Source organism: Corvus cornix, chromosome 1 (assembly GCF_000738735.6).
Source record: "Corvus cornix cornix isolate S_Up_H32 chromosome 1, ASM73873v5, whole genome shotgun sequence".
Taxonomy (NCBI): Eukaryota; Metazoa; Chordata; class Aves; order Passeriformes; family Corvidae; genus Corvus; species Corvus cornix.
In genome coordinates this window covers 1,522,013-1,664,961 of record NC_046332.1, presented here as the reverse complement: position 1 = coordinate 1,664,961, position 142,949 = coordinate 1,522,013, and the positions used below count along the sequence as shown (strand labels likewise).

General features: G+C 48.9%; 1 protein-coding gene and 1 long non-coding RNA gene across 5 annotated transcripts in view; one reads left to right on the top strand and one right to left on the bottom strand.

Moving 5' to 3' along the window:
- Positions 1 to 18,783, top strand: part of LOC120410465 — a 24,475-nt gene extending 5,692 nt beyond the window's left edge. Inside the window, exons 2-5 of one of the 2 annotated variants that reach the window (XR_005602640.1) lie at positions 11,708 to 11,824; positions 15,202 to 15,442; positions 15,785 to 16,073; positions 18,748 to 18,783. This is a non-coding gene — a long non-coding RNA (uncharacterized LOC120410465). Of the gene's footprint in view, positions 1 to 11,707; positions 15,443 to 15,784; positions 16,074 to 18,747 lie in introns of both variants that reach the window. The other variant, XR_005602639.1, reaches the window with a different exon arrangement.
- Positions 18,784 to 35,094: 16,311 nt separating this feature from the next.
- Positions 35,095 to 141,407, bottom strand: GDPD5 (glycerophosphodiester phosphodiesterase domain containing 5). 3 transcript variants are annotated; one of them, XM_039556043.1, is made up of 17 exons: positions 141,251 to 141,407; positions 96,775 to 96,949; positions 64,794 to 64,897; positions 61,241 to 61,334; positions 60,562 to 60,621; positions 58,422 to 58,520; positions 57,092 to 57,185; positions 55,150 to 55,295; positions 50,784 to 50,866; positions 47,717 to 47,867; positions 47,089 to 47,307; positions 46,233 to 46,390; positions 44,289 to 44,436; positions 43,243 to 43,325; positions 42,073 to 42,087; positions 38,653 to 38,765; positions 35,095 to 37,326 (listed from the first exon to the last, which is right to left on the bottom strand). In XM_039556043.1, the coding sequence occupies exons 2-17, from the start codon at positions 96,889 to 96,891 to the stop codon at positions 37,211 to 37,213; spliced, it is 1,800 nt and encodes a 599-aa protein (XP_039411977.1). In that variant the 5' UTR covers positions 96,892 to 96,949; positions 141,251 to 141,407; the 3' UTR covers positions 35,095 to 37,210. The 3 variants fall into 3 exon arrangements, with proteins under 3 accessions (XP_039411977.1, XP_039411983.1, XP_039411990.1); XM_039556049.1 differs by lacking the exon at positions 141,251 to 141,407 and adding an exon at positions 99,634 to 99,711; XM_039556056.1 differs by lacking the exon at positions 42,073 to 42,087.
- Between the last annotated feature and the right edge of the window lie 1,542 nt (positions 141,408 to 142,949).

The window sequence follows — 142,949 nt, the reverse complement described above, 5'->3', positions numbered from 1 at the left end:
TGAAGCAATTCCATACAATTTCCCCCCCAAGTGTCGATTAGCATTCGTGTTGTAGCCATGTATAAAAACCCTCTTGTTATGGGTCGTGAATGGGGCCAATAATGGACCACATTGCCTTCTTCAGAAAACTGGACATCTGTTGTTAGAAAACACTAGGAAATTTTCAAACACAGTACAATTAAATGTATTCCCTAGCTTCAAAATAAAGAACAACAGTCCAGGGTAATTTCTATTTTTGCTATCTGCAGTGCTGTTATTTGGGTTTAAACAGGGATTATTTAACACTGATTTATTTCATTTTCTTTAACCCCTCATGTTCGTCTTTCATATACTTCTTGGTCTTTCCTGCTTCAGTGCTCTGGGTGTGAAGCCCCTGCCTTTCTTCCTGTGACCTCCACAGGGTGAGCAGGCGGAGATGCCTGGAGGCACCAGGCAGTTCGGGCAGGAGGACGTGTCACTTGGGAGGATGCCACTTCTCTGCTCAGGTGTCTTTCTGTTGGAGCACTCAGCAAACACTTGTTGTGTAACATTTTGCAGTCAGTGCTGCGCTGCGCAGCAGAAGCAATGGAACAAATCAAGTGGAGAGGCTCTCAGGGCCGAAAAATGCATTCATTTTTGTTGTGAAATCCCATATAAATGTCCTTAACCACACACAGTGAGGGAGGGCAAAGACCTTTGCTTCTGACAGCTATCAGTGTTTCTTACTTTCAGCACAGCATTTTATCTCTGCAGCCAGAAAGAGGCTCAAAGTTCATAAAATGCCTGAATCTGGGTCAGGAAATATTTCTGCTTGTTGCAAGCTGATTTCTGTGTCTGGTGTATGCTGGAGGTGTTGGGAACAAGACAGTGCTGCTGTGTCATTGCTCTCCCTTCTGAAAATGAGCTGTTTGGAGTCCAAGAGGAAAATTCTGGGATAAAACTCCCCCCCCCTCTATTAGCTGATACCATCCTGTGCTCCTGTGTAGCTTAAGGGTTTAACCTGAGGGAAAGGGATGAGCATCACAAACTCAGTAATACTACTTCTTAGAGATGGATTTGACCTGACCCCGTACAAGTCCTGAAAACTGTAGTGTTAAATAGGCCCAGCTGGGGCTGGGGATGGTGGGAAGGGCTCAGGTGCAGCTCGTGTGTGTCTTAGAAACCTGTCAGGTCATAAGCCCTGTCCTGAGGGGGTTTGGCACTGTCCTTGCCAAGCAAGAGTCTCCCAGTTTCACCCTCTGAGCTGTGGAGAATATCCCTGGCACTTTCTCCTGCTGTTTTCCCAGGGAAAACCACGAGGCAGGTTTGCATCTGTGTTCCTGAGCATTTAGTCCCTTCTAGACCTCATCAGTGTTGGAGGTGGGATCGGCTTGGATGAGGAAGAGTTAGGAGTTCAAGAGTTCATTTTGTACAGCATTTATCTCCTGAGGTTAAAAATGCACCAGAAACCAAGATTTACAATGCTGCTGTTGTGATTATTTTCCTTTTTATAAATTTCCAACAGTAAATCAGTCTCATTTTATATATTATGTCATCTAAATATCTATTTTGCTTACGCTGTTTCTTGGTCCACCTTGGCTCTCTGCTGATTCCAATCATATGAAGGTGCTCCAACTCATGCCTTGAAAATGGACACTTTTAAAAAATAAATCTCTATTTAATTGTGCAAGATTCTACAAGAAATGCTGCTGCATGCAGGTATTTGGTTGCACATATATTAGAACATCATGTTGAAACAGGTATTTTGAACATGAGGGAGTTAAGAGTTGAAGTTTAAAAAGCACTTTACTTTTTATTATTTTTTTTAAAGCCAAATGATCTTTTTGAAAGCTGTGGCATGGAAATGCAATCAGTTTGGGTGGTTTACCTCTTTTCCCCCCCCCCCCACTCTTGGATATGGTGACACAAAATCTGAGCTTGACTCGGTCCCTTCACTAATGAGGTTAAAATATAACACAGTTTAACAGTGCAAGCAGACAAGCTGCACCTCAGGACTGTCCAAAGACAGTCAGGATGCTGTCCATGGAAAAATCAGCTGTCACAAAATGAGGAGGACACTCAAACCTCGCAGCTGCCCTGCTTTAGCTCAGGGAGTGCTGCCTGCTGGTTTGTGAATGGAACGAGAGCTGTTTGCATGTGGCTGTGTCAGGGCTTTTGTTTATGACTTCGGTCACTGTTTCCATTTCAGAAGAAATAAGATAAATCCTTTTGACATTCTAGCTCTTTCTCTTCTTGGCTCTAACTCATGGTGAGTACTTCAGATTTGGCAAAGGTTTTTGTCTGCCCTAAAACTGCATTTCTCAACGTTTGCTGGTAAAATTTGCCAACTGTAGTCTGGACTGCAAAGGTTTTTACACATTTCAAACCTGAAGAAAAGCCTGTGTGGGGCTTTTTCTAGCTCTCTGTTGTTCTAGTAAAAGATAGGGTCTCTCTCAATAAGCCTTTCTACCATTATAGACCATTATGGTTCTCTGTCTACATGTTAGTCATATTATACATACTACTTTATTTTCGTTTACAACTCTTTACAGCTATTTACCTGCATGTGTGACAACATGTATTATTTTGGATGTGAGTGTCAAGAGACAAAACAGGACACTGAGACAGCACTGAATCTTTTGTGGAGTTTTGCTTATTTGGGTTTTTTTTTAGTGGGAAGATATAGAAGACAAGTGTTGGAGCAGATTCTCTGGGTTCTTAACTTTGGAGATATAGATTATTGTACATCAAAGAAAAGCAAAGTCAACCCTGTTCTCTTTTTTGGGAGAAAAAGGTGGGAAAAAGGACAAGTTAGCTGTTAATGTGTAGCACCTGATTGAGCAGCATTGTGGGTGCACTTAATAGTAACAAAGCTGCTGGGAGAGGTTTGCAGGTTCAGAAAGGATCCTCTGCTGTAGCCAAACCAGGGGTTTGTCAGAATAATCACTACCAGTGCTGGACCTGCTTTCTCTGAAGCTATTTTTAGCAAAACAATCCAAATACAGGATATTTGGTAACCATCAGCATCCGGTGTTTATCAAAAATAAAAGCTCCTGCATGATTTGTAAAGCTATAAATAAAGCAAGAGGTTCCTGTGCGTTGAAATATGAATTATTTGCCTGAATGGCTGCACAAACAGCTGGACAGCCCCAGCTCCGTCAGCCTTTCCTCGGCAGGGAGGTGCTCCAGTCCCTTCAGCATCTCTGCATCCCTCGGCTGGACGTGCTCCAGGAGCTCCATGTCCTGAGAAGCCCAGAACTGGACAAAGTAAAATTAATAAACTATGATAAATAAATACAGCACTACCATGCACAGAAGGCACATTTGAACTAAGCTTCAGCCGAAGAATCCAGCTGTTTTCTGACCAGTGGCGACAGAGCACATATACAGCGCCACTGCAGGAGGAAGCGCAGGGTCGCTGCGCGGGTGTCACCGGCGGCCTCACGGTTCTTTCCCACAGCCAGCGGTTAATTAAATTGTAATTACGTTCTAATCAGCTCAGGAGCGCTGGCGCGGAGGGTGCGGCCCGCGGCCGCTAGGGGGCAGCCAGGGCACGGCGCTGCCCCTCAGGCCCGCGGCCCAGCGCGGCCCCGCATTTCTGCTTTAAATTCCCCGCAAATCGTCAATAGCGAGCCAAAAGCCGCCTGCCCTTCGGAAACTGGCGCAAAAAAGGCCGGGTTGGTTGGTTGGTTGGTTTTTTTAAGCTCAGCTGATGTAAAAATAGCGATTGATTGATGTTATTAATCAGCGCTACTGTACATTCGGATTTGGATATTGACTGCATTAAATGGTAGCATTTAACATTCCTTTGATCATCTGGGAATATGCAGCTATTTGTTACAGCTATTTCTTTACAAGTGTGTGTTTCTTAGTAGTCACGCTGTACACAATTGAAAGAAAGACTGTTTTTTCCTCCTTTCTCTAGTTCTGATACATATATATATTTATATACGTATATTTGTACACCAAACAAATAGATTTTTTTTATTATTATTTCTTTGCTTGAAATTCTCCACAATATTTGAGGTTTAGGTACTCAGGGATGCGTGGTAACAAAAATATCGTTTGATATTCGGTAGCAGAATAATTGGTTCCTGGCTTTTGTTCAAGTCACTGTCAATTTGGCACCTTGCTTTTAGTTTGGTTTTTATTGGTTTTTTTTTTTTTTTTTTTTTTTAGGGCCACTGAAATGACCTTCATGCAAGGGGCAACTCATCCTGGTGCCATGAAAGCAAACAGGAAAATAAATAAAAGCTACATAAGTCATGTTGCCTATGCTGTCAGTCTTCTCTGACTTAAATACTTCACTAGAAAGAGAAAAATACTGCCTATAAAAAATAAATTACCTGAACAGGAACTATGACCTGATTTTTCAAGGGCTGGGATTTTTTTACCTCAGCTTTTTTATTCTGCCTTTTTTTATTATTACTATTTTTTTTCTTGCTATTTTCTTTTAAGCAGACAAATATGAAATTCCCTGATCTTCACAGCATTAGAAGGTATTTGCACATCTCTTTTATAATAGGCTTTGTTTAGGCTATCTGAGACCCAGCTCCTAAATTCAAAAACACCCATCACAGGCTGGTTGTTAGAGAGCTGATGAGTTAAATTAATCACCTGCTGAAGACACCTCATTCTCCTCATTGCCTGAAGCTGGGTCCTGGATAAAATGTGTATTCTAAATACCCGGTGGGTTTCAGTTGCTTAAATATCCAGTCCTCGGGTTATTTTGCCTTTTGGCTCCTTGGAAGGGCAGCTTGGAGCTGGCACTGGTGGAGCCACACATCTCTGAAACTGCAGGTAGGAAGCCCAATGATATGGGTAGGGAAAATGGTTTGGAGTAAATTTGGCGTTTTAAAAGGTTGCCAAAATAATGCAGGAGCTTCTTTCCTCTGTGAAATCTGAAAAGGCACAAATTTTAATTAGCTTCCTGCTGGGATTCTTCTTGGCTGACCTGAAAGGAAAGCCTTAAGGATTAAGTGGGCATTTCATTTTCTATACTATCTGGATTTCTCCACCCCACCTTTCCTTGTCTTTTTTCTTATGTTTTTTATTCCTGCTGTGATTATTTTTTACTTCTTACTCCTGCCTCTCTCATGTACCTTTCCTAGAGCTGCGTTTCAGCCTCCAGCTCTATTTCTCAACTTCCTTCAGATTTCAACTCACTTCTAATTATTTTCTCTCTTACTTGGGTACTAAGGATCTAAATTATATGCAAAGCAAAAGCAAACATATCATATTGTAGAACTACCTTGTCCTTGATGCCTGCTGGAAAAAAAAACCCACAAATACTTCATAGAATCATCACAGAATCATAGAATTGCATTAAAAGGGCCCTTAAATATCATTGAATTCTGATGTCGGTCGTGGCGGCTTTTGTGTGGGAACGATCCTTGGATGTGTTGAATTTTGGAGGTGGAATCGAGCTGAGGAGGAAGGTGCCCAGCCCCAGTGTGGTGCCAGGAGGAGGAACTACCCTCCTGTTGCTTCCGTCCTGGCACAAATTTGGTGTCTGCATGACTAAAATTGGGTGATGGGACATTTAGCGGAGCACCAGAGCGTGACTGCAGTTCACGACCTGCCAGGAGAGAGTGACTGTCACTTGACTGCGATGCAAATTAGAGTTTCCCAACGTAATGGGAAAGGTCCGAGCGAGCTCTCTGTCCTGGCAATTGATCTGTGCCAGCTGTAGCTCAGCAATTTTCGGTTTAGACTGACTGCAGAAGTGTGTGAGTAGCTGAGGAGGAAAGTGCACAGCAGCGCTGTGTTTGCCGTAGTTTATAGGCAGCAGGGGAACGCCACCGCTGGCCTTCTGTTCTAGCACCGGGGTTTTTTGCTGGACGTTTTAAGGTTGGACACTGGGATCTGACAGTGAAAAAATGCGAGGTGCACCCAGCTGAGAAGGAAGGCGCACAGCCCCAGGGTGTGGTGTGCTCATGGAAGGCTGCGAGGCGGAGGGGAAATGGAGCATCTGTGTGTGTCCCGGCACATTCTTGTGTGCGAGAAGTGCGTCAGGCTCTGCGAGAATCTAAGTGTTGGTGCACAGCTCAAAAGGCCGTGCAGAGCACCACGGGCTGTGTGCAGTTTGCAGGCTGCAAAGGAAAGAAAATCGTCATTTGGTTGTGGAGTGAATACAGGTTTCCAAATATCAGGCGCAAGGTCTGAGCAAACGTTTTGTCCTCGTTTATCTCTCTGCAAGATGTAGCTGGAAACTTTTCGAGTGATCACTCCTAAGGGGGAAGGTCAGCGAAGCTTTCCGTGCTGGCCCATTTTCCTTGTCGAGTTTTCAGCCGGGAGCAATTTGGTTTAGCTTCGCACTCCGCGATTCCGGGAATGTTACGGTCCGCGTCGCCGAGAAGGGCAGTAGGCAGCGCAGCGGCGTGTTCGCTGTGGTTACAAGGGGACGCTGCAGACCAGCAGCGGATCTGGCTTTTAGTACCTTTTCTAAAGGTGGGAAGAGCTGCCGGAATGGGAAGGTTCGGAACTGAAACCCCCTCCATTCCCGCAGCGGCCGCTCATGCCGGGATGCGGCGGGAGCATCGCTCCGGGGGCTCGGGCCCGCTCCTGCCGGTGTCCGCCGGGCGCAGCGCGGGTCCCGGGCCCGCGGCACCGAGGCGGGATCGGGGCCCCGGGACCCCCCCACGGAGCCCCGCGGGCGCCGTCTGGCGGACACGGAGCGGCGGGGCCGAGCAGGGCCCTCCGGTGGGCAGCGGCGGAACGGCAGCGCCTTCCAGGGGTTAATTGGTTTGTTGCTATTATTTATTCACTTACGGTCACGCTGAGCTTCTCCGTGCGCACAGGAGATGACGGGTTTCTTGCCAAGGGCTCCAAGTGACCAGCTGAACCCATGTGACACCATCCCAAAGCACCCTAAATAATTTGGAGGCTTTTTTCCCAGCCTAGGCAGGGAATTCTTTTCTGAGAAAAACTCCAAATTAGAAGATAGAGGCTCTGAGGGGAAGAGAGGGGTTCTGCGTTAAATTAAAAGCGCACTGGGAAAAGGAAATACCTGGAACATCTCATTCTCTCCCAGCCTGGCTTTTGTGTGATTTGCTCTGATTCCAACTGCTCCCAGGGGATTTTCAACCTGTGGGGTTAAAATGAGCTGCCAGGTGCTGAGAACAACAAAAATAATGGGAGAACTCCCTGGATCGGGCGGTGGAGCCCCTGTGTAGTGCCATAACACAAAACAACGATAGACTGGCAGGGGAATACTGACAGTTTATTTCACAGAGCATTGCAGAGTTTATTTTGGTCTAGCTCTATTCTCATCAGAAAAGTATCATCCTCTTTTTCTTCCAAAAGAAAAAAAAAGGTAGCAAATATTCAGGACAGTAACAGTCAGTGCATTATGCGTGAAATTTGGGTCTTGTCATAAAAAAAAGAAAAAAAGTTAATTGTGAAAACAATTTTTTGTTGGTTTGCTTTCAACACTTCCAAGTTCTTAAGCACTTAACCTCTCAATAAAGTCATCTCCAAGGATAAAAACAGAACATGCAGGTGATCACCAACAGATGCCGAGGTTTAACAACATCTCTCACTTGGCAATGACAATCCACCAGGAATGTTTCAATACAGCACCACATCAAAGGGAGAAGCAACTCAGTTCTCAAAATACCTTCAAATCCACCAAAATCTTGCAGTTCTGCAGAACAAGACACACTGTATTTCACAGACTGGGGAGTACCATGGAGAAGGAGAGTATTTGGGCAAGGTAAGAGGGAGCATGGACCAGGGCCTTGTTCCACATACATTCCTAAAAACCCAGGGAAGATGCAAAGGAATAAAGTCTGGATTTTACGTGGTGCTTTTTTAGGTGGTGGAGCACCAAAATGCACACTTTCATTATCAATGGGGTTTTTCACAGAGATAAGTCGGCCACTTTTGTCCCCAACTCTTACACACCAAGCCCTAAACTCCAGGGCTTCAAAATGCCACCGGATCTCAGCTGAAAAGGCCAGAGCAGTTCCAAAGCAAGAACAAACTGCTCAGGGCTGTTTCTCTCCTGCCTTTAGGTGTGGAATGTGATGTGTATCGGCATCCCCCAGACTGCCTTCTCCTCTCCTTTTTCAATTTATCTTTTTTTTTTACTTTTAACCTCTGCTCTAAGATTTTGGTTTAAAGCCTTTTGCATTGGAAACTTGCTGATGGGAGCTCCTGCCTTCAGAGCCCGTCAGCACTGGCTGCAAGACCATCGCTCCTTTGGAGGACATGAACCTGCAGCTGTAAAGATCCTGCTTTTACAGCAAGGAGCAAAGGTCTCCTTGCAGGAATACATCATATCCCGGGGTTGTTTTGCCTTCCAAACTATTTACAATTTCTTCACCCACGGGCATCTCCTTGGCCCAGAGAGAGGGGAATCTCCCCCTGCACCACCACCTCCTCTTCCAGAAGGGAAACAAGGAGTGACTGCAAATGCCACTTGGAGTGGCAGGCACTTCAGCCAGATGCCAGGAGTGATGGTGCCCATGGCACTGCCTGTCTGTCACGAGCCATCTGGGCTCCCAGCAGAGCCCAGCTTGGGGAGAAGAGAGGAAAAAAAGGAGAAAAAAAAAAATCCAAACCTGCTGCCAGCAGAGCCCAATCTACAGGAAATGCTCAGGATTTGCCTTCACAACTCTGGCAGGACATTCCAAGAAGGCCATTCCCCATCGAGCATCCAGGCTTTGGGGAAAGAGGATGGGACAAGGAGCAGGTGCCCGAGCGCCTGAGCCAGTGCAGGCCCTTCCCCGGCTCTGAACTTCAGCAGGGAGGAGCAGCGTGAATTCCTCTCCTCGGCAAGCCTCTCTTCTCCCAACAGCCTCCTGGTGCATCAGAGCTACACTTCCATTGCCCAGGAAAAGGGGAATGAGGGAAAACCAAAAGAAAATAAACCATAACAAAAGGAACACTTCACAAGAACATCACAACATTCAGCTACACAGTCGCTGCACCGGGGAAGGACTGGATTAGGGAACGGGGGAGAAAGGGGACACGCGTCCACCGTGTTGCTCCCAAACCCCCCCAGGGGACTCAGGCTCTCACATCAAGATCCAAAGAACTTCAGCCATAAGGTTGAGGATTTAATGAACACAGTATTTCCACTCATGCCCTGGAAAGAATTACGCTCAAAAAAAAAAAGACAAAAAATTCGTTTTTTCTACATATTTACAAAAATAAGCCCCCCAGCCTCACAACCAGGGAGGTGGAGCAGCCAGTGGTGGGAGCGGGAGGGGGTTTCTGCCCGACCAGCAGTTCCTCGGAGGTTCCCATCCCGCAGGAAGCAGGAGAGCGCGGCTCTCGCTGCCAGAGCGTGCGCAGGGCCGGAGCAGAGTCCTCAGTTGAGCCGGAGTTTGGTGTCCCGGTGGTCCGTGGGTGTCACCATCTCGTTGGCGTAGCCGTTCTCGGAGCAGAAGGACAGCTCGTCCGTGGTCTCCACACCGTTGCTGATCTCTGGGAAGGGCGGAGAAAGCAGGGATGTCACCGCAGGAGCATCCACCCTGGATGGAGAAACTGAGGTGCTGAGCAGCCCTGCAATCCCAGCCCATGGGGTCCATCAGATCCTACAGGGACTTAGGAACACTGCACTCATTTCCAACCACTTCTGAAACAGGATCTGCCTCCAGTTTGGAGCTCCACATTTCAGCCCTTCACCGTGGTGCCACCCACCAGAGGCACAGCTGGATCCCCCCCTACACCTGATGTCACTGTCACAGGCTGAGCAAGGCACCTGTGGGAGAGTGGTACCAAGTACTGAGCCAAATCCCTGCCCAAATGGCCATCCTGGAAAAGGACTGACTCCTTTAGTCCCTGGTTTCACTGGGAAAAACCTACACCCACTGATGTTTTAATGGCAAACATCCACCCTAGGCAAGAACAATTGTTCCAGAGGCACAAAACTTCAATCCCCATCCCCCACCTTAAGGATATTTTATGTCTGGGACACGTTAGGGAAGCTTAATTCTGCTGTGCCCAAGCTTTCCTTGTCTGGGTTCCCTGGATTTACACCCGATTTTCACCACCTCTGTTTTGGCCAAGCGACTGGAATCTGGTGGTGCCTGCGGGTGCACTCACAGGGATCGGAGGGAGCACTGTATGTTTGCAGAGTGAATCCATGATTACCATTACAGGTCCTGAAGCGAAGGCAGTGACGGTTCGTCCCTTCATCGTGCAGAAACCCCTCACCTTGTGGGGGAGAGACGTACTGTCCCAGTGGGGAGCGAGACTGGAAGTGGGCCTGTGATGGCAACCAGTCAAAACCTGTCCTGGAAAACTGAAAATCCAGTCTGGATTAATCAATGGCCTTTACCAGAGAAAAAATTAAATATCCTCAAAAACTTAGTAAAGGAGCAACTACAAAAAGGCCACATCCCCCCCACAGAATAGTCCCCGGAATTCACCAGTGTTTGTCATACATAAGAAGACTTCAGGTTCCTGGAGATTGCTTCATGATCTGAGAAAGGTATGGGACCCTTCCAGCCTGGACTTCCTTCTCTTATCAATGATTCCCAGAGACCAGCCTTTCATCATCGATTTAAAGGACTGTTTCTTCAACATACCGAGGATGCCCCGAGATTTGCCTTTTCGGTTCCAGCCATCAACCAAGGTGAACCACTGCAGAGGTATCACTGGAAATCATTTCCCCAAGCAATGAAGAATTCTCCTGCAATTTGCCAGTATTTTGTCGCACAAGCACTGTCTGCAGCTCGACAAAAGCACCCACGATCCAGGACTCTACGCTACATGGACGATCAAAACCTTTTTTCCTTGCAGTTTTGGGGGCAAAATTGCAGCTTTATGGTCTCATTTTTCAATGGGACCCCTCTGGAAGGGATCCTTTGTTAATAATGGAATGGGGTTTTCTTCCTTACAGGTCTCCAAAGACGATTTCTACGACTCTGGAGATGATTGCACAGAACTAACCAATATTTTGTTGCTCATATTAGGGCTCATTCCTCGCTTCCCGATTCCTGGCAGAAGGGAACACACGAGCAGATAACCTGACAATGGTTGCTTCAAACACTTTGCCGAACAGCTTTGAACAAGCAAAACTGAGTCATGCCTTTTTCCACCAAAATGCACAAGCACTTGTGAGGATGTTTCACATTTCTAAAAGTCAAGCCAAAACTATCATTAGTACTTGCCCTGATTGTCAGCCAGTGCAAGCCCCTGTTTCCACAGGAGCTGTTAATCCACGGGGTTTGCAAAGCCTGCAGTTATGGCAAACAGACATCACCAAATACCCCTCCCTTGGGAAATTTGAGAACATCCATGTATCAGTGGACACGTTCTCAGGAGCGGCATTTGCCTCTGTTCACACAGGAGAAACTGCCAATCATGCCTGTCAACATTTTTTGCAAGCATCTGCTTCACTAGGCATACCCCAAGAAATCAAAACAGACAATGGCCCCGCGTACATATCCCAAAAATTGGCCATGTTTTTAATGGATTGGGGTGTTTGCCACACCTTTGGTGTTGCCCACTCCCCCACAGGTCAAGCAATCACTGAAAGAACATCCCTAAAACGTACTTTAGATCAATAGAAGGGGGGAACGGAGGCAACACCACAGATGAGGTTGAGTAAAGCTTTATATATTTTTAATTTTTTGAACAGCTCTTTTGCAGAACCTGATCCACCAATTTTTAGGCATTTTTCAAATAACACACAAGCAAAATTGAGAGAAAATCCTCCTGTTTTAATCAGAAATCCTGAGACAGGACAAACTGAAGGTCCTTTTCAACTAATAACTTGGGGCAAATGTTTCCACAGGTGCAGGACCTAAGTGGGTCCCCGCAAGGAACGTCAAACCATATCCCACACGAGAACACTCTGACAACGCCACGAGCGAAGAAGCAGGAGCGCAGATGTGAGCCGAGCAGAGAGACTGTGAGTCACACCTGACGCCCCTTGCTCACCCGTGGGATTTGCAAACCTTGATTTCATGTCATGTTAAATGAGTGATCTGTTGGTTTCGTAGAGCTCTTTTGGCAAAAGCGTGGTATCCATTGTGTTCAGTAAAGGTGTGTCCTCCCACTGGTTCTGCAGAGGTGAAATTCCCACTCTTGGGGAGTTTTACCATTGCCATTTGGCTCCCCGGCAACTTGGGAAGGAACAAAAGCAGAATTTGCGAGTTGTAATATATGGGAAAGTCTTTTGCCAAAAAGCAGCTCTCAGAAATGGAGCAAAATCAAATGTTTTATTGGAGCTTGCTAGCTTTGCTTGCTTTTTGCAATGCAGATCTCCCTGTGGCACAACTAAAAACAGATGTTTGGGTCACCTTAGCTAAGGCAGCAGGCTCAGATACCTTATGCCTGTGCAATTCAAACCCAGAAAACCCTTTTGCAACCTGTTTAGCCACTTTTTCAGTAAAAAATTAGCCGATACCCATGTATCATGATCCCTTAACTAAAAAGCAACTTAACAGCAAGCTAGGTGAAATTGCTAGTGGGAGCAATCCTGTAAAAGATTGGGATCTTTGGACCATAAAACTCCCCAGAGCAACTGCTGAACCCCAGGAATTGGAAATTTTGCGCTCCTTGACAATGGATTTCTGCGTTACCTTTCCAGACAGCAATCAGCAAAAGAGAGATCCTCCCAGACACAATGTCACTCCTAATCCCCCTGTCTACAAAACCTCAAGTTTTTGGTGTAATTGCTCAGGCAGTCAGGGTGGACACTCTGGAATTGATCAGTATCCATGACAATTACCAAAAGGATATTGGTTCATTGGTGGAAATAGGGCTTGGCAAGGCATTCTATCATGCCTTGAAGGTTGTCCATGTAGCACTGGACAACTTACTGTGCTAGCACCCAATGCTAAAACAGTTGTTCAGAAAAAACAAAGAGGGAAGAGATCTGCTCATCTGTATGATGAGAAGTGTAACAGTGATTTTAGACCCTGGAAAAATGCAGCAAGGGTTCCAGCAAGTGTGTTAATACCCCAACTTGCCTCAGCAATGGCATTGAAACAATTGGATCGGGTAGGATGTTGGCCGAGTAAACAAACCAATGCCACATCCATTGCAATCAGTGATATGCTGACTGATGTCAACAGTGTCAGATATGCTACCCTTCAAAATAGAGCACCAATTGATTTCCTTTTACTGGCACATGGACATGGTTGTGAGGAATTTGAAGGATTGTGTTGTATGAACTTGTCTGACTGCTCTGAATCCATCCACAAAAGTATACAAAAGCTGAAAGACCTAACATCTCAAATTCAAAGAGACAGTGGATCATGGCTAGTGGCTTGTTTGAGGGATGGAGCTCTGCACCTTGGTTGAAGGAGCTTTGCAAGGCAAGTTTATATGTGTTGATGATTGTGGTGGTGATACTGATAGTTGTGCCTGGTATACTTCACTGTGTGCGACGAATGATAGACAAATCTGTTAAGGAAGTTTTTGTCGTACAAGAGAATGATGTAGGAAAAGGGATCACAGAAAGCTCTCAGAGTCTTACACAGGCAGTTATGGATGAAGGCTTTGAATTAAGGCCTTGGAATGGACAAGACTTACTCGAATGATACAAAACAAGTAATGCTGGATTTGACCTACATTCTTGAAACAGACTCGACCTTTCACAGGATTAAAATCGCTGTGGTGTAAAATAGGACCACTTAGAGCGAGCAGAAGAAGTGCCTTTACGTAGAGGAGCTATGAAACGCGAGGTAGTCAATAAGCGACAAAGTTAAGAGGATTCTTTATGGTTGTACCAAGAGGGGAATTGTGGGGAAACACAAAAGGTGAAAGGTTCTTAGGTGTGAGAAATAAAAGCAAGTTTCAGAAAATAAAGTCAGAAAGAAGTTAGGATTCAGCTTTGCCTGGGAAAACTAGAATTATAAGCAGCAAGGACACTAAAGACAATGGTTAGAGTCTCTAGGCCTGGCCTAAATAGATTTTGATGTTGCAAAATAAAATATGCTTAGCATGACAGATACGTTTAAGTTTAAGAATGGATTATTGTCTATTGTTAAAAAGGCATAACAAGCCAGCATTGTGTGCAACTGGAGTACGTGTGCTATTGTTGATTGGTTAAGCCAGATGTCTGTAACTTTTAGAAGCATGCTATTGGACAAAAGGCTTTTAAGAATGCTTTGCAACCCGGAAATCTTTGGATGTCTCTGGGACAGCGTGAGCTCTGTACCATCTCTTGTCTCAGCTCTGCATGTGAGACTGATAAAATAATAAAAAAGCTCCTGGAACGCTTGTCCGAGCTCCCCGTCCCGTTTGTCGTGCGCCCAAAACGCCGACATCAGGTAACCATTTGTGCTCTGCTTTTGTTCTGGTGCAGACAAATGAGTTCAATACAGCATTTGCTCTTTTTCCCTTAATTGTTTTTAAAATGAGGCAATTGGTTGTATTTACTGTCACTGAGAACACACTGGCTTCAGTCCCTTCTGATCCCTGGAACAGACCAAACTCTGGGGGTGTACATGGCTCGTTAACCCTGCTGTCACAACCCTTTCCCCAGCCACGTCTGCTCCTTGATGTTGCTAAAAACAAAATATTTGTGCTTTTGGATACGTTTGGTTTGTCCTCATTGTCAGCTGGAACATTTTCTGCAAGTGGCAACCCAATACAAGAAGCACCGACAGAAATCTCCAGCTGAAAATGTCCTTCCCTGCCCAGTGCATTTCTCATTTTCTCTTCTCTTTGCTTCTAAAAGTAGCCATAAAATGTCAAGTCAGTCTTACTCAGACTCTGAAATCAGGCAAGCAAAGTGTATAAATCAGAGAGCATTTCCGTGCCAGAGACGAAGGCAAGGAGCTGTTTATTCGGTGGGTCAGCCCTGTCCCAGCTTTCCAGGATGACGCAGGACTCCCCTGAAAAGACCTCTTGTGCCTTTCCTAAAGGCTGCTTGCAGCCACTCGGGAGGACACAGTCGAGCTCCCACGCCTGGCTGGGTCAGGCCTCACGCTGATTTGCAGGAGAGCTGTGACATTTCTGAACACAAACTCATTTAGTCTTAATGCCCCTCACACCTCAGGACTGAGGGCCGCGTGCATTTATTTGTCTCAAAGCCTGTCTGATTTCTCTCTCTGCTATAATGAAGTGTTTTGCTAAGCCATTGTTTTTACCATAAATATATTCCCGTGGCTGCGTCTTTGTAGTGGATGATTTGCTCCAGAATCTTTTCTTTTCATCTCAGAGATGAATATACATTTCGGGACCAGGTTTTGAAATACCAGCTTGCTTCAGGGAACTTCTTATGCCCAAGTCTGGGAAGCCAGCACTAAATCACTTCTGTATATTTTATTTCCCAAGGAATCGGACCCACTTTGTTTATTATCTCACAAAACCCCAAGCAGAATGTAAAAACCAGGAGTGAATCAGAAAGGAGCATTATAAAAATACTGAAGCTGTCTTTCCCTGGCAATGGGGAAATAGATTCCTTCGCTTCAGTATGAAAAAGAAATGATATGATGGTAAAGAAATAAAACCAGAACCAACTGAAGAGTCTGAGAGGAAAGCTGATGTCTTCACAATTCGAGGGGTGAAGCCACAGGTATGAACATCTTTGCAATGGGTCTGACTGTCTGCACTGCCTTTGGTGCAGAGCCCAGGGAGCCTGGCTCCTGAAACACACAGGGGTCTGCACGAGCCTGAACTGTGGGGGAAAATGCCAGGTTCAAGGGGGAATGTGGGCTAGGCAGCTCGGGAAGGCTGCACCTTCCTGGTACCTCAGCAGTGGGGAAGGGAAGAGGGCACCGTGCGGCCGGGAGTTTGGGATAAAGGGAGGCTGTGCCCTCTGGTACCTGGAGAGAGAAACCCCGCGGGCTGTGCCCTGGTGGCCTCTCTCCCTTGACTCCAATAAAGTTGCAGGCTCCTCTGTCTCCTTTTTGGACAGAAACCTCAGGCGTTGGTGGATTTTCCTGACAACTGGGAGCTCGTCCGGGATCCTTCCACCGTCCGGCACGTGGCGAGAGGAGCTGGAGGCGCCTCACCCAGTTTCGGTGAGCAGCTCCCTTCGGCGCTGGCCGACACCGGGCATTGATTGGTACCCGAGACTGTCCAGGAGAGAGATGAGAGGTGGCCCAGGGGGGTCTGTGAAAAGTCCACAGGGAAGGACCACTGGACATGGATGCCCAGAGGGGGCAGTAAGGGAAAGTCAAGAAGGGTCCTGGCAAATCCCACCGGTGAGTACAACTTCAGGAGTAAAACATGGCAGGGCGCCCTGGGTGGGCAGCAAAGGGAAAGTCGGAAAAAGGGTGTCGGCCACAGGCATGGCAATCCCAAAATACCTCTGAAGGGAGAATGTTGAGATGGTTTGCACATTGTCCCAGAGGCAGCTCAGGACATGGACGCCCATAGGGGGCAATAAGAGGCACTGAGAAAGGGTCTCGGCAACCGCCCCCAGAGCGGGCAGTGTGGCGTTGGTTTGGGAAAGGACTGGCCAAAGGGGAGTGTGGAGAAATCTGGCTCAGGCACATAGCAGTGGGAGGCTGTGTGGCAAGGAGAGAACAGTGAGGACTCGCAAGTTCTCTGCCTTGTCTTCAGCACATGCAGTCTGATACAGGGCCAGCTGGCAAGCCGTTTTGTATTCCAGCTGCCAGGTATAAGGAAAAACAGGGAGCATTGTTGCTACCAGCCCCAACCCCCTCCCTGGGCCCTTATGGAGCCAGGGTGGAGGATTTGGGTTTGCCCACTTTTTACTCAGGACTTAAGGGGGTTTCTCTATGGTGAGGAGTGTGAGGCCAGGTGTGGAAGGTGGGATTGGTAGCACGGGCTGGGGCCTGTGGGGAGGCGCAGGACCGAGCTGAGGCTGTGGGGTGGCCAGGCCCAGCGCCGGGCGGTGCCTGACCCCAGCACCCCCCGGGCAGGGGCTGCAGTGTCCCCCGGCCCCACGAGGCTGCGGGATATTCCGTTCACCTGCGCATCCCTGTGGCACCGTGGCTGTGCCCGCCTGTCGGGACCTGGCGCTTTACAGAGGTTGTGGTGCTGGGAGAGCGGCCCGGGGGCCAGGACGGGTGTGCGGGGAGTTCTGGGCACTGTGGCTGGACAGGGAAGCGGCTTTGGTGTGCCAAAAGTGTCACCAAAGGCTGGCCCGATGTAAGAAGGGATTTTGTTTGGGTCACTGGGGAGATGAGTGATTTTGCAAAGAATTTGGTGGCTGTGGAGGGTGAGAGCCCACAGGCAGCGGGAGCAGGGGCTGGAGAGGTGGCCGAGTGGGCCCTTGCAGGAATTGGCTAGAAAGGCACCTCAGGATATGAAAGATATGAAAGGAGGGATGAGAACAAGGTAAAGGTACAGGCAAGGATTACGCAACAGATTTTACAACCCCTGACGGGAAAAAGCGCAGGGAGCCCAGGAGCAAAGGAAGGGGGCGGCCGCCAGGACAGCGATTGGGAAGGCATCAGTGTGCCGTTTGTAAAAAAGAGCACTGGAAATGGATTGTGAAGGGTGTCGGATCTGCTGTTGTACCAGGGCTCACCACACTGCAGCCCTTGCTGAACCCTGAAGTGTGTTTCCTAGCAGGGCACGGGAACTCGTAAGTCTGTCTGATTGGAATTATCGCCAAGGGGGAGCAGTTGTCCAGATGCTCTTTTGCTAAGTGGGAAAGACGAGCCAAGTTTGCATTTTATTCAGCCACTGCCGGTGACCTGTGTGTAGTGTCGTGGATGGGAATTCCACAACCGTGGGCGGTTAACGCTTCACCAGCTGCCCTTTGCCCCATTCCCTCCAAACACATTGCACAGGGCTTGGGAGAGGCCAGGAACAATGAAGACATGGGCACGTCACGTTGGCTTGTGGCCCACTGAAGCTGTTTTTATGCTTTTTTCTCTGTTTAGCTAGTATTCCATCACTTTGGGGTCTTGGTTAAAACTCAGTTTAAGATTCTTGCACTGACCTGTGTGCAGCGGAAATGAAAGGGCTACCACTGATGCCAGGGTGAGTTCTCTGGCTTGCTCAGATCCTGCTGCTGAGGAGCCAGCGCCTTGAGAAGAGGATGGATGGATGGACCAGGCTGGGAGGGAAGCTGGGGGAGAGTCTGCTCCGCATCCCTGCCCCTGCCAGCCTGATTATGATGTGCTGCTGCGGGGTGCTGCACGCTGCTCCTCCCTGAGAGAAGAGGGTGCAGAACCTCGGGGGCTGCTTGAGGTCACCCTGCTAGGAGTAACTTGAGGTCATTGGAGTCCCTGGTAGGGGTTACTTGAGGTCATTTGGGGTTTGTCAAGGTCATTGGAGTCCCTGCTAGGGATTATTTGAGGTCACTGGAGTCCCTGACCAGGTTTACTTGAGGTCATTTGGGCTTACTTGTGATCATTGGTGTCCCTGACCGGGATTACTTTAGGTCATTTGGGGTTTCTCGAGGTCATCGGAGTCTTTTTTAATTGATCCAGGGGTTGCTTGAGGCCATTTGGGGTTACTTGAGGTCGTTGGGACACCTTTATCAACCTAGAAGTGAGACAACGCACACTTGGGAGCTAAGCTCAGCGTGGGAGGTGGTGGACAAGGGGACCTTTCTTTGGAGGCCCCGGGGGCAGTTCTGGGCAATGCCCCCGAAAGCCGCCCACGCGGGGTGGCTTGGGGTGACTTTATGATGTGTATCCCATATCGCTGCCCTATGCCCAGAAATTAATTTTTGTGCTTTTTCCAATCAGTTTGCAGCTTGTTCAAGGTCACAGAGAGAGAGAGAGAGACTTTTTTTCAGCTGCAGCAGGAGAGTGAGAGGGCAGGGAAGCACCCAGCTTGCTTTCCTTTCCAGCCAGCTTTCGGCAGGTTTTTTTCCTCAGCTCCTTTTCCTTCGGAGAGTTGAACTTTTATTTACCTGGGACTTCATTTTTTTGCCCTTTTCTCTCTGCTGGACAGTTTCAACATCAGAATACATCGGGAGGAATTTCCACCAAGGCCTTGGCCCTGGAAGAAGGCCCACCACGACCCAGCTCCAAGGAGGGAGAGGGAGATCTACGGAAGGACTCTGAATTTTCCCAGGTTTTCTCTCAGCAGATCAAGAGGTTTTATTATTTAGCATCATTATCCTTTTCCTGTGTGTTTGTTAAATAAATAGTTTTTATCTCTTTGTCTTTCCTTTGAGGATAATTTATTTTTTCCCAAACCTGGTGGGGGAGGGGTGGTTGTAGCCTGCCTTCTCTCAGAGGATGTATTTCCAAATTTGACCAAACTGGAACACGGGGTGAGGACAGCTTGTGTAAGTTCAGCCAATTAGCCTAACTGACCAAAAGCACCAATCAGGAGGATGAAAGGGGATTCAATTCCCTCCCCCCCAGGTCGAGCCCCTTCTCTGGAGCCTGCCCTTGGTTCTCACTGCACTTCGTGAAAATGAAACCCAAAGAGCTGCTCTCAGCCCTGGTAGCCAGGAGGAACCCAGGCAGCACAGGGGCCCTGGAGCGTGTTTTCTCTCTCTGCCTGGGGAAAGGGCACGGAAAACTACTGGGAAAAGGAGCCGATAGCACAGCAGGGCACAGAGCTACAACTGTGTGTGCAGAGAATGCAGAGAACGTTGGAAAGGGAAAGGAAAAAGGGAAAACAAACACAGCACCAATTGGAGTCCCTGTGGGGGTTACCTGAGGTCATTGGAGGCTGTGTTAATTGATCCAGGGGTTACCTGAGGTCGTTTGAGGCCCTGACCGGGGTTACTTGAGGTCATTGGGGTCACTTGAGGTCATTTGAGGCCCTGACTGGGGTTACTTGGGGTCATTGGGGTCACTTGAGGTCACAGGGGTTACTTGAGGTCATTTGAGAATTTTTCGTTTGATCCGGGGTTACTTGAGGTCGTTTGAGGCCCTGATCCAGGGGTTACTTGAGGTCATTGGGGTCACTTGAGGTCATTTGCAGCCCTGACCGGGGTTACTTGAGGTCATTGGGGTCACTTGAGGTCATTTGAGGCCCTGACCGGGGTTACTTGAGGTCATTGGGGTCAGTTGAGGTCACAGGGGTTACTTGAGGTCATTTGAGATTTTTTCGTTTGATCCAGGGTTACTTGAGGTCGTTTGAGGCCCCGATTCAGGGGTTACTTGAGGTCATTGGGGTCACTTGAGGTCATTTGAGGCCCTGACCGGGGTTACTTGAGGTCATTGGGGTCACTTGAGGTCATTTGAGGCCCTGACTGGGGTTACTTGGGGTCATTGGGGTCACTTGAGGTCACAGGGGTTACCTGAGGTCATTTGAGAATTTTTCGTTTGATCCGGGGTTACTTGAGGTCATTTGAGGCCCCGATTCAGGGGTTACTTGAGGTCATTGGGGTCACTTGAGGTCATTTGAGGCCCTCTCCGGGGTTACTTGAGGTCATTGGGGTCACTTGAGGTCATTTGAGGCCCTGACTGGGGTTACTTGAGGTCATTGGGGTCACTTGAGGTCATTTGAGTCTTTCCTTATTGCTCTAGGGGTTACTTGAGGTCATTGGAATATTTTTTATTGATCATGGGATTATTTGAGGCCATTTGAGGCCTTTAGCAGCGTTACTTGAGGTTACAAGGGTGTTTGAGGTCATTGGAGGCTTTTTAAATACATCCAGGGGTTGCTTGAGGTCCTTTGGGCTGACTTGGTCAGGAAGCCCAGTTAGCACAGGCGCTGCCTTTGGACTTTGCTGTCCAGAACATCCACCCAGGACTGCAGAGACAGCAGAGGCAGCAGCCAGGACAGCTGGGCACACGTGGACCCAGCACATTCATGTGAAGGTCTCCAAGCCTGGAGATTTGGCCTTCCCAGCTGGAAGAAAGGGATTGCTGGGCTAACATGAGCCACCTGTGCCTGCTTTATTGTCTGTGTTCCCTTGCTGCCCCTGCTGCAGGGAGCAGCCCTGGAACAGCCAGGAGGGGCTGTTCCCACTGTTCCAGCTTGTTAAAAAGGGCTAAGGCAACAATAACTAGGGCTTGTGAAGACAAATGGAGAAATGAGAAGAGGAGGGGTTGAGAGGAAAGATGTGTGCTGATGTCCTCACAAACAATTCGGGGTGAAGCCGAGGGTGTGAACATCTTTGCAATGGGTCTGACTGTCTGCACTGCCTTTGGTGCAGAGCCCAGGGAGCCTGGCTCCTGAAACACACAGGGGTCTGCACGAGCCTGAACTGTGGGGGAAAATGCCAGGTTCAAGGGGTGTGGGCTAGGCAGCTCGGGAAGGCTGCACCTTCCTGGTACCTCAGCAGTGGGGAAGGGAAGAGGGCACCGTGCGGCCGGGAGTTTGGGATAAAGGGAGGCTGCGCGCTCTGGTACCTGGAGAGAGAAACCCGCGGGCTGTGCCCTGGTGGCCCCTCTCCTTGACTCTAATAAAGTTGCAGGGCTCCTCTGTCTCCTTTTTGGACAGAAACCCCAGGCACTGGTGGATTTTCCTGACAAGTCTGTGCCTTTATTTCAAATACACAGCAAGATGGCAGCTGGACACATTTGTTTCCAAAGTCACCTTGTCCTGCAACCACCAAACATGAAAGCATACAATAGCATCAGGCTACTACACCCGAGATTGACCCACGATATTTATTCAGCTCTTTCAATCAGCCCAGGGAGGCTGAAGGCTCTGCCAGTTGTGCCTGTGAGCACAGAGCACCAGGGCAGCTTCCACCCTGCCCTCCTCCAGGAGAGCAGAGCTGCAGCATGCCAGAACCTTTTTAGTCACATTTTAGTCAACATTTTAGTCACCCCTGGCCCATCCACAGCAAGTGACAGCCTCAGCCCAGGCCTTTCCTTGCCAGAGAAAAGTGCAGTCTGGAGTGATTATTCCCACCCTCTTTCCTCCACCACAGAGTGTGACCAAGCTCTTCCTCCAGGGCCCTCCTGGACCCCCCTTCCCTAAAAGGCCTTGCTGCTCTACTCGTGTTCCTGAGCAGCCTCTCCTCACCTGTCTCACAGAAGGACACGTTCAGCCATCCAAATAAGCTCCAAGAATCCCCTCAGACACTCGGGGTTCCTGGAGACAGGATCTGGCTGGATATAACCCAGCCTTGGGCACAGGGATGTGTCCCAGCTCCTCCATCACTCCCCTCAAGCCAAACTTTGCCTGTTACCCTCAGAAAACTCATCAACAGCAGCAGTTCAGTTTAAAATTCAACTGCAGGGTTTTTTGCTGAACTCTTACAGCTCCATTCTCCTGCTCCCGCTCCCAAACTGCAGCTCCCGAGTCAGTTCAGAGCATCTGAGCAGGGGAAGGAAGAGGAAAAACTCTGCATCCCTTAGCAGGCACAAATGCACCCATTCAGTGCCAAATGCCTTCCTTGCACACAGAGACAAAACATCCACTAATCCTCTAAATGGGCTTTTCCCCACCAGAATCCACAATGTGGGATTTCAGTTTGGCTCAGCAGGAGGAGGCAACCCCTGAGTTACCTCTCCTGCAGATCAGCTCCTCCTGAGATATTTGTTCCTGCACCACACTCAGATGTGATAGTGCCACAGACTCCTGAGAGCCTAAAATGCTCCATCACACCACCAGCAATCCCCATTTGTGCCACTCAAACCCCGGATGTGCCAGCACCACCCAGCCTGGCTCTACCCTCGGAATCAGGGTTGGATTCCCAGCCCACACACGAGCACTGGGTTGTCTGAGCTCAGAGACTTTGTTTGGGCTCCTCTTGTGATCAACTGGTAAAAGAGAGAAATGGGGCAATATGTAGTCATCAGGTGTTAATGTCAGACATAAAAAGCTCAGGTTTTCTTTGAAATTGATGTTAAATGCTCAAATAAAGCAGTTTTATCTTTCCACTCTTTGAAAATGAAGTTACCAGTGCAAATGGCACACCCAGTTCCAATGTGATTCCTAGATGGGCCCACTGATAGTGGAAGCATTCAGGAGCCTCTAATTAATGTTATAGAAAACTGTACTTAATTACTTCTTAAGCACTTACATCTGCATGGTTGCATTACACTGAATCCATCATCATTTAAATCCATTACCTACACATAAATATGTATCAAATGTGCATTGTAAATATCTCCATCCTCTGCTTTGTTAATCACAAATGTCATGTCTAAATTACTCCAAAACCTGCAATTCTGGCTTACTCACCAAATAGTTCCATATTAAACAAAATATGCCTTATAGGATCAAAATATAATAAAATAGGAGGTGGAGGTCCTCAGGGTAGAGGAAATTATTACCAAAGACACCAGAATGACTCCACTGAAATCAGCTGTAAGTGACAAACTTCGTAAGACAACAGAAAAAATATATGGCTTAGTGCTGGAAAACCTGTTTATGACTGTTTTCTTCAATTTTCATCTAGAATTAGTAAGTGCTGATTCGACTGCTCAAGTGATAAGCTGGACACATCACACCTGTTTTGTGGTGCCTAGAAAATTCCCACTGCAAGATCTGAGCTGGCTGTCCTCAATGCAAATGCTCATGAGTGAATACATGTAATGAATTTCTGTGGAGCACTGCACTGTCTCATCTAAGTTCATCTGAAGCCAAGTTAATAAAAGGCTTCTTTAATTACAGGCACCTTTCCATGCTCCCTTTCAGACTGAGCAGTCAAATGAGCACACAGAGACATTGCTCTCCTCAGCCCCAGCAGCCATTACAGCCTTGCCACAGCACCAGCCACAGGCACAGAAAGGCTCAGGCTGAGCCCTGGGCCACGAAATGACCCCTTAAATGCTGCCATCCATCCCTGCTGGGTAAAGAACCAGAAAAACCCTTCTGAGCTGGACCTGCTTTGGGCACTTATCAACGCCACGGACACCGTCAAATGCAGATTCCAAGGTTTTCAGCTGGGAATAATAAAATGCCCAGCTGCAAACACTCTTGGATCCTGCAGGATGGACAGACAGGATCAGGCTGCTCCAGCTGCATTCCCAAATCGGCCTGGCAAGCACAAAACAGCCAGAGCAAGGCTAGGGCTTTGCAGAGGAGTAGGTGCTGCCTGCAGAGCAGGAGAAGCCATGGAAGATGAGGGGTAGCAAACAGCAGGAAGCCAATACTCTCACGGCACATTTTGGGGAAGTGGTTAAAAATCTGACTGTTCTGGGCCCTGCAGAGGAGATGAGGAGGATGCACCAGCTCCACAAGCACCAGAGAATGCCAAGGACAATCCCAGAGGCCTCTGCTGGGGTAGCACGAACATCCCTGTGCAGGACTGGCAGCAGGATTGCTGCAGGCTTCTCCGTTCACTGAGCCGTGCTGCCAGCCCCACGCTTCCCCCCAGAACACTCCTTACAGTCACTCCACTCCAGAGGGAAATGCCCTGCTCCCTTTGCACCTCGGGGGTCTGGGAAGGGCTGTGGGATATTGCACAGCAGCTCCTTCCCTCCAGCCCAGCACAGGCTGTTCATCTTCCCTGAGAGCCTCCTGACTGCCGCTGTCCCCACGCCTTTCCTCATTCCCAAATAAATGGGGACTGTGCTCTAACCAAACACCCGTGTAAGAACAGTTCCTGCCAGGCTGTTAGAGAGCAGATATCCCATCAACAGTAAACAGCAAGGAACAAAATTACTCCTCCATTACAGGCTTGAAAGTAAATTAAGGAGTCAATCAGCACATGTCAAATAGGAAGATCACAGGATGTCCCATCCCTGGCAGTGTCCAAGGCCAGCTTGGGCAGGGCTTGGAGCAGCCTGGGACAGTGGAAGGTGTCCGAGCCCATGGCAGGGGCTGGAACGAGATGATCCCTAAGGTCCTGTGCAGCCCAGAGCACTCCCTGGCTCCGTGGCCACGGGCAGCCCCTACACATAGGCATGGACACCCAGGGCCAGCCCTCCCAGGATTGACACAGCCAACACAGAATAATGGAACCACCATGGCATGGCCCTGCAGCCCCGTGGCTGCCACTCAAACAGCAAAGGAAGAGCTCCCAGCCCCAGCAGAACCAATAAACAGGCACTTCAGTAATACTCCAGCAGGTAAACACAAGCGTGGTGCAAACAGCAGGGCTGATTTCTCTCAGAGACTGCTGAAGTTCTAATTTACAGGACATGGAAAATAATTAGCAGAGCAAATATAATTTAACCACGTTGTTGATTAATTTACAAACCCATTAAAGCTCCCATATAAATTCATGGTGGGATTGTATCTGAGCCAAGGATTCAGTATTTGTACATTCTTGGAAGGATTAAATTTAAGTGCCTTATCTTGCTCAAAACCATTTTTGGAAGGAAATGAGGGGAAATCTTAATTAATGTTGTGAATTGCATCTGCTTGTTTATAATTAAAACACAGGAAAGGGGCAAGTGATGAATCTCATTATTCGTTCTCCTCTCTATTCAAACATGTCATTTCATCATGGGGAAATATCAAAAATGCCTGTGAGTAGCTAACCACAGCTCACTGTCAGCCACAGGATCCTAACAGTGTGTTAGAAAACAAATATGTCCAGGCAAAATCTAGCCTTTCCTTTCCTCCTTCCCTTGCCTTCCCTGTCCCACTACATTAAGGAATTAATACCCCTGAAGTCAGTGGTCCAACTTCTCTGTACAACCTACGTGTTTTCCTGCTCTGTGCTCCCAGCTCTGCCCTCCTCCCCTTCCTGCTCCCCAGAGCAGGTGAGAGCTGCAGCACTTTTATTCTCTATATTTGGACCTAAAATGTCCTAAAAATATGGGCCTAGAGCAACTCCAGCTCTGCCTGGGCAGAGAATACACAACATTTCAGGGCTGCTTTGGTGTGTGTTGGCTCCAAACAGGTCCCCATGGTCAGGACATTCTGTTCCCTGCCCCTTTGGCACTTTGTATTCCGGTTAATCCCCTCCTGTGGGAGCAAGAAGGGATTGTTCCTCACCCTCCTCATGGCTCTCCTTCCCCTGCTGCTCTCTTTGGGGAGGAGATAACCCTGTCACAGCCCCCTTTCTCACAGCTCCCCTGGGAATCCACAACCCCACTTAAATCCCACCTATCAAACAGGTGACAAAGTGATGATGCCCCCCTTGGATCAACACGTGGTGCAGGAAATTCAATTTCCCTGGTTTTACCTTCTGTGTGTTTTGTGAGGTGCTAACGCAGGACATTTTCCAGGCTTGGAACAGGGACCCTGTTCCAAAGTAGGATTTCTGTAGGCACAGTGGCTAAAGAGCTTCAGAGGCTGCAACTCCCTGAAGCCTCAGAGCTGCAGCCTCAGATGGATACAGACACTGCCTGAGCTGATCTGATTAAAAGTTTCACATCTGTGGACAAAACCAATCATTTGTGGCCCTTCTGCCCCAACCTACTGGAGGTCACAACACCATGTTACATCTCATTTCCTTTTCTAACAGCTCCCCAGGGTTTGGCATTCAGCCTTCCTGACATTCTTGCTGTGAAGGGCTGCCCATCCTGAAGGGCCCTCCCAGCACTTCCACAAGTGTGACACGGACAGTTCATTGAAGATAAGAACCACTGGCAAGGCTGCCCTTCTGTTACAGCCCCAGTGCCTCGGTGGCTGCAGCAGGATTTCACAGGTGGGAATTAGAGCAAAACTTCCTATTTACCTGCTTGCCAAGAGCCTGTACTGGGATTTCAGCAGAGGAAATGCTGACTGGGCAGAGAACGGAGGGAGAGCCCCTGTGCTCAGGTGAGACCCCACCTGCAGAGCTGCCCCAGCCCTGGGGCCAGCAGCACAAGGACCTGGAGCTGCTGGAGAGAGTCCAGAGGAGGCCCCAGAGCTGTTCCAGGGCTGGACCCCCTCTGCTCTGGAGCCAGCCTGGGAGAGCTGGGAATGTTCACCTGGAGAGGAGAAGCTCCAGGGAGAGCTCAGAGCCCCTTGCAGGGCCTAAAGGGGCTCCAGGAGAGCTGGAGAGGGACTGGGGACAAGGCATGGAGGGACAGGACACAGGGAATGGCTTCCCACTGAATAAAGGTAGACTTAGAATGGATGCTAAGGAAGGAATCCTTCCCTGGGAGGGTGGAGTGGCACAGCTTGCCCAGAGAAGCCTCTGTTACCTGTCCAAGCCCTCTGCTGAGAAAGCTTCTCCCTGCCTCCTTCCCTGCTCTGCCCCCAGGTGTGGAACCCCTCCAGTGGGAGGGCACAGCAGCTCCAGGGCAGTGCAGGTTCACATGTGGGACCATTCCGAGAGCTCAGCCCTGACAGGGGGAGCTCTGCTTTTATCTGAGACACGAGAGCCCTCCCTCAGCCCCCAGATGAGGAGCACACCTGCAGCAGGGATCCAAGGCAGCCTCTGACTGCTCCTGGGAGGGCTCACACAGCCACAGCTGTTCCTGGCATCCCCTGAGCCCAGGGAAACACGCAATGTCCTGGGCTGGAAGGCCCCACAGGGATCACCGAGTCCGGCTCAGGGCCCTGCACAGCCACCCCAACAAGGCCACCCTGTCCCTGGGAGCGCTGTCTCACAGGAAACACAAGGGAATTGTCCCACAGCTCCTCTGCCCTGACGTGCTGCTCCTCAAGCACTGCAGCAGTTCGCTGCCAGCAGCAGTGAGAGCATTCCTCCTCCTGGCAACGCTGACCAATTCCACTCCAATGACTTGAAAAACTCCTGCCCCTAAAATCACTCTCCTCAGCAGATTTAAACAAAACCAAATTTACCTTTTGGTCAAATGCCTTAGACAAATCAGGAGTGTTGGCTTCTATCATGAAATTAAAGATTAAATGGGTAATGGCTGGGAAACAGCTCACATCCATGGCAAACTCTCATCTACCTTGTTTTTTGCATTTCCACATTTGTATAATAAAATAATTTTTATATTCCTGTTTTCTATAAAATACTGATATCAATAAATCTATGACACAGGTGTCATTAACCCCCAGTTTCCCCTCTGTAGGGAAGCAGGGACAGGGAATTGCTCTTGTGAAAAACCAGGCCAGGTCAAGTTCCTTCCCTTGGTGGCTTCTGCAGCGTCGTCCTCGCTCAGTGACAGAGTTTTTTGTGCAGCTCCAAGGAGAACAAACACAGGGATGTGCTGGAGAGGGGTGGAGGGGATGAGGAGCATGGGGAGGAAAAGCAGAGCCCTTCACTTCCAACCCCTTCTCTTCCCTCCCCTGCAGTGTGCCAAACAATCTGTATCTCAGTATTTTGTTCTGAAGCTGTGTTGCCTCTTACCTTGTTACACCGTGGTTTTGTACTTGATCTTAATCTTCCTCTGTTTAGCTGGTACCAGCCTCCGGCCTCCTCGCATTTAAGGATTTTCTGTCTGCAGAAATTTCCCATTAGGAGTAGGGAAAACCAAAGTGTTTCTGTGGAGAAATCATCACATAGGATCCCACGTTACACGGAGGGGGAAAAAAGAAAAGATAAGGCCATTTTAGCATGAATTCATTTTCCTAAAGCTTAAAGAAAGATCACATCATTTATTTTTTGCTTAATGCTGTTTCCCATAGGATGCAGGCACGATGGAGGCAGTGCAGTGAAATTACAGCCATTTACAATCCTGCAGCACAGCAGACTCCAGGCTCTCTCCAGAGCGTGCCTCCAGCTCCCACCAACAGCTCTGGAGTCCTCTGGAGGGAACATTCACTTCATAATTTCACCACAAACCCGAGAGTCAACATCAGCTCTAGTGCTGCTAAATTATTCCCCCCTCACAAAAGCAGCTGTGAAAGAACATTATCATTACAGATCTCAAACAAGCTTTCCTTTGGTTGTTGTTACAAATTCTCATTTACGACTGTTGATGAATATTAATTCTCATTATCCCAAAATACCACCGAAGGTGCGTTCAGTCACGAATTCCTCATAAAGATAATCAGGATTTCATACTTGCAGCCTTCCAGGACCTACAAGTCAAATGGAGAGAGATTGTTTACAGGGGCTTGGAGTAGCAGGACACAGGGAATGGCTGCAAAATGAAAGAGAGTGGGTTTAGATGGGATTTGGGGAAGGAATTGCTCCCTGGGAGGGTGGACAGGCCCTGGCACAGGGTGCCCAGAGCAGCTGTGGCTGCCCCTGGATCCCTGGCAGTGCCCAAGGCCAGGTTGGAGCAGCCTGGGACAGTGGAAGGTGTCCCTGCCCATGGCAGGGGCAGGAATGGGATGAGCTTCCAGGTCCCCTCCAACCCAAACCACGTTTCTATTTGAGCAAAGACAGCCAGTGTTGCACTGATTCATCTGCAAAAGCTCTGCAAAATATTTACCGTGACTGATGAATCCTTGGGCTTGTATTTCCAGGAATTTGGCCTCAGCTTTCCTGGTTTCATCGTTTCCCAGAGACCTCCTCCCACTCAGCCACCCTCACACCAGGCTGCCTCAGCTTTTCTAAACCCAGGCAGCAAATGAAGGCACCGGGGTCAGGCAGAGCTGGGAGAGAAACAAAATGTGCTCTAATGAATTCTGCCTGGCCGTTTCTTAATTCTCCTCCTGCAAAGCACCCAAACAAACCCACTCAGGATGTTGGCTTCCAAGCAGTGCAGGCTGAGGGCTTAATTAGCCCAGAGCTCCCCAGATCGATCAGCACTGCAGTTAGAACCCAAGAAAGGAGGCAGGAATGGCCCTCGGATCTCTCAGTGTGCCCTGGAACAAAGGAGATGCTGAACACCTGAGTTCAGGTGATAACATGATCCTTCTTTTAAAAGCGTGATGAAAACTGTCACTGCTGGCCTCGGGTCTCTTTGATCTGCTGGAGTGGGGCCCTCCTGGAGAGCAGCAGGGACACCAAACCCCTCAGGCACCCTGGGGCTGAGCTGTAGCATCACATCCTCACCCTTCTGGGGCTGCTTCTGGGAAAGGTGGAACATCTTGGCACACGGGGTCACAGCTGCCTTTGGATGAAAAATAAATGGGAAAGCCTCAGGAGCAGGTGAATGGCTGCAGCCACGGGTGTAAAGGATGCTGCCATAGGAATTCTCTCTGGAAGCCATCCCCTCCCAGAAGATGAGACTCGCAAAGTGTCTCAAAAGAGGCGCCTGCTCTGTTTGTCTGTCCTGGCTCCTCCTGGCTGGGCTCCTCAGGGAACCCTTGGCAATGCAGCTGTCTGATGGCAGTGCTGTCTGTCCTCCTGCTTTCCCAGAGCACCAACTATCCTCTCTCTGCTGCCTTGGACAGCAGCATCCTCTCCCTGCTCTGTTTTGCATTGAGGCCCCCATGGCTCGGGAAGAGCCACTTAGTGCTGGGAAATGAAGGGAAATCTGTGCCTGGAGCTCGTGCAGCTGCTGATCCGATGTGAGAGGCTGGAATCATTGCAAATCATTTCAAAGCAGGGAATCAGCCAGTCCTGCTTTCCTGGAGGCTGAGGTGAGGCACTGCTTTCCCTCAGCTCCTCCTGGCCCTGGGACAGGGTTTGTGCAGCACCTCCAGCCCCCAGTTGGCCAAGTAAAATCAGGGGCTGCTCCGTGCATCCTCTGAGGAACAGCTCCCCTAAAGCTGCCCCTTTGTGCCAGCAGCACTCCCTGCACAAGGGGGTCAGAGTTGTCTTTCTGCTCAATGCAAAGTTTGTCACGGGAGGATTCTGGCTGAGATTGATCAGATCTGAGATTTGTCATATCTGAGCTAAGCCTCTGGTCTGCCAGTGACACCCTGTGCCAGGTTTCCTTCCCTTCAGTGTCCAGCTGGGAACGGCCAAAGCAGCACCTCTTTTCCTCACAGTGAGAATAAGCACCTCTCTTGAGGGAGAGAAGGTTGTGAAGTGCAGAAATCTGATAGCAGAACCAAGAGGTTCATTTCAAAAGGAAAAAAAAACCAAAAGAAGGAATTAAAAAGGTGCTTACAGTAAACATCCAAGGAAAATGCCCAAGTTCTCCCTCATCCTATCTCCTCCAGGCTTCTTTCCCAGCCTCCCGGCAGCCAGGTTTCCCTGCTGCACCGAAGGCAGCAGCGCAGCTCCAGGCAATGCAGATGGAATGATTGTGAATTGTGTGCCCATCAATAGACTCCTGATGAGCAATTTTTCTTCCATTCATGCCTGCAGTGATTAAGAAACATCCAACTGTTTCTTTTTTTTTTTAGGAAGAAACCTTTTTAAATCATTTTTTTCCTCTTCGGCTGGAAAACGGACGTGTCTGGGTTGGCCTGAGCTCTGCTGTGGCCACACAAGGAGCCGGAGGGGCTGTGAACGCAGCCCTGAGCGTCTCCTGTGCCTTCCTTGGGGATCCCTGCAGGACAATTCCTGGGTTTATCTCCTGCTCGGGGCTGGGCTGGGGCTGAGCCTGCTCAGCATCTCCAAAGCTCAGCTCCTGGTGGATGGGTTCTGCCATTCTCTGGACTGGTGGCAGCTTTAGCTCCACAGCCCAGGCTCTCCCATTTAGTGGGGAGCTGCTGCCCCTCTAAATATATTTGCTAAGGCAGGTTTTGAGTGGTTGTGTCAACACTCCCGTGGTACCAAATCCTCTTCTAACACCCCCTTTTCACTGCCAGCGAGTCAGGGATGACTTTATTCCCGGCCAGTGTTTTTGTGTGTGGCTGACAAAATTCCAGCCTCCACATGGACACTGATACAGAACTTTTTCACTTATTTATGGATTTTTAGCAAAAAAGAAGAAATTCTTGCTCATTGGTTCTAGATTACATAATTCTCTTTCAATATTCTATCCTCTATTGGTTATTATTTCTCACTTCTCATGCTAATTAGTCTGTATTTTTAGTATCTTTTTCCTCCACTTTCCAAGACATCTACTGAGTCTTTTTTAGCCTCTCCTTTATCTTCTGCTTTCTGCAAAATGTCCTTGTGGTCCATAAATTCTGCGTTCCAGATGTCCAACCTCACCAATCCATCTTCCTCTCCCAGGCTTTGTTCATCAGAGCACATCAGAGTTAGTTTATCAAAAGTCAAAGTTTCAGTCATTTTCCCCAGCTGTGTTCCCACAAAAGTAGCTTATGACAACTTTGCTGAGATTAATCTAAGAATAACACCCTGTTTATAATTTATATATGTGCTGGTTATGATTAATTAAAACAAGGATTTTAAAGGGTAATTAAAACCATTACCTACAATTATTTAAAAGCTCTCTCGTTTCCGGCACGCTCAGACCTCCCGCGTTGTGTCAGCTCAGGACTCCAGAGGTGGCACAGGAGCTGCCAGCAGATCGCAGCCTGGGATTCTCCTCCCCTGTTCCTGCGCATCCGCAGCTCACAGAGCCAGGGTGCCACCAGGAGCACCGACGTGGAACCGCCTCTGCCAGAGCAGACAGGGAATTCCAAAGGGCGCAGAGCTGCTGGGCACACCCAGCCCCTTTCCCAGGGAATTGCAGGACACAAACACAATCCAGGCCCCGCTTTGCCTGAGGGCGCGGCGGGTCCCCGTGGGCTGAGCTGCAGCCAGTGCCTCTGTGTCCACCGGCTTTCCTCTGCAAAATGGGGAACTTAACCCCAGGACTGGGATGCACAAACGGGTCACAGTGAAATCAGGAATTTCCCTAAGCCCCAAGCCAGACAAAATCCCCCACCATGCTGGAGAAAAGGTGTATTTGTTGGAATGTAACTCACACAACCTAAAGATCTTCTGGTGTTTTGTCTTTCAAGGAGAAAATGAAGCTGTTTGCCCTCTGCACTGGAGGGACCTGCACACCCCAGTCCCAGGCAGGGTGAACACCACCTCACTTCAGCAGGGTAGATTTATTTGTGCTCCCTGTGAAGTCTGAGTGGGAAGAGCTTTCCCCAGCCACGGGCGGGCAAACTGAGCTACCAGTGTCCTTTGATTTTGGTTTACTCCTGTTCAAATCGAGGCTGTCGGGGATGCACTGAGCCTTCTGCCTTCTGTGGTGTTTCCCAGCTCCTGTCTCGATGGTCTGACAGCAGTTTTCACAGGAACTGGTGCAAAACCTCCTCATTCCCTTAAATCCATTGCTGCTTCTGGAAGGGCTCTTCTGCTGTCACCAAAACAAGAGAGCCACCAGCAAAGATGGCCGTGGTGGGTTTTATCACCCTGTGCTTGAGCACAGGCGTGTGTACCTGCATCTCTCAGCATTTCTGGGCGCTGTGCTAACAGTCCCTCCAGGCCCAAACTCAGCTGAATTTCATTAGATCAGCAAAGTGGCAAAGTGACACTGTCCCTTTGCACCTGCGCTTTTCAGAAACATGCACGATGTCCCAAGGATGTTCAGTCAATAACCTGCAGGTGAGGCTGGCTCTGGCTGCTTGGACAGCGATGGAGGAGTCCGAGGAAGAAAATGCTCCCTCAAAACCAGACACCAGAGGTGAGCGATGCAGCCCTCAGCTTGGGGGGACTGTTGTTACCTCCAAACGATGCCAGTTCCTTACGAGGCAGAGAAAAGCCCTTTCCCTCCTGAAAAGAAACATCATTAAACATGGGGACAGCCCTTCCTCACCTCTTCCTGATTTCCTTGCCTTCAGGACTGGAGAGCAGGAATCCAAGAGGAAGTTCAATCGATGTGCTGTGCCTCCCCAAAAAGATCTGTTCCAGAGTCCAGGTGTAACTGCAGGTATTGCTAGCAGGAGGATGTCTGGCAGGTTCAAGCTATTCAGCCTAAATAAAACAGCCCTAACTCTCCCACAACTGAATACAACTGCTCTGTGGGGCTTCCTTTTCATTCCTCTCCACTCCCCAACCACATTTTCCCCATGCCCACCCTCTCACCCCAATCCTAAGTCTCCACACTGATGTTCCTGGCCTTCCCCTGCTCCTGCGCCCCAGCACAGCAGCATCGTTCTGGGCCACCTACAGAAGCGATGCCAATAATTCTTTCCCTGCGCTGCCTGGAAATCCGGTCCTGAGCTCCCTGGGGCAGTGCAGAGAGCTGAGCCCACAGCTCCAATGTGTCTGTACCACACTGGGGGAATCTTCCCACACTCAGCTACTGCGACTTTTATCACCACACTCTCTTTTTTATTATACCTTTAACAACAGATCTGCCTCTGCCTTTTACACAGGAGACGGGCAAGGAAGGGCCATTTAAAAATCTCTTCATTACCAGCTGCTCATTTTCTCGTGTTTCGTGAGGGTTAGAGGGGGCAGAGGATTGGATTTCCTTATCTTTTCAAGTAACTGTTCTGTTACAGCACCGTTTTTTTGATGGGAGCACCTGCTGGACGTTTTAAGGTTGGACACTGGGATCTGACAGTGAAAAAATGCGAGGTGCACCCAGCTGAGAAGGAAGGCGCACAGCCCCAGGGTGTGGTGTGCTCATGGAAGGCTGCGAGGCGGAGGGAAATGGAGCATCTGTGTGTGTCCCGGCACATCCTTGTGTGCGAGAAGTGCGTCAGGCTCTGCGAGAATCTAAGTGTTGGTGCACAGCTCAAAAGGCCGTGCAGAGCACCACGGGCTGTGTGCAGTTTGCAGGCTGCAAAGGAAAGAAAATCGTCATTTGGTTGTGGAGTGAATACAGGTTTCCAAATATCAGGCGCAAGGTCTGAGCAAACGTTTTGTCCTCGTTTATCTCTCTGCAAGATGTAGCTGGAAACTTTTCAAGTGATCACTCCTAAGGGGGAAGGTCAGCGAAGCTTTCCGTGCTGGCCCATTTTCCTTGTCGAGTTTTCAGCCGGGAGCAATTTGGTTTAGCTTCGCACTCCGCGATTCCGGGAATGTTACGGTCCGCGTCGCCGAGAAGGGCAGTAGGCAGCGCAGCGGCGTGTTCGCTGTGGTTACAAGGGGACGCTGCAGACCAGCAGCGGATCTGGCTTTTAGTACCTTTTCTAAAGGTGGGAAGAGCTGCCGGAATGGGAAGGTTCGGAACTGAAACCCCCTCCATTCCCGCAGCGGCCGCTCATGCCGGGATGCGGCGGGAGCATCGCTCCGGGGGCTCGGGCCCGCTCCTGCCGGTGTCCGCCGGGCGCAGCGCGGGTCCCGGGCCCGCGGCACCGAGGCGGGATCGGGGCCCCGGGACCCCCCCACGGAGCCCCGCGGGCGCCGTCTGGCGGACACGGAGCGGCGGGGCCGAGCAGGGCCCTCCGGTGGGCAGCGGCGGAACGGCAGCGCCTTCCAGGGGTTAATTGGTTTGTTGCTATTATTTATTCACTTACGGTCACGCTGAGCTTCTCCGTGCGCACAGGAGATGACGGGTTTCTTGCCAAGGGCTCCAAGTGACCAGCTGAACCCATGTGACACCATCCCAAAGCACCCTAAATAATTTGGAGGCGCTTTTTTCCCAGCCTAGGCAGGGAATTCTTTTCTGAGAAAAACTCCAAATTAGAAGATAGAGGCTCTGAGGGGAAGAGAGGGGTTCTGCGTTAAATTAAAAGCGCACTGGGAAAAGGAAATACCTGGAACATCTCATTCTCTCCCAGCCTGGCTTTTGTGTGATTTGCTCTGATTCCAGCTGCTCCCAGGGGATTTTCAACCTGTGGGGTTAAAATGAGCTGCCAGGTGCTGAGAACAACAAAAATAATGGGAGAACTCCCTGGATCGGGCGGTGGAGCCCCTGTGTAGTGCCATAACACAAAACAACGATAGACTGGCAGGGGAATACTGACAGTTTATTTCACAGAGCATTGCAGAGTTTATTTTGGTCTAGCTCTATTCTCATCAGAAAAGTATCATCCTCTTTTTTTTCCAAAAGAAAAAAAAAGGTAGCAAATATTCAGGACAGTAACAGTCAGTGCATTATGCGTGAAATTTGGGTCTTGTCATAAAAAAAAGAAAAAAAGTTAATTGTGAAAACAATTCTTTGTTGGTTTGCTTTCAACACTTCCAAGCTTTTAAGCACTTAACCTCTCAATAAAGTCATCTCCAAGGATAAAAACAGAACATGCAGGTGATCACCAACAGATGCCGAGGTTTAACAACATCTCTCACTTGGCAATGACAATCCACCAGGAATGTTTCAATACAGCACCACATCAAAGGGAGAAGCAACTCAGTTCTCAAAACACCTTCAAATCCACCAAAATCTTGCAGTTCTGCAGAACAAGACACACTGTATTTCACAGACTGGGGAGTACCATGGAGAAGGAGAGTATTTGGGCAAGGTAAGAGGGAGCATGGACCAGGGCCTTGTTCCACATACATTCCTAAAAACCCAGGGAAGATGCAAAGGAATAAAGTCTGGATTTTACGTGGTGCTTTTTTAGGTGGTGGAGCACCAAAATGCACACTTTCATTATCAATGGGGTTTTTCACAGAGATAAGTCGGCCACTTTTGTCCCCAACTCTTACACACCAAGCCCTAAACTCCAGGGCTTCAAAATGCCACCGGATCTCAGCTGAAAAGGCCAGAGCAGTTCCAAAGCAAGAACAAACTGCTCAGGGCTGTTTCTCTCCTGCCTTTAGGTGTGGAATGTGATGTGTATCGGCATCCCCCAGACTGCCTTCTCCTCTCCTTTTTCAATTTATCTTTTTTTTTACTTTTAACCTCTGCTCTAAGATTTTGGTTTAAAGCCTTTTGCATTGGAAACTTGCTGATGGGAGCTCCTGCCTTCAGAGCCCGTCAGCACTGGCTGCAAGACCATCGCTCCTTTGGAGGACATGAACCTGCAGCTGTAAAGATCCTGCTTTTACAGCAAGGAGCAAAGGTCTCCTTGCAGGAATACATCATATCCCGGGGTTGTTTTGCCTTCCAAACTATTTACAATTTCTTCACCCACGGGCATCTCCTTGGCCCAGAGAGAGGGGAATCTCCCCCTGCACCACCACCTCCTCTTCCAGAAGGGAAACAAGGAGTGACTGCAAATGCCACTTGGAGTGGCAGGCACTTCAGCCAGATGCCAGGAGTGATGGTGCCCATGGCACTGCCTGTCTGTCACAAGCCATCTGGGCTCCCAGCAGAGCCCAGCTTGGGGAGAAGAGAGGAAAAAAAGGAGAAAAAAAAAATCCAAACCTGCTGCCAGCAGAGCCCAATCTACAGGAAATGCTCAGGATTTGCCTTCACAACTCTGGCAGGACATTCCAAGAAGGCCATTCCCCATCGAGCATCCAGGCTTTGGGGAAAGAGGATGGGACAAGGAGCAGGTGCCCGAGCGCCTGAGCCAGTGCAGGCCCTTCCCCGGCTCTGAACTTCAGCAGGGAGGAGCAGCGTGAATTCCTCTCCTCGGCAAGCCTCTCTTCTCCCAACAGCCTCCTGGTGCATCAGAGCTACACTTCCATTGCCCAGGAAAAGGGGAATGAGGGAAAACCAAAAGAAAATAAACCATAACAAAAGGAACACTTCACAAGAACATCACAACATTCAGCTACACAGTCGCTGCACCGGGGAAGGACTGGATTAGGGAACGGGGGAGAAAGGGGACACGCGTCCACCGTGTTGCTCCCAAAACCCCCCCAGGGGACTCAGGCTCTCACATCAAGATCCAAAGAACTTCAGCCATAAGGTTGAGGATTTAATGAACACAGTATTTCCACTCATGCCCTGGAAAGAATTACGCTCAAAAAAAAAAAAGACAAAAAATTCGTTTTTTCTACATATTTACAAAAATAAGCCCCCCAGCCTCACAACCAGGGAGGTGGAGCAGCCAGTGGTGGGGAGCGGGAGGGGGTTTCTGCCCGACCAGCAGTTCCTCGGAGGTTCCCATCCCGCAGGAAGCAGGAGAGCGCGGCTCTCGCTGCCAGAGCGTGCGCAGGGCCGGAGCAGAGTCCTCAGTTGAGCCGGAGTTTGGTGTCCCGGTGGTCCGTGGGTGTCACCATCTCGTTGGCGTAGCCGTTCTCGGAGCAGAAGGACAGCTCGTCCGTGGTCTCCACACCGTTGCTGATCTCTGGGAAGGGCAGAAAAGCAGGGATGTCACCGCAGGAGCATCCACCCTGGATGGAGAAACTGAGGTGCTGAGCAGCCCTGCAATCCCAGCCCATGGGGTCCATCAGATCCTACAGGGACTTAGGAACACTGCACTCATTTCCAACCACTTCTGAACAGGATCTGCCTCCAGTTTGGAGCTCCACATTTCAGCCCTTCACCGTGGTGCCACCACCAGAGGCACAGCTGGATCCCCCCCTACACCTGATGTCACTGTCACAGGCTGAGCAAGGCACCTGTGGGAGAGTGGTACCAAGTACTGAGCCAAATCCCTGCCCAAATGGCCATCCTGGAAAAGGACTGACTCCTTTAGTCCCTGGTTTCACTGGGAAAAACCTACACCCACTGATGTTTTAATGGCAAACATCCACCCTAGGCAAGAACAATTGTTCCAGAGGCACAGAACTTCAATCCCCATCCCCCACCTTAAGGATATTTTATGTCTGGGATGTTTTATGTCTGGGACACGTTAGATAAGCTTAATTCTGCTGTGCCCAAGCTTTCCTTGTCTGGGTTCCCTGGATTTACACCCGATTTTCACCACCTCTGGCTGGCATTTCACACAATAAGCAAAGTTGCCTTTTTGCTGTGTCTGTGCCCAGTGCACTAAACCCTGATCCCTGCTGGGCATCTCCCGACCCTAAATACAAAAAAAAAGAAAACCCATAACAAAGCTCAGGGGGTGGAGGGATTATATTCACATTCCTTCAAAGGTGAGTTTTTCAGCTTCATGCACCACATTTAACCTTTTAAAGCTAAACATTTCCATCTTTGCTCACATTTTTGATATCTGTCTTAGAGGTGGCATGTGATGGACACGTTACAAATGTGTTCCAACAGAAATAAACTCCGGAAGGAGCACAAGGATATCAGGAACCCCTCAATCTCTAATGCCACTGAATTTCAGGTCTACCCCAAACTCATCACCGTATCTGTGGCCACATGTGCCATTATTAGTGGGTTTTATGGCTTTTGACAATGAAGAGTGGAGAAGATGTGGGACAGTGTAAGATGGGATAACTTGGGAAGCTAAATGCAGGACTTCTGAGCGTATCAGTGCTCAGACATGAACCAGTTTGGGATGGATCACAGAATGGTTTGGGTTGAAAAGGACCTTAAGGCTCACCTCATTCCAACCCCCATGAGCCTTGCCCATATCCCTCAAGTGCAATGCAGCAAGGTCAGCCCAGTCCCCTGACCCACAGCAGGAAAAGACTCCCAAATCAAGACCAGCTCCTCCCTCAACAGGGTGACAGCTGAGGGAAGGACCCACCAGCCCCATTCCTACCTGAGAAGATCAGCTTCTCCTTCATGATCTTGACATCCTGGCTGGAGCGGCGGACAGCAGCGCTGAGCATGATCTGCTCCGGGTTGTAGGTCCTGATGCTTCCCAGGCGCCACCTGCAAGACAGGAGCAGGATTTCAGGGACTGGTCTCTCCAGACACAGGAGCATCCTCTGTGCAAGAGGCCACCAAGTCCCTTTGCTCCCTTGCACCTACACAACCCCACATGGCAGGAGGATGCTCAGAGATCAGAGTGTTACCTCAGGAATCTTTAACCACCTTTAGCACCCAAATTCCACCTGGGAATTTGACCCATGCATTCACATATCCATGAACTAATTTCCCCAAGAACTGCAGCTTTTCCACAGCCCTCTCCTGCTGTACAATGGAGACAGAGGTGTTTTAACTTTGAGAGGGAAGAAACAAGAGAACAAGGCAAGTAAAGAAACCACCACCTTTCCCTCACTGAGTGCCAGTCAGGCTTGTGAGAGAAGAGAGCTCAGAGACAATTTAAAGTCTCAAATCTGAGACACAGCAAGGAAATGGTCTCAGAGTGTGTCAGGAGAGGTTTAGATTGGGTATTAGGAAATATTCCTCCCCCAAAAGGGGCTGTCCAACCCCGGCACAGCTGCCCAGAGCCATAGTGGAGTGCTAATCTTTGGAGGGATTTAACAGCCATGCGGATGTGGCACTTGGGGGCACTGAGAGCAGCCCTGTGGCAGACCCTCATTAGGAGGGGAAGATGGGCTGCTGGAATAGGGAAAACACGGCCTGGTGGGCTCAGCCAAGGCCCCTGTACCCAAGAGCCCACCACAATGGGATTATGTTTAGGCCAGGCTTTCATAGTCCACACCCCACTGACCCATCAGTAAATCCCACTCTCCCTGCCAGAGCCAGGGATGCTCTAAAGCTATTTAATAAAGAAACAGCAGGGATTTAGGGTGGCTTATGAAGTTTCTGATCTGCTGGCACCATCTAGTGGCTCACCCACACAAGAGAAGGTGATCAAAACAATCACCTTCTCTTCAATTTCTAACCCCCCTACCCAGCAGATTTGAGGAGCTCACAAATCTTCAGCCTGGGTCTACAGCATGAGCCTGACAAATCAATATCCACAAAAGAGGTTCTGCAATTTTTTTCCCCCAGGTAAATCTAGCTGGTGTCAGTTTTGTGGACCCCCTTCCCAAATCCCAGTGGTTGACACTGGGTGACCATCAGGCTTTGACCAGGGTACAGATGAAGGCTACACAGAAAAGAAGGGGTGGGATGGCAACACGACACAACTCACAGACCCATGGACAGAAGCAATGAAGAGGAAGCACAAGGAGGCAAAGACATTAAAGTATAAAACAAAAATTAATTTTTTTTTTTTGTCTATCATCATCATCATCTAAACTGAGCCACTCTGACCTGGAACATATTTTTGGCTTTAGTGTCCCCTGCAGGCAGATCCCACTAAGGCCAATGTGATTGCAAGATCACACAGGATAAGACCCTCCTTAAACTCTAAATCAGGACCAAAACACATTGGTACAACAATGAGCCTTTTCTTTGCCCACCACACCAGGCTTTTCAGCATCAAGTCACTCTGTGGCCAAAGGCGACCTCTTGCCCACAGATCCCAGCCATTCCATGGAGGACACAGGTCATTCTGAGGCACAGAGACCCAGCCTCAAACATGTGCAGGGACCAAGGGCTTTTCTCCTCCTGCCAAGAGGAACAAGCAGTGCTCTGTGCTCTCCATCTCCCGTGGCGGCTGTGGGCAGCCCCAGAGCGGTAAAACATGCACAAGGAGATGATGGCTCCTCTCCCAGGGCTGCATTGCTCTGATTGAGCCAGGAGAGGGTAACCCCATCTTCCAGGGGTGCTTTGAAATATCCTCTTAGAAGAGCCACCAGTACATTTAACCACGATGCAACTCCAACCAACACCACGTGAAACACTCTGTGCTGCGCTCAGTAGCCTTGGGGTCTCCAAAAAGCTGGTTGAATAGAAAATAGCACCTCTCCTACCCCCTTGGACTCTGTTGTGATGGACCAGGTTTGGGACTGCAGCGTGCAAAAAGGCCAGAGAGACAGCAGGAAGGTCCTGTTCTGGGAGGCTGGCGTCAGAGCAGACCAGACGGACACGGGGTGGGAACAGACTAAAAAATACTGGGACAACAACACAGAGACAGCATACACCGGGTTAGGGCCACGGCCAGACCCTGGGTGGGAGGGGAGATGCTCAATGCCATGGAAAGGGGCTGGGAGAGGGGTCGAGATAAAAGTGGGGTTGATCAGCACTGAGGTGATAAGATGGAGCGAGCACAGAGCCAAGCCAGCTGCAAAGAGTTCCCCTCCTGTGCCTGTTCCTGCCTAAAGCCTGCCCAGCTCCTCCATGCTGGCCTTCTCTTCATCCACGAGCAACAGGAAGGCGAGAAGGGGGAACCACCCGACCTCCCTGCACCCACAGGAGGGCTCAGCCCAGCCCCACAGCCAGGCCCTGTTTCGGGGAGATGCCACGAGGCCATAACACCGCAATCCAAAGCACCTCATGGACCCCTGCAAGGGCCAACCCTGACCCCGAGGCAGTGGGTGGGGGCAACAAATTCCTCAGGAATACAAGCCCATGGCACAGAGCGGGAGCAATGGAGAAGGGAACGCGTGGAGAGTTTGGTCCGAGCAGGGCGGCAGCAAAGGCTTTACTGCAGACAAGCGACAGCGCTTCCCTCCAAAGGGATGGCAACAGCCAAGGCCAGGAGAAATCTGGGAATCAGACTGCTGGCACTTCAAATCCAGCGCCCCAGGCTCAATTCCCTCCCCTACCACAGTGCTCTGTATTTTCACACTGTATTTCCAGTTTCACAGTGGTGTAACTTGGGAAGATCCCAAGCACTGAGGGCAGCAATTGATGAGCCAAACCTTTCCAGTTATCAGCTCCATTAATTCAAAGAATTAATTAGAGAAGCACTATCATATGTAATTGACTAGATTCCATGGTTTTCTTTAGGATAGGCCTGTTCAGAAGAGGCTGATCTCAAACACCTCTGGTAAATACAGGAAGGAAGGGGATATTTTGCATGGGATTATTTCCACAGAGAAAGCATTACATCCTCTGGGAATCTCCCAATTACAACATGCCCCAAGACCTCAGAACTGGGCTGTTTTAAAAGGCAGTGACTTAGATCATTGTAACAGAAGGTCAGATTGCCTTCAAAACATCCACTGGCTTCAGCATCAGACCTCCATGGTGGCTCATGGCTATGGACTGTGCAATGTTCAAACCCTCATGGTCCCTTCCTGAAGCCAGATGTTGGAAAGCATCAGGAAAAGCTGCATCCTACCCTGTCCATCTGCAGTGAAGCCATAGCAGAGAGGGAGAAAGAAAGAGAGAAAGGAAGATTGAATGAAAAAGAGAAAGAGGAGGAAAGCACCAGAATTACCTGATCATGTGATAGCTGTGAGATGCCAGAATGCAGCAGAGAGAGAAAGAGGAGGAACATGCACAACAGTCAGAGCAGTAAGAAAATAACAAGGCAAAGAGGCAAAAAAAGGTTAGTCAGAAGTCATCACAGTTGGTATTTCCCCTCTGGAGAGGCTGCCACAATCCTGTCACCGGGGCTGGAGCAGAAGAGCAGGAGCAGCCCCTGCCCTCAGCTGCGGAGAAGAGAAAAGCCATGCGGAGGAGAGGACGAGCACATCGAAGCAGTGTCTCTGCTCCCACCCACCCCCTCATCCTGCAGCTCTGGTTTGCCCTAAAAAGGACTTGGGGGAAAAAACCAAACCAAACAAAAACACACCAAAAAAACCAACCATGACACTGAAGGCTAAATGCCAAGCCCAGCTCCCCAGAGCTGAATCCCATCAGCAGGTGGTCATTGGGCAATCCTGCTCTGATTTGGTTTTGACACATCCTCAATGCTGCTACCAATTCTTTCATGTGGTGGAGAAACTGGAACATCAGGGAAAGGGGTCTGTCCTGCAAAAGGCTCTTGGAAGAGCAAGCCCTTTGCTGCAGGAAAGTCCAGCTTCTGGAGTAGAGCTTCTCCTCCTTCTTTCTAACAAAGCAACTGATTTGAGTTGCAGTATCGTAACATTTCCCATAATAATTCCCTGCCTCTGGCAGGGGGGTTGGAACTAAATGATCTTTAAGGTCCCTTCCAACCCAAACTATTCCAATTACTCCATAATATTTCTAGTTCTTCATCCAAACAGGAAGAACTGATTTAAGAGAACTGTAACGGGTTCCTTTTGAACACTATAATGGTGGAATCTCAAAAGCCCTCTCCTCTTCTCCCTTTAAAGCACTGTGATGTCTTTCTCAACACCCATTTCCCTAAAGCATTTACAGCTTGCTTCCACAGATTTTAGGAGCAAAGCAAGGCATCTGACACTACTAATCTGTGATCTCTCGTTCTGAAAAGGTGCATCCAATTCTACATCCCATCTTGGGAGTGAAATTATTGTTTGCAAGGATTTTTTAATAAATATTTCCCCTGCTATTGCAATCCAAGAACTGAGGGTCAGGGTGCTCCTCTCTCCCATCTCCACCAGACAATCTGGACAAAAACACAGGTCACAAATACCCAAGAGCAGAGCTGTAACAAACTTACTTCTGGAATATAAAAACTCCTACAATTACGAGAAATGAAATGAGATCAGACGTGATCCAGATTAGGTGGTACTCGTCTGGAGGCTGCAAGACAGAAAACAGAAGCAGACCTTAAACATTTGGGTTTGTGCAATCACAGGGAGACCACACGTGGCTGGAGTTACCACCAAGGAGCAAGAAAAGCACAGAGCTGCAGGGGTCAGGTATAAATCACAACATTTATGACCTTCCTAATGCCAGGCTGTCATCCAAAACTATCAGGGAAAACTGCGAACGGGAAGAATTTGAAACTCTCCCTCCTTTTGTATGCTGACATTTTCTCAGAGCTCTCTGGGCTGAAAGTTTCCTTTCTCAGCTGTACCTAAGGGTGAGGGCAAGGTGCTGTTTGGCAGTCCAGGTCTGGAGGAAAACAGGGAAATATATCCATGCAGGGTCCATTTTAACTGCAGATGGGAGCTTTTAGGCACAGCCCCCATGCTGCAAATGCAGTTTATGTCCTTTCAGGCACTGGTAGGTGTGGTTCCAGGTGCCAGTCTAAGTGGTCATCACACCAGCTGAGGCCAGGTGAACCATCATCACGGGGTCTCTACTTGTTCTTGCTCAGCAATGGGGTAGCCAGAGGTAAAACTTGTCTTTAATTTGGGATTAAGAACAGGCAAAAACCTAATTTTGCAACTTGGCCAAGACACAGAGGCCTGGTTTGCTGGTTCACCTGCGTGCCTGCTTCTCCTGCAACTGTAACAGCTGCTCAGCAGGTCTGCAAAGGTGTTTTCCCTCAGAGGAAAACTGGAAAAATCATGTGGGTTAAACAGGGAATGCAAGGCAGTCTCCAAGGATCCCACCCAAACTGAAAGGACTGTGCAAGAGGAGCATCAATTCATAACCATCTCAGGGCTCAGCTCTACAGAGGGGGGAAAACCCTCAAGCCCAACCAAACCTCCCTGGAAAATCCCACTGGGCACAGGGCTGCAGTGGCCAACACCTCTACACCCACCCACTGCACTTCCTCCTCCCAGATCTCCCAGCCCCTCCCAGGGTGGTGCTTACCATGAGCCAGATGGGGAAAGGCACCTTGCGGAGGACGTGGGAGCTGTCGGAGGTGACCGAGGGGACGCCGGCACACCACAGGATGGAGAACAGCCAGGGCTCGTTCACCGTGTACAGGTTCACACTCAGGTTGGCCATGGCATAGTCCCTGCCAGGGGACACACAGCGTGACATGCAGGACCCCACCAAACCTCATCTCCAAGAGCTGCTCTTGCCATCGACCACAGACAGCTTTATGTGGTTTGAAACGTGTGAAATAGAGTTTTGAACAGGGTGTGGGCACTTCAAGAGCGGGCCGAGGGCACTGCAAGCCAATGGTTTGATCCTGACAGCTTTCCTCACCTCTTGGCTGCTGTCTGGCACAGGCCACAGCCCATCTCAGATGCCTCCCCAGGAATGATGGACATGGTGTGTTTCTGGAACAACCATTTCATCATGCTGATGCAAAATTAGCATCTGCCTCAGACGCCTGTAACACTTCAGGAGCAATTTGCTTAATTAAACACTGACAGACCTGTCTCCAACATCAATTCCTACAACTTCCATGCCTTTGTTTTGGGGACAATTGCAGAGTTACAGCTCCCAGCCTCCTGAGGTCATTTTCCAAGTGCCTAAAACTGCCAGCTGGGGTCCAGGAGCTGCCAGCAGCAAACCAAGCACTGGCAGCCAGATTACCAATTACCTGGTACCCAGATAATACACATAAATTGCTGTTTCCTTATCTGTGAAGCAGAAGCATCAACAATCTCCCTCACACGGGCAGCACAGGTTAATCCCTGCAATTTAACACTGGCAAAACACTTTGAGGTGGAAGGCCACAGTGCAAAACATGGACATCTCTAAGCTCACAACAGGAATAAGGTGCTCCAAAGGGGTTCTCAGGGGCAGGGGTGGTTGCAGCAATGTTACATCCAGGTGCTGGATTTGGGGAGAACTGAGAGAACTGTGTTAAACCAGGACTGCAGCAACATCTGACTGGGCACCACAGGGTTCAAGAAACATTCAGGTGACAGCTCTTACAGCTCAGGTGGGATTGATGGGAGATTGAGGCTGATAAACTGGGATAGAAGAGCAAGTTAGCATAGAGCCCTCTCCATGGGACAGAGAAAATAGGAGGAAAAATAAGCAGGAATTATCCTGCAGGTAAAGCAGAACCTTGGTTTTAAGGAGCTGCACTGACTGCTGGCAGCCACAGAAAGACACAGCTGGATCACCCTGAACAGGGCCATGCTCTCAGACAGCTGCAGGCTCAGCTCTTCCCTACTTCCAGCTCTAACATGCAGCAAGACAGCTCCTTTGGAGGTATTTCTCTTCTGCAAACCTGCTTAATTTAGATTTTAAAAACCAGGAAAGCCCTACTAGAAACAATCTGCCCTCCCTGAGAAAGGGGGGCAAAGTTGGGAGCTGAAACACCACAGAGTTCAAATACAGGCTCAGGCAGGACAGGAACCCCTTGCTGTGCCAAGGTCATTACAGAGAAGAGCTGATCAGTCTAAATGGATGATACAGGACAGGAATTCCTCTTCCTGCAAAGAGAACTTTCTGAAAGCACATCCAGACTTCGGGCTAATCAAAATTCTGTGCTAGCAGCTCTGGAGCAGACAAATGGAGCCAAAGAGCAGCTGCTAATGAGGATGAAGCAGCACTCGGAGGGAACTCAGTGTGAAAGGCCTTCACTTTTTCCCAGAGCTGTGAGCGTAATAAGAATCAGCCAATTCACACATTTGTATTTCAAAGAGGATCAGCATATCCTGAGACAGCATGTAGACATGTCAGAGGCAGCTGTGCACTCCCAGAAACAGCCTGGATTCCGGATGACGGGTAGTGAAAAGCTTGCACAGCTCAAGCTTTCAAGAGCAAATCCATCTGAAAAGATCCCTCTGTGCAGCCAGACAGGCTGGGACGCTCAGGAAAGGATGGTGTGGGCTCTCACAGAGGCAGTACCTGACATCCTCGTTCGTGACCTTGGTGTAGCGCAGGTTGAGCTTCACGATGCCCTTCTCCCTCAGGCGCTCTGCATCCAGCTTGAGGCCAGAGGTCTGCTGGAAACCCGGAGCAACCCGTCGGACCAGCTGCCGCTCCGCGTCCGGCAGCCACATCACCTGTGCGGGGTGCGAGACAGGGCACCGGTTACGGCAAACGTGGCTCCCAGATCTGGGAACACTCCAGGGCGGGGCATGGAATAGCCCTGAGCTCATACCGCGATTCCCAAGCATGTCAAATCAACAGCTCATGGCCAGCTGCCAGAGGTGAAGTGGATCATTGGATCGCAGAGTGGTTTGGGTAGAAAGGGACCTTCCAAGTCATCTCGTTCCAACCCCCTGCCATTCCAACACCTTCCTCTAGACCAGGCTGCTCCAAGCCCCAGCCAGCCTGGTCTTAACTCAGTGACACTCATCTACCAAAGCATCAGAGTAGCACAGAAACAGCCATGTGCATTTTCAATAGGGAACCAAAAACCTGAGGGAGAAATCCCACTTCACATCCCCACATCTATGTTTCAACTATTTTTCTCTTGCTCTTCAGCTCCATCTCTGTTGTGGCCTTAGAGGGGGCTTAAAAAAACAGGGAACACCAGTTTCCTTATACCCAGAGAGAACCTCTCCTGAGCTGTACCAGGTGGTCCACTCCAGCCTCTGGGACCACTGGTACAGTGCCCAGCACAACTTCCTGGCACAGGGTGGCATTTCAAATTAGAGTGAATCACCCAGGGATTGATGCCCAACTGGAGGCACCCAAGGATTCATGGAAACCATAAGGAGGCTGATTCTGGAAACATCCCCAACCCCACAGAACTCACAGCCTGCTGCCGAATTCCCGATGCCAGGATGGTTTCCAGGGTGATGTTGATGTAAGTGCTGTAGTAGGGATGAGCTGCTGGCAGGTCCTGGAAGTTCAGGATGAGGGATGTGTTGTCCTTGATCACCTCCAGCATATCTTCCAGCTTGCAGACTGACTGGTTGGCAGCCTCCAAGTAATCAGCCCTTGAGAGAGACCCTGCTGTCCAGAAAGGGTCATTCTGAAAGCAGAGCACATCCCAGGATTACTGCCACAAAGCCCAGACTCCCCCAGTGTAAAGGCTGAATTTCTTACTTTATCTTTGTGGAGATGATTGTCCCAAAATTAAATTCAACAGAAGGGGAACAGTGTATAACACACTGCTTTTTCTGTCTTCCTTATAACCACATTCACCCTCCTGGGGGTCTTAAAGTTCTTTGTGGTGTCAGCCAGGCCTAAGGCCCCTTTTTCCAAGCGGCAGAAAAGGCACAGAACTTAGACCAAGCCTAAGTTTAGTAGAGACAGAACTAAATGTGGTCCATGGACACCTGGTCTAGCTGCACCACATCACTGAAGAGATGGATCTACACCTTTCCCCCTCAAAGAGGACCTGGGAATGAGCTGTGATCCCATGGCTCCTTGGCACCCACCTGCAGGAACCACTCCCCAGCATTAAGCTTTTCCAGGTCAGTCCAGTTGAACATGGAGGAGTGCTCGTAGGCCCGCTCTGGAAACACCTCCTCCACGTTTGTTGTTCTCCTGAGGGTCTTGTCATGCATCAGAAAGGGCACCCCATCATAGCTGCAAAGACAGGCCCTGTTACAGGTGGAGGAGAGAAATGCCCCTTTCCCACTCCAGCCTCTGTTAGGGCTTCACATCAAAATCCTTGTCCAAGTGTCAAGCAGCCCAACAAACCCCCTCCATCCCCAAGAGCACCTGAGGTGCACGCAGAGGAGAACATCTAAGAGATGTTGGCAGTCATTGCTACACTGACATAACCCCATTCATGCCTCATCCACCTCTCCCTCTCTCCTCTCCATTATCCCCTCAAAAATTTCCAGCTCAGGTAGCTTTGACAGGAACACCCACCCTGAAGGCTCATCAAAGCTTCTGCAGCTCCCCAAAACATCAGAGTTTTCCCTGGATGCACACACACACACAAACTCTCCTCAATCTGTCCAGAGCAGATCAGGAGGGAGATTTTCAAAGCCTCTCAGACTATATGTGAACATCAGGCTTTCAGTGAGATGCAAGGGTTCCAAACTACCAAAAATGCTCTGAAATTGCCTTCTCCAACTGAAAATTGGTTTCATGCCCACATGAGTTAAGTTCATGCTTAAAAAAAAAAATAAATCACCTCTCAGATGAAACTGAACAGCCAAATGCATGCCCTGGGGTTTTTAAGTCACGTAGATATTACAGAATAATGGTTCTGGAAAGCATAAAAAACTTGTTAAGCTTTCTTCCACTCAATTTTCTGGGACCAGATCAGTGGTAAAACCACGCAGGGCAGTGACAGTTTTTATCAAGGGCAGGGGGCAGTTGTCTGCACCCAGAAATCAAGACAAACCCAGGGCAGCCAGCCTGATAACAATGACATTTTCCAAAGCAAGGAGACGCAGAAGAAGTCTGAAAAGAGGATGGAGCGAAATGACAAATCCCATTTGAATTAGGAGATAATCCAGAGCTGTTTCCCAGAGGGAAAATGAAACCCAGTTGTAGATGATGGAGCAAACATTGCCTCAGCTTTACCACTGCCCTCACAAGTCCCTTCTCACAAAGGTCACTGGCATCTTTATTTGCTATTTCGGGCCTGTGCTGTGCCAACTCCTTCCCCCCAGCCCAAAGCAACCCGCTGACACGGCAATCCCACACTGCTGCAGTCGGAAGGGGTTTAATAAATACAGTTAAAAATAAAATTAAAAAAAAATGCCAAGCAACTGCAGAATGAAGAGTGTGGAGTGTTTAAAAGAGACAGGAGCTCGAGTTTAACATCTCATAGAAGAGCAGAGCACTGCTAAGCCTTAAACACAGTGCAGAAATCCTATGGGGCTCAACTTGACATTTGCTCTCTCCTTTCCAATCCTCCCCTCACAGAGTCACCCAGCACCACTCAGGGCTAACCACAGCGTCTTGGCAGGCCCAGGTTTGAAGCAGTAATTCAGAGACAGGAACCAGAGCTTTAGAAGAAGGGATGTGGCAAGGGGTAGAAGAGAGAGAGGAACAGGCAGCAATTCCAGGCTTCTGCTGCTTGGAGCAAAGCTGGCTTTGTAAATGGTTTGGGATATGGAATGGGTATGGAGCAGGATGTGATGGCTCTGAGTGCAGGTCCAAGCTGCCCACCCATGCTGATACATGCCTAGAAGAACATGGAAGTATTCCAGGAGGGATGGATCCATCCAGCCACAGGCACAAAGAGCATCTTCCTGAGGGATAAGGACAGCAAGGGGTGTTGTGCTGCAAACCCTTCCTGAGGGTGCTGCCAGCTGCACCAATATCCCACTTTTCAGTCTGAAAGTCAATGGAATCCTCTTTTTGTGAAGGCACTTGGGTCTCTTGGAGAGGGCTCAGGAAACTGGGCCATCAAGGGCACTGTTTAAGCCTGGAATGCTCCTCTGGGATGGCTGATGAGTGGCAATGGGGAAGGATCTTGGAGCTTTTCCAGCCCTCCTCCTCCCAAAGCCCACCTTTCTCCTTGGCCAGTGTTAATGGATTCAGCCACATGAGCCAAGTGCTCATCTGGGAGCTGGACAGTCAAGTACTTGTCCCCTCACGACAGCTGATGAACTAATTTTGGAAAAAAACAAGAACTGTATAACATACATCCCAATTCATCCTTCCACAGTGACCTTCCACTCACCAGTGGAAAGAAATTCCTTCAGTTTTTAAATCATTTTCTCTCAAAAAAAAAAATGATGCGAAGTAAAAAGGAAACAATTAACAATTCAACTTCCTTCCACCAGGCAAAAATATCTCTCCATTGACACAGACCTCCAAAGCAGTCAGGGAAAAAAATAAAATACCTGCTTTGAGTCTTTCTTGTATTTATAAGTGGTACCAGGACAAACTGGGAGCAGGAGTATCAAGGAATATTAAGGAACTATCAAACTTCTGGAACAAAGCACAGCTCTTGAAACAATCCTCTCTAAATTCTCTTTTAATTGGTTTTGTCCACTCAGCTCAACACTTGTCAGCAAGGAACAACTTTCTGACAGTCACTAGGTTCCTCCTTCCCTAAAGATTAATGCCTTGGGAGGGAGAGGAAGAGGAGAAGGAAGGGTTTCCTCCTGGTGCATTCTTGGGATGATTTTTCAAGGTTGGTGAAGACCCTCCTGTGCAACAAAGTCAATTTGGGATCTCTGCTCTGTCTGCACCTGGGGTATGCCAGAAAAAGTCACATCTAAGCAGCTCTGTCTCCTCCCAAGGCCAGGCTGTTTCACTGGAATAAAACAGGCTCTAGGATCAACTACAGCCTTCCTGCAAATGAAGGTGACAAAGAGATCCAGGTTCCCTCATTTGGACAACTCCACCTTTAACCATCACCTCAGTGAAATAATCATCAGCGTCTGATGGAGACACAGGAGTTACTGGAGGAGTTCACCAGGACAGCCCTTCCCGATGGGAAAAAGCTGCAATGCCCAGACACTGGATATGCTGGACCATTCCTGGCTTGGATTACCCACAGACAGCCTCAGAGCAGCCAGCACACTGACCTACCTCAATACCACATCAGCCTGGACTCCATGCACCTTCTGCTCCACTGCCTTCTGGAAGGACATCAGAGTGTTTTCTGGTGCCAGCTGTTAGGAAAACACACAAAAAAAGCAATGAGAGATCAGCAGCATGAGGGAAGTTTACAAAGCAGTGTCAGCGAGGATGCTGGGAGAAGGGTTTGGAGATATCAGGGTGTCCTAAGTGGCCCAAAATGTTATTATTCCACATCTCTCCATGGCCAAAAATTCCTGTCTCTTCCATACCATGGAGAACAACTAGACCACATATTCTGTAAGATACATTTTACTCCCACATCTACCCATTCCACGAAGTCAGCTATTAATCTAAAAATCAGACAGTTTCTCTAATAACAAATGTTCTAGTTAGTTTTAACAACAATTAAAAAAATAGCCTTAAGCCTAGAAAATTTATCCCTGAGGCTATCAGAGAGAAGGACTCAGATTTTACTTGATATTCCTCCCTGTTGAGGAGCAGATGGTAAGAGAATTAGGGTTCGTTTAAAATAAAAATGGTGTGAAGACAAATACTTTGCTTTTCTACAAAAGCAGTACAGTACAGCTACTCCCAAAACACCCATGAAACAACAACAGGAAGACTAGAAAAAAAAATACAACTGTGGAAAGGAAACCTGGCAGGTTTTCTGCACTGAATCACATCAAAATAAAGTTATTTTTGAAAAATAAATTACTTTTTCCCCCAGTTTTTTTCAGGCTTGGAGCACCTGTAACACCCTGGTTTTCCACCACCAGGATCAGTTCCATCAGGACATAATAAGCATTCAACAGCCCATGATTTACTCAGGGACCGCAAAGAGCAATAATTAAGGGCAAAGGCCCAACTGCACCATGTGAGCAAGATATAATGATAAATATAAAAACTTGCTTAAGCATTTAGAGTGTCTCTAAGTGACATTTGTTTTCTGATCACTTCACAGGCTCAGGTCAGCAGAGCTTCAGAGTAAAACAATCAGAGCAAATATCAGCACCAACCTTCACCCAGCTCCGGTATCTCAGCACTGAATTCCTCTGGCTCCAGCCACACATCAACACAAGTTCATTTTTACGTTTGCTCATCAAAGGCAGCACAGAGCCACATTATCTTCCTAAAACAGCTCCCAATCAAAGCCAGACTTGTTTAGGCGAAGACAGAGGCGACACCCCCAGCGCACAGCCCCGCGCTGGGTCACCCAAGGTCGAGCTCCAAGAGGAGCCGCCAGCAGAGAGCAGCAGCCACAAGGATCTGGAGAATCCCAGCCAGACTTGCTCAGATGGCCTTGGGTTGCTGTCACCAGCTCGGGTGTCCCTTCCCGAGTAGCTCAGGTTTCTGCAGGGTAACCCTGCAAGGTGATCCTCTCTCTACAGTTCAATATTTGCTTTTGCACCCACCCTCGTATGAAAACATCTCCTACAAAGACAGGCTGGGAGAGCTGGGGTTGTTCAGCCTGGACAAGACTCTGGGGAGATCTCAGAGAGCCTCCCAGTGCCTAAAGGAGCTCCAAGGAGACCTCATTGCAGCCTTGCAGTACTTAAAGGGGGACTGGAAAAAAGGAGAGCACATTTTACACAGGCAGACAGTGACACAACAAGGTGGAATGGCTTTCAAGTCACAGAGGGCAGGGATGGATGGGATACTGGGAAGGAATTGTTCCCTGGGAGGGTGGGCAGGCCCTGGCACAGGGTGCCCAGAGCAGCTGTGGCTGCCCCTGGATCCCTGGCAGTGTCCAAGGTCAGGCTGGACAGGGCTTGGAGCACCCTGGGATAGTGGAAGGTGTCCCTGCCCATTCCAGAGCAGAAGAATGAGATGAGCTTTAAGGTCCCTTCCAACCTAAACCATCCTGTGATTCTGTGATTATAACCCTTCAGGCAAAGACAGATCTCCCTGTGAGCATGTGGCGAGTCCCCAGCCTGTCACCCTCACATAAATAATTGCCTCTCCCAGTGGAGTGCCTCTCCCATCATCAATCCAAAACCTGCCCTCCCCAGCTCCTGAACCTCTCGGTCAATCCCAGCCCTGAGGGAACTGCACAGGCCACTGACACCGATGATGTAACTCAGTAAAGATCAGCCAGAAAGCCAGGAGAGCAAATTTAACCCTTCCCACCAATATCAGATGCTGCCTATTCCCAGAGCTGGCACCACTCTGGAGGCAGGATTGCTCTGTACCAGGAGTTTATATACCCTGCCATGTGAGGGGTTTTGTGAGAAAGGACAACGTGAGATACAGGGATCTGCATCCTCCCAGCCTGTCTATTCTGCTAAGAGGGAGCTGAAGCCCCAGATTAAGCATGTTTAAGGCAAAGATGCATCCAAGCGGGGCAGCTGCTGGGACAGGAATTAATTGCTTGGATTAATGTTATTTTTTAAAAAGGCTTTACAGCCAAACTGAAGTAACTACAAAAATGCACAATCCTTCTGTTCGTTTTTCTCGCTGCCTCTCTCCAGGTTGTTTTATGGGACACCTCCTTGGCACAATATATTCAGGTGTGCTATGCCTAAAACCTAAAATCCAGGTTTGTATCAAGGGACACAACCAACTCTTGAAGGGAAAGAAACCTTGGGGCACAAAGCAATGATTTCCAAACCTCCTCTCTTTTATAAACCATGCCCACATCACTGAGAGCCAGACAGACCCAGCACAGGATTTCTGTGAGCTCTTCCACCTCTCTGCGCCTGGTTTGAGAGACTCATCCCCCGCAAAAATCAGGCTACTATTCATTTCTTCCTGCTGCAGAGACACAGCAAGTAATTTCTAGAAAATTACCGTGAATGAACTCATTTTGGTTATTTTTGTGCTTACAAATCAGTTGCAAATGCATTCAAACAGAGCCAGGAGCTTTGGGGACCTTCCTTAAAGAAGATTATGAAACTGTGTTAGAGCAGCACAACCTTGCTGCAGCTGGACATCACCACATTGTGTTTTTCCCTTGATTAGCCAGGGCTTAAAAAAGAAACTCATGGCATCATTTGTTGGGGAGGTTAATGAAGAAGCCTGGACAGAAGAACCCAATTTTATTCCAAACAAACTGCAGCCACTGCAAACCTCTGGATGGTCTAGGGGAAAGTGTTGGAACAAGGTTTTTATGGTCCCTTTCAGCCCAAACCATTCTGGGAATCTGAGATTATGCACTAAAGGATCTGATCTTTTGTTTCATCAACAAGATTTAAGGGTATTTTCTTGTCCTTTTGGAAATATGGCCATCCTTTTGATTTATTTTTTATTAATTTTTCCTCTTTATCTCTCCTTTCCCGTATTAATCTCCTTGTGAGCTACAAACTGGACAGAAAAACCCCACAAGTCAGGGTTAAAGTGTTACCTAAGAAATGGAATTTTCTTTTTGTGTAAAACGATGCCCTTTGGAAGTTCCCTGTGTGGGGCTTAGTGTGGGATCTGCCACTCCACTGGATTTCTGCATTAGTGTCCCATCATGCCAGGTGAGTAACGTGCCAAGGCAGTGACAGTTCTGTTTAAAACATACAATAAAACATACCTTTAATCCCCCTATTTTAGAGAGCATCCATAACTAACCCTGCCCATGGAACTCAATGGCCTTAAGGTCCCTTCCCACCCAAACCATTCTGGGATTCTGAGGCCTAACTTTTCAGGAAATTGCTCACCCGGACTGAAAGGAAGTGAAAAAGCACAAAACAAACAGGAAAAACAACCTGCCACGGACAAGAGGATAAACTCATAAGCAAAAGGCATTAGGGATTTAATAACTAGATACAGGAGATGAGACCTCATTATTGTACTGCCCACACAAGAAAACTGAAGCTTGATTTAACAAAAGCTGACCTGACCTGACACAGATTTATTTCCCAGACAAGCCTTTCTCCTGCTCTGGCAGAAGATGTTTATTGTGAGTGTTTGCTGCTATCAATCAGGCCGGCAGCCAGGTTAACTGCCCTTATTTTTAATATGTAAAGAACGTGTGCAGCAAAGCAAATGCTTCTTGATTTCACCTGCACAAGCAGCACAAACCAAAGCTCTTCAGAGTCACAAAAAGAAAAAAAGGCCCCCTCAAAGATGGTGGCAATGTTTTGGTACCTAAGAGAAGATGAACGGAAGGATTCCACAATTCTACGAAAAGCAGCAGCCAAAATAATGCAATGGCACAAACCAGCCTGAGCAAGGCAAGAATTGCCCTTTTGTTTGTATCTAAAGCATCTGGGGTGTCACTTGACTCTGGGTTCAAGCCCTGCTTTACTTCCACGGTAATCCTAGGCAGGAGTGCCTCCAAGTTGTATTTGTTGTATCCATTCCCTGGAGAGCAGCCTGGAGACTGCCAGATCCAGCAGCACCCTTCACATGGGCAGAGGAGCCAGAGCACAGGGCTCTGGTCACTACTCACCATCGGTGCCCCACGGTGCCCTAGGATGGCTGGCTTGGGTCCCAGAGCCTTCTTCTCCATGATGCAGGGGGAGGAGATGGTGAGGGGGACGAGGTAAAGTGCAACTACAACCGCCAGGTATGCAGTGAACATCAGCATCTGGGAAGCTGGGATGGAGAGAGAGACAAAGAGCTGGTGAAACTGCTGGCCCTGACCTCCTTGTGCCACAGGAGCACATTCTAGAATGCCTCTGTCTTCCTCCGGAGGGGAGGACTGATCTACTGTCAGTGCCTCTAATGTAAGAGCAGAGCTCTGTGTTTAGGGGAAAACATCTTCTGTTTAATAAAAATCAAGCCCTGAAGGAGGCTTTCACTTCATTTTGTATTTGGGAAACAGTAAGTTAAGTGAATTGGTTAAACCCCAGAAGTGCCACCCAAAACACTGTTGGCTTTTCCACCCTTTGGGTAGGACAGCACCAAATTTTTCCCTGCCTGACAACAGAAATAACTCATCAGTCACTCATAGCTAAAAATAAGCCATGGCACCACACCAGTGCAATTAAAGCTTATATTGGTGGTTTACCACCACCACCCACTTCAGCCAGGGCAAGGCCGCTTCAGCTGCTTCTGCCTTGAGATTTGTGCCAGAAAAATGTAGTAATGCTTTACTGATCAAGTTGGAGACCTTTAAATAAATCCCTGGGCTGTGATGGTGCTGCAGTGCTTGGGGCCAGAGGAGCCCCCACACTGCCTCCCACACCACCCATCAGCCACCCAATTCCATTTATCAGCGACTTCCCACAAAGTCCAGGCTCTCTGGGAATCTTTGGGAGGTGCCGACAGAGCAACAGAATCACCCCTTGTACCCCACAGACATGTGTTCCTTATAAAAAACAACAGGCACCTTTGAACTCCTAAGATATCTGGAGCCACTAGAAACCACAGATGTTACAGCAAAAGACTTGATGTTTAAATTTTTAAATTATTATTTATTATGGAAACTCATTAAGGCTTTGCAACTTAAGGGATAACAGCCAAAAAAAAAACCCCAAACCCCTTAAAACAAATATTTGCAATGGATGCAAGATAGAGAAGGTGGGGTGTTTTTTAAGGGAAGGACAGAACAGCCCAGCTCTGCTCCTGGCCACAACTCATCTGGTTTCCCTCATAAATAGGCTACTTTTTGCTTCCAGCACCTAATAGGCTCATTCATACATGTTCCCACAAGCCAGAAAGTAACTCTAGGAACTCTGCCAGGGCTTTTTCCTCCTCTCTGGCAGAGATGTCAATCACTCACGGAGCACTCAAGGAACTCAATGGTACCTTGCTAAGGGAACTCACGCCGTGTCCTGCACCTTAAAGGCGTCACACCAGCACCCAAACCTCCAGGCAGACACAGAATGTGATCCTGACCCAGTTCCTGCTCACCCCAGGAGCACCACACACCAACCATGCTCTGAAAATTCAGTCTAATCAGAACAAAAAGCCCCAAAAAATTTGCTCAGAAAAAAAGCTGAAATGCCACAAAGAAATGGCAAGAATAGGCTTGCACCAAGGCCGGCAGCTGCACCTCATTTTCCCAAAAGATTGAAATCCCATTTTCCACTAAAAGTGACTGTAGTTCACATTCTCACAGATGTTTTGGTTTTTTTCTTCTTTTTTTAACACCACCATGTCTGCACCAAAAAGTCTGTAAACTATTCCAGGTAAGATGCCTTCCACGAGTAAAACGAGTCTGACATACTCTTAAGATCAAGTGATACCAATGTTTTTCCTTAAAAACAAACAAAACAATCCAGGAACAGAAAGAGAGAAGGAAAACAGCTCCCTGGCTTATTCAAAAGAAAATAAAAAGGTAAAAAGTAAAGGAGAAACAGGGGGGGAAAAAATAGAATCAAGGGGGGAAAGAGAGAAGCAAGAGGAGCAGCCACTCCCCACCCTGCAGGGACACAGGAGGTACTCACTGGCTTTCTCCGTCCGTGCAAACTGCCCCGCCACCAACCACGACAGTGCTGTGACAGCTGCCAGGGCTCCTATATGCAAGAAAGGGGCTGTGGCCTGCAGGGCACAAGAACAGGAGAGGAAAATGTGATTAAAAACACCCCAGCACCTTGAAAATGCATTGACTTCACAGGTTCTGTTTCCAGGTGGATTCTGCAGCATTCCTCCATCAGCCTCCTGCAGCTGTTTTGGCCATTGTTTCTTCCAAATCCTGCCATTGCCTCTGGCATTCTGGCTGCTCTGAAGGGAAAGGAGGAAAGCTCTAACCCCCTTTTAGGGGAATTTCCCCCTCAACAACAGAGATATTTGGAATAAGGGCTGCTGGAGTGAGTCCAGAGGAGGCCGCGGAGCTGCTCCAAGAGCTGGAGTCCCTCTGCTCTGGAGCCGAGCTGGGCGTGTTCACCTGGAGAAGGCTCCAGGGACAACTTATTGTGGCCTTTTAGCACTTGAAGGGGGTCTGTAAGAGAAATGTGGACAGCCTTTATTAGGGCCAGCTGCAGTAGGACACGGGGAAATGGTTTTAAACTGAGATAGTGCAGATTCACACCACATATGAGCGGAAAAAAAAATTATGATGAGGGTGGTAAAACACTGGCACAGGGTGCCCAGAGAAGCTGTGGCTGCCCCTGGATCCCTGGCAGTGTCCAAGGTCAGGCTGGACAGGGCTTGGAGCAGCCTGGGACAGTGGAAGGTGTCCCTGCCCATGGCAGGGGATGGGAATTAGATGAGCTCTAAGGTCCCTTCCAACCCAAACTCTTCTGGAATTCTCTGAACACACCGGTCTGTTAATCACCAGGGTGCATCACCATGACACAAAGCTGGAGATGTATCATCTGAGTCGTGCTTCTGCTCTCCAATTCCCTGCCTAAATCTTAAAAAAAACCCGCAGTAAAATAAAGCACTTCTGAGAAATGTTAGTCATTCATGTGAATGCCACTTCCACCCCCTGTATTTGCATAGATTTGCATACTCCCAAATACATGTCAGTGATCACCTCTTAAGCAAGATGGGCAAAATATTTTGCGACTTTTTTTTGAGGAAGAGGGGAAAAAGGAACAGAGAGCAGATCTAAAAGAAATTAAGTTTGTAAGTATTTTCCTCTGACACTTCTACAGCCCTGCAGGATACCACAAGTCTTTCTTAAAACAATTTTCTCATTGCCAAGATTTCAATTTGGGGAGTGCCGACCATCAAGACAGAGTTTCATCTTACAGAAATTCATAAAACACTCATGGCATTCAGCTGCTCTGGCCCCTTTTCCCTCCCAGGGAAACATCCTTGCAGACAACTTACCTGCAATGAAATAAATACCATCTCCCACTCATCGTCCCAAAGCTGTGCTATTGATGACATGGTCACCACAGTAGTTATCAAGGTTGTCACCAGGCCAATCTGCAACAAATCAGAGGGTATTTGCAGGCTGGAGACTGTGGTTATTATATAAATTGTATAGGTTGGGAAATGGAGAGAGAAAACCTTTGCATGTAATAAAAGGCCTGAAAAAAGCAGCACGAGGACCCACGGGGAAGGAGGTTGGGCTCATGTGCTGTCACGTTGTCACCTGTTATACCAGGGCCTGAGAAAGGACTTTGGATGGGACAGTGGTGGCATGGAGAGGACAGACCAAGACCCAGCCCATCAGGACCTCCCCCAGCTGCCCTTTCACATGGAAGCACTCAGAGGTCTGAGCAAAGCAGGCAAAATGAAAACGTGACCTCCAAGGGGAAGGTAAAAAGTTCAAACCATCCAAAAGTGCCACGGAAATAACTCCAGCTGCAAAGACTGAGAATCTGGGCTGTCTGTCTAAAAATAATTCCCACTCTCTGCTCTGTCTGGTATCCAGCCCCTGCTGTTCTGCCAGAGCCAAAGGATGCTGCTGCAGATCCAAAATCTGTGGGGGAGACTTGGCAGAAACTGATCCCCAGGAAGGAACTGATCGTCTTGGTTGCACAGGGCACCTCTAGGCCAATTTCAGGTTTAATATCTCAGACCAGCAAATAAAACCCCGCATTCCCAACATTTACAGAAATCACTTTGGTACATATAAACAGGATTCCTCTTTCTGCAGCCCTAATTGCCCTTGGTGTGGCCGTCCTGTGTGGCACAGAGGTGTCAGGACACAAATCTCCACTTCTCCCTTTCCTCCTCCCATCAACTCCAATTTATTGCTTCTACCCCTCCCCTCACACCCATCTTTGACTTGGCTTACAACCCTCAGCTCTTTGCACAGAATTGCAGGAGAAAATTGGACAGAGTTGTGTGGTTTGCACATAGCAGCCTTTCCCCCACACTTTAATCTATATTTGAAGTTAATTCAGTAGAGTTCAGAGAAAAATATTAACTTATTCCAGTCGTGTATCTCAACCTCCTTAGGAAGATGAGGGAGGTGTTGGGGAACGGAAGAGACAGAGCAACACATCTGAGCTGTGATGAAAAGGGGGCTTCTTAGGAAGAAGGGGAGGAAATGTGGGGGGCCCACAGGGTAGAACTGATCTCCACCAACACACCCCTCTTCTGGACTTACTCATCTAAGCCCACCAGGGTGCCTGAGAAATACCATTTTCCCTGATGAAGAAACATATGTCAGGCTCAAGAATTGATAAAGTATTTGCAGCAGCAGTCAGACAGTCCCTGCCCCCTCTCTCTGATTGCATCCTCCTCCTCCCCTGAGGAAGCATAACTTCTACCATCTCTAAGGGAAAGAAATAAAGAAAAAGGAAGGGTGGGGAGGTCTCTGCTCTCCCTGTCCTGGGAGGTGTTCAGGCTGTGATCCTGCAATACCTCATCACGGGCAGAATTCCAGGAGGGGCTGTGTATTGGCAGATTCAGGTCTGGTCCCTTCATTTCCAATTAGCAGATTGCCTGCTACAGTGGGATCCTGCCAACCCATTTTCTCTCCCTCCATACCCTTCCTCTCCCCTTCTGTGCTCCAAAGATCTTCTCTGGTGTTTCACAGCAGTGTTTTTCAAGCTGCTTTACACACAAATCTCCTTGGGCCCCGCAAACCTCACCCTGCACGCTGCATACCCCCAGTTTTAACAGCTACATCTTCTCCCAAGGCTTTTCCAGCTGGTCCCCTCCAAGCACACTCTGAAGAGCTTCACGTCTGCTCAGCCCCTCTCCAGGGCTGGGTTCAGCACAGAAAGGAGCCCCAGAGAGGTTCATGGGGCACCTGAGCTGGGACTGAACCAGGCTGCTCTAACCACTGGTGTTTCTCCATCTCCACGGGTGGCCTCTCTATCAGCAAGGGCCAAAAGCATTTCACCAAATTCTTTGTCCCCAGGCCTTGATGGCCTCTCCTGAGCAGTCTGCTCATCCACCACAGTCATTTTATGCTCTTCCCAAAAGCACAGTGACAGCAAGTGCCACCCCCCGCCTGCTCCTCAGGCTCCCGCATTCCCGAGATCCTGCTCCCCTTGAAGCTGAGATTTACCTTGTGCAGCCAGTGCAGGTTCATCTGCTGTCCCACAGCTATGTGACACAGTGCCAGGATCTGGGAGGGAGAAACCAGCAGTCAGACAGAGGCACATCACCACCCTGAAGCGCTTGAGCACACAGGGACACATCACCCACCCGAGGGGACAGCCACACAAGCCAGGGCAGCCAGCAGGAAGGGAGGCAGGATGGGCCAGCAGATCCTCTCCAAAGCCAAGGATGTGAAGGAAAAGGCTTTGCAGGGAGCTCAGAGTCTGGCCCAGGGGTGCACAGCCCCTGGGGCTGCAGGAAGCAGTGGCCACCTGAATGGACACCACCCTGAAGGTCCCAACCCCCTGGGATGAAGGGCAACAACTGCCCCTTGTGCCTGGAAGTAGAAACTGGGCCATACCATGGGAAACAAGAGCTGTATTCCTCCTCTGAAGGTATCTGTCTTTTGATCATCTGAGGCCTAAGAGTGTCTATTTTTCACTTTTAATTTTATGCAAATTAAGGCTAAGAAAAAGAGAATAAGAAAGAGAGAAAGAGAACGAGAAAAAAGAGAAAGAGTAAAGAGAGAGAGGGAGAGAAATCACTTCTGAGGGAAGATTGCTCAACTTGCAGATGGCCTGAGAAGCTCGTGGCCTTTTTAAAGCCAACACACAAACCTCTGAGAAAGGGGATTTCATTCTACTCACCAGTAACATTGTAATGTAGGTAAAGCCAGCAGCAGTTGTAACAAGGATTGGAATGGACCAGTCACTCCAATATCCCATTCGGTTATATAAAAACCTGGAAGAGAAGTGGGAAGGATAGATTAAGAAGGGATTCAACACCAGAACAGCTTCACTAGGATTAGACAAGACTTTAGAAAATGGATCTGTCAAGAAAAGAGATAGGCAGCAAAAAGCACAAGTGACAACCCAGTGCTTTAATCCCTTATGGAAATTACCCGGATAGAGAAAGGCAGAGAAACCCCAGAACCCTCCTTGCAGCTTCTGAGAGTTCAAACCTGACCTGGATTAAAGTTTTTCCAATGGATTTTTAGGAAAAAAAAAAAAAAAAAACCAACAGCATCCCTAACTTGGATTAGGGTTGATGTTACCTCCATGCAAACCCTTTGACACAACAAGGACAGGGTGGTTCTGGGGGGAATCAGCTCATGCAGTGAACTGGCTGGGTTCTTTTGTTGCCTGCTTTTTGGTTACAACAGACAGAAATGCTGCACTACATACATGCAGGTCAAAGAGCCAACCTCCTCCCCAGCACTCAAATCCAGCATCAGTCATCAGACAGAACATCTGCTCTGTTTGGACAAACTCTGGGGTGATTTTTGGGGCTGCCCTGTGCAGAGCCAGGAGTTGGAATCCATTATATAATCCAGGATATTCTCTGATTCCAATTCTGTCCAGGAGTAAAGCTCCCCTGTGAGATCTGGAAAGCAAATCCTTGGGCTCAACAGGCATGGCCCGTGTCCAGGTTTTGCTCAGGAAGTCAAAGAGCACAAAACCAGGGATCTGCAGGCATTCAGACGTGCTGTTAGGAAAAAAGAGGGAAGAAAGGAAAGAGGGCTCCTCTGAAGTCTTTGCTGATGCCACCACCCAGAGCTTCCTTAACTCTCAGTCCATTTAAGTTTTTGCTCTGATGTCCCTTCGGTGCCCCTCTGAGAGCACCAGGCCTTCACTTGATGTGCAAATGAATGTTTTAAAATGCTGTGTCCATGGCAGTTATGAAGCAGGGGAGCTTTCTCCAGAACTGAGGAGGAACACATTTGCTACAAGCCTTGCATTTATGGTCCTGCTCCAGGGGAACACAGCCAGGTTCCCAAATTACAGCATCCCCCACAGCCCACCCTAGCCAGAACTGGTGCAGTACAAACCTTATACAGTGCAGATCTAAATTATAATGCAATCAAGTGTAGACACCAAAAAGGGACATGCCAGAAGCAATAAATTAAAAAAAAAAATTTACTTAAGGGACACAAAGCACCTTCACTAACAAGGACCTCACTGATATCCAGCCTCAAGGAAAAAAAAGCTGAAAAGCCTGAAGCAAGACATGCTGGGCTACAATTTTGCCTTGTCCTTCTAAAGCCCATTTCAACCCCAGAATAGTCCCTTTAGTCCTTACTAGTTGAAAAGCCCCAACTGCTGCCCAAGATGCCTGACAGACAGGTAAAAAGATGAAAAACCTCCTCAAGGGTGGCAGAGGGAAAAGGCCCTTAGAGGTCTGGGTTGAAAAATCTCTTCCCAGAGGGTGATGCAGTGCTGGAACAAGTCCCAGAGCGGGGGGAAGTCTTCATCCAGCCCTCAAGCCGACCTGCTGCTGGCAGTGCTCCTCCTTGAGGGGCTGCTTGGACAGACACCTCCAGTCTTTCTTCACCTGGTGGGACAGGCTGAAGGAGTTCAGTGCAGCTGCACATGACATGAGAGAGGAGAGCTCCCAAGGATGAGCTCTGGAGGGTGGGAAGAAGCTCAGCAGCTCCTGACACCAATATCACAGCAATTCCTTCTCCCAGTTCCTCTGGAAGGCCCTGGCAGCAACTCAGTGTGCTGTTTGCCCCAAAGAGCCCTTCCTCTCCTCTGGGGGAGCTCCCAGCTTCCCAGTAAATCAGAGAGGAAGGCAGCAGGAACAAGCAGCAAAGAAACCTCGTCCAAAAGCACGGCCCAGAAGCGACGACCACAGAGGAACAGCAAAGGCGCCGTTTCTAAACACCAGCCCCTCACTGTGCCTCATCAGCAACAGGTTCACAGCCCCACTGGGAAAAAATTGATGCTTTCAACTCCCTCACACCCTGTCTGGCCAAAACTGCTCTGTTTTCATGGAGCCCACGCAGCTGGAAGGGAAGAGGGCCAGGCTCAGCCTGCATGGACCCAGTGGAAATTACTTCCCCCTTGCCTGGAACTGGCATGGCTGTAATGAAAACCTCGCCCCGTGTTCTTCTCCTCCTCCTTCCCAGCCTTTCCACAGCTGTTCCCAGAAACCCTGCTCAACCTCTGGTGCCAGTGCATGGAGCAGGGATCTCACTGGGGTTACAGTACACACATAGCACCAACCCATTTCCAGCACTGAATGGCAGTGCCTGAAATGCTGTTTTCCATCCAGAGAGCCTCTCCAGAACTTGTGCACAAGAAGGAATCCTTTCCCAGTGTTGTGCACAATCCAGATGTGCTTCCAGCACCCTGGGTTGCACGGCAGGGACAGGGCTTTGGGCTGCAGGCGACATCTGGACATGTTAAATCCCAACTGCCTCTTGCATCCAGAGCAGACCTGCAGATGTCCCCCCTTTCCTGCAGGAATATCTGGGGAGCCAAGCCTTGGCAGCACTGCAGCTCCAGTGCCCATTCACAGCATTCCCAGGGCTTTCCTTCATTTCTACAGGATTGTTTTTAGCCCTTTCACAACTTTGAGCTCAGTGTTCGTCTCGCACTGGGGCGGACTTGGAGCTCTCACATCCTCTCTGAAGGTTTAACTGAAGAAGAGAGAGGTTCCAAAACACCATTTTAGAAAAGGCATTTTTATCATGCTGCTGTTACAAATAATTCAGAGCAATGGTGATGGTTTCACTTGCCACAGTGTGGGTGTGAGCAAAGAGGAAAAACCCATTTCCTCCTGGGAGGAGCCAGCTCACATCACCATGTTGGTAAACACTCTCCCTTCGCACAGCTCCAGCATCTAAAGCAGATGATTTATTTAAGGGATCAGCTCCCCACTGTGTTTTAAAATACACTTTACATCTTATGTTTGACAAGAAGACGCTGTCAAAGCAGTTTGGTTAGAACACAGCCCAAGGTGCTGTCAAAATGTTTTAAGATGCTGCGAATAATAAAAGGGAGTATAATTTCCAGCATTGGAGGCAGCTGGCAACACCCTAAATTCCAGCACATCCCACTGCAAAGCTCCTTTTCAGCTCCTTCCAACTTTGTATAATATTTTCCACACCCATGTGCTTCAGGCTGAATTTTTGCCACGGATATGTTGTGGAATAGTTGCAGCCAAATTGCTCAGCCACTTCCAAACCCAGCCGACCATAGAGACAAACAAACAAAAACCCAGCCACGCAGTGGAGATGTGAGGCCACGTTACATCTACACACGGACCAGGCAGAAGCAGCTCTCCTTCAGTCCCACTTCCCACCTCATTTTCCCTTTATCATCATTGCAACTCCATCCAAAGGATCCAGATGAATCCAAAGCTGTGTTGAGCAGGTGCGTGATGGCAGCCAGATTTCCTAAGGGAAGCTCTACTCACCAGTTGATTTCATTGTAGTCATTGTGAACTTCCCACCAGAAGTAAAACCAGACCAGGGTGAGGAAGAAGGATGAGGTGAGGATGAGGAACCAGAGGCGCTCCCACTGCGGAGAAAAAGAGAAGTCAGTGTCCATAGGATGCCACTTGATCCCAGCTGTGGAGTAAACAGGCACTTCCAAGGGCAGATTTCGCACCTCTGCTCCCTGGGAGATGCAACCCTGCTCCCCAGCTCTGGGAAGAGGGTCATTTATATAGATACATCTTATGGAGGGCTGGAAGAGCATTTCTCCAGCTGTCAGGGAAGAGGGAACACTTCTGGATATGGAGCTGGGGTTTTGTTTGGTGAGGGGTCTTTTGTTGAAATAAATTCTGCATGGAAAATATTCTAATGAATCCTCTCTTCCCACAAGGAGCAAGGAAGGATGAAAACTGGAAAGAACAGGAGCAACTCTACCACCGTCATTCCCTTCTGGACCCTGAGCACACATTGATCTTCTTGGAAAATGCTCTTTTCTCTGGTGAGCTCTCCTGGATTTTTAATTATGCAAAACACTGTAACCAATATAGCGAATAGAAACACTAAAAAATACTAATTTTTGCGTCCCTTTCCATGCTAAGGGCTGGAGTTATTTACTTAACTGTGTGTTGACTATTTTGCATCACCCTGGATACCAATCCTGTGATACACAGCTCCTCCTTGTATTCTCCACCACAGGAAAAAGAGCCAAAAGAAAGCAATAAAAAGGGTTGGAATTGTTTCATTTTTTGCTATGCCAAAAAATGATGTTTTCTGCTAGAAATTCCAAATTCTTGGCTGTATAACCCAAATCAAGACACCCAATTTTGCCCAGAGAAGCCATGGCTGCCCCTGGATCCCTGGAAGTGTTCCAAAGGTTGGACAGGGTTTGGAGCAACCTGGGATAGTGGAAGGTGCCCCTGCCCATGGGACTGGAAGAGCTTTAAGGTCTCTTCCAATCCAAACCATTCCCCTCCTTCTGGATGCCTTGCAGCCTGCACATTTCCAGGATTCCAAACCTCACTTTCCCCATTGTTTGTTGGGATTCTCTTTCCCCCTCTCCGCTTGGGTCTAACACCTCCTTGCACATATAAGTTAAATATGGGTTATATTCCCATATATATTTGGGGTTCTCCAAGGCAAGTGAGGTTTTATGCCCTTTTTATGCTGAAGACCAACATTGCTAAAAAAATCCCACCCTCCAGCTCTTTAAAGGTCAGTCTGGGCTGAGCTCTGCTGATGTTCGTGCAGTGGATGACACTGATTTGATAAACAAGCCAAGGAAAACATTTCAAAACCTTTGAGCTTTTTTTTCCCATATATATAAACACAATTTCCCCCTTCTTATTTACATGCAAGCAGCAGAGCTTGTGGCAAGCTCTCCAAATGCTATTTTGGGTCTGCCCTTGAGGGTGCCCTTGCCATGCCTTGCTGGTTTTGTGAAAACCCAGGCAAATTCTTCTATCTTAAGGCATCCTTCAGTGAGTTCAGGCACAGTTCTGGGTGGGCTTTCAGAAAAACACAGAATATTTGATCTTTAAGGTCCACTCCAGCCATTCTCTGATCCAGTGATCAACAGACACAATCAGAAGAGCCCCAAAAGGAAATTAATGATGACAGAGACATTTTACCAAGTTGTAGTTTGCCAGAAAATTTTTGTCAGAAAAAAAATCATAGAATCCTTAATAAGAAATAAATAAATCAATCAGTGTTTCACACACATTCTCCACCCCTTTTGCACATCCCCAGTCCCCACACTACGCCAGGTGGGAGCAAAACCAACTCCAAGTTAAGGGATTTAGGGGGAAAAAACCCCCACAAATTAAAGGAATATGCCACAGAAAAGCCAATGTTTGATTCATCTGTGACGCTGGATTTTACCCACTCTTGTGCTGGAAGATTGAATCTTGTTTAAAACAGCACTGAAATTCATTATCACAGGGGACAGATTTTCCAATTTAGGGATTAGTTTTGGTCAACTGAAGTCTCTGCCAGTCTCTTTTGCTGCAACTCTCCAAGCCAGACAAAGCATTATTTACTGCAGTGGCACAGCAAAGCAGAGAAGCTCAGGAAGTTTATTTATTCTAAGATCTGTAGGAGATGTTATGAGGTTTAACTATACACGCTCCCACCAACCCCTCCTACGAGGACTTTCTCAATTTAGTCAAACTTCCTCCTATTTCTCACCTATTTCATTCCAGATGACCACACATATGCCAGGAGACACCTCCCAGCATGGTACCACTTGTGAGCTAAAGAAATCCTTTGACCAGGATTTCTAAAAAAAAAATTCCTTTAGAGGAGGTTTTCCTAGAAATTTATCCTCTGCCAAATCCAACCTGCAGAGCCAATGCAGGTTTAGCCTCTGCCCTGCTCAGGTGAGACCCCACCTGCAGAGCTGCCCCAGCCCCGGGGCCAACAGCAGAAGGACCTGGAGCTGCTGGAGAGAGTCCAGAGGAGGCCCCGGAGCTGCTCCAGGGCTGGAGCCCCTCTGCTCTGGAGCCAGGCTGGGAGAGCTGGGGGTGCTCACCTGGAGAGGAGAAGCTCCAGGGAGAGCTCAGAGCCCCTTGCAGGGCATAAAGGGGCTCCAGGAGAGCTGGAGAGAGACTGGGGACAAGGGCTGGAGGGACAGGACACAGGGAATGGCTTCCCACTGGCAGAGGGCAGGGATGGATGGGAGATTGGGAAGGAATTGTTCCCTGGGAGGGTGGGCAGGCCCTGGCACAGGGTGCCCAGAGCAGCTGTGGCTGCCCCTGGATCCCTGGCAGTGTCCACGGCCAGGCTGGACGGGGCTGGGAGCAGCCTGGGATAGTGGAAGGTGTCCCTGCCATGGCAGGGGGTGGCACTGGATGGGCTTTGAGGTCCCTTCCAACCCAACCCACTCTGCAAATCTATGGATTTGTCTGCCAGACCTGTTCCCTGCTGAATTATGGCTGAATTCCCAGCTTAACACAAGACAGTTCTAGAGAATTCTAGAGAAGCCACACTCATGGTCCATTTGATATCTACTTGATGATTCCTTATCAAGGCTTCAGATCACCAAACTGCCCACTTTCCTCCCATAAAGCAGATCAGCACGGTCTCAGGATTCAGAGCGTGATTTGGACTTAGAACAGAGAAGCAACACTTCAAATCTTAAAAACCAGGACTGCCCAGGGTGAGACTGCATTGCTCTGAAGTGGTGATCACTGCATTTACATGTGCCCCTCTTCCTGAGGTTTAAATATTTTAACAGGATTATTAATCATAGACTTAGAAAGGTTGGAAAAGAACTCTACGATCAACAAGCTTAACCGTATAATATAATTAATATTCTTCATAGTATGTCTTAAGAGTAATATAATTAATATTTATATAGTGATAGAAGTTATAAATAAATTCAATATATTTAGAATTAACATTGACTTAAATTACATAATTAAGCTGGTTCTATCAGAAGTATGTCCCAAACCTTGCCTGGGGCCTGCAGGCAAAACAGAGGGTTCAACATGTGAGACATATTAAATTCCTTATTTACTACCACATATATTCCCCAAGGTTGCTGAAATGCTGCCCCATGAGCTCAGCTGCCCCCTCACTGTTCCTTTGGACCCAGCTGGGAAGCAGGGGCAGTACAGCACTCTTGGCTCAAGGTCTGATCCATGAAAGCCAAGAAAATCCAAGGCCAGAGCCAGATGATCCCCTGACAGTCCGTGGAGTAAACAGAACAGATGGATTTTGCTCCACTGAAGCTGCTGGAGTCACCCCAGTTGACACCAGTCCTGAAATGCCATCCTCCACCTGTGCTGGTTCCTGGAGTCCTTGTCAGCTCATCCCAAGCAGGATTAGCATCCCTGAGATCCACCTACACCTCCCAGCCTCGGGATGAAACAGCAGAACCCTGTCCTAAGCAAACCCACGCCTCCAGCATCCGCCCTGGCACCCAGAACCCACTCAGAGCTTGAAAAGGAACTGGAAAGAGAGAAGCCTGCTTTGAACTGGGAATGGGTCTGAGGAAATGCCAGTGCTGGATGGATTAGGGCTCCATTCCCACACAGATGAGCTCACAGGAACCATTCCATCAACGTGGGTGAAGTCCAACGTGTGCACCCACAGGAGCTTTCCTGTGAAGGAACTCAAATGTCACTGCTGGAGCGTGCTGCAGTTCATCCCAGTACAGCTCAGATGGGAACAGATGGATTTTACATTCCCTCCTGGATTCACATCCAAGTGCGAGGATTGTGCCGTGCTCACGTCACCCCTGCTCTGCCCCCAAGCTCTCCCAGAGCAGCTGAAACCACAGCAAAGGGTCCACCTAAAGATGCCACCTAAAGATTCCACCTTAAATACAGGGAGGAGGCTGTGGGTGCTGGGAATTGAGGAGATCCACCTCAGAGCAGATGGATCTTCCTCAATAAAAGGTATTTTCTTTCAAAGACCGAAAACCAGAGAATATCAACAGCTTGGAGCAACCTGGTCTGGTAGAAGGTGTCCTGGCCCACGGGCAGGGGCTGGAACAAGATGATCCCTAAAGTCTCTTCCAATCCAAACGATTCCATGGCTCCTGTCAACTTTAGAAGGAGCCACCACTGATGCTGGGCAGAGGAAACAACCTAAAGTTGTGCAGAAGTTTAAGTCAGATGAGTGCGGCAACTGGGGCATGCCTTTTGTTTTAATAAAAAGGAAAAAAGAGGAAAAAGGGAAAAGGGGGGGGGGGGAGTGGAAAAAAAAAAAGAGGGGAAAAAACTGGGGAAAAAGAAAGAAAAATGGGGGAAACGGGGGGGAAGGGGGAAGCCGACCCTCTTGTTTCTGGAACTGCCAGTCATCCACCACAAAGAAAGCTCTTATTCAAGTCAAAGCCTCTGGGAATTCATGGCTTTCAGTCCCTGTGGAGGACTCTACCCATCCTCTGTCTCCTGAGCACAGTAAACCTCCTGTTCATTCATTAAAAATAATTAAATAACGAAATAAAAATCAAACTAGAACAGGAAGAAGCTTTTTAACAATGTCTGCCCCCTCCTCTCCCCCCGCTTTTTTTTTTTTAAATCAGAAAAAATCCAGTTTTGTAAAACAGAAGCCTTTTATAGAAAAGCTAATATTTTAAAGCAATTTCTTGCTGAAGGGCATCTTGGCTTGAGGATGGAATTTCTGCTGAGAGGAAACTGGAAGGAGACTGAGCCCTCCCAAAAATCTGGCAGCGCACTGGGCAGGCAATGCACGAGCAGATGGAAAACAACAGTACGTGGAGCTGATCACACACACAAACAAAATCCAGTTTGGGCATCTTCCTCCAGCTCCACACTGTAAATCTCCCTGCTGGAAGTTCTATGTGCAGACAACAATCAGAGATATCCAACACAACCACACCCTCCAACTTGGAAACACAACAAGGCCTCAAAGGTGTTTTATCTCCCTGCAGTGCACACCATCCTTGTGTCACTAAATATCCACCAGCCCAGGCACCTGCCTTTAGCAAATAAATGGGTTTGTTGAGGGATCAAGGCCATGCAGTCCTGAGCAATCGCTCTCTACCTCAGGAGCAAATCCAAGAGCTGGACTCTGACTGGAGCACCACCATCACTCAAGAGTGTTTTCAGATCATTTTAATTCACTCCTGGATACAAAAAAGAGTTTATTAAGGAGTCTGCACTTCACTATTTTCTGACATTTTCAAGAATCAGTCTGCTGCAGGCATTTGTCAGTATTAGTTTGGAGAGGAAAGGAGGAGAGCTAACATTTATCCAGAGAATACAAAGGAAAAACTGACGGCACCATTCTTCATTTCGGGATTACCCAATCAGACCTCGTCCAAACAAACAAAAGATTATCTTCAAGCAAGTTCTTAAATCATCTCTGAGGATGAAGGATGACTCCATCTCCAACAGAACCAGAAACTGAGGATCACCAAGAACAAGTGTCAGCTGGAGCATTTCGTCAATGGGAACAACACCCCAATTCCTAAGGAGAAGTTACAAACTTTCATTACAAACTCTCAGTATGTGAATGCGGAGTCCTTAAAGCAGTGGCTTGTTTTCAATTCCCACCCTCCTCTGGATTCTTCTCCAGGGTTTCACCACCACCCTCATGGGGAGAAACTTCCCGACTGTCTGACTGGATGTTCCTTTGATGCAGACTGTTCCCGTTGCCTCTTGCCAAGGGCCATTATGGCTGAAGGTCTCAAGGCCAGCTTGGATAGGGCTTGGTCCAGTGGAAGGTGTCCCTGCCATGACAGGGGGTTGGAATGGGATGATCTTTAAGGTCCCTTCCAACCCCCCAAAAATTATGATTCTGTGACTTTCTCTACAGCTACTCCTTAGCTGCCGAGAGCAGCAAAATCCTCTCTTCCCACCTCCAGCTGCACAACCCCAGCTCTCAGCCCCTCCTTCTCTGCCCCTGGCTCCTGTTCCAAACAGTTTGGTGGCCCCAGTGGGTTCACTTCTGTCTGTTCTAAGCCTGCCTTAGTTATGGGGAGCCCTCAGTGCTCAGATGTCTTCTCTCAAGTGTCCCTGGAGAGGAAAACCCACATCCGGCTGCACTGTCATCGTCACAGCCCAGGATGCAATCAGCCTTCATTGCCAAAAGCACATCCAGCAGCTCAATCTCATCTTGCAGAGGAACAGAACTAATGGAAAGCACCTTGCACTCCAAGGATTTGAAGCATTTAAGTGAGCAGATCAATATACTTCAGCAGCAAATGTTGGCCTAACAGACCCTGTGCACATCCGGAGCAGAACCAAGGTGCCTGGGATGAAATTCCCTCACCTTGACAGGCTGCAGAGGGATCAGGCTTTCATCCCTCTCTCGGACTGAAGATTCAGGGACACAAGAGAGCAGGAGGAGTCTGCAGGACTCCACAGTGCATCAGGCAGCTCCCACAGGACTTTGTAACCTGCCCAATGGTTTTGTTTTCTCTTCATCCAGCAACTGCGACCATCTGGTGCAAAGCTCTGCTTGAACACCTCCTCCACCTCTTGCTTTTTACTCCTCATCCTCAACTTTCTGCCTTCTCCCTGTCTTGGCTTACTCCTTCAAACTTCATAAGGAATGAGATTTTTCCCATTTGCTATGGCCCTCTCCAGGCAGGAGAGGGACTGACTGGAAGGAGAAATTTGGGAGCACAGCCAATTTGAGCCAGTGTGGTCACTTCAGAAACACTGCCAAGGTTTTTTACTCCTTGTAACACGCTGTGGTTTTGCATAAGAGGCACCTGCCAATCATTACAGAAACGGGAAGAAAAAGGAAGAAATTGGGTCTGACGGACAATGGGTCTGAAGTAAGGAGGAAAGAGAAGAAAACCCTGCTGCTCTGGCTGCTGAGGCTTTGACACTTAACCAGATGCTTCCTAAAGCAAGTCAGTGCACATCTCAGACACATCTTACTTGATTATGGCAAAGGCTGGGCTAATGGTTCTCTGCACACCTTGTTAGAAAAGGCCATGAATGAGATTTCTGAGCTGTGACACGCTCCATTTACAATTCCATTTAGCAGGTCACAGAAAGTGGCGGAGAACATATTCCTGAAATATGTGCTCCTGCTGGGGCTGCTGGAGCTGAACTGCAGCTCAACAGATGCAACTAAAAAGAGCCAAATCGCTAAAAATATCATTGTTACACTTTGTAAAACACCTCGAGCTCCCAGACTCCAAAAACACAACCAGAAAGGGTAGGGCTGATTCCCTCCGGGCTCCAGGGCTTACAAAGCTGGGAGCAATCAGGCAGTTTTCCTTGCCTAAATAGCAAGGAGAGGGATAAAGGGATCTAAACTGAGGGATAACCCACAGCTGCCTGCCCCCCCCTCCCCACACAGTCTGCCAGAGGACCAGTTTCTCTCTAGGTGTCCATCACCCAACAGAGGCGGCATTTCACTGAGTCCCCAGCATTCATCACAAAAAGCACAGGCAACCCTTGATGGCACCAAGATGGGAATTCCTGTGCTGTTCCAGACACAGAGCACAGCTGGAGCCAGGGCTCTTTCTGTCTGTTAGTGGCCCCTGGGGACCTTCAGCAGCAATAATCATGTCCTGGACCAGCTCTGCCTCCAGCAATTACGTCCTCCCTCTTTCATTGAAGGCAGAGGTAAACAAAAATCCCTGAGGGAGCCTCTGATTCATGAGCAAACAGGACAGAGTGATAGGGGATCCCCAACCTATCCCCCACAGAATGATTTACTCCCACAGCTCCTGATGATGTGTTTTTAACCGACTGGATTCTGCCCAGCCAACATAACCAGTGCTTCTGGGCAAACTCATGGAACGATCCAAGTATTCCAAACCCATTCCTGATGCTAACAATGCACTACAACCTCCTTTTTTTCACCAACACTTTGCATATTCAGACGCCAAGGGGAGACAGATTTCTTTCCAGACGAAATAGGTCCAGATTTTTCAGTCGTTACTGACGAGGCTCATCTAGGGAAGGAAAGCAAAATACAGCCCATGGTTCTTGCAGAGACCAACTGGCTGAGGTCCAAGGCTTGCCTGAAGTGGGGCACCTTGCTGGGCACAGCATCCCTGCTGAGCACTCATCAGCATCAAGCAGCAGGAGGATTTCATCCTCAGCACCTCCTGTGGGTGTTATTCCTGCCAACTCATCCCAGCCTCCTGACAGTCCTTTGCAAAGGCACATGATGTTGCTGACTTGCATTCAGCTGATGGTCCACTTTAATTAAGGCAGCAGCATCCTGGGGCAAGGGGGTGAGGATTAAAAGCAGCTTTAATAAAAGCAGGCTCAAAAAAAAAAAAGGACTATATAAGCTACCTAAGAACACAGCCAATGAAGGCTATTAAATGTAATGGCCTCAGTGTTACATTTTACTCAAGAAATCTCAGAAGAATATTATCACCAGGAGGAACATTTTGTGCGTATCCTGGGGGTTTTAAAGGCATTTCCTTAATGGCCAGCTTCTGGCTCCAGGTGGAAATAGGACATTTGGGCCCTATACCAGGCCTAGAGAAGATTGCAGTCTCTAAAAACCCTCAGCAAAGCTGTGACCCAACCACTCCGCACCTCAGTGGATCACTCAGTGCCAGGGGAACCAGCTCTGCATTTGCCTTTGCTGACCCTGTCTCTGTCCTGGCCCCTGACTGCTTTTGCCCTTTGTCCAGCTCAGGCTCAGATGTGTCCCCAGCTCTGTCCTGCTGGGTGTTGATGAGTTTAGTAAGCACGGCTTAAATATGGGAAGAACAGTGGATGAGAGAAATCCTGAATATTTATCCCTATTTCAAGAGAATTACTATATTTCAGAAGCATTTACAGGAATTCTGTTGTAAAATGCTCTGTAAACGATCCTAAATAATCTGACATAGATGTCAAATAGATCCAAGGGCAAATGATTGGACTGGGAGAAGAAACACACAGTAAATTCATTCCTTGGACAATTTTTCCCTTGCATCTTACCCTTGGCAGCAAATGTCTGCAAGACAACATCTAAAAATACTATTTTGTCATGATGCTTGGCACAACAAAAACAAACCAAGGATTTCTGTGCTGGTTGAAAGGGCAGGAGCATCAGCAGCCGGTGCTGGAAGACAAAGTCCTGACAGTAAAAGAGGCAGTGGGTGCCATTCTTGGTATCAATATCCACTTTCCCTGGATTACACCCAGTTTGGGTCTAGGAAAACCTTGCTTGGGATGACCAACAAATATCAGCCTGTGGTACCTCCACAGCAAGTGACATCTGCCCTCCCCAAAGCCCCCCTTGTGTCACAGTGGTCACTTTGGTATGGCTGCAGAGTGCCCACACCAGCACATGCAGAAGGACAATGCTAAACCAGGAGCATCAACACCAAAAGGCAAAGCAGAACACTTCCCCACATGGAAACCCACACAGGTTCGTTCTTCTCCCTCCATTGGTGGCACAAGCAACAAGGCAATGACATCTTAGAAAAGCATTTGCAAGGGTTGATCATCCAGCAATTCTGCCTGAAGGGTCAGCTGGTCTCCAGCTGAGGAAGCAGCAAGGAAAATGGTAAAGCAGTAGGTGTCTAAATGTTTGTGTTACTCAGAAACCACTGGGAGGCACAAAAATGAGGACTAAAATAAGCAAAATTTATAGGCTAATAAAAGCTGCATCAAAGAAATGGAAGGTCTGACTTACAAAAAGTCCCCTTCCCACTTCCCAGCAGCTCTGACACATCACACTCACATCACTGTTGTTGCAAGAGGACATCTTATGTGATGTTGATAAATTCTGGCATGGCAAAGTTGAATTATGTAACAACTCTGCCGTGCGTGTCTAGACAGAAGCCAGGAGGTTCCCCTGCAGCTATTCCCTCTCAGTACCCATCACCATGGCTGAAAGGCAAGCAGCCAACTCACAGACAAGAGGAACAAGTTGTTACCATCCTGTTTTAAGCAGGAGCAAGAGCCTCAATGCTCTGTTGAAAACCTGAAATGCCTCAGTGCATGTGCTGAAAAAGGCCCTGCAACTGCTTCATCTCCTGCTGCTTTCCAGGGCCAGGGCAGCACCTGAATGGTGCCAAGCCCAAGAGAGGGGCCATGCCCAGTTAAATCTGTTTTCTCTCTCTTCATTTAAAGTTGGAGCATCTGCAGCAAAAGCACAAAGACAGGCTTTGAGCGAGAGACACAGCCTGGGAGATGAGGAGTTCCCAAGGGAGGAACATTCCTGAGTCACCTTTCCGGAACCAGAGCAAATTTAACATTTCACAGAACGAAAGAATGGTTTGGGCTGGAACACACCATGGGCAGGGACACCTTCCACTCTCCCAGGCTGCTCAGACCTCCATCCAACCTGGCCCTAGACACTGCCAGGGATCCAGGGGCAGCCACAGCTGCTCTGGGCACCCTGTGCCAGGGCCTCCCCACCCTCCCAGGGAACAATTCCTTCCCAATCTCCCATCCATCCCTGCCCTCTGGCAGTGGGGAGCCATTCCCTGTGTCCTGTCCCTCCAACCCTTGTCCCCAGTCCCTCTCCAGCTCTCCTGGAGCCCCTTTAGGCCCTGCAAGGGGCTCTGAGCTCTCCCTGGAGCCTTCTCCTCTCCAGGTGAGCACCCCCAGCTCTCCCAGCCTGGCTCCAGAGCAGAGGGGCTCCAGCCCTGGAGCATCTCCGGGGCCCCCTCTGGGCTCTCTCCAGCAGCTCCAGGTCCTTGTGCTGCTGGCCCCAGGGCTGGGGCAGCTCTGCAGGTGAGGTCTCACCTGAGGGGCAGAATCCCCCCTCCCCTGCTGCCCACACTGTGGGATGAGCCCAGGAATCTCTGCTGGGAAGCAAAGCAGCACCCCAGAGGGCTGCCCTTTGGGAAGGAAACTCAGTTCATTTCCTTGCCACAAAGTCGTTTGCAATCCCAGAAAAGACATTTTAACCTGGCTCATGTTCTCAGCTCTGTGGAAGTGGGAATAATTATCCCTCTCATCAAGAGCTGCACGTTGATTAAAGCGCCTCCAATGGAAGGTGGCACAGAAATAGCAAATCTGCCAAACTGCTGCTCCTGCACCTTGCTGCACTCCAGAGTTTGTCAAACACCAGCACAGCCAGCCTGACTTTCCACTCCCCTTTCAGAGGACAACCTGGAGAGGGCAATTTCAGCAATTTCAAAAAACCCTGCACTGAAAATAACCCCAAGCTCAAGGTTTTTCCTACCCCATCACTCCCTGATCATAAATCATGCCAGGAAAAACGTGCTAATCCTGCAGCTCTCCCACATGACTGGGGACAATTTGGATGAGCAAACTGCTCTCAAACCATCTCTTTGCACAACCCAACGTGGAATTCAGCAAGTTGGAGATAAAGCCCTTGTGGTGGCCAGGAGAGGGATGGACCAGACAGATCCCAGCTTGGGGAAGAATGCAGGGAAAGAATTCCCACAGCACCACTGGTCTGCAGCCTGGAATTTTACAGACAATGGCAAACGTGGCTTTTGGCTTCACATCTGGGATAGATAAAAAATAATTTCCAAGCACAGGAATAGATCATGCCCAGAGTGTCCACAATGCCATCCCAAAGGAAACTTTTATCCCAACCACACAACCTCTCTCCTGTTTATGGAAGAGACTGTGGCCCAAAATGAGGCACAACCTGTCCCATACCAAGGTGTAACACCTGCATTCAGTGATCCTTCTCCACCTTTCTCATGGAGCAAAGCAGCTCTTCAATCTACTGCTTGGAAAGGAACCTTGGCAGACATCAAAATGCTCTAAGGGCTGCTGACCACACTCAGAACCAGTTTTTTCTCTTCCTACTCTCTTCAGATCTTGACAAACATCTTGGACCTGAAGGAATCTGAGATAAATGCATAGTAAAGAAACAAAAGTCGAATTTTACAATAATGTGATTTTTACTTCCCCTGCAAAGAAAGCTTTCCAGCCCATTTCTCTCCTTCTTCCTGCAAGAGCAAAACTGCTTGTGCAGCAAAACCCATGGCAGGGAAGTCACCTGCAGAGTCACTGCAAAGTCATCTGTCACCTCTGTGAGCTTTGTCATCACAATCACTAAGCAGAGGTTTGTACCATTGAGAAAGGGAATTCTGGGGAGGAATGGCCTTGAACTTCTTCTGCCTTTGGCTGGGCTGGGTTTTTTCAGTGCATCTGAGAGCATCAAAGCAGCTTCAGTGAGAAGCAGCTGGTGAGAAAAATGCCTAATTTTTCAATCAACAGCTAAAGCAGTCATGGTTCTTAATTATGACTAATTATATCAAGGCACATTTGGTATAAAACACCTGTTTGTTTTTCAAAATGAAAATACAGCCAGCACTGCCTACACAACGCACAGGAAAAGTAAAACCTCATTTACAAACCCACTTGAGGGTGTCAACTGTCTGCCTGCAGGACACCCACCCCAAAAACTCCAGTCCTCTGTCACAGGAATTACCAGGATTATCCACGGCTCCCATTTCATTGGGACTGATGGCATTTCTAAATATAGCACGTGCTAAGCCAGATTTCCCATTTTTTACAGCCTCGTCAGCAGTGTGGTTATTATTGCTCCAGATCTGCTGAGAGAATATCAGGAGTATTTCACAGAGATCCATAAGGACTCTCTGTTCCTTCCTCTCCGAAGGCAGGCCAGGAAGCTCAGAGGTGGGAGGTGCATCTGCTGTTTCAGCCTACAAGGAACCTCGCCTTGGATTTACTCCAGCACCAAACAGGCTGCAGCTTTCAGAAGAACCAGGAGAAAAGGGAAAGCAACAGCTCTGACGCCAAGCGGGAGCAGACTCCCTGAGGAATGTGATCTTTTACATTTTCTTGTTGCATTTAATACCCAAACCTGGCTGATTTTTCCCTTACCTGTCTCATCACTGGGGGCATTTCCCAAAGCATCTCCTGGGCTGTAGCCAGCAGCTCTGGGAGCAACACAAAGGATGGAGAGGACAAAAACAGGGAGGCCTGACATTTAAAACATTTTTTTTTTCCACCACACAAATCTTTGATGAGCAAAGCTTTCCTACCAACTGTTCATCCATCAAGGAAACAACATCAGAACTGATTTTCTCCAGCCTAGGCTCACCCCTCCAAAAAGTCCTGCCTAAAGCAATGACTGCACCATGCCAGAGTGGAAAAAACCAAAAAAATAATAGAAGTAGTGTCAACAAATCTCCTGGCAGCAGCCTGTGACCACAACCCAACCTAATTTACAGCTGACCTCGCAGGAGGAAGGAGACAGGAAAAAGGTGGAATATGCCCCCACCCCAACCTCAAATTAGGAAGCCACAGGGAGAACTGCATATGGATGTTGGCATTCCCAGCAGGAGAACTGTTGCCAGAGGCAGGCACAGAACCATCCAGTTTGGCCAAGTCTCCAATAGAACAGATCTGGACCATTTACAGGAGCAGATCAAGCTTGAGGTCACTTACATGATCCATTAAAAAAAAATCACACTTTGGAGCATGTCCAGGGAAGGGAACGGGGCTAGGAAGGGGCTGCAGCACCAGGAGTGGCTGAGGGAGCTGGGGAGGGCTCAGCCTGGAGAAAAGGATGCTCAGGGGAGATCTTTAGGCTCTCTGGGGGTTTTGTCTGGAGAATCTTGTCCAGAAGTTTGGGCTCTGCCCATCAGACAGCCTGATGTTTTCTCCTCACACACCACCTGCATTAGAAGGTCTCCAGCAGAAAATCTGGACTTGAGAGGAACTGGAAGATTTATTTCTGTGGCCAAGTCTTTTTCCTCTTGCTGTGCTCCATGCTGAGTGCAGAACTGAGTTATCAACATGCAGTGCTCCCAGCTCACACAGCTGATGCATGTGGGAAACCAGCAGACAAACGTGGCAGCTGCCTGAGGCCGTGCAGGAACACAGAATAAATGTGACAGAATCAAACAGTAGCTCAGAGAGGGCTGAACTCTGCTTTCTGCTGGCAGGTGTTTAAAAGAAGCAAATAAACCTTATCGATAGTGCCTTGTCAAAACTACGGCCTGTGGCACACAAAAAATGCTTCTAAAAACAACCAACCAACCCAAAACAAGCCAACCAAATAAATAAACCAACCAAAGAGAAACCTAAAAACCCCACAAACCAAAACTCAACGAACACCAGTTACAGACTCAGAATCAGCAGGGCACACAAACAGAATCACAGAATGGTTTGCGTTGGAAAATCCAGCTCCAAACCCCTGCCATGAGGGCAGAGGTGTAGGAAAGCAACTCATGTCACCACTGGACAGCTGAATTCCCCCATCAGGAGCAATCAGATGAGCTACTGCTGGGCTGCAGCCATGGATTCAGGACGCAGCAGCACCCGGGGAATAAACCAGGTGGTGCCAAATGGGACACACCAGCCCATAAAAGCAATTGCACCTTAGATGATATTGAGCTTAATGAACTGCTCCTAAATTATTAGGCCTGGCCTGATGTAATATCCCTGGCCTGCCCTGAGCAACAATCTATGGGTTTATTGGACTATAAATTAGAGTCAACAACTCGAGCAGGGTACAAATTAAAGATCTGCTTTGGAAGCAGAATTACTATAATGCCATAAATAGTGACACATTGCACCTCCCTTCTTTTATTCTTCGTTACATCAAGGCTGTGCTTTAATTTTACAAGAACCCTGCAGCTTGTGAATCTTCCCTCCAACAGCATCGTTTTTAACCAAATTATCCTTCTCTGCTGGCTGAGAACACTGGGACCAGCACCGCCGGGTCCAGCAGCTCTCTGGCCACTCATCCCCACTCCCAGAGCACTGTGGGGACCCAAGGGCACTGGACTTGTTGAACCTCATCCCACTGGCCTCAGTCCATGGATCCAGCCTGTCCAGACCCTTCTACAGAGAATTCCTGCCCTCAACATTCCCACCCAACCTGGGGCTGCGAACTGAGGGTGCCCTCAATCTCCTCCTCCAGATCATGGATATGGATATTAACCAGGACTGGCGCCAGTCCTGAGCCCTGGAGGGCACCTCTGCTCTCTGGGCCCAGCCGGTTTTTGACCCACTAAACAAGCCATGAGCAGCCAGTTTCTCTTGGGAAATGCTGTGGGAAGCTTTACTGAAGCCCAGACGGGAAAATCTCCAGTCATCCTGTGGAGCTGACACAGGTTCCTTTGTCCCCCGAGGACACAGCAGTGTTTGGACACGTGGCAGACACTGGGCAGAGATTTAGGGCTTGTTTAGTCCATAACTCAGCCAGCTCTCCACCCTTTCCGAGCCCTACCAGGAATTCAGTCGATCCAGTCCCCACCACCTTGGGTACCTGCTCTTCTAGCCTTGCACTCTTCAATGTTCATTTTTAGTGTAACATATTCAAAGAAAACCCCTCAACCTTTCCCAAAGGTGAACCATCATCAGATGCTCCAGAGGGAAAGTCACAGGGAGGCCACGGGAATCAACAGGTCTCATCAAGGCTCAGGGAGCAGCCAGTAAGTAACAACTGGAAACCACTGGATTGAACATCCCTGGACACAGAGTGAAGCCAGGGAGAACCAACCTGCCAGTAAAACACTGGGATTTTCCCTAAAAATCACCACCACAAAGCTTCTCCAGAGGAATCATTACAGTCAACAACTTCACACAACATCTAAGCATCTGTATTTTCTTTTTGCCCCTATCCTGCAGTTCAGAAAACAGGGAAACGAGGTTAAATCTGGAATTGTTACTGCCATCTCGCTGCCTGTAAAAGGCACAATACTCTTTGTGAGCCCTGAAAACAATTAAAAATATTTCCTGCTCAGGTTGAGGCCACTACAGGGTCCTGCACTTGCTACAGACACAAGCAATTGCATCAGGATAAGCCAACCCATTCCATTTTGCCCACCAGCCTTCTCATCATCCCTACCCGAAAAGCAGTGTTTCCAGAAGGAGACTGATCTGGATAAGTTGGTTTTCAATATTCACAAAGCCTCTGAAGAGACAAACAGTGACCCTGAGTTTGTCTTTCATGCTCAGAGGCCACAAAACCAAAGCCTCTATTTGCAGACAGCAAATCAATCCTGACACCCTCTCCAAACCTCTGAGAAAATTAAAATCATTTTTAAACCCCAGCAAACTCTGACATCTGGAATTTGACTGCAGCAGGACCTCGAGGAGGATAAATAGCTGCAATTTTGCAGGCAGAAGTGACAGCACACAGCTACAGAGGACTCCTTTCCTACCACTGGAAATAATTAAATTCATATTTAAATCACCCTCCTCCCACCAAATGATATGAAAGCAAATGCGCTGTAGAAAGTTCTAACAACCAAAAAGCAGCAGCCAAGCACACCAGGAGCACATTACTTATTTCCCCAGCTTTCCTCACCAGTGTCAGTGTTCCTACATAGTAAACACGGCTTAATAATGGAGTTAAAGTCCTCCTTAAGCAAAATTTCGGGAAGCCAAGGAAAACAAACCCTAATCCTATTTCAAGCCAGCGCTGTGATGACAGACAAAAGTGTTTAAACAAAGCTCAAGATGTCCATACATGAATTATTAAGCTCAAAGCCTCTTTTCCATCAATGCAAAAAGCATTTCATCCCAACCCCACAAGCAAGGCAAGAGTCCAAAAACTTTGGAGTGCATGAATTGAATGATTTTTCCCCAAAGTATGTCCACATATTTGTTTTTTCTCCCCTTACTAATTCCTTCCTGGTCATCTTTTGAGGTGTTTGTAGAAGGTGGAGCCTGCCAAGATCAAGACCTCCATTAAAAAGGCACTGTAATTCAGAAAATATCAATTTTCCACCCGGAAAATGACTTTCCAGAGGTAACTGGGTGGCATTTAATGCATCTCCTGATTCTGAAGGCATCCACAAACTTTAACCTGCTCCAAGGAGGACAAAACATGTCCAGAGGAAACAATGATATCTGAAATTTTAGTTTTCTGTTCTCCACCAGGAGTTCCCACCCAAGTTTAACACCCAGCAGCCTCTGAGCAGGTCAGTTCTGAAAAAGTAAAATAGAAAAAAAAAAAAGAAAAGCATGAATAGCAGAAGGAACACTCTGCCTGTTTCTGAGAAGCACCATGAAAGTCACCCAGATCTTTTCTTTACAGCTCTCAGAGCAGGGCAAAATAAAATCTCTTTCTTAGTCCGGTGTTGTCTTTAAATCAGCATCATCAGGAACAAGAGGACAAGAACTCCTTGTCCTCAGCCAGCTCTGGTGCAAATGAGATACCTGAGTTAAAAGGGGTTGCCTTTGAGCAGTCAGTCTGGTGTTACTGCAGCTCTTAGGAAAGAGATTTTGGGTATTTCTCTCCTTTCAAGCAAATTAAAAAAAAAAAAAGGAGATCACAGAAAGAGGAAGAAAACCAGAACAGGTTAAAAAGAGAGGGAAGGAGGTGAGCACCAATTAAATAAAAACCACAAAGCGACATGAATCATTGTACTGCCAAGAAATGGGGAAAAAAAGGAAGAAAAAAGTTCACTCAGGGCAAGATTAGCTGTTGAACAAGCCCATGCTGGTGGAAGCAATGCAGACGTGGAAAAACTGGAGAGTTTCTTTTCCTGACTTCAAACACTCTGGAGGCTTCAAAGGCACTGTCCCCTCACCTCACAGAGCATTTCAGTACCAGCGATGGGAGAACTTTCTCACCGACCACATTCACCCCACCCCCCAAGCTTCACTGAAGGCTTCTGAAGAAGGCAAGTCCAGAAGTTGCTTTAAAAAGTCATTATTGCCACCTCTGAAAAACCCTTCAATCAGTGGTGAAATTATAATGGAGGCCATTTCAGCTTTTTACCCCTCTAATAGCTTTAAACATTGGTTGCAAGTGTTGAAAATCTCAAATTTAATTTGTTTTCAAGCCACAGAGGCACTGGACTAATAAGAAGCTAAGTGCTGGCTTCTCATAAAGCTGTTTTAGTGCTCATAAACCACTTAATGTGCCAGCACCAGCAGATGCTTCCCAGATTCTCCCTGGGGTGCAGTATCCAGGTTGGCGCTGGGATCCATTTACAAGGCACAGGTAAGAGCAGCATCTTAGGGGGAAGATGACAATTCCCATTTGGAGATAAGTCAGAAAGGAGGAGAGGAAGACAAGTCTTCATCTCCAAAGCTGTCCTGCAGTGCTTTACAAGCCCTCAATAATAAGGGGGTGCAAGATTAGAGAATAAAACAGATGCAAGAGCATCTCGTGCACAGCAGAGAAACAAGCCCAAAAAGGGCCCAGAAAAGCAACCAGAAATTCCCTGCAGCCTCCACCAGGAGCTGCTGCAAACCCCACCCCTGCAGTAACAGACTGCCCCATCCATGGGGTTTGATGTGCCTGCCCAGCATCATTCTGAAAGGAGCGACAGGAGCATTTCTAGGCAGCACCTGACTCGAGGTGAGCCCATCCATCACTGCTGGCAGCCTCAGAGGCAAATGCGTTCCCTTGGGATGCCACTGGGGCCAGCTTCCGTGAAATGACAGGCTGGAGAACAAGTGGTAATTGATAAGGAAAACAATTTGGGAGCACAGGCAGTGTATCAACTCATGAATCACAGCCAGACAGAGAGGGCAAAGAACTGCTCAACTTTAACCCTGCTGCAAAATATAATTGTTCAGCAGCAGTTACCAGTTGATTTAATACCTTAAAACATCCTGACAAGTCTGTGAGGCCTGGGTCACCTCTCCGTCACTTTTCCCCAGCTGCAGCTGCTTTAAAGCTCTCACACGGATCTGCTTTGGAGGAACACATTCAGCCCAGGAAAGCCTTGTTTTCCAGAGCAGAAAAAAGTGTTTTCCTGAATTTTGCAAGATTTTCTAGAAAAATGAGTGAGAATCATGGAAATATACAATAGTTTGAGTTGTAGGGGACCTTCTAAAGCTCATCCAGTCCAACCTCCTCAGCAATGAGCAGGGACACCTTCCACTCTCCCAGGCTGCTCCAAGCCCCAGTGTCCAACCCGGCCTTGGACACTTCCAGGGATCCAGGGGCAGCCACAGCTCCTCTGGGCACCCTGTGCCAGGGCCTCACCACCCTCACAGGGAACAATTCCTGCCCAGTAGCCCATCCATCCCTGCCCTCTGGCAATGGGAAGCCGTTCCCTGTGCCCTGTCCCTCTATCCCTTGTCCCAAGTCCCTCTCCAGCTCTTTTGGAGCCCCTTTAGGCCCTGGAAGGGAACTGAAAATGTCTATTTCCACTTCATTGACGTGACGAAGAAACACTGACACCTTTGAAGGCAAAGATTGGTGAGGTGAGGGCCAGACCCCAAGCCTACATTTAGTTCATCTCATCATATCCATCATTCAGGGCTTTGAGTACAATTAAAAAGAAAAAGCCCAGAGGAATACCAGATATTACAAAAAGCAGCACACAGTGGCAAATCCCAAACTCACACAGAAACCTGAATAAGGAACTTGGCTTGAAAGGAACCACCAAATGCAAACATTTGGGTTTGCATCACCCAAGAAGTGGTGACAGTTCAGTGTGTGGGTTGTTAAGAGCATTATCCTACACCCAAATCAGAGCTTGGGGGGTTGAAATGGCAACAAATCCATTGCATCAGCTCTGCCCACATTCCAGAAGTGGGGAGAGGAAAGGCAAAGCACTCTGCCTGCCTGAATTACGATGCTATCAAGAGGCCTCCAGGCTGGCATGTCACACTGCTGAATTACAACACCCTTTTCCCAGCACACATTTATCTCCGAGGATGGAGGGCTGGGACAGAATCCCAAGGGAAACACCCCTCATTAGTTCCTCTGACCCCACTGAACCAGCTCCGTTCTAGACGGAAATGAGACTGAGTGCCCTGACTGCACATCCCCCACTTAGGAAGGGGCTTCTGCAAAGATGCACAACAAAGCCAGGGCCAGAAAACAGCTCCCAGTTCCTTCTTCTGCCCGTTCCCCCAGTTCAGGTCCGTTTGGGCTGCTCTGAGACTGAAACAGGAAAGGACATGAGGGGGAAAATACAAAGAAAAAAACCCCAAACACCTTGAGATTAGCATTTTACAGAACCACAGAATGGATTGGGATTGAAGAGACCTTGCTGGTGTCACCAGTGATGAATTCTGAATCCCTGGGATCATCCTTCTCCCTGGAACCTGGGAATGTGCTCAAGCATTTCCCAGTGGTGCTGCCTGCTGCCTGTTGGTTTGGAGGTGAGGCGTGTGGCACTGGGGCTGATGCCACCAGGAATCACAGCTAACCTGGAGGTTTTACAGGGGTCTTCTCTGCAGTTGTAGCTGGTTTGCCTTCATATCCAGGCTCTGGATAATATTCCAAGTGGCCCCTGAGCAGGACCGACCTTTTTATAGGTGATTGATTGGTTCCTATAGCAGTTTCAGAATTTCTAATCCTAATTTCTAATCTGGGCACCCTGTGCCAGGGCCTCCCCACCTTCACAGGGAACAATTCCTTCCCAATATCCCATCCATCCCTCCCCTCTGGCAGTGGGAAGCCATTCCCTGTGTCCTGTCCCTCCATCCCTTGTCCCACATCCTTCTCCAGCACTCTTGAATCCCCCTTTAGGTATTGCTTTGCAATTAAGAACTCTTGCAAATCTGAAGCTTGTGAAAGCAAATACCACACTCACATCCATCTCTTCATTAGTTATTCCCACTGAAGACAATTAAAACCCTTAAGCATTACAAGAGGCTCACTCCAGCTGAGTAACTATTTAAAAGACAACTCTGAGTAAAATTTTTCTTCAATCCCAAAGAAATTAATTTACCACCCATTCCTCTGTTCAGCTTTGTGGGCTCACCCCAGTGAAACTGGTGCTAAGATGCCAAAATAAAAGCAGAGGTTGCTTTAAATTTTTTGGCTGCCATTTCAGGCCAGGCTGAGCAGAAGGATTATTTTTATTTGATTTTCTCAGTTTCCTTTTATACAATACACCAAGCCACCTCCCATTTGGTTTAATATCCTTGCACAGGGCAGACTGGCCCCATCCCCAAATCCTCCCATCACAAGACCAATAATAAAGTTTGAAGCAGCAGCAACCCCAGTTTTCAACAGCTGCTGGTGAAAATTAACTGTAACTTCACTCTTCTTTCCAATGAATTCCCACATTCCACAATCATAAACTGTCCAACTCAAAGAAAGCAAGACAAGCAATTTTTTTACTTATCCTGAAAAAAGAATAATATAAAGTTCTACCTTAAACAACTGAATATATAAAATTCTTCCCAGATCTCTGCTTGAGGGCTCCTACATATGCAAAAAAAACCAACCCAAACTTTTCACAGATTTATAAATATTGTGGAAACAGTGACAGGCTCCTGGCGAGGAACCGGTGCCAGAGGTGATGGAAGTAAACCCAGCAGGAACAGCCAGTGAAACACAGAGCAGGGAAGGAAAATGGGAAGGAAAAAAACAATCACAATTTCCCAGGTTGGCTGGAAGCTTTAAAGACTTGAAGTTGTGTTTCAGACTCAGCAACAGGATTAAACAGAAGAGGAATAACTCAGTGACTTTTGAAGGAATTTTTGCTCTCAGAGGAGCCCCGTTCCCCAGCTCACCTGTTTGGTGGAGGATAAATGGTGCCCTGGGTTGTTTTTCATGCCAAGCATTACAAAGATGACCCAGGCTGGCAGACACTGCTCATGTCGCCCCTACTGTGTTTCTGCTGTCAGGCAACTACTCAGCTACCAGACCCAAAATCCCAACCAGCTGGGGCAAGTTCATCACAAAATAAACAAAAGCAACCAACAAACAGAAAATCTTTAAGCAACAACAGCAGAAATCCAGCAAAAATACAGCCAAAAGGTGATGATCCTGAATTAATTTCGACTCCCAAACAGGTAAGCTCTGTCTGAGTCCTACAAAAGGCTCAGAGCAGCTGAACAATATCCTAAACTAAGAAGTATATGAAAATACAATATATAGAAGGAGGTCCCTGGGACCATCTCCAGTTCTCTGTTTCTCAGAGGGAGTGTGCTCAGGAATAGCTGCAATGCCTTTTTATCTCTTTAAGAAGTCCATGTGACCACCCAAAGCAATCTCCCCAGAAAACATCATTTTTTCCAATTAAGATACTTGTCAGATTTTATCTATTAAACTGGAAAGGTTTCTCCACTCACTCTTCAGGTGAGCTGATGGACATCAGATAACTAAAATCAAGAAGAACAGACAAATATTGGATCAGATTGGATCCAACTACTGGACTGCTTTATTTCCTTGCCTTTCATCCTCCCTTCCTCTTCCCTAGGCTGTATCTTAAGTTTTCCACTCTCCTCTTCCACAAAATCCCAGGATGGTTTGGGTTGGAAAAGACCTTAAAGCCCATCCAATGCCACCCCTGCCATGGGAAGAGACACCTTCCACTGTCCCAGGCTGCTCCAAGCCCCAGTATCCAACCTGGCCTTGGACACTTCCAGGGATCCAGGGGCAGCCACAGCTGCTCTGGGCACCCCGTGCCAGGGCCTCACCACCCTCACAGGAGGGTGTTCCTTCCCAACACCCAATCTTTATTCAACCCTTGCTTGCACAAAGGCAGGAGGGGGAAGGAAGGAACCCAGAGCCCAGCAGGCTGATCTCCTGCTCCTCCCCAGCCCCATCACTGTGCCCAGGCACAGACAGGATGTCAGGCAGGACGACCTCAAGTCTGACCCAGCTGGCAAATCCTCAGTGCTCACATTTTGCTCCACAAAACGCTGCCCCATCAATACACAGACTTATTTATCCCACAGGATGGTCCAGAGGGCAGAGACACATCTGGTAACAAAAGCCACTGAATGGGCTAATGTGCCAAAGGCTTTCTGCCCCAGCTTTGGTGGCAACCCAGTGACCTGAAGGCCTAGAATAAAAAAAAGAATTAGAGCAAGGAAAAACTGAAGTGCCTCTCTTTCAAGGGGAAAATTGATAAAATCAGGGACTTGCCCAGCCTCCAGAGGCGCAGCGGACATGAACAGAGGCTGTCTGAAACAGTGGACATGTCAGATTTACCAGCAGGAGGTTAGGGCTTCGCTTCCCAGAAACAAGGGTGCACTTGTTCCTGTATCTGCCAGACAAGGGGATGCTTTGTGCAAGTCACAGAAATCGTGCATTTCTCTAATACTTGACATATGGAAGGCATTCACCTGTTTTTCCCTAAGAGAGTTCTAAATGGGTTCGGTGCACTGCCAGAGGGAAACCAACAAGGCCCAGCAGTGGCTGGGTGTCCAAAGCCAGCATCCCTCTGGAGAGGAGGCAGAAGCTTGGCTTATTTATTCATTACTGTTTTTTAAATCTCAAGGGTGAAGTGCTGGGGAAAGAAAATAAACAATCAGCCATCCTGGGAGTAATTTAAATGCTGGAGTTGGCTCATCACACAAGAATTTGGATATTGCAAGCCCAGTACATGACAGACACTGGCCCATCATAGGTTCCTCTTTGCCTTGTGGTGTTTATCCCTCGCTTCTGGCTGGAGAAGCAGGAATCCCTGACGGCTGCAGACAAGAGCAGCAAAATAGTTTGGTCAGACTTGAGCAAACAGCTACTAAATCCTGCAAACACATACAGAGTAATTCTGCATCAACCTCGAGGGAAAAAAAAAGCAGTGAAACTCTTTCCAGATACTGCTCAGCTAAAAGTTCCACCCCCACTTCTGATACAACTTGATGCTCTTGAGCCTTTTGGGGAAGGAAAACACCCAGACAAGGAGGCGCAGTCACAGAGGGCCGGTTTGCTCAGGATGTGGGGTGGTTTGAGTGGTGACAAAGCAGGCGTGGTAAGCAAAGCCTCCAGTAAGGCACCACAGCGAGTTCTGAATTACAGGAACCAGGTTCATTTTTCCAGAAAGGCCACAAGAAGTCACATCAAAAAACGTCACACGTGAAGGGACAGCAGTGAGCAAGAACCAAAGAGCTTTGTGGTGAAAGGAGCAGTCTGGGGCAGCGGAAGAGCCGACACGTCACCAGCACCAAAAACATCCACCTCTCCCCCAAGCATTATTAGATGGGATAGTGGGAAGGAATTGTTCCCTGGGAGGGTGGTGAGGCCCTGGCACAGGGTGCCCAGAGAAGCTGTGGCTGCCCCTGGATCCCTGACAGTGTCCAAGGCCAGCCTGGACGGGGCTTGGAGCAGCCTGGGATAGTGGGAGGTTGGAATTACATCATCTTTAAGGTCTCTTCCCACCCAAACCATTCTGTGATTACAATCAAGGGAAGGGTTGGTTCCTGCCAAAAGGGATGAGAAGAGGAGCTGGGTCTCCCCCCTCTACCTCTGCTAAGCATCCAGCTAATTTCATCCCACTGAAAAGGCTGAGTTTTAAATCACTTTGGGAATTTTAGCCCAGCTAAGACACTTTTGCATAAAGGGGATGTTAAAGTCACCAGCCTCCTGCTGTTCACATCCCCCTCAGATCAAGAGCTGTCACAGCCTGGTCCCTGCCCAGCAGCCTCAGACACCCAACTGATGGGCAGGGAGGTAAGAGCTGCTCTCCTGGGACCCAAGGCCATCTTTGGCACATGCAAAGTGATTTACCACCCACCCAAACTTTACTTGTTGGTCACCCAAAAGTCAACCTTGACTTTACAACCATCTTCAGGAGAGCTCACGAGGAAGCTGATTCAGTTTCTAAGGGTCACAGGCTGCAAGCCTCAGTTGTTTCATTTTTTGTTCCATAGTTCTCCCTGGAAAAGGGCCTCATCTGATTTCACTGAAGGCAATTGACTCTCAAGTGCTTGCTGACATCACCTGCAAATAAGTATCTGCCAAATAAAGGCTCAGAACTGCACATCAGGTGGAAATGATGGGCCCAGGGCAGTTCATGAGCTTCTCTCTCTCTTAACACCTCACTGCAGATGTGGCACAAAGGTAAAAAAAAAAAAAAAAAAGTTAGAATAATTTTCAAGGTTGAGATGAGTACAAAGAATAACAACCAAAAAGCAATTAAAACCTCCAGCCATGGACAAGCACATCTCCAGCTGCTGTTATATCCTTGAAACTGCACTTTGGAGCTTGGCCATAGCTCTTCTGGAAACAACCTGGAGAAAAAGCTTAAATCTGCAACCAAACACCCCTAAATCCAAGTTCCCTTTCCCAGAAGGACTCACGAGACAGCAAATACAGATTAAAATCACCAATCAGCTTCACAGCCAACAAAGAAGAGTCAGTATATTTTTCAGCTTTGCTAATCAATTTTGTTAATAAGACATGTCAGCAGCACAAAGGTTCCCAATTCAAAAACCACAAGCATTCCTGGAACCCAAGCACTTTGGATCCCCACCCAGACCCCACAGGCAGCAGAGTCCTCTCCAAAACAACAGACTGGCAGATGACTGAAATGCCTTGTGATGAGTGCCAGGAAAGCCACACCTTCATGTATTTCCAAGTTCTTCCCTGCTGACCATGATTTCAGAGAGGGGCATTTGACAAGGGCCTGGAATAACAGCACAGAGGAGCATGGCTTTAAACTGAAAGAGGGCAGGGATGGATGGGATATTCAGAAGGAATTGTTCCCTGGGAGGGTGGGCAGACCCTGGCACAGGGTGCCCAGAGCAGCTGTGGCTGCCCCTGGATCCCTGGCAGTGTCCAAGGCCAGCCTGGATGGAGCTTGGAGCAGCCTGGGATGGTGGATGGTGTCCCTGCCCCTGGCAGGGGGTGGAATTAGGTGATCTTTAAGGTCCTTCCCAACACAAACCAGTTTGTGATTTACTCCCAGACTATTCCTAACTTCCACCTCTTCCTCTGCACACCCTTCTCAAGGCTCATCACCACAAGCTAATCCTGCTCCCCTCCTATCCCCTCCATGTCATTCATTTACTCCCACTGGGGCCAGGTTTCCTTCTTATCTAGGTAATTTTCGCGGTCATTTTGGACCCACAAGAATCCTTGAGGCACTTCCACAAAGTGCTTTTTTGAAAGACAGGAAAAAATACCTTCTATTTGGATAGGGAAAAAAAGAAAGGACCAAAAAAAGCCTTTTCCACTGGCGCCTGCACTCCCCCAGCGCATCCAGCCACCCAGTAAGGACACACTGCGAAGCTGCTCTCCAGCATTTTCTGCTCTGTCACCGCCCAACCGTCCTTGGATCTATTCCAGGACACCTGGGAATTCACGAGAGAGGCTGGAAAAGCAGAGCTGGCGAAGCAGGAGACTGGCAAATTCAACCCCAAATGTAAAGGAAATCACTGGAGTCCAACTCAAGGGCAGCAAGGGCACGGCTCACTTCCCTCTGGGTGAGAAGAATCCAGTCTCCTCTGGAAAAGGGCCACAATTTTTCACTCTTCTGTCAAGATCAGAGAGAGAACTTCTGACATCAAGACTCCCACAAGTCAAACTCCCATGATGTTAATACCATTTCACTTCTACCCTTTTCTCTCCTCAAAATTCACACTCATGGCTCCACCCCTGGGAAAGGACTAAATATCAGAGTAAAGAGAGACACAATGAATTACCCTGGGATTAATTAGCTCACAGGTTCCCACTGCCTCTTTGGGAAAAGGAGTTAGATAATTCAATTGTAAAAGTCTAACTGTGATAACTACACAGCTGAGAAGAAAAATGCTTGTTTAGGAAAACAAGCAGAAAAAACACCTCATTTCTCCCCTTCTTGGAGGGAATTTAGAAAATATTGTACCTTGATGCTGTGTAAACAATCTTCAGCAATAGCTGTAACACTGTTACAGTCAAAACCCCAAAATTTAGCACCATAGCAGCTGCTGCGCAGAAAATTAACTGTATCCCAGTCAAAACCAGTCCAGGGAACTCACAGGGAGAGCCTGGAAAGGCTTTGCCATGTGGGTTAAACCAGGAGTTTACTTGGCATCCTTCAAACCACTTGAGATTTTACAAGAGCGGCCGCACCACTCTCCTGACACTGGAGGAGTGCTGCTGTACCCAGGAGTCCAGGGGAAAGAAATCCCCAGAAAAACCCAGGGATGGACCTGCCAGCTAAACACAGGGCTGGCTCTAAGGGACCATGGCCCAAAAATCCCTCCTTGTCCCCTCTTCTTCCCCCTTTCTCCAGAGGCAGCTCAGTTCAGTGCTGGCTGTTCAGAGCCCAAAGCCCCATTTTGCAGATGCTCTGCAGTAAAAACCTTTGACACCTCTAAAGCTTTATAAATCCCAGGGCACGTTAATCCCCCAGTCTGAGCCCATAATCCCAACCCAGGCCCCACAGTCAATGGGTTTTGCAGACTCTCCCCCACAGGCATTCTGCCTGCATCAGGACTACGCCAGAAATTCAGCATTAATCAAACAGCCTCACCCTGACAATATTTAGGGTGCACCACAAGATTAGGCTCTAACACTGGGGTTTCAGGGACGTGGGATTTCCCATCCTTCAAACCAGCATTGCCGAAATAGGGAACCTCTTTGACACAGAACAAGCAAGTTCATCCCAGCCTTTCTAGGAGCTGTGTGAGGGTGTGGAAATCAAAGAGAAGCAAGCTCCTGGCAGGTTAATCCCTGAGTTCCTGAGGCTGGAAAAACTCTCTGTTCCTTGCCAGTCCTCCACAGGACCCTGCCCTGTCTAAGAGAGGTCTTGCTCCTTCACGAAGGCCAAAATCACAAAGGCCATTCCCAGTCAGACCCAGTAACACCCCGGCAAAGTCTGGTCTGATGGCACCACACACAGCAAATGCAATTCCTGACTGGCTCAGCTGACACATGGATCCCAAACAGCTTCCCTGGATAAGCATCCACCTCACAGCCTCCCTGTCAAATGAAGGACTCAAAGGCCAATTTTAAAGGATGTTTAAGTGATGTGTAAAACCCTAAACAAACCAAAACAGGTTTTGCTTTCATTTCCAAGCATCAAGGGGAAAAAAAAACCCAGATTCATAGAAGCAGAATAGTTTGGGTTGAAAGGGACCTTTAAAAGCCATCTGGTCCAGCCCCCTCTAGTGAGGGGGGCACCTTCAGGAACAATAAGGAAAAAACACATCAATATTTAATGGAATGACTGGATTTCCCTGCATTGAGCCCATGAAGCCAACATGATTGGACACATCCATTCATGGGGACTCAGCTCTGAATCACTGGTCACGGCCAACGTGCAGCATCCAATGCTTCAGTGCCCAACCTCCAATCAAACAACCTTGAAAGAGCCTCTTCCCCTCAAAAGCTCCTAGGCCCTCAGGCCTACGGTCTGGAACACTCACAAATTGAAAAACACATGGAAAAGGGCAAATTAACCCATCCTCTAATAGCAGATTTCAGCAAAGCAAGCAATTTCTGTGACCAGTGACCTCTGGCCGTTTGGGAATTAGCACTGACAAAGTCCCAGCTCCAAAGCCTGTGGCTGAGATCATCTGTTCAGGTCATTTCACAGCTCTGGCCAAGCGGGAATTACAAGAGCATTTCACCAGAGAGTGAATTAATACACGCAGCCCAGACACAGCTCTGCAATTCATTATGCTGATGGATCACATCTCCTCATTTATCTTCACACAAAAGGACCCCAAAAAGCCATCAGAAGCCTCAGTTGGAGGTCACATGATGCATTTAACCAAATGGACTGTCTTGAATCACACACATTTCACTTGAAGGGCATAAATCCTAACAGGGACTGCCCAATTCATGGGAAGGGGTTGGGATCTCGTTTATACATTTGCAGCTACATGAGCAGCAGCAGATGAAGGCAGGGAGAGGCTTTATTGGATATTTCCCCTCATCTCCCCTCCCACATGCTCACAGTTCAGACAACTGGCAATTAAGAAGAGGATTAGGAGATTTGTGATGTACAGAAAGACCATGCTTTGATAGCTCAGCCCAGCCAGTCAATCAGAGTGGCTTCTTCTTTTTACTGGATAGAATAAAAAATTATCATTGCCATTTCCTTTGGCAGGAAATCTCTTTCCCCTCTCTCACCCAGGATGATTTCCAAGGTGGGATATTTGCCGTGTACAAACAACAGGGGTTTGGAAGCAATAAAAAAATGGTTCCATGCACTGACTTCGGAATATCCTTGGTGGAATATGTGATGAACAAGCTGTGGTTAGATCAGAAAATCCTTCTTCACCCCAGCTACAGAGATTATAATGATCTGAATCTCAGCAAGACTATTTTCTCCTCCTTCATGTGTCTTTCATTTAAAAAAGCACTAAAGATTTAAAAGATAAATGTGAGAGGGGGCCTTGCTGTTAAAGCTGAGGGCCCACAACAGAAAAAAGGAATTTTGCAAACGTTCAAAATTTAAAAAGGAGATTGGAGTCTATGGGTTGTGTGCCTTCAGCCCCACTCTTCCATTCTCAAAGGTCAGAGTAAAGCAAGAGATAATGACAATTCCAGAAAACTGCCTCAGAAAAACTAGAACTCAGGTGTCCCAATTAAAATTTTCATTCTCATGTAAATTTTAAATGTGGAGTAGAAAGCTTGATGTGCATTCGTTTGAAGGAAAAAAGAGAGGAATCATTAAAATTCTGGCTGTTAAGGTGCAGCACAATTCAGACAACAAATATTCACAGGCATCAGCTGAAGATATCACAGAGGCAAGGCTGGGTTCATGCCCCAAATTGGGGTGAAAGCCTTTCATTCTGGGGAGTTTGATGCTTTAACAAGAAAAGCAGATAAACACGCTGTGGTCTACACTAGAAACTCCTCTTTGAAAGCAGGACTTGCTTGCTGAGAATTAAAAAGTAGGAAAACAACTCGTGCATGTCCAGTTCCTTCCTTTCCGGGTAGCTCTGGATTTTTGCAAGACTTGAGAACCTCCCTGGTGTGCCACGGCCATTTTTATGCTGAGGAAAATGCGTGATGCTACAGCTGCTGGGTTTACAGAGGCTGAGGTAGGATAAGGTCACATGTGAGGCCATACAAGAGGTGTTTTCATCACTGTGTCACTGCCTTTGTGTCAAGTAAAAAGGCTCCTAAGTTGTGGTGTTTTCTTTGTTGTCCTTTACAGATCAGTGTTTTTTAAAAAAGTAATAAAATCACAGAGTGGTTTGGGTTGGAAGGGACCTTAAAGCCCATCCAGGGCCACCCCCTGCCGTGGGCAGCAACACCTTCCACTATCCCAGGGTGCTCCAAGGCCCATCCAACCTGGCCTTGGACACTTTCAGGGATGGGGCAGCCACGGCTTCTCTGTTTTGCACAGCCTGCAGCTCGTTTTAGGTTTTCTTCTCTTACTTCTGCTGTTGTCTCCATCTCTCTTTCACCAAAGTGGAAGTTGAGGCCTCACACAGACTTTAAAAAGAGCAGCTCAGACTGGACATATTTTTAAGCCTGGATCAGCTACCTTTAAACACAACTAATTCCTTTCCAGCACTAGGAAAAAACCAATGGAAATTCCAAGTAGACTTGGAAAGCTGCCACTGATATTTTTTGGTAGCGCAAGCAGAGGCAGATTTCACTGAAAAAATTCATGGCAACTTTCCTGTAAATTTTTAGCTAAGAACTGTAATGTTCTGCTGGCTCAAAGTGGTCACCCAGACCAAGCTGGCCAGGCTGAAAGCAGAGTGAAAACAGCACCAACATTCCTACTCTGCAAAAGGAAATTTGTTTTGGGCTGCACAAACTCAAGCCGTGACTTTCCAACTCACAGGGGAGCTCCTGGCCAAGCTGCACCACCAACAATGGCTGCAATTCACAACCAGGAGCATTTCTGGCACAGGATCTGCCACACAGCCCTGTTTGCTCCTTCACAGCTGCTTTTCCAAGAGGAAAAGCACTCCAGAGCCAAGAAGATCCCTGGTTATAGACTTAAAAACAGAACAGAGGAGCCAAGCGATACCAGAGCAAAGTTAAGCATTCAGAAGGCCACCAGAGGGTCTCCAGGGAGCACTTCCAGATGAAATGAGATTTAAAGAAGAAAAAAACCCCCAAAATTTAACTTGTAAGCACACTTAAAAAAACATCCCAGGCAACACGGGAGTACAAGAGAAGAGTGATACAAACTCCTTGCCCAGAGGATGTAACGGGGGGGCTTTGACAGCAATATTTTCACACTTCTCCTATCAACACATCACAAGACCTCATCTCCCAGCCCAGAACAAGAGAGGAGGTGCAAGTCGAGCCTCACTGCCTGGATTCCCTCTGCCAGAGCTCGTACAATCTATGTTTATCCAGGGGAGGGAAGAGTCACCTGCAACAGCTTTCCCATTTACCCCCAGCTTGCTCTCACCTTCTGTTGCCTTCCATCAAACCACAGAAGGGTTCAGGTTGGAAAGGACCTTAAAGCCCATCCAGTCCCATCCCCTGCCATGGGCAGGGACACCTTCCACTATCCCAGGCTGCTCAGAGCTCTGTCCAGCCTGGCCTTGAACACTTGCAGGGATGGGGCAGCCACAGCCCACCCTGTTCCCTACCTACAAACTCATTTTCACATGCAAGAACAGAATCATGAAGGTTGGAAAAGGCCTCCAAGATCATCAAGTCACCCCTTGAACCAAATACCACCATGCCCACTAAAGGCACACCACAAAGGCAGAGATGCTGCAGAAACACAGGACTTACAGATCCAGCCAAGGGTGCTGCAAGCACCAGCAGGACACAGAGCAAGGAGAGAAAAAACACGTGGAAAGTGTTCCCCAGGACCACAATATGGACAGATTTGGGCACATTCTATCCCCTGGAGCTCCATGACCAACCTCCCTGTGCCCATCTCTACATCAACCACGTGGGGAGGACATCTCAGACCTCCTGCAATGGGGTCAATGACTCTCATCAAACATCAAGCCAATAAGTAAGAAAAACCCCAAATATTTAACACTTGCAAGGAAGACCTACAACGCAGCAGCCCAGGGAAGAGGTGCCAGCCAGCTGCTGTCACCTGCTCACCTTGGTGGTGTCATCATGTGACCGCTGGTACCGTTTCCAGCGGCAGCCGTAGATCCCGGTCAGACAGGACAGACATAGCTGGGGCTCGTAGTACTGCAGGGGTTGGTGTTTGACCATGCTCCTTCCAGCCCCTCCGGAGCCAGCTACCACAAATCCATCAGCTCCTGGGAGCGCCCTGAGGCAAAGGAGAGAAAACAACAAAAAAAGGAAATTAAAATCCCGAGCGATATTTCAATACATTAACACACAATTTCATAATTAACCGTGTCCTCTGGCTACTGAGAGGAGAGATGAGAATCAGATCTATTCCCAGCCCTGCCAACATCTCCCACTCGTAACTCAACAAGACCAAGAAGTTTAATTAGTTTGCAAGTTTGATTTCCTCGGGCAGCTTCTCCCACACCACCAAAAGCAAATGTGTTCGTAGGAGTTATCGGTAGGGAAAGCCACGTGAGGACAAGAGCAGGAGGACGACGATCTGCAGCCCAGGTGATTGGGTTTTTATGAATGACTGAAGTGTAAAGACCCATAGCCCCTGCAAGAACAACCTGAAAATCGATTCGGAGACCTCCACAAAGCTGAAACCCAGCCAGGCTAAAGCAGTTCATCTGCAGCATCCTCTGGAGCCTGCAAAACAGTCCCAGACAAGGAATAAACACTTCCATGCCTCCTGCAGAAGGGGCATCATAGAATCATGGACTATCCTGAGCTGGAAGTGATCCAGCAAGGATCAAACTTTTGGCCCTGGACAGAACAGGACAACCCCAAGAATATCGAATATAGTGTGTGTATACACAAAATATACAATACAGGTATTACCCTCTCCCTTTATACACCTCTCAAGCACTCACAGGGGTGCAGAGCTGGATGCTGTGCCTGACCCCACACCGCAGGTTTTCCACAGCTTCCTGAAGCGCAGGTGTGCACCCACAGCCCCACACACTGCTGCTGTGTGGATCATCAGTGGGCTGGGAGTGGAATTTGACAGCGCCTGAGCTTGCAAAGTGCTTGCCCACCTTTCCCGAGAGTGCAGAGTTGAGTGCAGAGTTGAGTGCAGGGTGTGTGGGCAGTAAATCCTCCCCTCTCCAGGGGAAACACTTCCTTACATGTGGGATTCCCGGCACTCAGGTCTTGGGAAAAGCTGCGAGAGCTGAGTAGCAACATCCTCGCTGGCATCAGCAAAGCGTGGCTGGGCTTAGGGAGATAAGCCAGCCACCTAAAAGCTTTTCCTTGACACATGCCATGGAAGGAAGCCTCCAAAAACAGGGCTGACCGTATTTTTCAATCCAGCTGATGCACAAGGGGATGCTGCAGGCAGTGCAGACACGGTGGTGGAGTCTAGAAATGTCAGCAAGGACACGGACAGCTCAACCCTCCCAGCTCCTGCCCGTGTCTATGCCCATTCACGCTCTGTGCTGACAGCCCAGGACAGCCTTGCCCTGACTCTAATCAGCACTCAGCAGCCCGGAGGCAGGAGGCTGGGGTGGCTCCAAGCCCAGCAGAGTGTCACCCCGCTGTCCCCAGAGCCCGCAGCCCTGTGCCTTCCCGTCCCCCGGACACAGGGGCAGCTTTGTGCTTCCAGCAGAGCTCTCTGTGCTGCTCGAGGCGCTGACCCTGGCAGGGGACACGAGGTGGGCACGACTCACTCACGCATCCGTGTGTGGCCAGCCCAGCTCCCCACGTGGCTCTGCCCATGCCCTCGGGGGTGACAAGCAGGACAGAGGCACAGGCACAGCCAGCCTGACACTGTTTTGGGCTGACCACGGCCCCCCCCAGCTCTGCTGTGCCACCTCTGGGGCCTCGTGTCGAGGTCACCTCCCTGCCCGCATTTCACCTCTCCTCTTGCTATTTATAAAGCTCAGCATTAGTCACTGCTCAAGTTGCCTCCTATCTTCAGCCTCAAGACCATCCCTAGGAAATGAGTCCCCCCTCTGCCTTCCCACCACGGATGCAGAAAACCCATCACAATGGGACAGAAACACTGAGGATGCGCAAAATTGGATGCTACTTAAAGGTCTTGGGCAAAACCATCCTCTCTGCCCTGAAGATTCCAAGCATGGAGTGATACACAAGACGCTGGGGCATCTGTGCAAGATGTTAAAATCATTCACAGCCTATTAACAACTTCCCAGCCAAACCCCTTATTCCCACCCTGAAAACCTAGAAGCCAACAGTTGTTTCAAGTAATCCTGCACGAATTAACTTCCAAAGGACAGCATCTCTCCTGATTTCCACCTCTTCCTGCCTTAGTCATGCAAGGCAAGAGGGCAGACAGGTCACCTCCACCTACAAAAGCTTCCACTGGGTATTTTATATGATCACTTGCAAGAATTGTGTCGATTTGATGTTAGGGAGAAATCCTTCCCTGGGAGGGTGGGGAGGCCCTTGCACAGGGTGCCCAGAGAAGCTGTGGCTGCCCCTGGATCCCTGGCAGTGTCCAAGGGAAAAAACAACTGAAAAGGCTCTGTGAGGCACCAAGTGAAGCTCCCACCCTGGTTCCTCTCACTGCAAAGGCAGGCACTGTGGGAGCCCACAATTCCAGGCTGCTCTCCACAGAAACTCAGGAAAAGCACAATGACAAAAAAATCTAAGATGAGTTTTAAATAATCCCTTCCTAAATACAGTGTAATTGCATGAGGCACAACCAACAAGTCTAAACCCATTCCCTCTTCTCCATGAGCATCACAAACAGATCCATAAAAGTCCGAAATAGATGGGAAAGGACAAAACGCAGCACCCACCCTCCCCTCCACACACACGGACACCTGAGCAGGAACAGGAGCTGCAGGGAGAGAAACCACACTGATACCATCTGCCCAGAGAACCTCACTTGGCCAAGAGCATGGACTCAGTACTTACTGCTCCTGCTTCCAGAAATGGATTTAGAAAGTCTGCAGCACCTCACAATCACTGTTCCCATGACATCTCCAGCTGTCGAGGTGGAGAAAGCAGCCTATGAATGATTCAGCCCACTGCTGGTTAGCATTACATACAGAAATGAAAACAGGAAGCAAGACAACAGGCATTAATTATTCAAATTCAGCAACGTGCACCAGGAGGGAGGAGGGGAAAAAAAGAAATAGAAAACACAAACCCACACGTTCTCAACCTTGACTTTAAAAATGCATCATCTGCCAATGGCTATGAGCTTCTCAGAGCTGAATAACCAGCTCGCTTGTCCAAAAAGGGGCAGCAGGGTAGATTCCATCTGCAAATACAATGGGAGCGTTTTCCAAAGGCTCCAGGATGCCTAATTAGCACACACTGCACTTCTGAGATACTGAAGTGGAGGTATCTGTTACACATTATTCCTTTCCAAACAGCTTTGGCAAAAAAGAAAGAAGGGAGAATTGGAGTTGCAAATTTAAAAGTGAAGCTCTCTGGGGAGATCTGGCCTAAAAATTTTTGATTTTTGTCTCTCTGAGTTAACTCCTCCATCCCTGTAGTCTCCGGGCAATATTCAGAAACCTGGAGTGGAGAGGGAAGGCAGCAATCAAGACCAATCACTAAAGCATCTCAGTGCCCTCATTTTAGTGAAGGGAAGAGCAACAGCACAAGTCCTCAAGTGCACTGAGTAAACAGTGGGGCTGAAGCCCCAGAGGAGCAGGTTTAACAGCCTTTCCCAAGGCTTGCTACAGTCCAAGCCCTCCCCTTTGATCCCCCTTCGAGGAGACTGAGGGGAGACCTCACTGCAGGTACAACTTCCCCATGAGGGGAAGAGGAGGGGCAGGCTCTGATCTCTGCTCTCTGGGACAGGGACAGGACCCAGGGAACGGCTGGAGCTGTGCCAGGGGAGGTTTAGGTTGGGTATCAGGGAAAGGTTCTTCCCCCAGAGGGTGCCGGGCACTGCCCAGGTTCCCCAGGGAATGAGCACGGCCCCGAGGCTGCCAGAGCTCCAGGAGCGTTTGGACAGCGCTGCCAGGGATGCCCAGGGTGGGGTTGTTGGGGGGTCTGTGCAGGGCCAGGGGCTGGACTGGATGATCCCTGTGGGGCCCTTCCTGCTCAGGATATTCTGTAGTTTTTAACAGCCCAGGGACAAGCAGCTTTAGTGCATTTCCAGCCACAACATGGACAGCTCTGAACACCCACCACGGTTTGCTCAGGATGCCGCATGTCCAAGAGAAAACCCAAAACACAGCCAAGGATGCTTTGATGGAGGCTTATGAATAATGAAATCACAGAGTCATTAAGGCTGGAGAAGCCCTCTAAGATAATGGAGTCCAACCATTAACTCAGCACTGCCAGGTCCACCTGGAATAAACTAACCCATGGAATCCTGAAGCCTCAGGAGACATTGGAGCAAAGCCAAGCACTTGGAAAGAGGCAGACACACATTTTTCCCCAATAACTCCATCCCTCCAGATGTGGAAGACACCTGTGGTCTCCTACAACATCTCCATCTGCCAAGGCACAGCTGGGAACATCCATCCAATGGAAAAACTTGGCCTTCCACAAGGAGGCTCCCGTGGTTTCAGAGAGGCAAAATTGTGGGGAGAACCACATGCTCCCCCCGTATCTGGAGAGGCAGTGGGACACTCAAAACCAAAGCAAGCCCTGAGCACACAGGCTCCCACCTCCCAAAATGCAGGCCCAAGGAAACACACCCCACTTGCACTGTAAATAAAGATAAAAAATAGAGACTCGTGGGGTGTTTGAGATGAATTTTTTAAGTTCACTCATTTCAAAAAGAGCTTTGACAGATTCTACTGATTTCCATATTAAAAGAAATGTTTTTCCTCTTGCTGGTGACTCCTGGGATCACTGTTTATCAAGAATCTCTGTAAATTCAACATCTCGGTCTCTACTAACATTTATATCAATCTAATTATGCTTAAAGCCATGTTAAGCAAATAATTTCCTATGCCAATTAGGTGAGAACATCCCTGATAATCAATTAGCCCTATTGATATGCTTGTAAGCCTGCTTGTCAGTCGTTTCCCTAATTACACTGGAAAATCCCGATTTTCCTTAAACACTTTCTAAACAAATTGGGCTATTCCAGAGCAAACTCTCAGCTCTGTGCACAAGAAAAAAAAAAAAAAAAGACAATTAGAAGAGAAATCTCTATTGCCCAGCCAGGGCTGAATTAATGTAAATTATCTAAATTCTTGTGATTTTCATGGACTCTCCACTGGTTTTCATATACATCTTTTTATTAACATACTGAACTCCTCCAAGGCAAAGTAATGCAATTTCATTTTCCCTGACTTGGAAAATGGAAATGGAAGAGGGTCAATATCCCCATCTGTTTAATAACAAGCTGTTACTGAGGGCTGTTTGCTCTGGCCACTCCCACGGGAGGAAATCAAGAAGCACACACACACACACAAACACACACTGAGCAGCGTTTTCCACGTTTTGCTGGCACAAACCCAAAGCAGCTCAACTTGCAAGATCCCAGATTTCATTTCAAGGTGGGAATGGGACACCCCAAAGCCATAAAACAGCCTCAGGTGATTCATTCTGGGGGTGGAGGATGCCCAGGCAACAACCCCCTTGATGACCCAGCAGGGTTATTCTTCCCAACGCACTGTTATTCCCCACTCTGGAAATTAGGGTGGCTCAGAGGTCTCCCACCCACTTTTTCCAGGCTGTAAACATTCATTTTTACACTGATAATCCTGCACAAATAAAAGCAGCAGATAGATCAAATCTCCAGTCAGCTTCCATATTTTTTTTTCCCCCTGGCAAACAAACAGAAAAGATAAACTGCAGCAAAGCATCCCTTGCCACATGCATATGGATATATGGAATCCTTTGGATGAGAACTCAGGCAGCAAAGCACAACATCCTTGTCCTAAAAGCCGAGTGCTGCTGCTTCCAGTGACAGAAAATAAGGGGGGGGGGGGGGGAGAGGGGGGAGCAAATTAAAAAACTGAAAGCAAGTTCTACAGGCCACGTGCTGGTCTAGCAGAGCACTCAGAAGGGGAACATCACTGTCTCTCTGAGATCCCAAAAATCCATGGCTACATCCCAGCCCAGGGAGACAGCCTGCAGAGCCACTTTGATTCCCCAGAGTGGCAAGGGATGACCCAAATAGACACACCCCAACTGGGATGTGGCTGACGTGGAGCCCCGATGGGTCTGACCTGTTGTTTATTGTTCTTAAATGTTTTCTGCAAAAAAAATTACAGCTTTGAAACTAGGGCAGCGTGTAGTTTGGGGTTTGTACACTTCCAGTTAATGAAAATTCAGACTTCAAAAGATAAATACTTCAAAGGGATTACAAAAGAAAACCTTAGACTTTAATCTCCCTAAATAAATAAGCACAGGACGGACTAACGCCCTCTGCAACAGAGCTTCTTAATGTTTTCCACGAACTGAGGCAGGAATGGGTGCCTGGAATTTTGAAAGGGTGGAAGAAGAGGAACAGGGCACCGGAAAACCCTGTGTAAACTTCTGGCAGAGCAATAATTAAACACAATCTCTGCTTTCTGCACAAACCTTGCAGGTCAAGGTGTTGGCACAGCTTTGAAAACCCAAAATCTGCTGCAGATCCGAAAATACGAGGTGAATCCACAAGCAGGTTCTGAAGTGACTCCGAGCAGCAGACAAAGCACAGGTGGGACACAAGGGAAAATGTGGGACACTTCAGGTCCCCTCTGCCGAAGACTTTCTGACAACCTGAGTATAAAAAGAGCTTCATCTTCTGGGAGCTGGTGGAGAGATGGGCAACAACTCATCAATTTCTCATACCTTTAAGTCTAATGAGGCTCTTGGCTTCTAGAAGCAGCAAGGAGAAATGTTAAGCAGCCCAAAGTGCGTGAAATCATGTTTCTGGCAGAGAAAGTCAAACCTTTCCACCTCTCCAAGGGTATGTCTGGTGGAGTCTCTTTGGGACAGCATTCCAGAAACATTCAGAGCAGCACAAGAACCCAGCAGTTCAACAGCAAAAAATCTAAAATAGCAGCTAAGGTAGGTGAGACACCACCAGGAGCCAGACAGCGCTGTTGATCTTGGCAGAAGACAGGGAAGTGCAGGGAATCTGAGCCACAAACCCAAAGATAAATGCAGGAAAGCACCAAACAGGTCTGGGAGAAGTGGGAAGGGAAGGGAGGGGTTCGAGTAAGAGACCCCATGTTCAGCCTCTGCTGTCTGAAGATCGTCCGACAGAGAATGTCCTGTGATGTTGGGGTGTGGTCTGGGTGATGACACCACATCAGCAGGGCTCAACAGAGACAGCCCAGGTGAGGACAAGCCAGGAAAAGCCAACAGTGGAAGAATGAGAAGATAACCCAGGAAAGCACAGCTGGATGCTAAAGAAGACTCATGTACCAACAAGGAATTTTAAAATATTCAAAGAATTAAAAAGATTACACAGTATTTTTCCTCTCCACAGACTCCAGCAGCTTTGCCATCCTCACCAAGCTGCAAAGCAGAAGTTTGCACCAAGCTTTACCCACTACCAGCATGTTTTTGCTGAGGAATTAAGTGGAAATAGAGCTGGGTTTGAGCATGCACACCCTGACAAGCAGCTTCCTCTTCAGACAACCATTCCTCCCTCTCCTGGTTTTCCCTTTCCAGACACAGCCCTGAAGAGCTCACCACGCATTGTGTCAGCTGGCCCTGCAAGGGGCAGGTTCCAGCTTCCCTGCAAGGTGCCAGCAGCTGGAGCCTGTCCCACACAGGGCTGCAGAGCTTCCCTCAGACACATTCCCTGCTGAAAGCCTGGCTCCTGCCAGCAGGAAAAGAAAACTGCACGAACAAGCCCCGGACACTCACCGGAGAGGGAGCCAAGCACCTCCACACCCACCACACGCACTCCAGTGGAAACAGTGAGGGAGGGGGAAGCAAGGAGAACAAAACCAGCAAGACTCACTTTCCAATCCATACCCTGCACATCTGCTGTGCAACTGCTACCCAGAGAATTAGGCATGAACGTCTCTGGCTTAATGAGAGGTGGAAAGTCCTAGTTAAATGGATTACAGGCTCTTTATTTCCTATGATTGATTCCTTCCATGTGGCTGCAAGAAACATCATCCACGAAAAAAAATGTTCTTAAGCAGCAGAGGAGCTAAATAAATAGAGAAGGAAAAACCTGCTTTGCCTTCCTGAGTAACCTGGGATAGTGGAAGGTGTCCCTGCCCATGGCAGGGGGTGGAACTGGATGAGCTTTAAGGTCCATGAGGTAACTGATGAAGCCCAGGAGAGGTTCAAGAAGCAAAGTCAGCCCTTCATCACCCCCACTTCAGCTTTGTGATCGCTTGAAAAACACGGAAGCAAAAACAATATTGGAAAAATGAGATGTATGCATCCCCCATCCCCTCCTTACCCCTGGGGCACAGAAGATATTTGATTTCTACCAGGGGAAGGGCTAACATCCACTTGATCCCTCTTCTGTTCCAATGAAGCAGAAGTTTGTCTCATGTTCCTAAAGCCTCCTTCCAGTTATTACTGATTTTTTTCCAGTTCTGCACCAATCAGTCTCTGCTCAATGCAAGGAGACAGACAGGAGAGTTTCCCTGTCATGAGGGAAAGGAAAATTGCATCCAAAGAAACAAACAGGTAACGAGAGACAGGTCACAACCCCCCATTCCAGTGTCACTCAGCTCCAGGTAAATGCCTGACCACAATTCCTGTATCCTGTCAAAAGCTGGTGTTGATCTTTAGGAAGATGTGAATAAGGGCAAAGGGATTTCACTCTGTGTGCTGCAGCATAAATCCTTCAGGAGAAAGGAATTTTCTCAATTCACCTGGCAAGCAGTCGCATCAGTCTTAAACGCTCCTTGCTTTCCAAAAAACATCTCCAAATGCTGGCTAAGGTCACCCTGACACATCAAGGGGTGGGAGAGAGGGTGAAGTCAGGAAGGGAACCGCCCCTCCATCCACAGGGTCACTCCCAGAGTTCGAAGAGGAGGCTCACAGGCATTTCCAGCTGCTGCCTGGAGAGTCCTGCTCTAAAAAAACACAAAAACAAGGCTCCATCTGCCAGTTACATCAGCTCCTATCTTGTTTTCCTTATGGAAAGGCCCAGTCATGAGGGATTCATAAACTCATTTACTGATGCAAACCCAAGGCCTATTAGTCCAAGTGCTTTCAATCATTTTTTGAGAACTTTTAATAGGATGAGCATTGATTCTCTGAGCATTAACCCACTGTGTCCCAGGGCCCTTTCCAGCACCAGTGACACTCTTCCAGATGGTCACCACTGGCACATTATCAGCAAAATGATGTTTTCAATATAATCAGTGTTGGAGTGAAACAGGGACACCTGCAGACATCTGTCTTCAAAGTGAGATGGTCATCTTCCCTCAGAGGCTGCCCAGAGAAGCTGTGGCTGCCTCATCCTCGAAATTGTTCAAGGTTGGACAGGGTTTGGAGCAACCTGGGATAGTGGAAGATGTCCATGGCAGGGGGTGGAGCTTGAAGGTCCCCTCCAACCCAAACCATTCTGGGATTGATATCAAAGGCATCCAAAACAAACCTTTGCAGGGTCAGGATGAGCCTGGGGGCTGGGGATGCTGGCACAAAGCTCTCTCCATCTGGGACTCCTGAAACACTAATCCCAGTGAGGTCATTATTTATGACCCTCAGCCCCGTGCTCCAGAGAACACAACCCTGAGGCAAGACCCCCAAGGGTCCATTAACACACAGCAGTTTGGTAGGAACTGCTTCCAGCCCAGAGCAGCTCATCCAAACATCTGGAGCAGCTAAATCCCACAGGAGCCCAGGATGCAACAGCATTTCCCTCTCCTCTACACCACTCTAAGCTTTCTAGGAAATGGCCTAGGAAAAAGGACAAGTTGGAAGTTCATTTTTTTAAAGTAGCTCTGTGATGCTGGAGGAGCGAAAAGAAAATACAAATACCCAAGAGATCTGGAGCAGGGCAGGTGCTCAGCAGCACACACTCAACACCAGCTCTGCAAACATCCCCAGGTCAGTGAGGCTGACTACAGGGAACACATCCATTCACCACAGTGACCTGCCCTGTCCATCCCAGAAACACATCCATGGCACCAAAACACCAGGACACTGCTCAAGGCACACCTTTGAGCATCACACAAGCAAAAAATTCAATGAAAAGGCTTCCTGCACATCTTCTGATGAGCCAGCCCTAGGAAAGCATGAGAAAAGTGCAATTTTCAAGGTGACATGCATTCTGAAGACAGAACCCCCTGCCCATGTGGGTCAGGCATCTCCCACCTGGAATACAGACCAAACAGTAGCCACATCCCAGGGAAGCAGAGAAGGGCTTTCCAGAGAACAGAACTCCCACAGAAAAGCTGTTATTACTATTATTTTTATTATTATCATATCCATTTATTTAAGAGGTTCCCAGGAAAATTAGCCCGTGGAACTTGAAAGGGCAAGCCAGCTCCACACAAACAGCACTTTCAGGATTAAACAGCTTTTATCCCACTTCCAGAAAGCCACTCCAGATTTCCATCTTAAATCCAGTCAGATTAAGAGCCTGCCTTGAGAACAACTACTGTCTGGGTAGGCGACAAGCAGCCTTCCTTCCACGAGCCAAAATATCTTTATTTCCAGCTTATTTTCCTACCAAAACACAGTGTGATTGCATAAGTACCTCTGTTCCTGTTCCTTGCTTTCTCCTACCTTTCCTTCCCTCCCCAGGCAGCAATTCCCTGGAGCTTCAGCCTCTTGCAGCCCAGCTGGAACGCTCTCCAAGAGTTGCTGCTGGGTGGGAAAAGATCAAATAAACCTCCCCTCAAAAGGAAGAGCAGCTCTAGCCCAGCCTGCTGTCAAAGACTAATCAGCAAGTACAGCTGGAGAGGGGAAAGGATGGAAGTGGGAAGATTAAAGATTTGAAGTAAGTCCCAAAGCAACCGGACCACGCTTGCTCTTGAGTCAATATTGTTTGGTTAAGTAGGAAAACACAGAGGGCATTGAATAATTAACTTCACACTGAATAATTTGCTGACCAAGCCAGTTCCTCCCACTGTTTTAAACAGACTGAAAAGGTCCTGAAAAATACTGGGATATTCATCAAATTAAGAGAAAACACCAAGTACCCAAAAAACGATCGCTGCCAGTGGGAAATTTCAGCAAGGAATTGCAGGATTAGGCTTCATAAGCATCAGAAGCAAATAAAACAACAAAAAAAAAACCAAACCCAAACGAAACAAAAAAGATCACCAGCAATACCCTTCTTTTTGCTGGAATGGGTCTTATCCATTACAGAGACTCAAGGGCAAATCAACATCAAAATTGCTGCTCCCTGGATGAGCACACCAGGGTTCCAAGCCACCAGAATCCAGACTGGATAAACCAGAATTCCAGAGGCAAAGAGCTGGCCAGGAAAGAATGAAAACAAAAGGTAGAGAAGTGGAGGGTTTTTTTCCCTGAGAAAGTGTTAACTTCCAGACTAGCAAAGTACACATGGGAGCAGGAAACAGAAGGAATCTCTGTGCCATATGAAAGCAGAAGGAAATGGCACAACAAATCATCAGGAAAATCTGTCACAGGGAAGGGGAAAAAAGGCAAAGACAATTGGGAAGAGGGGGAGAGGCAAGTCTTGGTTCCCAAATCTAGCAGTGTAGCTCTTTGTCCGTGTTTCAGGAATCGTTTTCAACTGAAAAGAGTAATCCGTGGATGTGTTCAAGACCAAATTGGACTTGGAGCAAGTGGAAGGAGCCCAAAATGATCTAGTTCCAACCCCGTGGCAGGGGGGCTGCAACAAGATAGTTTCGAGGTCTCTTCCAGCTCACCCCATTCCATGATCCTCTGGATCTGAACATTCATTCTGCTTCACCCCTGCAGCAGTGCCAGACCCTCCAGCTCCCCCTGCATGCCTGGGATGGGAGCATCCTGGTCCAGGTGAGGCATGGCCAGAGCTTGAGGAGGTTTTTCTTTGTCCACCCCAGCCAGGACACAATTTATAAACAGCACAGGTATCCTCACAGCAAGATTAGGGCCCAAGATTGGGGTTTGTCTGGCTCAGGGCTCATGTGAGTCCCTTGAATTTCTGTCAATCTCCAGGTATTACCTCCAGCAGGTTCTCCGTTGTTCCCCGGAGCCTGATCCTATTTTTGGATTCTCTGGGCTTATCAGCAATCTTTCACTAGTGTGCTTTTTTTATTTCCCCTCCCCACCTCAGCTCTCTCCTAAGCTGGTTTAGAACAGTTATGTAAGAGTCCTCCAGGGTTACAAGGAGAAGGAAGCACTTTCCTCCCTGACCTCAATCCTGGCATTATCAGCACCTCTTCCAGACCTTTACCAAGCCCAGCCTTACTGAAACTCCTTATTCAGAGACAGAAACCAAACACTTCACCTTCCAAATTCAGTATTTGAGGCCCCAGAGCAGTTTCCTAAGCAGACTGTGCCTGTTTCTCCTGACAAGGCACCGGATGGAAGCACTGAGAAACGCCCCCCGAAGCAATGCCTTACTTTGTCCAGTACAGCTCTTCAGCCAAGAAAGCTGGGAAGAAACAAATCCATGAATCCTCAAGGCAGCAAGAATCAGGCCAATAAATCCTAAGGATGGATGAGACAGAAGGTGCCTCATTCATGGAAAAAAAGCCATTTTAACCTCTGCACCAACCAAAGCCAGTGGAGTTAGACTGGTTGCCTTCCTTGGCTCTAAGCCCACAGGTGAGAAACATGAATCAAACTTTCCATGTTCTCTCCCTGTCCTTTCCAGCTCGATAAAAAGATGGAAGTGGATAAAAATAAAGGAATAAAAATAAATACAGTGATTATATTATTTTCATCTCTAAGGAGGAGAAAAGAAAACCATGCAACTGCTAGGAGACACCTTTTTCAACCAATTCTTGGTTTAATTTTGTGATTTTTGTGAATCCTGGTGAGAATTGCCTATCAGTCAAAATTTAAAAAAAAAAAAAAAAAAACCCTACAGACTCAGATCCCTTGGCTCACACTCTTTTAATACAGGCTGGGGTTGTGGTGGTTCCTGCTCATCCTCCATGCAGTGCTTCTGGAGTCAGCCTGCAAATCCTTCTACGTCACACCAGGCTCTGGCAATCCACAGGATCCAGCTGCCAAGGTTTTTCCATCAGCTTGCTCTTCAGATGATTCCAGAGCTGACCCGAGCAGCTGCTTGGGCTGCTGAGCTCCCTCCCAAGCTGAACTATTTGTTATGTGATTTTTTTATAAGCAGGAATCACTTTCTTCAAGGAACATAAGGAAGGCACTGGAAAGAGGATGCAGCAGGAATTTTGTATTTTACCCCTTTCCCTCCTTGGAGAAAGTAAGCCTTTCTTCAAGTTTTAAACCAGCCTGGGGTTTACAGCCAATATCTAAACTCCAACAGAGCAAGGCTGCTCAGGTTGGAAATCTCTTTTTTTCCCCAGCAGAAACCCCTCAAGCCAGCAATGTTGGCAAAACTGCTGCAAGTCATCATCTTCTCCTCTTTAATCCTGGCTATTCACTTCCAGCTTTCCAAGGAATTTTACGTATTCCAGCAAGCTGGGGGTTTGGGCCATGCTGCTTTCCCAGAAGGTTCATTTCTCTCTTTAGCAACTGCAAGCTTCGGAGGAGCCTGTGAGATTCAGTTCAAGCCCTCATCCCTCAGCTTGGATCATCCTCAGCAGTACTTAAAAGAGGGTGAGAACATGTTCAGTGAGCTAAAAATGAACACACTGTCCCAGCATTTCTAGTAAAATCCTCTTGAATTCCAGGTATTCTCCAATGGAGCTGTTTGCTGTTCAATCTTCTGCCAAGCCCTTGAGAAGTTCAAGTTTTCTCTTTTTTTCAATTTTATTCCAGTTCCTATGGGCTGACTGAAGCCCCAAAAACCCTTCCCTTTTTGTTTTGGCAGGCAGCTGACACCACCTGCTTGCAGCAGCAAGGCTGAGTTTCTATTCCAGGGACATTACCCAAGTGCTTTCCTCACACACCACCCACGCTTGGGTCCCCAAATCTGTTGGGCTCCACAAGATCCCCGCGGAGCGAGGACGCGGAGGCGGCTCCGTGTCTCGTCTCGCTCTGTCTCTCAAGAGGCTGTTTCACAGCTTAAGGACATTCTCTCCCCCACACCAGATCATCCTTGCCACCCAACCTGTTCAGCCCCCAGGTGTGAAGCCACAGCTCAGCCCCACTCCAGAGCCCTCTCCCTGCAGCAGGTGGCTCAGGTTTTGTGGGGATTTGAGCATGGTTCCTCTTAAAATCTCTCCTTCAGCTCAACAAAGGCATTTTAAACACAAGCTTCTGAATGTTTTCTCCCCAACTAATGTGGCTGATATGCCAGCCCCCCCTCCAGCCAACACCACAGAACAGCTGCTGGAGGTCACATCACGAAGTCACTGCACAGGCAGTTCCCTGCCACATGCTGGAGGAAAGTCCAACAATCCCAGTACTGCAGGAGAGGTCAGAACACAGCTGGAAGAGGTGCAGAGGAGGCCATGGAGATGCTCCAGGGGCTGGAGCCAGCCTGGGAGAGCTGGGGGTGCTCACCTGGAGAAGAGAAGGCTCCAGGGAGAGCTCAGAGCCCCTTCCAGTGCCTAAAGGGGCTCCAGGAGAGCTGGAGAGGGACTGGGGACAAGGTGTGGGGGGACAGGACACAGGGGAGGGATAGATGGGATATTGGGAAGGAATTGTTCCCTGGGAGGGTGGGGAGACCCTGGCACAGGGTGCCCAGAGCAGCTGTGGCTGCCCCTGGATCCCTGGCAGTGTCCAAGGCCAGGCTGGACATTGGGGCTTGGAGCAGCCTGGGACGGTGGAAGGTGTCCCTGCCTGTGGCAGAAGGGTTGGAATGAGATGATCTTGAAGGTCCCTTCCAACCCAAACCCTTCTATGAACGTGTTTAAAGCTTCCAGCCCCAGTTTAGTCTCGCCACACCACAGGCTCCATGTTTATCTCTGGGAAAGTTTCCAAAAAGAAAAGGCTGCTCAGCTTTCAGGCAGGAACAGTCAGTGGTGGTGGCCAGGGAAATTGCTTTTGCTTTCTTCTGGAGTAAGATCAAAAGAGCTGATCTGACTCTCAGCTGGGAAACCCCAACCCTGGGCCACCAGCTTTCACCTCAGTTTCCCCAGCACCTGGTTCCCTGGTCAGAGAGTTCAGGAACTGGACAAGATGCAGAGTAATGGGATTGTCAAGATAAGGAGAAAAGGACAGAGATCCAGGATTATATTCATATTTTATTTTTTCATTATTACTATTTTTTAAGAGGAGTGAGCTAAGTGGCTACTAACTTAATCATCTTGAAAGAGCCAATACCCCTAAGTCTCAGAGCTTCTGGTACTGACATTGCTTTAGGATGTGCAAAATACACAAACATCCTCAGAGCTTCAGCTCCAAGCCCCTGCTGAAATCCAGGGATATCACTGGAGGAAGGAACTGAGCACAAAGGAGACAACTCTCGCCTATCATGTTGAAAAGCCAACAGGATCATCTCTTTTGCCCCAAAAGAAAACCGAAATCATTTCACCACCTCAAAGAACAAAACAGTAACAGCAGGTACAGGATCAGCTCCAGCAGATCCAGTGCCACCACCCACCAGACAATCCCAGCCGCAACAAGAAGTCTGAGATTTTCATTTTTTAATTCACATCCATGCTTTGTACCAGCTGGGGAGGCTGAAGCACTGGATGCCCCAAACCAGGAGCTGTCAGCAGCTTTGCTCCTTTTTATGGGCAAATACTCTCCAGAACAGCTTCCCACTACTGCGCTCTTGATTTTTAGCTTGGCAGCCAGGAATCGTTTTCAGGATCCATAAATTGTGTTCAGGATCGGCCCCATCTTTGTATTCTGACAATCCTGAATTTTTGCTTTAAGTTACAGTGCAGTTTCTTAGCCCACAGGATTTCCAGCTCCAGTTATTGCCTGGTAGGAGCTGAGCTGATACCCATTCATCAATCCCCTTGCTTACAAGACAGGATTGTACAAGGAAGCCAAAGTTCACATCGATTTCCCGCTAAAATCAGGTCCTAGGGACAGAAAACGCTTCATTGTGTATTTTCATCTTGCTGGGCTTGGAAATTCTGCTCACGAGACAAGCACGAGGTGGCCAAGACTTCAGCACACAACAGCCCAAGCATTCTGCCTGCTGTTACCCACAGAGAGGAGATTCCAGATCGAGGCAGGGGATGGCAGGTTTAGGCCTAGATTGAGTTTAAGCCAGAGGTTAACTGGTTTACTTAAACCCCACCTGGAGGTGAAGAGCAGGTCAGATACAGCCCAAGAAAAACTCTTTACAGAGACAGGAGTGTCGAGTGAAGGATAACAAGACCTTTGCAGCACTCTGGGTCGACCACAGCATGATCCAGGGATTCCAGCCACATCCCACATTTCCAAAACCAACACTCAATTCCCCCTTTTGTTTGCTGAAAACAGGAACACACAATGGAGGAGGAATATGACACCCTCAAATCCCAGGGGAACAATGGGACATCTGTAGGATTTATGCAAACAGCAGGTACAGGAGGGAACAAAGAAATCCAAAGTGATTTCACTGCAACTCCCAAATCTACCCTCCAGTAAAGTTCATCCAACTTAAAAGTAGGGTTTAAACCCAAAAATTGGGATTGAACCTGAAAAAGACTCAACCTTCTGTTTATTTCTACTCAGCCTTCCGACTGTCAAGGCTTGAACACGCCAAAGCCTCAAGGAAAGAGATCAAACAGCAAAGGCAGGATGGGGAAAAGCTCAGCTCCCAAAAGATCATCCCTGTGCAGAACCCTCCCAGAGCTGCTGACAGCTTTTGGCAGCTCAAGGGGGCACAGGTGGGAACAGACATGACAATTCCTGCTCTCTGCACAAGGCTCAGACAGATCCAGGTGGCAGCTTCACCAGCACGAAGCAGACACCACAGAAAAGCCTGAAATCTCCTCGGGAAAACAGGGGGGTTTGGCTAAAAACGTGTACATGTGAGAAAAACAAGGCAAAATCTCAGTGAAGTATTTAAAAATATTTTACTTTAAAAATGTAGTGGAAATTCATTAAAATAGTGATTGTGTCATGGCATTTCTGTCACTTGTACCCATCCACCTCCCTTCAGACCACACAGTCTGCTTTATTTCAGACTGACAATAATGCAAACGAAGCCTCTGGAGGATTGAACCACAAAAGCCCAAATCAAAAATCACCTGCACAGATGGAGAAAGACCAGAATCGTGCAGCAGGTCTGTCTTTCCATCACCCTCTGGAAAAATCACCCAATCTCAGGATGTGACATTCCCTTTTTTGCCAGATTACTGAAAAATCTGCCAGAGATGCTGAATCACACATGAATCACCACGGATTTGTTTGGGTTGGGAGGGACCTTAAAGCTCATCCCATTGCACCCTGCCATGGGCAGGGACACCTTCCACTGTCCCAGGCTGCCCCAAGCTCCGTCCAGCCTGGCCTTGGACACTTCCAGGGGTTCAGGGGCAGCCACAACTTTTCTGTCCCATCACATCAGACCTCATCTGGCTCATCACAGCAAAGCTCTTTTTTCTCACACTGCACAAAACCACGCCAAAATCTTCCTTCGCTGCCCTGCAGCAATGCTTGGATGCTTCTCCCGTTGCCACAATCCTTCTGTGCTCCATCTCTCCTCCCCCACCCAATCAGGACATTGCAAACCAGAAAAAAAGCCATACAGAGAAGCACTGAAAAGAACTCTCACCATCCCAGTCTGCAGTACAGATGATTTCACCCCAAATCCTCGCTCTTGTCATGCAAAGAAAGAACGACAGGAGAAAATTTAACTCCTGATCTAGTCAACACAACAGCCAAAAATGGAAGATGCTGCCCCCAAGCATTTCTTCCAGATTCTTACACACTGGGATTGGTCTGTCAGCATGTCAGGAGTCTCCCAAAAGTGTTTTTGGAAGGAAGACAGATATTAAAGCCCAATTATACATCTGAGTTTGAGTCTTCACCCTCTAATTCAGGGGAGCCCCAGGAACTCGCATGTACAGAACAGGGCATTTAAAAGAGGGGGGGGGGAAAAAAAGGGAAAAAGCGTTCAAGTTATGCAGAGAATCCGGGCAAAGAATGCAAATCCTGACCTTCTTCTCCCTCCTGGCTGGGAGAGGGCACGAGGCAGCTGCTGCTCTGCAAGCTCAGGAGAGGAGCAGAAGCCCTGCCAAAATTGCTGCAGTGATGCCTCTTCTGGATGCAGGAAGGTGAAGGCCACCGTCCTTCTGCCCAGGCAACAAGGCCACAACCCTCCAGCCCAGCAGCACCCCCTCCCAGGGAGCTGGGAGGTCTGGAACCTTCCCAGAGCCTCTCTCCAAACCAGTTCCCAAGGTGGGAAGGGGACAGGGACAAAGCCACGGAGGGGATGGACACAATGGCTTGACTGCAACGCCAGCCGGACACACACGGAAAGCCAAGGTCTCCATGAGGGCCATCCACTGTCCCAGGGGCAAGGGAAATTCCAGAGGGGAGGAACAGCCAGCCAGGAGAGGAAGTTTGGCTCAGCAGCCCCCTCCAGCAGAGGAAGATTCCCAGTTTTATTATCCAAGCTGAGGCTCTCAGCCACACCTTCACGAGAAGCCTGCTCAGGAGCCACTGACCTTCTGCAGGAAAATCCTGGTCTTCAGCTACTCCTCACCTGAGCAGGATGGCGCTCACTCAGCCCAGTTCCTGATCCCAACTGGAACCAGCAGCAAGATTCACCCAGTACTTTCCACCTCAAGGGTCAAGAGTTGTCTGTGCGCTCCGAAAACCAGAGCGACCTTCAGGAGCCACGAGAAGTCTTCCTCCCAGTACAGAACTTTCTACAGGAGAAAGCTCTTCAGGTGTAAAAAAACCCATCTGATCTCCCACAGGACAGGAGCTGACCAGGTTATCCCCCAGCTTAGGTCAGAGAGCCCGAGATGTGTCCCTGCAGAAGGTTTTATTAAAGGTGACAGAGAACAGAAGCAATCAAGAAGAGGAGCCATCAGTGTCACCCCAACCAGAGATCCAACTCATTTCCCAGTCATCCCCGTCTTGGAGCAACCTGGGATAGTGGAAGGCGTCCCTGCCCATAGCAGGAGGTGGAATTAGAGATGGTCTTTAAGGTCCCTTCCAACCCAAATTATTACATGGCTCTAAAACTGTCTCCAGTGAAGAATTTCCATAAAAACACTGAGTTTTCGTCAGGTTCTTGGCATGCCATTCCTATCATAAATTATACACATTCATCTCTTAATGATGCAGTCTAAGGTATAGGATCCAGCAGCCCCCAGACCTCCTGCCCTTGGCATAAATGCAATTATGGATAGAGCCATAAAATCCGTGCTGCACTGGCCAGGAATTGCAATTTCTGCCCAAAGCCTCCTGCAACCTGTGATTATAGAGAAGGCTTTGTTCAGGCAGTCTCCTTCTTTTCCCTTGGGAAACCTACATGTCAAAAAACCAATAAATGCTGGAAATTTATTACGTGGAAAGACAGAACTGAGATCTAAGCAGAGTTTATGTTTGAAATGGTCACAGAGCCCTGGGATGGCAAGTCAAAATTGTTGCTCTCTGTTTAGACACACATAAATACCCAGGGATGAAAGAAGGTCAAGGAAAGAAGAATTATCAGCATCACAGGAGCACTGAGCAGAAAAATGTGGTTCAGATTTAAAGGTTGTCCAGGGATTGTACTGCGAGGAAATAAAAAAACTCAGGGGAAAAATTTATAAGGAATAAGATAGTTTCAGTTTGAAAGTCTATTTACCTGCATCGATTAAGGAAAGATTTGTTTGATCCTAAAGGAGAGCAGGTGAATCACTACAAGGCCTTAAAGTTCTCCTCCATCACCCACAGATGCCCCTGCCCTGGGCTCTGGAGGCATGTGTGGTGTAACTGTGATGTTTGAATAAACAAGAAACACACACACAGCATTTGGGTGTCTTCCAGCCTCCCAAACATCCAAGAAATCCTACAGCAGGCCCAAGATGTGGAATCCTGCTCATCACCACCTACGAAGACACCCAAAGCACACCCTGCCAGGTGACTCCTCACTTCTCCCTGGCCTCTTCCCCAGGGTTTGGAACATTCCAACACCTCCTGGATAACTCCCTTATCCTTGCCTTTTCTGTACAGCTGCAGGCAGGGACACTTTCTCCAGCTCCATGGAATGCAGATTACAAAAATCTCCCTCACCCTACAGAAAAAAGACCTGGAATATTAAAGAAAACATTTAATCTTTCCCACCAAACCCAGACTGTAAACAGCCCGAGGGTTTAGCCAAGTACCTGGGATGTGGAAGAGACTTTCCAATCTGGTTTCTTCCTCCCATATGCCAGGTGAGCTTCCTGCCTAATGAACAGATTTCCCACACAACCCAAGAGGAAGGGAGCTCTCAGCTCCGGGATGGATTCCCCAAGCACTTTAAGCCCCTGCTGCTTTGGGCTAGAAACAAGGGGATACTTGGAAGAGCTCCCAAGGAGATCTGTCCCACCAGACATTTGGGCAGAGAAGACATTTCACTCCACGTGGATTTTCTTTGGGTTGGAGGAATTTAAGACACCCAACTTACGTACAAAGAATGGGAGGGGGGGAAAAAGGGTTCCATAAGGAGCTCAGTGCCTCCATTCCTCAGAGGAAGATGTGGAGATGTGGGAGATCCACTGGGAAAAAAGTAGAGACAATCACACCCCAACCACTCAAAATAAGGTCCTTTTTTGGTAACAACAACTGCTGCTGCAGGAGCTCAACAGCACAGCTCAAAACAGCCAGGGAGGCAGGCAAACCCAAAATCACCCTGATCCTGCTCCATGAAAACGTGGCAATTATTGCTCTAGGGAAGACACAGCAATTTTTGTGCAGACAATTTTGTGCCTGCTGGATAAAGCACTGCCAGAAGCTTGGGTGGTTCTGCCCTAGTCGTGTCCTCAGCTTCTCTCCATAACTGAAGGCAAAATCCTCTAGGCTGCTGTGGAGTTCTGACTGTGGATTTCAGGAATACCAACAGCCACCCATCAGATTCAAAAAGGGAGGTGGAAATCAGAGCTACAAACCCATCACAGTGTGCCTCAAAAGGCTGGAAACTGGTCCCTTCTTCCATGGCATCCCTGGCCTCTCAGCCAGGCAATGAAAGGAGTTCTCAGGGAAATGAGGCTTCATAGCCATCCTTCCTTTTCTCCAAATTCTCCTCAACTCAGCTGGGATCTTTTCCTGGCCTTTTCCAAAGAACTTTTACTGATGCACTGATATATCTGAATTCAGGCACTAATGCACACAGGCTACATTTGGGACTCTCCCCAGCCTGTGCCAGGACTGAACAACCTTTTCCATGAAGAAATTTTTTCTCATCTCCAAACCAAAGCTCCCCTGGCACAATGTGAGGCTGTTTCCTCTTGTTCTGTTGTCTGTTACCTGGAGAAGACATTGACCTCCTTCACCACTTAGGAGGACAAAGGCACATCAACCCTTCCGTAACATTTGGAGGGACATAAGGATGTAAATTAACTGCCCAGCATATTTGCCTCAACATGATTTAACTGTGTCCCTTATAGGCAGTTGTAGGAGTCTGAACAGCCTCAGGTTTTAACAAGAAGGTCACTTCTGCATCTACTAAGACAGCTGATTTTGTTCCTCACCACCTTTAGCCTTGTTAGACTCAGAATTAAAGTCTTTTCACGTAGCTTAGAGCAAGATGCTGTGTTATGGACACAGGGGAAGAGGAGACTTTAAGGCACCATGCCCATTTCCCTTTCTGCATCCTTCTGAGACAGACTAATTCCATCCTCTGAAGTTTTTATTCAACTAGGGAGGTAAAACAACCTCTTTTTGCAGCCCCAACAAGAATGGCATTCACCAAACAAGAGACAGTGATAGTGGGGGATCAACACAGCACAAACATCCCATTTTGCCAGTTTAATCCCTCCAGCAGCCAATTAACATATTTCAGAACAGTTATCAGCCAAATATTAGATTTTCATTTGCACTGGACAGTAATTAGGACACCCAAGTCTCCAAGAGCCAATAAAACAGTGTGAAACCCACGAAAAGTCTCAGGTTGGCCTTCTGTGACAGCTCTATGTCCCACCAAGCACCAGAAATGCTGTGTTCAAGGCTCTGCCTTTGCTATGTTTTCCTTAATCTGCCCCAGAGGTTCATAATCAGAAGGAATCCTCCCCTGGGAGGGTGGGCAGGCCCTGGCACAGGGTGCCCAGAGAAGCTGTGGCTGCCCCTGGATCCCTGGCAGTGTCCAAGGCCAGGATGGACAGGGCTTGGAGCAGCCTGGGACAGTGGAAGGTGTCCCTGCCCATGGAACTGGAGGAGCTTTAGGGTCTCTCCCAACCCAAACCTTTCCATGTGTTCTAAAGAAAAACTGCACACTTGCACCAAGCTGGTTTTCCAAGAGGCCAAAAAGAGGAGGAAGTTAAAGCTCTGATTTATAAAGATGGTGATTTATTGCTGCAAACACACGGGACAGGGGAGGAGGATGAATTAGAACCAACAGTGTCAGCCCAAGCTGGCACATCTCTGCTGCTGGCCTCCTGTCACCTCTGGGACAGGCATCCAAGTGCAGCAACAGACAGTGTGACTCCAACCCAGCGTCTGCGGGTGTGCCAGCCCCGGTGATTAACTCACCGATGTTAATCACAGGATGTAAACAGTGCCCTCCCCTGACCCACAGCCACGCCAGGCACTCGCAGCCCCAGCAGTGCCCCGGTGGTTGCCCATGTGCCACGCCTGGCACAGCCACTGCCGTCCCCTCCCAGCTGGGGCAGCACGGGACACTGGGAACAGCACCACCGGCACTTGGCACTCTGCAGTTCTGCCCCCACTTCTTCCACTCAGCAGGGAAAAACCCTTCTCAGTGCTGAGAGCTCACGGAGCTTCTCTACAAATAACAAGCCAAGACTAAAGCCTTGTGCCAGCCCAAACACCCAGGGAACACACCTTGAGGGACACAGCTCAGCGCTTCCCGAGGTACTGGGGGATGGAGACACTGGGAAGAGCCCTGCAAGGCAGGAACTGGGAATACTGGTGGGTGAGAGCTGGACACGACCCTGCCATGTGCCTCTGGCACCCAGAACCCCCCCCATGCCCCGGGCTGATCCCCCAGCATGGGCAGCAGGGGAGGGGGGATTCTGCCCCTCTGCCCTGCTCAGGTGAGACCCCACCTGCAGGGCTGCCCCAGCCCTGGGGCCAACAGCACAAAGCTGTGGCTGCCCCTGGATCCCTGGAAGTGTCCAAGGCCAGGCTGGATGGGGCTTGGAGCAGCCTGGGATAGTGCAAGGTGTCCCTGCCCATAGCAGGGGTGGCACTGGATGATGTTTAAAGCTCCACTCCAACCTAAACTGTTCTATTATCCTCTGGTCCCTGAACCAGTTCTAGCCCACAGAACCCACACAAGGTGGTGCTTCACTCACCATAACAAGATTCTTAAACACTTCCAAATTTCCTTTGCCACAAGAGCCCCACTGCTGTCAGTGAGGTATTAACAAGAAGGACCCCTCAGGCAGCAACCCACAAGGGCTGCCAGTGTGTGAGCGAGGCAGCCAACACTGGCAGCTTCACACGTGTCACCGTGACCTGCTGCTGCTGCTCAGGGGCAGCATTCCTCCAGAGGCACGGCGAGATAACACAGAGACAAGGGCACCGAGGAAGTCATTCCTGACAAACACTCGTTAAACCCCTTCTTTCCTTGCTATCATCTTCCCAAGCATCTTTTTGGTTTTTAACCGAAATGCCTCAGAGGAGAGCAGATCCCACCAGTCCAGGAGATAGCCGGCTCTGCTAGCGAATAAACCAACGCCAAAACAAACCCACTCTGAGCCTTTCCACCAAAGGAAAAGCAAACAAACACTCTCCCATCTCCCAGGAAGTTGTCCTCACCTTAGCTTTCCTCCCAGCCTCTCTGTAGGCAGCCTTTAAAACATGTGAAAATCCCTGTTTCATGTCAAATCCATACCCAGGAGGCAGGGACACTGAAAGAGGACATGAAGCAGAGTCAGGATGCCCAGGCTGCGTTCTGAGCTGCCAGCACTTAGAAGAGCAGATCACCTGAAGTGTGGAGGGCTGGTGTTGGTGGGATGAGCGTTCCATGTGTGGCACTGGGTGCTGAGCACCAGCTCTTCCCCAAAAAAGGGCCACAGAGCTGCCTATGCCTGGCCCTTCACACACAAACAGAGGCTGAATCACCTCATCCTGCACAAGAAGATAGTTTCTGCTCCTCCATCCATCCACTTGTGCAGCACAGGAACTCCTGCTCCTCTCATTTAGGATCCATATGGAAAAACACACAGGATCAGCAGCTCGTTCCTGCTTAAACCCTACAGTACAGGCCCTGAAGCACAGCAACCTGAGGGGGAATTTGGTTATCCCCCAGCTTGGCCAGCAAAGCCCCGAAGCCCAGAGATTCATTTCTTCCCTGAGAGGTCACAAGGAGATGCAGAGAACTGAGCTGAGGCAAGGCATGAGCCACGTCCCTGTCACCCATCCCAGAGCTGTGGGCAAGTCCCAGGGGGAAAAGGACTTAGAATCACTGAATGGTTGGGTTGGAAGGGACCTCAGAGGTCATCCAGTTCCACCCCTGCCATGGCAGGGACACCTTCCACTATCCCAGGCTGCTCCAAGCTCCATCCAGCCTGTGCCAGCACAGCCAAGCTCAAGAAGCCTTTGGACAATGCCCTCAGGCACAGGCTGGGAGTGTTGGGGTGTCTGTGCAGGGCCAGGAGCTGGACTCCATGGTCCTGATGGGTCCCTCCCAGCTCAGGACAGTCTGTGATTTTATGAACACTTCAGTGGTGCTACCAGCACACCTGTGGGTTTCTTAAGCCCCCCTCCCCTTCCAAAAGTTCAGTTTAAAAACCATTTTCCCCCTCATTTCCCCCACAGGATGAACCATCAGCTACCAAGCTCCCCTCGGGCCAAACGTGCTGGGCATAGCTAAGCTCAGCCTGGTGCTTATCTCCCACAAAGCTGCCCGTTCTTAGCAAGCCAGGCTCCACTCTCCAAGCAGTGCATTAGGGTGGATCAGCCAGAGCAAGACACAGCCCAGCTGTCCCCTCGAGGGCACCTGGCTCGTGCCAGCATTCTGCAGGGGACAGCAGACAACAGAGATGGTTCTGATGCACGATGGAGGAGTCCTTGCATGAGGCACTCGTGGCACTACAGCCCTTGAGCAGCTCTCTGTGAACTGCAGCAGCTGGTTCAGAACACAAAGCGAAAAAAAAAAAAAAATTAAAAAGCAAAACGCAAAGTAAGAATTTGGGGGTCATTTTTAGCAATAGAAGATTTCAGTTTTCCCTCGGCGCTCTCGCAGGCGGCCGCATTCACCCATGGCTAATCTCTGCTCAGACACTCTCCAGTGACACTGATTTTGAGTAAGTCCAGGGATTAAAGGGGGTTATCCAGAGGGCCAAGGGCAGCCTGAACAAACAGGAGCTGGACCACAATCACTGCAGCCCCATCCATGGAATTCAGTCCCCATCCCAAGGATATGACACAAAGGTCCCCCACGGCTTCCTGCAGCACCAAGCTAAGGCTGGCACCTTAGCCAGGGACAGGACAGGAGCCAAAACCTCCCCACTGAAGGCAAGGAGCCTCCTGGAGTCTTCACATGCTTCCACCAAGAACAGCAGGTCCAACACAGCCACCACACAGCTCCAAGGCATAAACCTCAACGATGATCACAATCCTTTAAAGCCTAAATGACTCCACGCTAGGAAGACCAAGTTTCCCAGACTTGTAACGGCTATGTGCTTTCAAGAGCAAATTCCACCAAGATTTATAGCAAAAAGAAAGAAAAGTTGTATTTAAACAGAATCACAGATTAAGATTGGGAAAGGCCTCTAAGATCCAGCCCAACTATTAACTGGCAGCACAGTGCTGTCCCCACGTACCACACATTCCACACACCTTCTGAGCGCTTCCAGGTGCTGTGATTCCACCAGTCCCCTGCTCAGCCTGTCCCAAGGCCCGACCACTCCTCTAGGGAAGAAATTTTTCCTCACATCCAACCTAAACTTGCCCCAGCACTTCCTCCCATCCTGTCACTTCTTATGTTTGGGACACAAGTTTCACGCAGCCAACACAAGAGGTCTCCAAGCAGCTGGAGGCTGGAGATGTTTATCTGTTAACTCTGTTCCTCCGCTCTTTCCTACGCCCCTGGATCAGCTCTGCATTGAAGACTTTCCAGAAATCCCTTCCCTGGGGCCCAGATTCTGGAGCAAGAAAAGGAAAGGATGCAAGAGACGAGCAAACAACTTCTGCAGAGTCAGCATTGAGTTCTGGCACCAAAAATGATGGATTTGTTTTCTTTTGAGGAATTAGAAAGGAAGAGGATCAGTGCTTGAGAAAAGCAACACTGCTACAGCTGGACCCGTGGAGCACCGCTGATCCAAAACAGGCTCCAGCACTCCAAGGGCTGCTGCAGATCACACAGGAGCTTGGCTTGCAGATTGATTTGCCATTTCTGGACACTTCTAGTGATGTTATCCCCTGGACAAAAGCACATTCGTAGGTGCAGGGCTTAGAAGAGTACCCAGTACTGCACAGGACCTCTCCCAAATTTCTGCCATCTTCCTCCAGCAAGGAATGCCATAGGGAACATCACTATGGGAGTCGTGGTCTCCCAAGAGGAGGGAAGGAGGAATCTCACCCTGCTGCCCAGAGGTTAGCCAAGAGCCCCAGATCCTCTGCCTGACCAGCACCAGGTCAACACTTCAGTGTTTGGCTCTCTGCTAAAGAGAGACTCACCATTTCCTCCAGATCTCCTTTAAAACTGCTCCCAGAAGCAAATTTCTTTATTCATAATAACTTAATTCAAAGCAACACTAAGGAATCACAGAGAACAACCTGACAGTTCTGCTGCAGCAGCCACCACAGCCCCAGTTCCCACAGCCTGCCCATCACTCCTTCAGGGAGCTCTCAGTACAAAAAGTCCTTCGTGCAACCACTCTCGTCCTCCTGGGACAGCATCCAACAGTTTGGGCACTGCCTGTTTAAACTGGCTAAAAATACAGCTGGCTTTGGACCAGATGCAGGTAAAGCCTCGGTGACTGGGATGCAGCAAGGACAGATGCTCAGGCACAGCTCAGATCACACTGGGTCAGGGTTTTATCATCTGTCGAGTCAGCAAGCAGCAGCACTCCCAGGCAGCTCTCCAGTCAATAATCATTTCAGGGGATTACCTGCAATTCCTGACCACGGGCTGTGGAAAAGGCATAGGAAGGAGTTTTTTCAGACTTCCATGCAAGGAGGTCCTTTACTACTGCCCAAGGGAACGAGGCTTTCAACATCCACCACAGGCTTCCTTCTTATCCTGCAGTCCTGGGTTTCCATCAGAGCACCTCTCCCGAGTTCAGGCTGTTAATTACTGTGTTTACAGTGGGTGTTAGCCTTATCGACAGGATGACTGTCCTGGCTCTGCTGAAGCATGACATAATCCCTTAAAACAGGTTCTCATCAACTGTTGTTTAATTAGACCACGTGATTTCCACCTAACCAGAGAGGGCAGAACCCCCCAGCCTGCTGCTGCCTTTCCCAGTTCACTCCAGGAGCCATCCAAATGTCATGGAATACTCAGCCAGATGCCCTTCCTCTTCCTCCCGGGACAAATCACCAACAGTTCCCGGCAGGAAGCTCCTCTGATAAATGGTGGGAGGACCTGGAAGTTCTCATCTGGAGTCTGGGGGATATTTTCCAAAGAACTAGGCCATAGTGGAGTTCCTGCAGAATCAGGTTACTTACATCCTTAAGCCTGGAATATCCAATGGTTTATTATCGCTGCATGTGGCACATGGAATTTTTCCAATCCAACTCAATTCATGGGCCCACTGTGAAGTCTAAGTGGACAGATCAGCATCTCTCCCATGCTGCTCTGTCTAGGCCTGGTTTATGACAGATTTTCCCTGGAAATGCTCCTGAAGGACAAATCCAAACTTATCTCTTGATGACTTCCAGGAATGGGGCAGCCACAGGTTCTGTGGGCAACCTGAGCCAGGGCCCAAACCACTGTCTTGGGATTCTTGGGCATTGAAAAATAAAATCAATTAAAAAATAAATTCTTGTCCCCCAAAATGGATGCATTTGAAAAGGTTTGAGATCAGGCTCACAAAAAACCTATTTTTCTTTCCCCAAGGAAGAAACTGTCTCTCCCAAGAGGAGATTACATGGACTCAAGGGATGAAACCTGGAGAGGCTGTGAGACTTTGCAGTCCCATGTCTCTGGCAGTTGAATCAGGAATCACCGAGGCTGGAAAAGCCCTCCAGGATCATGGAGTCATTAACCCAGCCCTGCCAAGTTCAAGGGCGAAGGTAGAAGCTGCTCTGACACTTAATTCCCTCCACCAGCACTAAAACATCTCATTTTGGCCACCCTGTGATGAGGATCCAGGCAGAAATTACAAAGCAAAACAAGAGAGCTGAGCAGGACAAAGGAAGGTAAAGCAGAGACTAAATCTGAGCCCATCTATCATCATCAGGAGAGCGCTTCCCACGATGGGGAGGAAGGGGAAGGAAGAGAGTCAGCCACGGGGAACAATTGCTCCAAGGAAGGGGAAGCAGCATTGTTTGAGAGATTTAACAGAAAAACATATAAACCAATCCCCCATCCCTCAAAAAAAGGAAAGAAAAAACATTCCCATAGTCTTTGGGAAGGCTCAGCCCCACCTTGACATCACACCCCACTCTGAGCCAGAAGGGAAGAGAAGCTGCTTTGTTTGATGCTTTTCCCCCCAAGCTGCACTACCAGCCCTTTTCCCCAGGAAGGAAACCTTCCACACTCCCCTTCCCCTCCAATCTGCAAAGGCCGAGCCTGGTCCCTTATTCCAGCTCCCCAGGAGCCCTGACAGCGCAAGGAAACGGGAGCAAAATGCAGCAGCTGCCCACTGGGCCAGGAACTTAAACCCTGGGATAGCAGGACCTCTGCAAGCTTCACAAGAACTTCATGGAACAGCCCTTCCCCCCTTCATTGAGGAGATGATCCCTCTCCTTCCAGCAGGGAAGACCCCAGGGGCAGGTGAGAGACCAGGCTGTGCACATCCAATGTGGAAGTGGCAAGACTCCTTGCTCCATCTCGCTTATCTCCAAGCTTCCCTGCTGTACCATGACTGCAGCTGAATTTTATTCCACTTAAGCCTTTCCCAAAATACCTGTGCTCCTCTGAGGTACCTCTTCCTCTCATCAGAAGCTTTGCAGAAATTAAATCCTATTAGTGCATAGCTCTCATGCAGTAAGTGTGACATTCTGGGGACTTTCACCAGCAGGCTCAGCAAAAACCTGACCAGAGAAGTCCTTCAAACGCGAGACATCCAAGCCATCTGAAGCCTCAAGGCTTCTTTCTGTGCATGGGATTTAGTGCTAATCCCAAAGCTCCCCAGCCCTTCACTGCTGGATCTCAGCTCTGTGCTCTGCCCTGTCCCATCATCCAGCAGAGCAGCTTCCCTACCTTGGACCGTTCGTGTCCCGTCTCTGGAAGCATTCCAGGCCAGGCTGGATGGGGCTCGAAGCACCCTGGGCTAGAGGAAGGTGTCCCTGCCCATGGCACCGGATGAGCTTCAAGGTCCCTTCAACCTAAACCAGTCTGTGATTCCATGATTCCAAATCCCTCAAAATACAGGACTTGAATGGATCTCAAATGCTGCAGGAGCCGCCAAATTGCTCTTCACCTGCTTTCTTTAGTGCTGGAAACACCCTGTCTTTGCACCTCCTCTCAAAGCAAAGTGGACGTATCTGCTTTTCATCCACAAGCCCCATTATCTTTAAACCTTTTCCTACAAATACCTGCGTGTTTCAATGCTAGAGCAGCAGTATCAAGGCAGAGTCCAGTCCTTCCTAATGACATCTCCTCAAAAGCTCCTAGAGATTGCTCTGGAAATGAGCTTTCCTCCATAAGGCACCAACTGAGCAGATTTTTCCAGGCTGTCCTGGCAGCATCAAGGAGAGGGACATGCCTGAAGCACAGGTGTCTGTCACCCAGTTCCTACCTCTGCAGACTCCCCGGGTCTCAGGCTGGGGAGGCCAACAGCCAGACTCTGTAAAGCAAAGTCACATTTCTGAAATTCTCCCCCCTGCTTTCCATTGGCAGCTCCACAGAGCCAGAGCCTGGTTTTTCCGGGCAACATTTTCCACCCAAACATTAGGGGAAGCAGCACCTGGTTCAACTCTGCCATCTGCTTTCCAAGGAGGCTTTCTCCTCCAAAAACTCATCATTAAAAGCACCAACCAAACAAAAAACACCCCCAAACCAACAAGCCCTCACCTCCTCAACCACAGTAGGAAGCCCTGCAACAACTTTGGGAGGTGGAAGTCTTTAAGGGCAGATCTTTTCTGTCCCTTATCTGAGACATCTTTCTAGGCTTCATTAAGCACATCACAAATTGACTTTTGTCAGTGCAAGTACAGACAGCATTTGAGCTAAAGATTAGGATCCCATTTCCTGCCTCTAAAGCAAAAGGCAAACATTAGGAAGGACTGCTGGGGTTAACCTTGAATTACTGCACAAGAAGCCCGAGTCCACAGCTCTGACAGGCTCTTCAGACCTCAGAGCTCCTGCCAGGGCCTAAAGGGGCTCCAGGAGAGCTGCAGAGGGACTGGGGACAGGACACAGGGAATGGCTTCCCACTGCCAGAGGGCAGGGATGGATGGGACACTGGGAAGGAATTGTTCCCTGGGAGGGTGGGCAGGCCCTGGCACAGGGTGCCCAGAGCAGCTGGGGCTGCCCCTGGATCCCTGGAAGTGTCCAAGGGCAGGCTGGACATGGCTTGGAGCCACCTGGATGATAAGGTGAGCTCACCTTTGAGGTTCCTTCCAACCCAAACCATTCTGTGGTTCAAGATTTGCTCCCACTCCACAGAGAGCTTGGACCCCTAAAAAAAGGGCTGTAAATGAGACACACCCAGCTCAGGGACAGCTCCAGCCAATGCTGAACTTAATCCCATCCCCAACTGAATTAAACCAGCTGATAAATGAAATGGAGGCTTTGGGAACAAGGCTTGAGAGGGGCAAGTTTTGAAGCTCAGTGTTGTGCATGAACAGTGAGCACATGACAGGGGAAGAGGGGACCTCTTCAGGTTCTCATCCCTCAGATCCCGAACCACACATGAGCTGTCACATCCCTTCTCCCAGAGGAGCCTCCAGCTGTGGCATCTGGCACCAGATCACAGTTCCAGAAGATGCTTTATCACACCTTGCTCAGCACGTTCCCAAGCAGAGGCCTAGACAAAACACATCCAAGTGAGGTTTCTTCTCATGGCCAGGCTTCCCAAGAATGGGAATAATCCCTGCATGGCTCTCCACAGAGCTCAGTTCCTGCCTGTCAGCATCCAGGCTGTGGCAGCATTGTACCTTTCCACGTCCCCTGCTGTAAAATTGAGTTATTCTGGGCTCAGGATTGACACCAAGTCAAACTCCATCTGTTTCCACCACAACAAAGGCTCCTCTGAGGTTGCTCTGCTCAGTACCTGCGACATTGCTGCCATGGCTCCCAACTCAGCTCTCCCACAGCGGGAGCAGGCAGCTGTGTGATGCCAAAATTAGTGCCTGCACTGCTCTGGGTTTATTCTGGGCTGGGTGCAAGGCAGTGTCTTTGTGCTTTTTAAGTGTTCAAACCAGTGCTAAGCACAGCACCAGTAAGTGGGGAGTCCGGAGTAAGGAGAAAAAACACAACCATGCCAGGGAAAGCTCGGGAGACAGCTCCTTCCAAAGCCATTTCTGGCCACATGGCAGTTGCACAAGTTGCAGCATAGTCAGAGAAGCATCCCACCCACACAATCAAATTCAGAGCAGGATAGGAAAGCAAACCCCACAGCAGCATTATCCCTGCACCCAACAAGAAACAGGATTTAAAAGACACAAGAACTATCCCTATCCCTCAAAGCAGAGAGGTTTCATGGAGTGCTGGTGAGCTGCAGGAGCAGAGAAAGCCAAGCAGCAGCACGGCAGGCGGGCAGGCAGGGAATCAGGAGCAGGATCTGCTCCAGCCATGTAAATTATAAGCTGTCAAGTGCCCGGGTGACAAATCCATTTTTGCTGAGTAAATAAGAACAGCCAAGCCAAGCTCATCCATGGCCAAAACCAGCACCAGCAGGTCAAGGACTTCCTGCAGAGTCACTGCACCGAGGGACAGCTTGGATGTGACAGGTCACTGTCACAGCACCTTCCCCAGCCCTGCGGCGCCCTGGGGGAAGTTCTGCTGTACCCTCAGCCCTTGCAGAGCCCAAACAACCACTGACATTTCTAGAAATGCTGTCAGCAACCCCACTTGGGCAGCCACCCATCCATACACTGCCCACAGTCCGTGGGCTGGGCAGAATCCTCACCTCTGCACTGGAGCCAGGCTGGGAGAGCTGGGGGTGCTCACCTGGAGAGGAGAAGGCTCCAGGGAGAGCTCAGAGCCCCTTGCAGGGCCTAAAGGGGCTCCAGGAGAGCTGGAGAGGGACTGGGGACAAGGGCTGGAGGGACAGGACAAGGGGCAGCGGCTTCCCAGGGCCAGAGGGCAGGGTTGAGGTGAGGATCTCGTTGGACCAGCAGTGCAAGTTCCTGCATTGCCAGAAAAACACAAGCCTGAGTGACACACAGTTCTGTCACTGCTGTCCCAGCCTGGCAGCAAACAAACTCACACCACAGGGAAGCCCTTTAGGAGATGACATCTCAGAAAATTTACTTTATTCTCACCTTTTGGAATGGATGGACTGAGTACTTTGGCAACTCTGGATATTCCCTCAGGAATTGGACCCACCAGCCTTGGCCAGGGTGAGGGCACACACAGAACAGCCTCAAGCCTGATCACACCAGTTTTCACTTTATTCTGTCTTTTTCCCCATAACAGCTCACAGGTTGTCCTAAAAAGACCCACGTTCAGTCTGAAAAAAGCACATTTTTGCCAACAATGTTTCAAGAAGCCGAGAGGAAGCAACCCCCGTGCTGTTCCCACCCCCAGAGGGAGGTTATTCCTGTGAACAAGCGGATCTCCCATGCTCAGCATCCCCCCTCACTGCCACCCCCTCAGGGGAAAGCGCCGCTTCCAAATGGAAAGCAAGGAGCCGACACATTCCCTGCTGCCCTCCTCCCAAATCAGTCCCAGCCACCCCCGGCGTCTCTGGGAAGCAGGGCTGGGGGAGCAGCAGAGCTGGGTTCAGCTGCCAGACACCTCCACGTGCCAAGGGCTCTCAGGGAAAAGTGGCCAAAAATAGCTCAGAGTCCTCTATCCAAGCCCCATAAGACCAGGATTTTACTCCTATCCCATTTATCTGAGGGATAAATGCCTCCTCCACACCCCTCAATCACTACAAGCAGGGAGCTGAGTGGGTTTGGAGAGCTCTCTTACATTCCCAGGCCAACCCCAGGGCACCGAAGTACACTCAGCCACCAGGATGAATCAAAACAACGCTCAGGGAACGGGTTTTAGTTGCAAAACCCCCCAGGTGAGCATCCCACGAGATGGTGAAACACTCCCTGTGTCACTGCTGCAGCAGCAGGAGAATTTTCCCATCGCCACCTTCACACCTGGTGGTTCCAAAGATGCTCTGTGAGCTGGGATTGTTGGCTCAGGATAAATTCAGCAGAGCCCTTTGCCAAACACCTCCCCCTGCAGAGCTCCCAGAGCTATTTTGGGCAGGTTGTGTCCAAAGCTGAAGGTATTTCTGGTCTCTGCTTAATGTCCATCACGGCAGGGAAATAAATAATAAATAATCACAAACCAAGGGTTCATCCTTTGGCTTTTGCACTGGAGAAAAGCTGTTAGAAAGGAAAAGGGAAGGAGAAAAACTGCTGCAGATTCTATTTCCTCAGTGGCTCTGTGTCACTGCTCATGGCAAAGAGTGACATTAAGATGAGGTTAGAATTAAAACAGAGCAAAAATTATGTACGACAATGTTGGAGCCAGGCAAAGGCTCCCACACAGCCTTTTCCAGACCCTCATTCCCACCTCAGCCTGCACCACCCCCTAAAAATCCCACAACCAAAGAGGTTGTGACAGAAGCCAAAGAGCAGCACCCACAAAGGTGGATTAATAGGAATAAACCTCAAGGAAAAAAAACCTCCATGTCTGCCTTTCTACACTATCCCAGTGTTCACACCCTCATCTTGCCCCACTGAGGCAGTACCACATCCTTCGTTTTGCAGCCATAAAACTGGGAAATACACTCTGTCCTTGGCCAAAACCACTGGTGTCTGCAAGGAAAAGAGGGATGATCCCAAATCTTTTCAATACCTGTCACCTTTCCTTTCAGAGTCATTGTCAGAGCACCACCCCAAGTTATGTCGCATTATCTGAGGACAAATAACCAACACATCATTTCTTTGTGGTGCCCCAGTATTTCTCCATCTCAAAGGCAGGATAAAAAGCTCAGTCCCTCACTGTTCCCATGGAGAAACAGGTGGGAGATGGCACAAGCAAGAGCAAAACCCTCAGAGCTGCAGGATGACCATGGCAGATGGGTCTTCATTAGATTTTTCAGCATTTTAGAGTTCTCTAAAAGCCAGACAAGTGGCAAACCCTACTTTTTTTTTTTTTTTTTTTTTTGTCACATTGTAAATGATAGGCAAGATGAAGACATCAGACTCTGCAGCTGGTTTCAGCTCTAGAGCAAGAAAAATATTTAAATACAGCCCACAGGCTGCATGGCAGGGAGAGGATTTATTACTGCTGGGACACAGGACTTTCCCCACAGGCTGCCTTCCCAAATTCCCAAGCCTCCCACCTGGCAGTGAGCCCTGGGGGGAATCCAGACACCTCAGCAGTCCCTGCATATCCACTCACAGCACAATTTATTTCCAAGCTCAGCCACTTGCAGCAATATTTATTTCGTTAATCCCAGCTCCAGCACCTCAGGCCAATGCTCGTTCTCAACAGCTCTGCCACTTAGCAAGCATTAAACCTGATGGGGCATGAGACAGAACAGGGTTTTCCTCACAGCCCTGTCCAAGAGCTGCCTCAGTAGAGCTGACAGCCACAAGTCTTTTAGGCAGTATTTATTTCATACCTTTCCTTCACAGAATAAAAACCCAACACAAAACCAAAACAAACTTAACAGCCTTTTGGGCTCAAACAGATGCGATTGGTCACCAAAGATGGCCAAATTGGGAACAAAATATAAACTTCAGGCAATGCTGAAACACAGCAAGAAGTTTTGGGGTGGCCAGGTAAAAGCAGCCAGGAGAAGACAGACTCCAGGCTGCCCCACAGTTGTACTTCACTTCCAGCTTGAAGCAGAAAATTCCTAAAAAGCAGGAATAGGGCCAGGGATCCAGTGTGCAGCTGTGTTTAAAAGGGATTTGAGGTCACTGCAACCCCCATCCCTCCAAAGGCTGGTTTGTGTTTCCTGACTGGGGTGTTTAAACCAGAGAAATGTGACAGTGCCTTGAGCCTGAGGGGTTGGAGCTCTAAGAGGCACCAAGGATGCTCTTTTTCCCCAGCTTTAGAGTCAACTCAGACACAACAATCAGCCTAGCAAGTCTGGCACAAATCAGATAGCTTTGCCACACAAGGCACTGGAATTGAATAGCCCCAGGAACTGCTATTCCCACTTATTTCAGCTCTGGCACTCTGGGATTAGGTTGCTCTGACAAAGCCCAGTCAGAAGCACTGGAGGCTGATAAACCCCATTAGCTCCTCACACAGCTGAGCAGCAGCAACTGTTAGCTGGAAAAATTGCGAACGATTTGGGAGCTCCACAGTCAGGCTGACCTTGGGCACAGCGGCAGGGAACAGCTACCAGCACTTGCTCCCACTTTTGTGCAAAGCCATCTCCTCCAACAGTTCTGGCCACCTGCAGCACAGCCAGGGCTGACTTTGCTCGGATTAAGCCTGGCTCAGGCACCCTAAAGCCTGGAGTGTGGCTTTGAGAGGGCAGGCACATCTCAGCCACGGTGCTACAGCAGGGACCACTCCTGGCAATTCCCAGCTCACTCCTTCCTCCATCTCCTGCCACACCATCAGTGGGTTCAAACAAACCTTCTCCCTGCCCATCCAGCACCTTCCAGAGCCTAAAGGGGCTCCAGGAGAGCTGCAGAGGGACTGGGGACAAGGCCTGGAGGGACAGGACACAGGGAATGGCTTCCTACTTCCAGAGGGCAGGGATGGATGGGATATTGGGAAGGAATTGTTCTCTGGGAGGGTGGGCAGGCCCTGGCACTGGATGCTCAGAGAAGCTGTGGTTGCCCCTGGATCCCGGGAGGTATCCAAGATCAAGCAATTCTCCACCACTTTACCCTTTGCCAGCTTCGACCCAACGTTTTCCCATCCTTACAGAGGTCAGAGCCCTGAAGGAGCACCAGGATGATGCAGGAAAGCTGTGCTCCCTGCACTGCTGTTCAACAGCTGCACAAAACCTCCAGGATTTCTTTCTCCAAACAAAGAGCAGCCTGGGGAGATGCAAGAATCCCTAAATTTAACTCACAGCATCATCAAGTTTGGAAAACACCTCTAAGATCTTCGAGTCCAACCAGTAACCTGACTCTGCCGGGTCCAGCACCAAACCATGTCCCCAAGTGCCACACGTGCACCTCTGTTTGGAAACTGAACGCCTCCAGCCTGTTCAGGCCATGCTGAGAGCAGCCACCACCTCATTACCCACACACAGAGCACCCAACAACCAGGCAGCTGCATTTCAGACACTCAACCAGTTCACAAACCTTGATCCCAAAATTTAAGTTAAAAAAAAAAAAAAAAAAAAAAAAAAAAGAAAAGCACATTGGAGAGGGACTTACAGAGCAGCAGCAGTCCCAGCACAATTCCTGCTCGGATGTTCTGTGCTAAGGGACCCAGGGCAGCCTCATCCCTGAAGCCCTGCTGATATCCACGTTGAACAGTGCTGATAAGCCCGAGCGGGAACAGCTCTTGCGCACTGCAGGTTTTATCTGTGGCAGAGCGCACTTGTTACAGACCCTCTCTTATCAGCAGTGCAAGTATCAGCAGAGATAAGGAGAGGCACGTAATGCCTGGGAAGGTGCAGAAACTGGAGCTGACACATGGGGGTTTGACTCCTTTGGCCTCATCTGCCCCAGCTCGTGACCGCGAGGGCTCCCTGTTCCTCACCCTGTGTTCCCCCCACAGCCCGATATCCAGCCCCAAACTGCACCAGGAGAGGAGCAGAGCAAACTTCAAGCCAGTCCTTCAGCTCTGTCCCTCCAGGGAACACTGCAGATGAGCTGCAAAGTTCAGGGAGATAGGGAAAAAGCCATTATTTCCCCTGAGCTGGGAGAGAAGAAGCCAAGAGAGCAAAGTGATTTCCTCACGAGTCCAGTATGGCTCAATATAACCAATTACCTCAGAAATTTGGATTTAAGGACTCTCAAGACAGAAGGGGTTTAACAGAGTGAGCTGACCCTTTCAAAAATATAGAGGGCTCCCAAATTTAAGCTTATTATGCTGTTAGATGTGGATCTGTAACTGCTCACTAAAGGGCAGCTCTAAAAGTCTGGAGTCCAGGTTAGAGCTTCCCAACAAACCCCCAGGCTTCCCTCCTGCCCAACCAACCACATTCCCACTGTAACACTGGGGTGCTCATCACATCAAGCACATCAACCCCAGGAGGGCTTTCCAGCCCAGCAGGAGCCTCAGTTTTCAGGTCAAATCCAATCCTGCTGCTAACAAGCCAAGCTTTCTCCTCACACCTCTCACCAGCAGGGACCATCCAAAGGGAGTGATCCCCCTGCTCCAGGTGACACGGGGACAGGGCACCAGCATCATCAAGGCAGAGATTCCCTTCACGGAACCACTGTGGAATGATTCTGCGCAGCTCCTGAGGCTCAGCAAAGCACAGGGCAAGGTTTGAGCTCCACGTTAACCCCTCGGACCGGAGCCAAAACCTGCCCAGGTACAAAGCCAGGGAAAGACAATCCCCTCCCACACTGCTCCTGGCTGCGCTGTCAGGGACAGCAGCTCCATCCCTCTAATCCCGCAAGCAGCTTTATTTCTCTTGGCAAAGCAAAACTGTCCCAGGAGCCCTGGCAGGGTTTGTGTTTCAGGAACGCACGGCCACGCAGCTGAGTGACCTTGTGAGGCACAGAGGTCTGTCCCTGCCAGCATCAGACACACCAGAGCACGCCTATTCCCACCACATCAACATTTGAACATCTCCAGCTGTCTTACACCGCATTCCTTTAATGTGCGGCTCTCCCAGAGCAGGAGCCTGGGGATCCAAACCAAAAAAACCCAAAAACAAACACGTCCCTACGCAGAGGAGACGGATTAGGAAACAGCTGTGATAAGGGAAAGTATCTCCAGCCGAGCTGTCAACCTTGCACTTTAAATCAGACTTTTAATGAGGACTGCAAGCACTCTGCGTTTGGGTGATTAACTCACAGCTAAAGAGGGGTTGAGCTGCTTCATTCTGAAAGCAGATCCTGCCTCCAGGTTCCAGGCAGGAGCAGGAGATGATCCTGCAAGCTGTCAGACACCACCAGCTGATGCCAAAGCCCATGCAGGGAGGGTAAATCACCCCGAAAATAAGAGCCTGCCACCACTCTGTATTCACAAAGCATCAAATGCAGCACAGCAAGTGGTGTGGGAGCTCCCGGTCCCCAGCTCCAGGGCACAGGGAAAAGGGACACAGCAATATCTGTATTTTTGGCAGGCATTTTGATATCTAAGAGCTGCAAAACAGGGATTACAAATCCCGTGTCCCAAGTGCAGAGCAATCCTCGGCGATGAACGTAATTTGCATGTGAACAGGAACACATCTAAAAATAGGTGCTTGAGAAGGTCTCACCCCACCTCTTGGCTTGATGAGTTCCAGGGCTCCTGAATACCCCAAAACCACACATCACGAGGACTGTTCAGGCACTTTACTGTGCAGGTCTCTAAGGTCAACCATCCACAGCCATGAATGGAGAAATCACAACTCAAAAAGCTTGAGAGAACTGGAGCAAATCATGCCTGGACACCCAGACCAGGACACATGAGCTGCCTCTTTGCTGGGTTTCAAACTGCAACACGATTGACTGGCAGCTTAAAGTGTCACCGACAAGGTTCCTGAATAATTAGTAGGCAGATTGATACCAAAATTCCCACAACACCTGCAAACAATCACTGCTGGATCAGGAAACTGCCTACAAAACATCACCTACATGACAGCCTTGAGGAATTCCTTTATGGGGCTGCTTCATGCAACAAAGGAGAACGACAGAATCATCACAGAAAGGTCTGGGTTGGAAGGGGCCTTAAAAATCGCCTTTTTCCATGGGCAGGGACACTTTCCACTAGCCCAAGTTGCTCAAAGTAGTCGGGAAGAGAGAGACTGGATTTGAATACACGCTTCCCACCTTCTCCAAAAGAGCCTTTTCTCCTCTCAGAAAGGTCAAGGGGTTGCGTGACTCTTTCCTACACCAACAGCTGAGACATACCGGAAGTATTTTAATCCCAAGGAAAGCATTAATTACCTCTTGGCAAAAAAATAAAAGCAAATCCAGACAACACACCCCCCAAAATCCACCCAAATATCACAGAGTGACCTCAGCACGGTGGTAAATCCCTGCAAACAAACCTAAGCCCTCTCCATCCGTCCCAGGGACTGGGTCTAAGCCATAACCTGGGCAGCCCCCAGCCCCATCCTGCCCCTTGGCAGCACAGTGGGGAAGCACTGGGCACAGCAAGGGGACCTGAGGCATGACCTGGGATATAGATCCCAGTTGATCCCCATTCCCCAGCGTTTTACTCAGACAGGAGCTCTGCAGTCAGCACACGGGGTTCAGATGGGGTCACACACAGGGACACCTCCCAAGGGCCGTGCCAGCTCCCTCCCTCCTGGCAAGGTCCAGGGCTGTTTCACAGGACAGCAAGCCCAATCCTCTCCAAGCTCTTAAGTGCCCTGCTTAGGATTAGCTCTGCTTCCCAAGAACCGTGTGGAACACCCCAAGCATCCCCTGTCACCTTCAGGTGCCAATTCCCAACTGCTCACCACAGGCTGGGGCCAGCTCCAACTCAAAAATGTTAATGTATTTTATTTGTTTTGCTGCAATTCTGCTGAACACTGACTTACTTTTAGACTTGATTTATGATTAGGTGACTGTCAGCTCAAGAGATTCATCAATACAAGCTAAGTGGCCCAAATATAATCTCCTAGAGTGGCTCAGGAGAACACGTGGGTGCTGAAGGGTACAACAAGTCCAATACATTTTTTTAAAGGCTACACCCAAAAATATCTATTAGAGGAAACTCTGAGTTTCACCTTGGACTATTTCAGTCAGATGCGAGCTGTTTTCCCTGGGCAAACGTGAGCCCGAAACTCAGCACAGCTAAAAACAGCCAAGGACCAGAATATTTCTGCTCTGTGCATTTCACCTCGGGCTGGGGGAGGGACAAGTTTCATTTCACCTCAGCGAGGAGGAAAGGGAAGCAAAACACAGGGGCGAGACATTTATGAAGAGATTTTACAAGTTGCAGCAGCATTTTAAGAGAAGCAGCAGGACTTCAAATAAATAAATAAACAGAAATTGAAGGCAAGCTGGTATCTAAGGGGGAGAGTAGGAGATAAAAAGCTGCTTTGGCACAGCGCCACGTGGTAACTCTGAAAGTGAAACAGATCCTTCTGAGCACTCGCAGACAAGAAGAGAATAAACTTAACAGTCCATCACCTCCAAGCCCTCTGGGATCCAACAGCCTGGACCCCAAGCTCCTCATGGAAAGCGTAGCTCCGACACAGAGGACACAGTGCAGAGAGGGCAGCAGGATTCAGGTTTGTCATGACTAAGGAACTACATTAAAACCAGTCCAGGCTCTTTCCAAGGAAGAGATGAGCCAGCAGCAGGGCTCTGCACAGACGGGGCGCTTGGGGACAGAGCTGGTGCCCAGATTTGTGCAGCACCCCAGGAAAGGTGCAATTTCCCCCTCTCCTATCCCCAGTTCACCCTTCACCCAGCAGGGGAAAAAAAAAGAAAGAAAGAAAACCAGATCAACACACACACACACACAAAATACTCACAAAAAGAAACATTTGTGATTTTCTGTCATCAGGACTAATCCTGCCCAAGGAGCAGGAGGGCAAAAAAAACCAAACCAGAGCTCAATCCCAACCTGAAATGGATTCTGTATGTGAAAACATGGATGCATCGAGCCACAGGCATAAAAACCTTCCCAACTGCCCCCCACCCCAGAAGGTCCTTGCTTGAAGGGGAACACTCTGTACCTTGAAACCACTCCTGGGCAGAAATCTTCCACAAATATTTAATTGCATACAAAAAATAAAGCTTTGTGTTGTTGTTTGTCAGGCTGCTGAGCAATAACAGACTCTTGCACCAAATATTCAGGCAGTTGTCCTGCCAGTATCTGTGGGTGCTTCTGGAGGAAGTGGGGAGAACACAGTGGTTTGCTAAAGAGGAAAAAGCAGCAAAGCCAAACACCAATGTGCAGCTATTTTTTTTTTTTCTTTAAAGTCAAGCCCTGCATTAAAGTAGCTGTATCTGATCACTGCTTATAGAGGGGCTGGCAGGCACAAGCAACGACTATGAACAGTCTTTATCTTGATAAATCCCTTTTTCCAGCATCCTGCTCAGAACGTTCCTGTAAAGGGCTCTTAAGCACCTGGAGCAGAGCTGGAGGGGGAATCTGTGGTTTGGGAAGGAGGGAGTGGGATGAGGTGCCTGTATCCCAAACCCACCCTAGTACAGAACCCCTGCGAGACCCTCCGGGCCGAGGGCGGCAGCTCCGTGCGCTGCTCAGCACGGATAAGGAATGAGCTCGGTGTGACACTGCCCTCTCCTGAGCAGAGGGGACTGCTCAGCCGCACACCCAGCCCAGGACGAGGATTTTGGGGCGCCCCCGAGCAAACACCCTGCAATAAGCGGAGAAGCTGAGACACCACTCACCCTCCAGCAGCTCCAGTTGGCACCGGCAGAGCCCACAGCAGCCACCGCCTCCTCGCACCAGCAGCACTAGCGGGGGTTCAGGACGAGAGTGAAATGGCCCTACTTGAGCTTTTTGGAGCCTAATTAGCAGCTGCTGCAGCCTAATGAAGCAACGTGGCTGCCAGGTACATCCCAGCCCTTCATCTCAAAGGGTGGAACTGCAGGAGCTTTCACGCCCCTTCCAAGCCAAACCATTCCATGAGTATCAGCGTGAAGGTGCAGAGCATCTCAGGGACAGGAGCACAACCTCTACGGGTGCATCATCTCAAGAAAAAGGAGTTTAAAACCAGCTTCGCAGGCTCCAGGAAAGCATGTTCCTACCCCACTAAGCCTGTGGGAAAGCTGCTCTCAGGAGGAGCCCTAAGTGCCCCTCCACGTCCAGCCCCACATCAGTGACTGCCACACCTTCCCGCACAAGCCCAGAGCTGCACCAGAAGTATTTCAAAGGTGCAACCACTCCCTTTTATCTTCACCCTCGGGAAGACTCACAGAGCGAGTTAAAGGACAATATCCCCCCAGGTGTGTCTGGCTAAAGGGCACCCAGACCTAACTTCCACCACCTGTGAGCATCAAAGTGCCTCTAACACGAATCAGGGTGAAGGAGCCACCTGCTCCCGGCATCTTTAACCTCAACCTACAACAGCACTTGCACCTGTGAGTTACTCCAACCCACACGTTAAAAACATTTAAAAACCCAACAAAAACCCCCACCAAATATACTGATTTTGGCATGGTGTTTTTAAGGCAGTTACTGGAGATCAAATACACCTAGGTACACAGTTAATGGGTAGAAGTACAACAAAAGGTTGTCTCCTCATAACCTTCCTGGGTTATAAAGCAATTTGTTGCCTTGCTAGAAACGAAACCCTTTATCATTAATTCCGAGCCAGCAGTTTCTGAATCTTCAACCTGACACCAAATCAATTGAACCTAGCAGGACTCGTTTTCCTTCCAAGACAAACACCAGTTGTGCTTCGCCAAATTCATCGCAGGGAAAAGTGTAACAAGCAGAACACGCTCATGTAGTAAAAAAGTACAGCTTGACAGAGCCACCCACTCTAAAATTAATTCTGCCATCAAAGCAGAGCTTATATTTGCCTCTGAAGAAACATCTCCTAAATCACACAGAAATATTCTCCAGCTCCACACTGCTGGGATATCAGCATGAAGATGCTTCCAAGCTTGGCAGAGGAGAATATGTTAACATAACAGGCTTTAAGGAGTCAGGATGCATCACTGCTCCGGTTGATAAAGGCTGGATAATGAATTAATGGACCATTTTCCTTAGCAATCTGATGAGGAACATGGACATGCCAGACAAAATGCGAGGCAGGAAATCCATTTCCCTCAGTTTTTCCCCAGCCACACCTGCCAAGGGCAAGCTGGCAATTTGTAAGAGGGAAAGAAGGGAAAAGGCTGTTATCCTGCATGGCTGGGTGATCCAAACCCCAAAAAAGCTCTCTAAGAAGCAGCACCGCTCTAACTTCTACTTGCTAATCAGCAGCAATCTACATTTCCTGGCAGCTGGAGCATCCCGAGGAGACTCCAGCACCCAAACGGCGCAGTGGGATTTGAGTTCTCCGTGCACAGCGTAACTTTCTCATGGAGAAAAATCTGTATGAGCTCCTTCTCACCGGGACAAGGAGCCAGCAAAGAGAACCAGAATTCATTATTTTTTAAATTTCACATGCAGCATGGCCATGCCTATTCCTATCATCTATCCCTAATCCCTTTCCAGCCCCAAAATAACCCTTAAGCCAACACGATTACACTTAACCCGAGTGGCTCTAAGGACCCATCCCTAAAATCCCAAAGCACGGCAAGTTCCACATAGCCAAGTTTTTCCTGGCTGGAGAATCCCCATTTCCATCTCGCCAGGGGTGAAATTTCACAGCTATCCACACCAGGAATTGCTCCAGCAGCCCTTTTCCAGAGCAAAGCTCGCATGCCGACTGCAACTCCTCCGTGCCCAGTTTTCCGGGCGGGGAACAGACAGGACGTGGGTGAGGGCTTCAATGAAACAGCAACGAGAAGATTTTTTTCCCCCCTTTTTCCTGAATTACTCTTTTTTTGAAACAGTTTCTTTGCCAAGCATCAAGGCAAAGTAACACGCTCTTACATTCCCCTTTTTTCACCCTCTCTGCTCCGTGCTCGCTGGAAATTTGGGGTCTTTAACAGAGGCTTTGCTGCCGGGGAATGTCACCAAGAGCCATCCAGGACATCCCTGGGCATCCTCAAGGGTGCTGGATGGGCACTGAGTGCTCCTCCAGCTGGACCAGCAACAATAAATAAATCCCTCTTGGGATTCTGCTGCCTCAGGATTTTACAGCTCCGGACAACACCGGTGTGAAGCCCTGGAACCGCGGGACGCTGCAGATGCCATTATTTTGTATCAAAATGCAGCGTTCCCTGTGAAACAAGCAGGGCCTGAAGGGAAAAAGCGGTGTCCAGATCCACACCCGGACAGTCTGGGGGTCTCAGAGACCACAGCGGGCACCCCGGGACCTCTCCCCAGGTGGGAGCCCACCCACATCCCCCACCACCGGGAGCACCCGGTCACATCCCAACTTCGCTTGGGATGCTCGCGGCCAGGTGAGCCACCCATGGGGAGCGGGGGCACGCAGGGCAAAGAAACACCCTTTGGGCATGGAAAAGAAACACCTTTTGGGGCAAAGGAGCGCGGCTTTGGACACCGGAGCGCCTTTTGGGGGTGAAAGCCGGCAGAGCTGTCCCAGCCCCCCGGCTCAGCATCCCCCCGCAGCCCGGGCTCCCCGCGCACCCCTCGCCAGGAGCGGGGGCAGGAGGGGATGCGGGAAGCCCCCAGCGCACCCAGCCCGCCCCTTCCCTTTACCTGCTGCCGCCGGGAAATCCGCCAGGTTCCCGAGCCCCGGGCAAGGGGGACCCGGCCCCGCCGGCAGCGCTGTGCCAGGGCCGGCAGGGAAGGGCGCAGGGACGGCGCTGGCACGGCCGCGGCCCCGTCCCCGCAGCCCGGCTCGGCTCGGCTCGGCAGCGGGGCGGGCGCTGGGCCGGGCGGCTCCGCCCCGGGCAGCGCGGGAGGAGCAGAGCACGGAGGGGAGGAGGAGGAGGAGAGAAGGAAGCTGCGCCCAAGCGTGGGAGCTCTTCGCTTTGGGGTGTCCCCAAGGGTTCTGGTTTGGGGGGCAAGGGAAAGGTTGGGGGCACCCCGATAGCGGAGAAGTTGGGGGATGCTTGGCACTGTGCCAGGGGGGGTTGGGAATGCTGAGCCCCTAAAGGGCAGCGAGCACCCAAGAATCACAGAGTGGACTGGGGTGGAAGGGACCTTAAGGATCATCTCATTCCAACCCTCCTTCCACTATCCCAGGTTGCTCCGAGCCCCATCCAGCCCGGCCCTGGACACTTCCAGGGATGGGGCAGGCACAGCTTGGGGTAGGAGGGATATTTTGTGTTCCCACCTGGGTGGATAGAGGTGGATAAAAAGGGTCAAGTGCAGGTTTGGGCTTTGCAGCCTCCTGATTTTGCCCACCCTTTCCAACTCACTTTATTTTTTTCCACCCCCTTTATCAGCTGCACGTGGTCCTACATTAGACCCTGAACTCCCAAGTGTGTAGGTGGACCTGATCTCCCCACTGAAGCTCTCCTGGTGTGGGGTCCTTGAGCTGTAGCATTTTGGGGGAAGGATGAGTGTTTTGTTCCGTGCTCAGGACTTGTTTTCCTCACACTGCAGCAGCACAGGCTATTTGGGATGAGAAGGGTGCCCAGGCCTGCCCAGCACTGTGGCCAAAGCTCAGCTCTCTCCTGGCTGTGAATCTTTTGCCCTTCTTGGTGCAAGGTGACAAAACACTTGGCTGAGAGCACTGGATTAATTTTTTTTCTGCAAATTGGCCATTTTCCACTTTTTTGGCCCAGCCCTGAAGTAGAGACTGATCCAAGCAGTGCAGAAGGAAGGGATGTGCTGTCAAAATAACAAGCGAGCACAAGCCAAATGCCAGACTCTCCTTTACTGAGGCAGACTAAGCTGAGAGGTCACTGGCAACTGGCTCTTTTCCTAGGAGAAGCAGAAATAATATTGCTGCGCCCAGCAGCAGGGGAACACTGGAGGTGAAAAATCCGAATTTAGAGTCTGATCAAGCGATGAGCAGCACAGCAGAGGAGCTGCGGGGCTGAGGTACAGGCAGCGGTCCTGGCAGCCCTTTGCCAAGTGCTTCTCCTTGCAGCACTGCTGACAGCAGACATTTCGGAATCACAAGCCTCTGAGAGCTGTGATTACCTTAAATCCTGATGAAAATCTATCCTGTGGGAGCATTTTATTTGCTGCCTGGTTGTAGGTCTACGGCAGAGCTTTAGGATGAGTTTTCCTGCCAGCTTGGGGGTGGATGTACAGGAGGGGACAGGACAGATGCAGGTATTTGAAGGCACTTAACAAAGAGTGGTGCCTCTGCCAAACTTTAAACATCCTTGGTTTTGTGCCTAAGGATTGTCTCCTTTTAACTTTAGCAGAAAGAGTTCAGCCTTTCATAAGATCAAGGGGAAAATATTTTTTTCTGGCACCAAGAGGAAACACTCTTCAAACT

Excerpts from the sequence above, each read along its gene's own strand:
- GDPD5 (XM_039556043.1), bottom strand. The coding sequence starts at position 96,891 with ATGGTCAAACACCAACCCCTGCAGTACTACGAGCCCCAGCTATGTCTG. Across the intron at positions 57,186-58,421 it reads TGGTATTTATTTCATTGCAG|GCCACAGCCCCTTTCTTGCA; the intron begins GTAAGTTGTCTG and ends TGTGCCCTGCAG. Across the intron at positions 47,868-50,783 it reads CAGGCTGATGTGGTATTGAG|CTATGATGGGGTGCCCTTTC; the intron begins GTAGGTCAGTGT and ends CTGTCTTTGCAG.